Raw genomic sequence first — 142,987 nt, forward strand, 5'->3', positions numbered from 1 at the left:
AACAATTTTAGCAGAGGTTAGAATGTATTATGCTACAGAATAGGCCAAAATAAGCATTTCTGTTAAAAAGAAAAAAACAAAATAACAAGACAAAAAGACAGATCTACTGAAAATATTGTATAATTTTTTGTTGCATAACAAAAAATATCGTGAAGTCCAGGCCTTTGGGCACCTGCTCTCCATCTGAACTGACTGGGCACTTGGATAAATACACAGCTCTTTGTAATACCAGTCTGTAGTACATGGCCAGTAAAGCACATTCTTCATGGCCAGAAGGCCCACAAAGATAATTTTATAATTAATGAAAACCTAGGTGGTAAACATTGAAAGTGACAGCAAAATCTTGAAGGAATTTTTGTTGACACAAACAGGTGCAGCCAAGTCTTTCATATCCCTAAGTCATAATTAATCATAAAACCAATACTATTTAATTGTATTTAAGAACTTGTATTTATTGAGTCTTTTCCTTGAAAGTGATTTGTATATTTGTATATTTTTGCATTATTCAGCAGCAATCTCAGAACAGTCACATACAACCTGCATTTAAAAGGCTTGCAGAGGTTTGTCAGATCAAGACAGATAAAGTATACATGACTAATGTCATTTTGTAGTGCTTAATACAGTTAATCCTTAAAACATGGAACCAGGAAACCCTTATTCATACTGGTATTTGAAACCTGTAAGCAATCTCATGTTTCTAATGCTGATTTTCTTATTATTCCACAAAGAAAACAGTACCAAGGCCCTTTTCCTGGAATATTACTTGAGGCTATTCAGAAAAAAAAACACAACAGGAAATTTGGCTCTTTAGCCCTAATAATGGTCTCTTTATTGAATGGAGACTTGCTTTTTTTTTGTTAAACAGATTTTCTTATGAAAGGGTTAGAAGTGAATAAACAACAAGTTCAAGCTCATCAGATTTCTTTTGATTTATGTTGACCTTGAAAGAGAGAGAGGTCATGCTGTTGGCAGGCAATAAGAACTAATCTGTTACTAAGTGAGTAATTAAAAGTGAGGCCTTATATATTTTTGTAATGAGTTGACAGCAATTCCAGCCCCATGTCATACGGTTGCTCTAATCAACATGGTCATTGCACTTAGTGCCAAACGAGAAGCTTATAAGAAGTCAGATGACAAACTCCAAAATATGCAGTTCTTTCAGATGAATAGACTGACTATATTAAAGAGGAGGAAAAACTGCAATAAAAATTAACGTCAAACTGATGTGTGCAATTAGGAACTTTACATTTTTCTAATGAATTGGAGTGGATGCTTATTAGTATTCTCAACTGAAAGAAGTGAAGTTTTACTCAAGAATAAAGATAATATGAGTTTTGGCAGCTGAGTCTACTGCTTAACTGCAAGACTTAAGACTGTTCTGACATCAGACATGACAGTATTGACTTCCATGTCACCAAATAACCTAAAGAATGGTCCCTATTTCAAGATGCATTAAGAAGTCTGGTTTTTTAAGTTCAAGGAAATTTTCTAAATTGATTCAGGGTCTGAATATTCCTGCAAAGTACTGAATGACTTGGCCCTAACCCAGCAAAATGTAGTAGCTATATCTTCACCTACTTTTAAGAGTGGTCTGAAGGCTGGGATTGAGGCCAAACTCACTGGTCCCTCCCTCATGCATTTCGCTGGTAGGGGAGTGCTGAATTCAGGTTTAGAGACAAGTGGGATGAGAACCTCAAATTTGTTTTCTGTGGTTTGTACCTGATCTTGCAAAGACTTCACAGAAGCATTGTAGAGCAGGCAGGCTGTCCTGGAGAGTGGGTAGGACAAAGTAATGGATGGGATGTCCCACAGAAAGATTCTACCATCGTCTACTGTGAAGAGTGGTGGGATTTACAGGCTGCTGAGGCTGATGGAGCACCTTGGGTCTCTGCCTCTGTCAGAATCAGTTATCTGAGAGTAACTGCTACCTTGAATACCTGCTTAACTTGTTTTGCTTTTTCAGATAGTAGGACTTTCATGCACAATGTGCTCTGAGTTTTCAGACATATGCCCAAGCACTTTTTGAAATTTAGGCAGACCCTGGCAATGTCGAACCTCCAAAATCAGAGGTACTGGCACGTGCTGCAGGCAGATCATGGAAGCACTTAGCACGCTTGTACTGAAAGCATAACCATTTTTTCCAGCTATACCACTTGGTCTAGTTAAAGTATTACCTTACACAGCAAGTTTTGAGTTATCAAAAATAGGGAAGAATGATCTGTCCCAGAGAAATTATAAAAAGTCTTTCACTTTTTATTCTATGGAAGGATTTGGTTTATGTTTCTCAAACATCTGTCTTCTCTTGTTTAAGAAACCACTTAAAGGAGAAACTTTGGTGAAGATGTAAATGTTAACTATGAGGAGGTTTTTAGCATCACTATCAAATGTGGTGCAAAATCTGCCCATCTTTGAAAGAACAGGAAATGCTAGTCTCATTCACAGATTTGTTGTCAAGTTTACTAAAATATGGGTCTCACTAGAGTTTTTTAGTTTTGATTTTTATTTCTTACACCTCCATTAACAAGATATCCATGCAACTTGTATTTTAAGGTCTCATGTCAACAAACACACAGCTCATGGTTTGTTCTCATGTTGCTTATAGCCATGTGAGATTTAATTATTTAAGCTTAAAATCTGGTGTTGCTAAAGGTTGGATTAGATGAGTATCATTACCCATAGGTCAGTGACTCTTGGGACCACTTCTTTTGCCTGATTTCCTTAAATTACTGAGCAGCTTCTCCAACAAAACATTGGAGCTACAATCGCCCACAAAGCAGATTTTGCATTATCCACTCATTGCTCATTTTGGCTTGAAATAAAATCTACAGAGAAATATGTGAGATGAGTGTGATTGACATCAGAGTCAGGCCAAAGCCATTTCCTGCGAGTGGCAGCAGCACAGTTGTGTATCTCAGCCAGCGCTTGCTCGGGTTCGGGACGATTGTGAAACAGGCTGGAACTGCCCGTGAATGGGCGGCTCTGCCGAACAGATGGTTACAGCAAAGGCAGCCAAGGGACCGTGCATGAGCATTGTGTGTCTGTGGGGGCATGAGCTGCAGCCAGAAATGTCTATAAAGAATCTGCCCTAAGCTTTCTGGTCCAAGATTAAGCAGATATGTCATTTCTAATCCATTTTTGGGGTAGACTTCTGAATTATTAAAAAAGAATGTTTCTGCAGCTGTTTCTGCAAAGAAAAGCAAAGAAAAAAATAGACGTCCAAAAGAAAAACTCAGCAATGTGGATCAGCGAGCTTGAAAGGGTTGGTTTTTTAGAAGTGCATTTTTGTATTTCCTGGTTAGACCTTTGGACACCAGCCAGCTTTCTGCTGAGTAGGTTGGCAGAATTTGGATACACAACAGTCTGCTGCCTTCCATACCCCCCCTGCCATGTGCAGTATTCCTGCTGCATAAAGCCATTAGTGACCAGATTACAGAAAACATAGGGCTTTGTTTCAGAGCTTTTATTTGTTGTTCCATTTCCTGTTTCATTTCTATTTAACCTCTGCTCTTTCTAGTTCAGACATAGTATCAAAGTGAATTTGGAAATGAACTTCATATGGATAAGAATGAATTGTAAACCACGCATGCAATATCCAGTATCCCTTTCTTTGGTAGAATAAAAGTTACAATTATTTTTTAATAAAAATAATATATTTTATTAATTGAATAAGTTTTAATAACAGTAAATTTCTCCTTCCCTCTTCCAATAGCTTTTTTCCATCAAAACTATCCTCAAAACTAACCAAGATCTGCAAATCTTTTGGGGCAAGTAATCTTTGAATTACATAGCTAGGACCTGTAATGAACTGGGCAACCCAATGTTTTGCTCCTCACTTAAGGTCTTTTTCTATTATAAATGTATCTCACTGTTTGGATAGCTGTGTACAATATCAGAAAATTACCTGGAATTAGATGGAAGGTAGCCTTTCCAGAATTACAAAATTGGAAAGAAATATGTAGGAGGATGTCTCTGAGCATGGTCAGAGGGAAGTGCAGCTACTCTTTACAAATAAATCTTCTTGAGGTGTTCCGTTTCTGTAAAGCTCCATTAAATTTGCTTTTAACTTGGTGTTACAGTGTTATTAATCTGTTTATGATATTAGGAGTTGCCATACTGACTCTAAGTCCGGGGGATGCATCTGAGAGCATCGATTTCCAGATGTTTCAGAGAAAAAGGGAAGACATGGCACTGTCTTCCCCATCCATAGATTTTATTTTATCTGTTAGTACTTAAGAGATCAAGGCCTGATACTCATTTTCTGATATCTTCACACAGTTTTTATTGTTCTGTTATGAGACTATTGCTACCTACATAAATATGTAGCTGCTTTTTCATCTAACTTCTCAATATTTTTATCTTTCTGTAAGAAAAAGTTCCCCAATTAGTCATTCTATATATAGACATTTCTTTTTACTGCATTTCAATGTCCCATTAAAAATATTTTTTAATATTGGTTTTAATATTTTTAAAAATATTTGTTTATGTTACTTACATACTTTTTCCTGTGTTACAAAACATGACACAAAGATCTTGGGTTTCTGGTACATTATTAAGTTTTTTCTTGCTGATCTCCTTTTGGAGATAAAGCAATCAAATCTTCTCTAGTTCCTTTCCCAGGTTTTCCAGGGCCAAGCTTATTGCTCATATTCTTTGCCCTACTCTTTTATATTTTCAGGGCTGTGTCTCTCTGTCCTTTTCCTTTTCACCTCTCTGTTCTGCAGGATCCTTTGAGTGAAATATTTAGCCTATCTAGGATATGTTCTTGCTGTACTTTCCTATAAAAATTCTCTACTTCGTCCCATTTCTTGTGCAAAATGACATCTCTGTCACTTCTTGTGTGCAGTGTAGTTGAATTGTGTACAGTGGATCAAAGCTCATTTCTCTTCGAGTTTATAAATCTGTAAGTATAAAAAAATCGAATATAACAATCTATATTTTTGTTTTAGTGCATAATTAAAGTAATTATTATAATAATTAAGTGCATATTAAAACTGAAATAACTTCTATTGCATGTTGTCAGAAAATTGAGTATTTTCAAGGTAAAAGATGAAGACTGGCGCAGCAAACTAATTGTGGCCAGTGAAGTGAAGGGAGGATGAGTCAGTTGTTTTTATGGCAGATTGTGCTGTTCATAGGATGTCCTGTGGCATTTTGTCCAGCTGGAACTTCTAAATAAATCTATAATTATATATAGAGACCTGGAAAGACAAGGAGCTCACAGTGTTGGAAGTAATGGCTGTTCATGGATATTTATCATTAAATGTCTTTAGACTGAAGGAGCCCATTCACTTTAGAGAACTACCTGAACTGCTAGTCTTTCTCAGGTGTCTGAGCAGTATTTTATTTGAATTATAGGAACTGAATATTTTGTGCCTTTACAAAAAAAAAAAAATAAAGCCACCTTTGCACTAAAATGTCATTTACAGCTCCTGGCCTTACATTCAGGTTGTGTGAGATACAATCTCACATAAGAGTTTCTGACTAAAAGCTACCTTTCCCAAAACCTTTCTCATTAATTAAAGGCTTGGAGGTTTGGACAATCATAACAAGGAACATTTTCTTCTGTGTCTTTGGCTCTTGTACTTTTGAAGGACAAAGGAAGGACTTTTGAAGGATGTACTTTTGGAGTGTTTTCTGTCAGGCTTGTTGGCTGTTTCAAGACCTGACTACCACTAATTTTTTTACTTTGGTATTATAGGTGAGGAAAGAGATAAGCTGGATTCACAGTGCAGGCATCATGACTTCTGCACACTGCTACATTCAACAATTGCAATCCATTAGATACAGATCTTGTGAGTGCCATGGGCAGAGTGCCTAACAGCCTCGTTGGAGTCTGGTGGGACATTTTCCATGGCTTGTGCTGCAAAAAACACCACGAATTCTGAGGAATTAATGGTATTTTATTGTGTCTGTTTCAGCCCTCCCCCATTAGCACTTGGATATAATCATTTTTCTTGACCTAGCAGGCGCCTTTGTGGGTGATGAGGAGGTGTAGCTAACACACAATAATAATAATAATAATTCACCAAATTGGCAGATCTTTGCTGTGTGGATTCTATACATGCTATGAGGATTCTGGTTTTCTGCCCTTTAAGTTGAGTTAAGAACGTGTTCTGCACTCTTTGTTTTGTCTGTGGTGTGTTGCTTTCCTTGAAATGAGCTTTACAAAACAGCGGAGTTCATAAATCTTAATTTGAATTAGGTTCTTGAATGGTTTTTGCTTGACAAGTGTTGATTCCTTAGTGCCATCTATTAATGAAGTCTGTCTCAAGAGCAGTGAGAAAAATCAGAGTTTATGGGTTTGGATTTCACTATAATGAAACTGACACACAGTCAAGAAACGAGGAGAAAGCAATATTCTAATGACAAATTATTCTCATCATATAAAGAAACAATTCAAAAGGAATTTGCTGAAACTGAGTGAGAACAGTGTGAAGCCTTGCATTTAGGACAGTGAAAATCCAACACAGAGATATAATGGGAAATCTAAAAGGAAAGGCCACAGGAGGGACCTTGAGAGGAACTTTGGGATTATTGGTTCACAGCTTACCTTTAAATCACGTGTGTAATGTCTTTTCAAAACCACCAAAACTATCTCTGGAATAAATCTAGCAGAAATGCAGGAATAGGAAATAGTTGTTTTCCTAATTTGGCATTCATGAGATCTCATTTGGATTACCATCCAATGTGGAAAATTATTCTTTGAAAATGGCTAGAAAAATTTTGAGTTGCCCAGAGGGGAAATTAAAAGAAATGAAAGATCTAATCTAAAATCTTACCCTATCCTAGTCTAAGAAAGAGAACCATTATGAAAGATTCAGTAGTTTATAAATTTCTTTTTGACAAGATGGCCAAAAGTAAACTGTTACCACTTTTGGCTGAGATAAGGCCAGAGAAAATCAGCTGACATGAATAAAAGATGTTTGTATTAAATTCTATAAATTCTTATTGTAGGATACTTTAGCAGTTGGACAGATGAGGTTTTGTTGGTTGTAGAATCTCCATTATTAAAATTTTTAAGAACGCAAGAGTGTCAGGGGCATTCTGAGTTTACTAACAGAATCACAGAATGGGTCAGGTTGAAGGGCACCCCAGAGTGTTATCTGGTCCAACCTTCCTTGACAAGGAGGATAATCCCAGAGCTCAAGGCACTCAATTGTGTCCAGATGGTTCTGGAAAATCTCCAGTGTGGGAGATTCCGCAAATTCTCTTGGCAATCGATTCCAGTGCACGGTCACCTGCACAGTAAAGAAGTTCTTCCCTATGTTCAGGTGGAACTTTCTGTGTATCAGTTTCTGCCCATTGCCTCTTTTCTACTGCTTGGCACCACTGAGCAGGATCCATCCTCTTGTCACCTTCTCTTCAGATGCTGATACACATTGGCACATATATGTATATATACACTGGTATGCTTCTTTTTCATAGCTGGGAGTTAAAATAGATCTCTTGCGCTCCCTCATCATCCAACATCTCTGTGGTTTGGTTTCTATGATCTTAATGTTTTAAAGGTGTATAAAAACTGTGCTTGAAATGCAGCATTGAAAAAAGATGTGTTAAGCCTTGTGAGCAGGAGTTGTAGTGGCTTCTGGGCATCAGAGGGAGAGGCAAGAACCTCCAGTTCAGACATCCATTTTTGATGATGTTTGTGTTGAGCTGACCCAGAATGACAGATCATTCCTGACTATCCATATTGAAGTACCACTGGACTCACCTTGAAATTATTTATGTTATGTGACTTTACATTCAATCTCTTTTTATTGCTCAGTAAATGAATCCAGTGGAATTAGTCATACATAAGGGACCTATCTTTTGGGACATGGTTTGTTCTGCTTGTGTGGGGTGGAGAATCATTGGTTAGTACAAGGCTTGCAATGTCATCTAGCTGGATCTCAGTGATGCAAGATGCAGTGGATGATTTGTTGCTAATGACTCAGATATTGTTTGCTTTTGGCAGGTCTTCCATTGAGCATATTTTTTTTTATTCATATCTGGTTATTGTTGGAGTCCAGGAGCTCTCCTGTAGCAGCAGGTTATCTTCTGGATTTACTTCCCTTTTTGTTCAGAGCTGCACATGAAGTTAATCTTACTTTTCTGGGCTTTTTATCCATCTATTTACCAAAAAATTCCCTTTGAAAGAGTGCTAAAACTTCCCTTTGAAAGAGTGCTTATGCCTTTTTATGTTATTTCTTTACTGTTGGCATACATTAAATTATCTTCTACTAGTAGTTCAGGTCTTACTTTATTTGTAACTGATATGTATTAAATAACTTCTGTAACTTATGAAAATCCAATATCCTTAAAACCAGCAGTTCCAAATTTCAATAGCTTTGTCTGCAGAAGATGTCTGCTTAATATTGTGAATGTCTCATTAGGAACTAATTCCTGTTTCACTGTAAATATGTAGTACTTTATTAATGATTTTGCAAGGCTGTGTGAAGAAATGAAAATCAGGGCAGGTGGAGTGGGGAGGTGGCTCTATAAGGACATCAGCAGGACTCCAAGGACCCTGCTCTTGTGTAAATCAACCAAATGTTTAAACACCTTACTCGGTTTCAAAACTACTGTAATATAGTAATAGGTAAACACCCATTAATATTTCAGTGGCATAAAATATGTTTACTCAGAAGCCATTAAGAATAATTTAAAATGATTTTTAATTGATCTTCTTGACTTCACATCTGTCTGGCCTTCTATGCTGTTTTGCTTTCACACACTCACAGGGTTTCATAAAGAGCTTGGGCGGATGCAGGGCCATGCTGCCAACAACATCCATGCCCAGCTTTGCCGTTGCCATGTGCTCCTGCCTCTGGCTTTACACCAGTTCCAGCTTTCAGGAGGCCGTGGGAAAAGCTGAAATCTCATCCAGAAGAAATTTAACTGAAAATTAAGAAGTGATTTAAATAAGATTACTGAAACGATCTGATGTGCATTGAAATCGAATAATTGCTAGGGCTGAGACAAAGTATGGGCCAGGACTGCAATAGGACCTGCAGAAAAGGGTGGCACTGACCCATTTGCAGTAGCCTGCAGGCAGATCAATTTAAGAGTTATCATTTTATTATGCCTATGTTGTGCTTAGCAATTTGCGTAATACACTTGGTAAATAACAAAAATTCTGTTTGAATTTCCTTTGCATGTGGGTGATTTAATTGCTGAGTTCCTCTGAAGGGTTTACATACTTTTATAGTATTAATCTTGCAATTTGTAAATAATGTTGTTGGTTGGTTTTCATCAGGTAGGTACATCTCTTACCATACTTAAGTCTATCTTGTTTAGAATCTCACTTCCTCCCTTTTATTCCTATTACTTCTGCTTAATAACTTAATGGATAATGTTGTTTTACTAGGTCTTGATGAAACTTAAGAGGTTGTATGAGGAATTGCTCCTAACCATCACCTAATAAATTGGTGCTTAACCCACTATTGGTTCTTCTCTTTTTGGTTGTGACAAGTAGGATGCATTGCTTGGCCTAGAAATAAAATATATCACAGCTTATGTCTATTATGATTTCCTTCTGTTCTAATTAGCTGTGCTGCAGGTAAGCACAAAAACAGAGGAGAACAAAACAACAAGTACTATGTAAGGTCTAGTTGTGGTGTAGTACGTAAGTAACCTAGTGACTGAAATTTATTTCAGCTCCCTCTTCTATGTTGCGTGTTAAACATCAATGATATTATTTATTTGTCTGCTATACCTGCTTTTCCAGCAGCTTAAAATGTTGGCACTATGAGGTGCTTTAAAGATGAAAAATGCAGTTATTGCCAGTCCTAATTTTTGCTTTTTAAGGTTTAAAAATCTGTAATTGTTGATGTAAAGATTTTCTTTTCCCTGTAAGTTCTTACACACAAATCTTTTTTCTTATTTTAGACCAAAGGTGCAGCATAAACAAAAAGTTAAGTCCTACCAGTATTGGTAACACCAGGGCAGGTATGTAAGTGCTTGGCTTAGAAAGGTTTCTGCTCAATTTTTGCAATTCAGCCATAGAAGTGCTTATGGGGTAGAAAGTCCCTTAGTAAGGGTCTGGGAAACATCACACTGAATTCCTCAGCCAGGCAATTAAGCCAGCCTAGAAAGCTCCAGACAAGAACAGAACGGTGTGCTGAACAGAATGCAAATTGCATTTCAGATCTGGTTATTTTAATTCAGAGCAAGGCCATCAGTGTGAGTGTTTCCTTCAGCACACTGATAACTAGATGTTATTGCCTGTTGAACTGTGACAGGTTTTTTTTTTTTTAATATCTGTCCTCCTTTTTGTCAAACATTACAGCAGAAATACTTCAGTGGTAATATCTGCTCACTTAGAAAAACAAAGGCCCTGGAAACTTTGAAAGGAAAAATATGGCCTCATTTTTGTATCTACTTTCCAATTTTCAGCAAGCTTAGTAAAACATGTGGATTATTAGGTATGTAATTGTACTAAAGCATCCTCTGGTATCCATGTGGCACTTCATTTCATGGCAATCATTTAAAATAACTAGTAATAGAAATCAGATGAAATTAAGGTAGTTTTTAAAGACATCCAATCTTAAGGCGAGGAATTCCCTGAATCTTGATTGTTATGCTGGTCTTTAAGTGAAAATATGAGTGAAGCTGAATGACAATTATTCTGTTATTTGGAAGTATTATAATGCACTTGGAAATGTATGATTCCTGGAATGGTTTCTTATAGCCTTCTTTGAGTATGTTCTTTAGTAATTTCTGAGTGAGGACTTGGCACTCCTTGTGAGTACAGTCAAAGGAACCAGTGAAGTACATTCAAGGCTCTTTCGAGATGATTTCCAGAGCCTACTATGCTGAAGCAATTTCTTTTCAAAAGGTAAAAGAGACTTCAACTTTTTCAAACAGGAAGAACTGGGACCTGAAAGTCATGTCTGGAACATTCTGCAAGAAAAAATGGATACCGCTGATTGAGTGTCATGCATAAATAATTGTTTTGGAGAAAGGTTTTGGAGATTAATGTTCTTGAGATGGTAACCTGAAATGACTGTTTCCTGTTAGAAACAATGGAAGTTGTTCCATCTATGTAGAGAAATTACCATACCCTACTCTGTCAGAGTGTAAATTATCATGACAAGTGTAAGAAATGTAATATCCTGTTACATTTTCAATTTTTTTGCTTGTGAGACAGGGACAGATTTTTCCCATTAAGTTCATTTGAAAATGTTGTATATACACCTCATATATGTGGTCTTTGTTCTGTTTCCCCCCCCCTAATTATCTAATCTACAATCTTCTGTTCTGTGTAAATGACCTATGATTCACTATGTGTGCTTCAAAGATTTTAAGTCTGGAGCAATATCTGTATCATGTACAGATTCTCAATAATTCTGTGTATTCAGGGAATAATGCTACAAGTCTTCATTATAACTGAAGCTATTGTGCTGCTTATTTGAAAAGTTTTTTGGATATGTTTATTCCACCAATGTTATAGAATTTAAACACAGCAGCTGAGACAGGAATATCACCTATGTCAATTGTGGAGAGAGTTCTTCCATGCAGCACCAAAAGAATAAACCTGAGGGATGTAAAACATTCTTGGTACTGTACACTTAAAAACGTGTAATTTCAAACTATTGGATAGTTCATGCATACAACATGAACTATGGAATGTCATGAACAGCTGGAACTGTTGACATCTGTACCTTGGCTGCTCCTTCCCTAAGGAGGCTTGGTGGCAGCTGACCTGTGCCCTTCTCTGAAACCCATGATGACCAAAAGGCTGAGTTATCAGCCAGCATCCTCTTTTGAATGGCAATGAAGATGTTCTGCTCTCACTCAGCAACAATTGCATGTTCTTATTACTGTGTGCCAGTTCCAGCTGAAACACAGACCCTGGCAATGCTGTGTCACTGAGCCTGTTGGCCTGAGCTCTCCTTTTCTGTCCCTCTATCCACTCATTTCCTTGGGTGTTACCTGGACAGCACTTAAACTGCAGAGGTGCATACTGATGGAGTGCAGGGCTGCCGGTGGCTTGCGCTTACATTCCTGATTTTCAGTACATTCATACTAATTGTGGTCAATGAAAGTGTGCAGTTTAGCTGCTCCCTGGCAGTCCCAGGCATATATGCCAAGCTCAGTTGTGAAAGATTTTTCCCAGCAACAGCATGTGGCTCTCTTTGGCAAGCTCCCCACCAGCCCTTTTGTTGGCAGCTGCTAAGTGGTCTCTGGATCTCTAATGCAGGAAGGCTGCTGATGGGTTTCTGATCTACATATTTCTCTGTAAGCAATTTCTTTTGACATACCTTTCAGTTCTGCAAATGCTCACTTGCTTTATATTTATCTATTTGGTTCCAAACCCCACACAAGCCTCTCAAAGAATATAGATCCACTTACAGTTGAAAGAAAAATTTTACGTGCCAGAAATCCATGTTGTCCTTTGCTCTTCCATTTTTCACTTGTACACTTTATTTTCATTGTATGTCTGTAAAAGCTCTGTGTTCTCCAGAACCCACGTCCTTGCCCCTTACTTGTTTGGTTAGGATATAGGAAGTTTATGGGATGGATGCTGGCTGCCTTTGGGTACCACCCTGAGACCTCAGTATGGTCCTTCAACTTTTCTTACACTTCTACAGTGGCAAGCCAGATGTTCCCCATGACTCCTAGCACAGCTAACCATGCCTCCAGGAGGTGCCAAGAGAAATTCTTTCTCTATGGCCAGTGCTGACAGGACTGAGCCCAATGACACTACACCTGCCTAGCAAGAGGAAAGAAGCTGCATTTCATACCCTTTCTCAGGAAACACTTTGCTTCCCCCTTCTTGGCGCAGCGAATGCAAATGCAAAGCTAACTGCTCATCTCTTTTAAGTGCTGCCATTTATACAAGCCTGTCAACTTGCATTTCCTGCTGGCAACCACTGCTCTGCTCTGTGCTGTTACTTGTCATTACACAAAACAATCACTCCATGACGGTCTGCTCCTTAGAAACACATGTGAAGTAGACCTCAAAACATGTGACTTAATGGAAATAACTTATAGGTAAGGGAAGGTGGAAATATTGTGGAGGCACAAAATCTATATTAGACAAGAGTTCCAGAATAAATTTTTCTCTGGACAGAGCAGAGTTCCTTGTGTTTTCTGGCACTGGATTTTTAAGAATAAAGAAAATGAGGATGAGGAGTTCCAAACCTTGCATAGATTCTGTTAACCATAGCATAATGACAAAAAAAAAAACCTTCATAAAAACCCTGCTGTGCCTTGCACCAATTCAGATAGTTTCAATATGTATTTGTATAAGTACTGTATCATACAAACTCTTCCTGAAACCATAAGGAGGTCCTGAAAGCTGAGAAAAGGATTCCTCTTGATAGAATTTCACTGTTAACTTGTGCTCAAAGTTCAAGTTACACTGCCATAACTTCTCCAATGATAAAAATAACTTGGGGGAAACTGTGAGTGGAATTTTGTCCCAAACTCCTATCAAGTATTGTCTGTTTATCATATCAGTAACAATAGATGCAAGTATTTCTACCTTCTTTTCATTTTTTACATGTGCTGGAGAAAGGAACTATGCCTGGTCTCAAAATGCATGTACATATGGAAGAAAATGGGAAATAAATAGAGAAAAACCCTCAACTTTCTTTAAAATCAGGGGCTTGGATGGAAAATACTGTGTCTTTCAAACACAGATTTCAAGGTGAGTGAAGTCAAATAATGCCATGCCAGCATTTTTACAGTTTTTTATATCCCTGCTGCTGAATTTTCTCATGCAGAAACAAAGACAGTTCTCCACTGACTTTTCATGAGCTTTAGTAAGTTGAGGGCAGAAAGCAGATCTGTCATATTTTCCACTCATCAGTGTATAAGTTCAATAAAGTAATTGTGTAATGTAATGTTGTTTAAAGTGATGCTGTCAATAAAATTGCTCTGTTTGGAGAAGTTAGCCTCCATGGTAAACCTCGAACTCTCATTAACTGAATTCTCTTCCTCATCACTGGCCCGAGTGAATGTGCCAGTACTATCACTGAAGTATTTTGGTTCAAATTGAGTATGCTTTGGTGAGGTGCAAGTTTTCATTCCTTGAGATGGAACAGAAATGTGAAGCATCAAGATTTGTCCTGTGGCAAACAAAGTGAAGAGAACTCAGCCATCAGGCTGTATCTGGTTTTGCAGGCTGTCTAGATGGGAGTGCTTTGAACTGGTGGTGGCAAATGCTGCGGTTCCAGCGGCTGCAGGGGAGCTGCAGCTCAGCACACGCCTCTGAATAGTGCACTGCAGTGCCACTGCTTTCTGCTTTGCTGCTGGCTGAACATCATGTAAAACTGCAATCACAGCATAAAAGAACTTTCTCCAGATAATTAGGGATCCTAACACACTCCCCTTCTCTGCCCCCACTGCCAAAGAATTGCTGCTATTCATGTACTTGGCTGGAAATCAGCAGTGCCTGCCAAGGCAAATTACTGGAAATTAATTATCTGGAGCCTGATCTGGAAGTTTTGACTCAGCTTTTCAGTAGGTCCATTCAATCCAATGCATTTTTTTTTTAATAAATTCAGATTTGGAAGGTGGGCTTTTGCTTTGTCAAGCTCTGCCATTCTGTGCGGTGAACAGCTGCATCACACCCTCGCACACCAACTTGGGTTTCTGTCCATGGCTTAAATCATGGGTTGAGAACATGTAAGGCTAATAAATTTCATTAACTTTCATGTCCATATTAAAGGGAGAGAAGGTGCCACCAAGCAAACCTCTCACTGAGAGGAATCCACTGACTGCCACTCAATCACATTACTGTTGCTTCGTGTAGACATAAACCAACTGCTTCCTATAGTTCAAAGTACAGACAGTCCCTGTTAGATGGAATATGTTCAAGGAAATTTTTAAGTGGTATCTGTGGAGATATTATTTAGAGTGTTTTCCTCTCTACATGCAGAAATGTTCTGATGGGTTCTAAATTAAATTAGTGCTAGAAGAGAGACTTACCCATGGAGCTGTCTCCAAAACACCCTGGTCCCATCAGGAGTATTGACATTATGTTGTGAATATTCCATAATGTTTGTATGTATATTAGCATCTACATTGTGCTCAGAGCTGGGACACCAAAATGTGGGTGCTTTTTTCTGAAACTAGACTGTGAATGCACTCAAAAACTATGATGGCAAAAAGGCAGAATGTGTATCATGTGGAAGGGTACTTGCTTTGCATTAGGAACTTTGTGTCTCCTGGAAAGACGTAAGTGCTCTCTGTAGGCATATCCACTGTATTTATACAGCTTAAGAGTTTGACTTGTTTTTGTCATTGCAGCATTCTCTTTATAGTCTATCTTCTCATTTTGAGTTTTGCCAGAATCGATATTTTTTTCTTTTAAGATATAGAGCTGCAAAAGCAAGCATCCAGAATTGCTGTTGATGAGATTTAAGCCATATTCTTCCCTCTCATAGGAAAAGGTTAGAAGCAAAAGATCAGATAAGACAGTGAGTGGTGAAGTGTTCAACTGGAATAATCCAATTGCTTTTGATCTTTTGCCTGCGCTCCAAGATTACAGGGTCTTAATATCTGAAGTGCAAAGCAACATATTGAATTAGTGGTAAAACCTAATTTAGTAGTGGAATAAAGAAATTCAAAGTTAACATTTGAGACCTCAGAAAAATAAAATGCAATGAGTTTCCTTCAGAACTAATAAAGAAAAAGAAAATCCAAACATATTTGCCAGTTTTTGCAATTGCACAGAAGTAAAAAAAGGAAGCAAGCAATAAAGTGGGAAGCTACTGTTACTGTGGTCATAGCATGGAAGTGAAGCTAATGGTTTAAATCTGTATCAAGTAGCAATTACCCTGGCTTAAGTTAAAATTATTACATTCAAAATAAAGGCCAATCACATCTGCATGTTTCTTTTATTGATTTTTCAAATCATAAGATCTCCACATGTGGCATCTTTGCCACAACCCATTTTATAAGTGGCAGGAGCAGTCTTCTAGGTTACTGTTATACTAAAGATCAAGAAAAGCACACTATCAGCAACATCTAAGCTGTGGAAGAAACATCAAATGAAGCTGAGAATGGCATCATCAAGTTTTGGGTGCTAATGTCACAAAATCCAATATGAAAAATGCAATTAAATGGAAACAGTATTTTCCAGAATCTCATTTCTGAAGGCATTTTCAATTAATCATGCTACAACATGTTTAGTAGAGAAATAAAAAAAAATCCTGAAAAAAGAGGAGAATAAATGATCATTCAAGTGAGAAAAGGTTCAGGGTACGCTGATGGGAATCAGACACCTTATGCTTGAAATGATGAAATCTTATGCTTAAAATAAAGGAAGTGGTATAACTCCTGCTGCCATCAGGAAGACAAGAATAATAATGACATGGCTTACTAGTCTCAGTCTTGAAATAGTTTTATATATGTTCACATTTCTATTTGAACATGCTGCAGTGTGGTCTCATTTCCCCACTTGTTTGTTTTTTGTTTATTTTTAAGGATGAAAAGTAGAAGCATGGTAGAGTGAAGATTTTAATAATTCCTACATAAAGGTGATTAGGGTTTTTTTAAAGATTCTAGTGACCCTTAACAGAAGCTGATCTATGATATCATTTAAACACCAACCAGGCAGCACTTTAGATTCATGTAAATGTAAAATATCAGTGAGCAATCCAAACTAACAGTAATATACTATGATTTTTCTGGATTGGCCATCTGAAGCAACAGAACACCAGTAGAAATATTTACCCGTCATTCAGAAAATGAAAAGCCCAATGTAAAAGGTTTAGAACTTGCGTCAGTACATACTGTATATAATTGATGGCTCTATGGCAATAGCAAACTGTACATCTTCAGTGATGGAGGGAAACAGAGTTACAAAACCTTTTTGAAAACCCACGGACCACTTCTATAGCCTGCTTGTCACCTGCATTATATTTCCCAGCAGTTTTTCTTTTGTTGAGTCTGAAGGGATGGAAGTGGAAACCAAGCAGGGAAAAATGCTGCGAGTTTGAAGATTTTTGCAGAGAAAGACATCTGCATTGCTCCCCAGAGGTTAAGACCAGGCTGGCATTAATGTCTTCATTCCTTTTATTGCCCTGGGGCAGCTGTGGTAAGGTGTTGACCTTTGGGCAAAAAGATAATGCTACAGATTCAAGTTCTGCTTGTACTAATTTTCCCATTAAGCTCAGGGGTACTTTCTTGATGCCACTCACTTTACTCAGGTAAGCAGTAGATTCACACACCCAGAGGACCTCATCTACAGACAGTTTTCTTCTATCCCAAATTATTCGACTCTGCATGGAAGGTACGGCTGGACATATCAGAGGGATATTTTTGTGAGTTGCCTGATAGCTTGCTCTTTCTGTATGCTCTGGCTGTTGAACACAATCCAGCCAGGCTAAGTGTTTCCAAACAGCAAATCCTTCTAAAAAGGGTAAGATCAGCTAAATATAATTTGAAAGTGTATTAGGCTGGCTTTCTTGTGTTTCCACTTTTTCTGATTTAAATATGATTCACTTGGACACCTGAATGAAGTAGTTCAAGTACACTGACATCTTCCTACTTCAGGAAATGAAATGATTCTCAGAGGATCCTCATAAAATTTTTTTGCTGTGTGCTTAGTCACAGAGAGCAGGAGGTGTAGAATTCCATCAGGTACCAGGGGAGCTGCATGTGTTGTGTTTCCTCTGCTTTTTGTGCATGGGCTCACAGGCACTCGCACTTCCACATCACTTCCTGAGCACAGAACTGCTGTGTTGTTATTCTCAAATTGTCTCTGTAGCAGCTGGGGAGGGTGAAATGGAAACCACAGGAGAAAGGCAGAGTGCTGTTCTTAACAGTATCAGCTGATAGAATTAATTCTATGTTTATTTTAGAACTGAATTTTCAAAAGAGACATAATTTTGTGAGTTCCATTTGAGAGATTTCAGGTATTTTTCTTTCATTCAGACATCATCCAGTATTCGCTGTTTCTGTGCATCACAAGGGGAAGTTTGGGTGCTCAGCCAATTCCCTTCCTTTTTAAACAGAACATAATTTATGTTTGAAGCAGCTATTCAATGTGTGCAGATACTGGGCAATCTCTCTGACCCATTAGAATCCTCAGTGTCTCATCTGTATGGAAGCATACTCAAAAGTAACATGAAGTCACTTAGAAATAATCATCTTTTACCAAGTTAGTTGCATTGCAAATCATACTTACAGTGACTTTCCTAACTCCTTTTTTTCTATCATGGCGATTTCTGCTAAACATGACAGATAATTACATCTTAGTTGATCCCTTATCTATTGTACTATAAAAAGGTTGATTTTACTTAATTCACTTTTGATTCACCAGTTGCCTGCAGCCTTCTATAAAAATGAATACAAACTATGTTTAAAAGCTTCAGAAGGCAGATCTGACAAATGCACCATAAGATTTAGAGACAAAAGGCCATTGGCCACTCCTACCAAATCATATCCCAACTAATGAGAGGGTTTGGGATCAACAGAACTATTCCATAATTTCGAGCCTTCTGACAGGCAACTAAATCTTCTTCAGTCAGAAGCTGGACACCATGTTGAAGTCAAAGCAGAGAACATTCTGGGAAATGTGGGAACAGAGGGCTAGCAGGGTTTGTCTGGGTCATCAAGTCCAGTTTTCTACTGTTGTAGACATCCATGTTTCATAATCCCTTTCATTAAGTTACCAAGATCTATCTTAAAACTAGTTAGATTGTGTGCCCCCACCGCTCCCCTTGGCTGGCTGTCACAGAACCTCTTTCTTCTGATGGTTAGGAGCCTTCTAATTTCCAACCTAAATATATTCATGGCCAGCTGACGCCCATTTCTCCATTTGCCACCACTGTCCTGAAGCTGAAAAAACCTCTTGTCTCTCTTTCACTTCCATCCCTTGATGCAAAGAGAGCATGTCTCATGTACTCATTCTGCTGCACTATTCAAGTTAGGTAATTTTTATTTTTCTCCTAGAAGGGCATCTTCATTCTGCAGGGATGCACTTCTCTGAGGAAGGTGGTCATAGCTTGAGCTCTGCCTTTTTTGACAATGAACAGTGAGTTTTAACCACACTGTGCCAGTGTGAGGTCTTGCCAGTGCCTTGTACAAGAGGCACAGCCCAGCCCTGACTCTGCTGTGAACACCAGCTTGAGAACAGCAGCTCTCACCCAGCTGTGACTCAGATGTGTAAGAGCATATTGCCAGAACATGAACGCTGCAATTCATAAGCAGAAAGATAGATCAAGCTAAGAAATAGGCCTTACCCAGTATTCAGGCTTACTGGGAGAAAATTTTTGTTTTCAGTGGTATCATAATCATGTCGCTCTAATTAAAGCTGTGCACGAATTAATTTGTCCAGCATGGTTTTATGAATCACCTTCACATATGAGCAATCTTCTTAATCAAGTAGGGCATATGTGAGATTCTTTGCTAAGAAGTAACACATTTGTATGTAGTTAATAGCAACTGAAACATTCAAAATAAATTTGGAAGTAAATCGGATGTATTTAGTAGTTGGAAATCCTTTCTTTACCAGTAGATGGCACAAATCAGCTTGGTTTGGTTTCAGATCATGTACAAAAGGTGCATTAAATAAAGGATGAATTAAAATAATAACAAAATTCTTCTATTTACAGTATCCAGAGGATTGCAGAAATTATGAACTGAGAGTAGCATTTATATATTGTGTTATATTTTGCTGGTGGAATTTCCAGTTAAAATAATTTATCTGCCTATATGACTTAAGGGACTTTGACCAGATTTTGGCCTATTCAGACCTAAGCAGAAATGCCAAGGCAATCCGTGGGTTTGGATCTGGTCCTGGTTTCATGAGTGCAAATCTTCTTGTTGTCTCTAGATACTTTGCCTTGCACAGAGAGCAGATTTGTGTTTGTTTATTTCGTTGGTAGGGTGGTTTGTTTTGTCTTGTGAGACAGAACACACTCTCACACTAAATCTTTCATTTCAGCTGTTTAAATACCAGTTGGTGAAGAGTTTCATCCGTTAAATTGACGGTTCCTTTTAATTGGGCCGATTTTAGCTCAGGGCATTTGGTACTTTGGAGAATGGCTCTGTATCTTGGAAGGCTCATCCCACACTGAGATGTGGAGGAGTGATTCTGACAGAACTCTTGCCTCATCCTCCACCCCTCCCTTGCCAACCTTGTGGCCAAGTTTTTCATGGGGAATCCCAGCCCTGGTGACTGCACAGACTGGCTCCTTACTGTGCAAAACAGGGCCACATTACAGAGCAAGGGGACGGTCCCAGGCCAGCCAGACACCTCCCTGTCCTCCCAGGTGCTGCCTCCCCTCTACTGACAGCCCACCGTGGCCCAAATTCTTTCTGTCCCTCTCTTTGCTTCTTCCAGGTCTTGTCATTTTGAGTTTCTTCCAGACAACATCACAGCACATTTGCTTTAGAATACAGGACCAAAGCCTTTGTATGACCTAATTGAAGATATGCCCTGAAACAGGAGCAGATTCTAAGAAGGTAAAAATTGGATATGATAATTGGCCTTGTTTGATATTTGATTTTTTCAGCGTGATAAAATTAATTTGATTCTGTTATTCAACACAAGGGAATTACAGTTCAACTCTTTTGCAGTTCTGTAAAAGGGAATCAGTAATTGGATGAAAAAATTTGTTTTGTTAAGAGGGTTTGGAACAATAACAAAAGATCTTGAAACAATTTTACTTTATTCACTGAAGGGCTGATCTATAGCTGCTTGTTTTGGGGGTAAAAAAACCAACCGTCTCAGCCAATTTCTTCTCTCATAAACAAAATTTTAGAAAGTCTCCTTTGAACTGTAGTGAGTCAATATTACTTGGACAGACATTTACCCAGTTATGAGCTGCTCATGAAAATGCTTACCAGGGAAAAGAGTACATCATGTCATATAATAAAAAAGAAAAGGCAAAATAATGACCTTTCTTCCATTCCTTTAATTTCTTTGCATGTAATGAATATATTCCACTTTGGCCAAGGAACTCAGTGGAGAAAGCAGGATTTAGCCAACAGAATGTGAAAGCTGAGTTTGAGTTATATTCTAGCTTGAATGCTCTTTTATTCTCCAGGGCTGGAGGGGGCTGTGTTGGGACCTCTGCCAGTGTGTGTCACTGGGAACACTGTCCAGGAGGAGCTTAGGTGTTAATGGGGAGGCACTCAGGAATGGTGTTCACTCCAGAGAAACTCAAAAATCCCCAAAAAAACCAACAGAGTGGTGAGGATGCAACTAAGGCCGACATCCTTCCAATGCTGCTGTTTCCCAATTAATGGAAGGTGACTCTGACTTGGTTCAGGTGTGGAAGGTCAGAACTTGAATTAAAAAATAGATTTGTTTCAGGGGCTGCAAAAGCAAGAAGGCAAAAGTCACTCCTCTTTGGTGGTGTGGGTGTCTTGGGTGGCTGGTAGATGGCAGTAGCACACATTTATGTTGCAGAGGCGATGTGTGTCTGGGCAGGCAGGTTTCCTCTGGAATTCCTGCCCGAGTTCTGACAACACAATGTGATGGACAATGTCTGCACATCTCCCGAGACTGACCTCTGACCTCATCCCTACTAGAGTGATGGAGGCTTAGGGATGGGAAAACAGTTTCCATTCCTGTAAACAGGAATTTCAGTGTTTTTAAAGTCTAAGGGTGTTTTGTGATTCTTTGAGGATGAAGAATTTTGTGCAAATTTAATTACTACTGTGACACTGCGGAGAGTCTGCACAGCACAAAATACTGCATGGGCGATACTGGTCTTAAACATGAGAAAATCCTCTCAGTGCAAGGCTTTGGATATTTCTGTGGATGAGACTATTTTTTAAATGTTCACAGCAAGCAGGAAAAATTAAATCCAGTCTCATCAGACTCACTGTGCAAAGGGAGAGAGAAAACACATAAACCCGTCCTGGATGATCATCAAAGCTTGATAATTATTTTTGTTAGTTGTGCAGCACCATTTCTGATTGGATTGGCAAGCTCAGTAAAAGGCAGTGTGTTTTATGAGGGATTATGATGAAAAAGAGGGTGTCTGCCTTTCCCTATCCTTGAGGTGGAAGGAGCTTTGTATACAAGGAGCTGGAGGTAGAGGGAGTTCCCGAGGAAGCAGTGGTGCCAGAGGCACCGGCATTATAAAAGAAATGAAGAATAAGAATAATTAAAAATGGGGGTGTAGGGCAGGGATGGATTTGTGCAGGGTCTGAAAGATTCCTTCCCTCTTGCTTCTTCTGATTTCCAGGCAAAGGCATACTCATTCAATCTTTGCTAAAATGTGTAAATATTGCTCTTAGAATGTCTGACTGCATCTAAAAGTACCACCTACCTTCTTTTTCCACATGAAAATGTAAATTGGAAATGAAAATGTAGGCTGGGCTATCCAGACTAGACCCTAACTTCATTTTAAATCTGCTGCAGAGAACTTGCATTGTTTCTGTACATTAGTCATGCATATGCACAGCTTACACATGAAAGCAGAACTGCTGGTACTCGAGTGTCATGCTCACAGTACATTTGTGCAGTATATCCATGGGGTTTATCCAGACACAGGCAGCTGAATTGTTACTAGGGTACATATTTAAAGGAGTGCATGGAGTCACAGTGACCATGAACTGAGCTCTGGTGTTTCCCAGAAACTGGGAACAAGTTTCAGAGGGTGGTGTGAGACTGATATAAAGATACCCTTTGGGAAGGTTTCGCCTTTGACACTTTGCTCAAAAGAAAAGATTAAAAAAGGAACCTCATGTGAGTCCAAATATCATTTAGAAAACTCTTAGGAGTAAACAAGGAGTTTGCCTCTTCACGTAATGCTGTCTCAGCTGTTCTTTAATGCCTCTGTGTACTTGCTGTCCAGGCTTCTGCCACAGGGCAAATCTGAGGAAAGAGGATATCTCATAGCACTGCTAGACTTGTGGCTTGAGGCTGTCAGCATGGTTTTGGGTCAGGTTAATGGCAGTCGTAAATGACAACCTTAGTAAAGACACTTCAGGCATCAAGGAGCCAGTTATCTGATCATGATAGGGTAGATTTCTGTGCTGAATTTCTGTGTGCTTTTAACAAATAACAGGTCTGGGATCTTTCAGTGAAGCTATATTGTTGCTGCTATTTTCTGAATATATATTGAAGAGTAAATATCCAAAATGAAATATCAGATCTGAAATCCTCTATATCTGAGTAGCCAGCCCACCAATACCAACCAAACTCTCTTCCTAGGTACAGAGGGATGAAGCCTGCCAAATGACTTTCCAGAATCTCCTGGAAGCAGTCACTCTACACCTGTTTGTTTATGGCCATCATGTCTCAAGTGAAAGCACAAGAGAAAATGGCCTTAAGTTGTACCAATGGAGATTCAGGTTGGACATTGAAAAAATATACTCCCCTGAAAGGGTGGTTAGGCTTTGGGATAAGTTACACAGGGAGGTGGTTAGGCACTGTCTCTGGAAGTGTTTGGGAGGTCTGGATGTGGCTTTGGGGATTTGGTTTGGGGTGGTCATGGTGGCGCTGGGCTGGAGATGCACTGGATCACCCTGGGGTCTTCCAGCCTTGGTGATTCTGTGACTTGTTTCAAGCTCAAGCTCTACCAAGGCTGTAAAATGCAAGTCCTGTTTTCAAAGCTTTCTCTCCTTCATCTGCCAACAAAATGAGAAGTTTTTATGGAACTGGCAGTTGGCAAGCATCATCTCCATTTATCTGGTAAGGAAAGAGAGGGAATACTGGAAAAAAAGTTTTGAGATGCTGACAGAAGTTATTTTTTTATATATGTGATCAAAATGCTGAAGGGAAAAAGGAAATATATATTTGGAAGAGGCTTCTCATTTAAAATGGTAGATAATAGAGAGTTTTCTGGTTTGTTTCACAAGATGTATTTTCAAATATTTTGAATTTTCTGTATTTTGGTATCTTGCTTTCTTCTTATTCTTCTTTTTGTCACTTAGTGTAATAGGGTCAGTATTTTCAAAATATGTGAGCTTATTCTCCATTTTCCCATCCCATTCAATGCCTTCCCTTTTATTTTCTTTTTTCTTACTTCCTCTCTTTATTTTAGTTTTCTTCTTCTGGAACTTTCTTGGAACTTTCTAAAATATTTAGTAATTGTTTTATAGCTTTTCTGTTTTAGGAAAGGGTGTAGGGCAGTAAGGGAGAGTAGTCATTTTATAACACTCAGTTCTTATAACTTTTAAAATTAGTTTCTAATTTCTTTCTTTTCCCTACTATCTTATATTTAGTGGGTACTTTAATGCTTCCAAACTGAGAAAATATTCAAAATCTTTAATTGGCCTAAGAAGAGAAAAAGGAAGGATAAATCCCCAAAAATCATTTGTTGCATTCAGTTAGCAAAAATAAGTAAGGGGGACAGAGAAAAAATTAAAAGTCAGCACCTTAGAGTAAGAAATTTGATGACTTCAGTGAAAGTGAAATGGGTTCATATATGCAGCATTTTCTTGAATTTTGTATTTTAAACATTTAGGTTTTTTATTAATATATCTACTGCTCTAAGATTAGATCTATATATAGTAAATTTCTGGCTGTGCTAGTTACAGGTATAGTTTAAAATTAATATGAAATGTTAAAATTTTTAATGGAAGATTCCAAGTCAGAAGTTGCTTACAGCAGCACAAAAATGTACTTCATTTGACAGCCTCTTACACAACTGTGCCTGATCTAAGGCTTCACTGGTATGTTTAAAACTACACAAGTTTATGTTGTGAAACAAATCTTGTGTTAGACATGCTCTGAATGTTCCCATGGTGTGAGCACACAAAATGCCTCTGCATAGCTTAGCTCTTAGGTACACACCTGGTGTGTTACAGGTAATCTCCATAAACAATGTTGTCTAATTATAAACTAATCTTAACCTATCTAATCTTAAATTGCACGTCATTTCCTTTAAAATACTTTTTCTATATATTATTTTAAATTTAAATTTAAAAAATATATATTTATAATTTCTATATATTATATTTATAATTTATTTTTATTTTTTTAATTATTATCTGTTTGTCATGTCACAGGCTTTATTATGAATTAATTAGGGTAGAAAACTCCATGAATATTGTAGTGACTGTGGCTATAAATACTACGTGCTTATGCTTAAATGTCACTACACTTAACCAACTGAGATTAATAATATAACTTTCAATGTGCAATATATTTGAATTAATATAGGCACTTACTGATATTTTACACAGAAAAAAGTAGTGCATGATGCTTTCTAAGGTAGTCTGCTGGTCCAGAAATATGTGCTAAGACTAATTGATATACCCTGCCTGCACTAGCATCTGCATTGCAGTTATGTTATCTTACTACTTGTTTATTTGTCTTCCTGCCCTCTTAGCTCCCATAGTCTTGTTTCTAAGCTTTTTCATATAATCACAGAGTAGTTAGGATTGGAAAGGACCTCTGGAGGTCATCTGTCCAACACCTATGCCAAGGTACCCCCATAGCAAATTTTGGTACATGTTATGCCTTTTCATTGCCTGTATTTGGTACAAGGACCCTCCTAGGTACAACTGCAGTGCTAGTACAGTAATAACTGGATTATAAAAGTATTCTGAACTAATATCTGTACTACCTCCCAACACTGATTAGAAATCCGACAGATGTTGTTAATTCTAGTTATCTTTTGTGGAAGTAGATGCCTGTAATGAATCCATGTAAGTCAATGCTCTGGAGAGGGCATTAGTAGAGACATACCTGTTCTGATGCTGAACTCAGTATCTTTGAGAAAAAAATTCATTTGTGTTTGCTAAAGGGGGTAGACTGCATCATTATTGTTAGCTATATTTTTGGTTGGTAAAGCCAATGAAGAATTTCTGACATAGAAAAGGAGAAAAAGTTGTTAATGAGAAAAAAAATCTGTTGGGAGTACAACTTTTTTCTGGTTAGTTTAATTAAGGATGGAGGTTCATAGTAAACTTTTTGTTGCCTTTTTACTGCCTAGCATCAAGAAAGGTTGGTTATTTGAGATATGATCAATGTTTGCCTACAGAATTCATTCTCATGGTTTGTGTAGAATTCACAGTTTTTCAAAAAGCAAGGTGATAACTTGACAGCATACTAGCTCTAAAAATGTCTTTTAAAAGGATTTAGATAGACACAATAATAATGAGAAAAAGCTGGATCATATGAGAGGGAACAAGGCCAGACAGAGAGAGAGAGGGAGCAGGTCAAGGGAGGTCATCCTTCCCCTCTACTCGTCACCAGTGAGGTCACACCAGGAGAACAGATGTGGGTTCCCTCATGCATGGGAGACCCAGAGCTACTGAACAGTGTCCAGCCAGGAAGATGCCTGAGGGAGCAAACCACCTCTCCTATAAGGAAAGGCTAAGAGAGATGGGATTGTCCAGCCTGCAGAAGAAATGGCTCAGAGACAGGTCTCATCAAGTGTATAAATAGCTGAAGGGAGCTTGCAAGGAAGATATTGGAGGCAATTTGGGGATACACAAAAGCCATTTGGCCATAGTCCCAGCTAAGCTCTCTAGATGACCCTGCGTGAGCAGGAGGTTGGACATGGTGACTTCCAGAAGTCCAACCTCAACCATTCTGTGATTCAGAGTAGAGGAAAAGCGCATGAGGGTGGAAGAGGGGCTTGCTGAGCAGGTCTGGGACATGGAGAGCATTATACATTATAACAGGCAGTCCTGGAGGGGAAGAATATGCCGAGTTGGAAGTGCAGAAAGTTGTCACGAGATTTTTTGATCATCTCAGCCCCTCATTACCATCAACCTCCATGCCTGTGGTGGTGCCTATCAGGTGGACAGTTTCTCTATCTCAGGAGCTGGCCCCTCCCCAGCAACACCCTTCCCCCAGTGAATATATCCAGGGAGCAAGGGAGCAGGGCATTGGTTCCAAGTGCTCCTGAAGTGGTGAAGTAAGGTCAAACAGTGCCTGACTTTCTGGTTAGAACAGCTGTGCAGCGGGACACCGAGGAGCCAGCAGTTGCAGGTATGTAAGTCACCTGCAGATGAGCAATGCCAGAGTTTAAGAATCACAGTGATAAAGTCTTGTAGATAATCAGAGGTGGGACTACGCCTAAAGGAGGAGAGAAAACAGGACGTACTGCTGGCGACAGTGGTGCTCCACCCGAAGGTTCCTGTTCAACAGGAAATCCCCAAGTCCCATCTGTGCTGTATGCAACCAAAGAGTTTGCAAAAGGGAGTAAGAAGGGGAATGTCACAAAAATCATCAGCAGAACTCATAGGAAGTGCAGTAGGAAGTATATACATATGAGTGTGTGTGTGTATACAGGTATGTACCCATACCTGCATCCTGCACAGCAAATACCAAGAGATCTTAAGCGAAACTGAGCAACAGTGGGCAATATTGGTGTGCCTGTGTGTAAGCATTTGTTGCAAGATGCAGAAAAATAGAGTATCAAAGACATAATTTTAACTGTGAGCACCATAAGGCAAGATATTACACTGATAAGAGCTGCAAAGATGGTCTGTGTACACCCTCTCTCCTGGACATCAAAAACAGCAGAAGTGCAGCAATCTGAAAATGGTACCACATATTACTGATTACCAGTGGGTTGTTAGGAGCAAACTGAGGGATGTATTGGTGACCACAGGATTCCTCTTGTGCAGTCCAGCTTCTCTCAGTTCATTCATGCTGTGACTGTGTGGTTATCCAAATGGCAGTCAGACAGCAGGTGTGTGATCAGCATCTTCACTATTGTCTCTGCATTTGTATTGTGGTCCAATCTGTCTTGCCAGATCAGATACTGGTTTCACACAAGGCTGTCTATCACACATAGAATGAGTGGTGAGAGACAAGTGAACTTCTTATCCTCCAGCATATCTTTAAAAGCCTACTTTCTCCTGGGAATGCCTGTTGATTTTCTGTTTGTTTAGGACAGCTCATTCAGTAAGCTGTACTTCTTTACCACCTGTAGTTTCATGTTCTTGCATCAAATGGTGGTAGAAAATCTCTTTTTCACTAATGAAGACTCTGGTAGCTCTGTGCTGGAGCCAACTATCATCCTTTCACCTGGTAGTGGCAGAATGTAGTTGCATCTCCTTTCATCCTCTGGGAAGCAAAACGACCTTCAGAACATGTTAAGATGTTGTAAAAGTCGCCAAGTACCTTCTCCTACTGAAGGAAAGAACTGAGTACAGGGAAAAAGGGAAATGCTTCCACTGAAATTGCCTTACAGATCATCTTTCTTCCCACAGTTTCCCAGTGCAGCTCCCAGTGCAGCTCTCCACAAGCAGGAATATAAGTTTCTTCTATCCTTACAGCTAGAGAAGATGTGAAACATTATGAAAAATAGGATAAAGTAGCATATGAAGATTACTTTGCAAACTGCAAATTAATCTTTAATTGTTCTCATGGAAAAATGAACCTCTGGTGAATAGAGTTTATATTCAGTCCGTTCATCTTCTTTGGTAGACAGGCGGTGTTCAGTAGATTATTTACTTTGAGTAGGTATACGCAAAATATATAGCTTAATTTTGTGCATGGTGGTTAGCTCAGAAAGTCTATTTGCTCAAATAATTTTAATGTGTCCAAGATAAACATCAGTTGGTGATTACAGTGATTTGGAGCTTTGGTAACAGCTTCACTAGTGACAGGCATACCTGTTATCATCAGACTTGTTTTTTTTCAAGTTCGTGGCTTTTAATGATAATATCAGCAATGGAGATGCTGAGAATTGCGAATTTTTCAAGTCGTGTTGCTGGATGCATTTCATGCAAGATTTCAGCCTATGTGAAAATAAGACTATTTAACAACATTTATTGGCTCTTTTTACCCCATATCACAACATGTTCTGCAGTCAATTGTTGCAGCATTAAGGAGAAAAGGTTAAATTTTTGGAAGCTAGTGACAGAAAGACTTTGGGTTTTTTTCTTAAATCTCAGAAAGCTTTCATTTGAAAGATCAGAAAGAAAGATCAAATTACAGATCTGCAGGTAATATGTAAGGATTGTGAAAAAGAATTATCCCCTGGGGATAATTCTTATTATTAGGAGCAGGCTGGACAAGGCACACATTCCTTGCTTGCAGCTTCCAGTTTGTTGCTCTCTGGTAGAGCAGAGGCAGGTTAGATGTGGTTGACTGCTTTTCTGAGGTTGTGACAGATGAGAAAAACTTCCTAATCATCCTAGAGGATCACTCTGGCTGCAAGAGATAATCAGAAGTTGCTTTGATGGCTTTAGGTGATTTTTTTCCTTAAACTTCAACAAGCTCCTGTGCATGTCACACCAAGGCTTTTGAGCAAAGTCATTCAAAATGGGAGGCTTGCACATAGCTGACAGTTAATGAGCAGTCTCAAGTCAGTATTTTTGTGACACTGAGGAAAGGTCCCTGTAGATGAACCCTTTTATTTTGCAGTAGCACAGTAGCATGACCTTCCTTGTCACCTGTGTAATCACACACAACCCAAACCTGAGTGTAATGTGTATGAAGTGATGACAGCACAACTGGCAGTTTTACTCCCTAATGCAGACCATATCATTTGTATTAGTGAGAAATTCAGACCTGAATCACTCCTGTCCTTTACCAACTTCTGCAGTAGTCCTTATTTTTAGTTGTTACATCCTACAGAAGATTGGCATAGACCCACTTCAGGAAGCAGCACAGGGACAATATAACTGTTGCTGTGGAGTATAGTGCTTACAGAGCCTGTGATGCTCCAAGTAGATGATTAATTTGATTTGTATTTGCTATACAGCAATTAGCTATATATAGCTGATTTGATGCAATCAGCTTCATAAGTAAAGAGCCTGCTTTCTTAAAAGTGATAAGACTCATTAGCTTGTTGGTTGTTTGGTGTCTTAACTGTCTAAGAGAAAATGCAGATAAAAAAAATAAAGGACTTCCCTGGCATAGATGGTCAGTGGTAGGTGGTGGTTAACAAAACAGGAATGATGAATCTGTTCTCTACAAGTTTCCAAGCACATGTCAGGATTAGTGTGTATCCTGAATGATATATGGTTCCTTAACAACTGTAACTCAGCACCTATATAATGTGTACAACACACAACAGTCAGTCTGTAGACCCCTGTGTGTTGTCCCTCCATTTGTGAAAGGCTAAAAAACTGAATCTTACCCTATTGTTCAGACACTGTTTCTATACCTCACATATGGTTGTTGCCAGCTGCTGAGTGAAATGCAAGCTCTTTCTGTTAATTTCCAGTGTTCCTTCCAACTCTGGATGGAGTTAGTGCTGTCATAAGACCAATAATTTTGTGCATAAAGATTATTTTCATCCTGTGCAGTGAAACAGAAAGGGGTGCTTTCTTGGAATCATAAATGCCTTCATTTTCTTGGTAGCCCCATCACCATTAAGAGCAGCCTGGGCTTGGCTAATTATGGCATTGTCATTCACCCTCAAGTAATTAACAAATGTATTTGCAGCCAAGGGGTGTGGGGGAAGCACTACACAAATTTTAACTGTTATTATTCTGAGGGAAGAGCTCCTGAAGCACCATTTAATTTGCATTTTTTAGTATTATAGTGGTAATTGTGCTTATCATTTGCCTAGAATTTGCACAAAGCACTTGTCAAAAGAAGTGTAAAATATCTGACCCAGTGAATTTCTAACCTAATTTTATTCAGGTTCTCAAATGAATTAGAAAACAAGAGCTGAAAGGAATGAAAACATGAAGCTCATTATAATAAGACCATGTATTAAACAAGCTTTGTCTTAAGTAGATGGAAAGCGTAGGAATGTTCTGAGAAAATAGTGTAGGACAAGGATGTTATGACATGCCATCTATATGCACATGGAAAACAGTAGAAGTGCAATATATGAAAGAAAGAAGTATTTAGCAAACCACAGAGGAGGAGAAAATGCACAGAAGTCAGGGTCCTTTCCAAGGTCCATTGCAGCAACATAAGAACTTCTCACATGCATGTTTTCTTTGACTGTCCTTCACTCACTCTCAAGCCTTAGTGAGGATGGAATTCTTACTGATGTTTGGCAGAGAGGGTGATAATCACAACAGTGGCCTGTAATATTCTTTATCAACAAGCAGGTAGGAATGAATCACAAAGACACTTGCTCATCTGGATGTTGTTGCTTTCGAGTGCTTAAGGATGCCATCTTGCAATATTGGTATCAGCAATTTCCCTTTCTATCTTCAGTGAAATCAGGCATGGTTCTTGAGCCATAAGTATTTAATATAATAGCTCAAAACAGTTGTTCCTTGGGCCTTGCATCTTCTACTGTGTATCTCACCACTGTTTGGTTTTGACATCACTAATCACTAATACAAAAAACTCCTGTGCCTACAAACTCTTAGTTTATTTGAGGAAGGAAGAAAGGTGAATGTAGGCAGGTTGATGAGCAGCAGCGGCAGCAATGAGACTCTGCTGGCCAGTGTGAGTGGCACTGTTCTCATGGAGTGAACATTTCAACCATATGAACAGCATGATCTCTCTTCTCCACCATGGAAGCACCATAACAAAGGAAAATATAACGAAAATTTTTAAAATAATAATTAAATAATATAATTATTTTGGTTGAAACAGATCCTTAGGATCAGGTCCAGCCACTAAACTAACATTGTCAAGTCTACCACTAAACCAGGTCCCCAAGTGCCACATCCACGTCACTGAAATACCTCCAGGGATGGTGACTCATTCACTTTCATGGGCAGCTTTTTACATTGCTTGACAACCCTTCCAGTGAAGAATTTTTTCTAATATCCAGTATAAACCTCCTCTGGTGCAGCTTGAGGCCAACTGCTTTTGGCTATCTCTTGTTATTTGGGAGAGCAGGATGATCCCACCTGGTTGCAGCCTCCTTTTAGGTGATTGTAGATTTATAAAATCCTCTCTGAGCCTCTTTTTCCCCAGGATAGACACCCCCAGCTCCCTCAGTACTTATAGGACACATGCTCCAGACCCTTCCTGTGCTTCACTGCCCTTCTCTGGAGTTGCTCCAGCATCTCAATGTCTGTCCAGTCATGAGGGGCCCAAAACTGAGCACAGGATTTGACATGTGGCCACACCAGTGCCAAGTATTTCTACCACTGCTCTTGGATTTGTTTAGCAAAAGACCAAGCATTTGTGACCTCAGCTATCAGTTTGGTGAGTAGTCCAAAAGGAGTTGTTCAACTAGATTTAGTTACAGGATGCTGTTTTTGAGGAATGTATTGAAAAAAATTAAAGAGATCAGAAAAGAAACAAATCAAGTCCTAGAAATCAAAGGAGAACAAAATTGTCTTTTCCTCTCAAGCCTTGAGGTGCCCTGACCCTTATGTTTTTTGCTTGGTTGAAATTATTTAAGGCTAAGTTCCTGCAGCTAGGCAGAATACATCACTCCTATGCTTCCTGTTCATCACTAATGTCACTCTATCCAGCCTCTGAATATGATTTCCTTCCTTGAAGGCCTGGTGTTCTTTATTCTGCTCTGCATTTCTTGCAGAGAAGTTATTCTCTGCAAGAGAATAACTTCTCAAGCCGGTTTCTTTACACTTCATCCAAGTAGTTGTGCCAGAGGTCTTTGAAAAGGTTAAAGATCATTAAAACTATAACAGCTCATTACTGTGCTTTGTCTGAGAGAGATTTGATGCAGCCTTTGTGGACAAGAAATGGTGAATTCCTCATATAATAAGATCTTCCATGATTCAAGAGTTTTTAACAACCGTATAACATCCACCTGGATGTATATCTTGTACACAGACTTCTTCCCTCCTTTCCCATAGATGTTAGGATGTACTTCTTGGTTGCAGAAGAATTATTAGATATTCTGGTAAAAATGTCTTCATCTGCAAAGAGAAGGAACCATACAGCAGAGAAGGCCCAGGCAAGAACTATAAAGGCTGTGTTCAAAGAGCTGCAGGATGGAGATAAGATGGAGTGATACTGATGGAACAAGTTGGCTTGAGTGGGATGTTTCTTTAATGGGAGTGGTCAAAGCAAGCTCAAGTGAGGGGATAATCCAAGGGAGAGTGAGAAGTTATGCATGATAAAAAGCAAGTGATGAGGAAGTGTATGATGGAGATCAGGACAGGCTGGGCTATAAGAGCAGGGGGAGATTGGGCACACAAGAAGAGGAAGCACTGCTTTCCAGGCTGTCCAGGTATACATTGGTCTCCACCCGAGTCCAACAGGTCTGCAGTTACCCCTGGAGCTGTCAGGGCCAATCCAGCAGCCCTGTGTTCCCCTGTGTTAGTAGGCACATGACATACTTCTGCTGTTACCTTAATGCCAACAGGCAAGTTAGGGGCATTTGCTACATCAGATGGTATCTTCAGGCCTCGTGTTGTTTGTGCCTTACATTGCTTTAACTCCTTTGAAGTCGTCATTGGCACATATTTTAGCCATTTGTTTCTGTTGTGGACTTTATCTTGCGGCTTGACCTCTTTTCATGCTCTTTGGGCTGTGCCTTCCCCCATGACAAGGGTGTGGGCAGGCGTGTTAACTTGTGCCATAAACACATTCCTTCAGGGTGGTACTGAGGATGAAGCAAGAGGTTAATAGGAACTTCTTCAAATAGTTACAGAGTTTTGTATGGCGGGATGAACACTGTGCTCCTGCACCCTACCCTGCCATACTGGCCCTGCATGCCTCACTTAAGTAAATCTCTCTCCAGTCATTGATGTGGGTGTGTCTGGCACTCTGGCATTGGGAGGGAGTTAGGGCCAAGCCTTGTATGCAGGGATTGTCTAACTGTAGACCTTGAACTGGCTCTGTGCTTGTTGCTTTGTGCCCTTGTATTGACACAGAGCAGATGATTGTAGCTTTGTTGCGGTCACGAAAGGTGTTATTCTCTTTGGCCTTCCATACTGCAGATCTCTGTGTAGTTCAAAGTGGTTATTTTGCACTGCATTGTTGCATCATGATGTTTCCTGAATTACCAGGCATTTGTTTGCTTTTTAACCCACAAAATTCCAACACAAAATGAGAGAGCTCTTGGAGCAGAACAAACTAATCTGCATGGAAAAAAATTCAAGTTAACAAGTGAAGGTAGTGAAGTTAGTCAGCCAGTTTAAGAGTGTGTGGGCTGGAAGATTCAGGCATTCAAATAAATACTCTTTTACTTTTCTGATAATCCCTCTCTCCTCCCTCTTACTTTTTTTTGTCTGACCTCCTCCTCCTGTGAGCTACTAATCGGTGTAATATTCTACAGGGTATGTCTTTGATCTGAGATATATATCTTAAGTAAAAAGAGTAGCTAAAACATGGTAACACATCACTCCAAAACATTTTGGAGTACTTTCTTTCTGTGATTCTACTCTATTTTCTATGTAAAAATATCCTTTAAAATTTGAGATGATTCCTGCAACACTTGCTGAGATGAGGTAATTGCTGTTAAAAGGGTAAAAGCTATTTAAAGAATCATACTCCCAAAAGGCTGGCCACTGGCTTTTGATCTTTAAATCTGATCTGTTTTTATAACTAAATATCAACTAAATATAATTTGAGCTGTGTGTGTAAAAAAATCATGGCTGTTGGTAAGTACAACTGCAAAGTGAGTTAATCCACAGATGTAAGAACATCTATGCTGATAAACATACTAATTTTGTGCATGACAATATTAATTTGGTAATCTTTCGCCTACAAATACAACTGTGTTTGGAAAACAGAGCCTTTTTCAGAGCCATGAGATTTAATATGAAAACATAACTCCTCAAATCCCAAGCAGATAAAAAGTACTCTCTCATTTATATGTACTGACTCATTTATATGATAAATATATGTATAAATGATAAGAAAAATAATATGTAGTTTGCCTAGTTAACAGAGTTCCAGTATCATAAATTTGGTTTATTACAGAGGGTAGTGCTTGGTCATTCAGGGTATAACTTTGTGTGATTTTAAGGGAGGGAGCATCATTGGCCCCATATATGTCAGTTCTCTTTCATGCTGGACTTCTGAGTCCACAACTGTTTCAAAATCTAATGTTTACTTTTAAAAATCAGAATGTAGAAGATATTAAAATTGGTTTTCAATTTCACAAGAATGGAAGAGAATATATTGTTATAAGTTAGTTATAACTAGCTGTCTGCCTAGAGCTAAATTTTCACTTATGGCTTCTAACTTTTCACTTTTTAGCAAGTGAAGTGTCTTGCACTTTCTATAAACATTTCATTTTGTCATCCATCAGGTACAGTTTCCTTGTTTTCTTTGAAGAGTGAAAGAACATCCATCTCCAGGCAACCCAGAGGACACTTTCATGGACAAATTACCATGAAGCAAGTGAGGGTGTGGTTTACAGTGTGTTACCTGCTCCACCCAACGGCTTCTCCTTATGGTAAATGTAAGGTCTTTGCCTCCCATCCCTTCAGTGCAGACTGCATTATCCTCAGTGAGGCTGGGATTGCATGGGCATCCAAGAGAAGTTGCTGCTGTGTACTGTAATTTCAAAATCTGTGTTATCTCTTAGCAACTTGTTTGTGTGGTACACACTTGCCACAGCAAAAGGTTGCACACAAAGAGAAAGGGAGCTTAGAAGGATATCACTTGCAACCCAGCACTCAGTATCACCTTAGTAAGAGGCAGAGCATGTTTGCATCTGCGTGGAGTGTGGCATATTTGTTCTTGTGAATCTCCCTTGTGGGGTGGAATGTCCATGAGGAGAATTTTAGGAAGAGATTTTAGCCAAATAGTATTTTATATTAACTTTTTACTGAAATATTTTTTACATGTATTAAAGACATTGGGTTATTCAGTTATTGCAAGAATATAAGGAATGTATTTAATACTATACTTAATGAATTAATGAGAGATTTGGAGAAACTTGTGCATCTTAAACTGGGGTTTATCTTCTATAAAGTTCTTCATTAGATTTTAAGAAAGCAAATAACGGTACTGTGAACAGTTTTAAGTTATTGTGTATGGATAGAAAGCTGACAATAGGAAGTAGCTAAGATATTTAACTTAATTTTCAAAAGACCCCTGTTTTCTCTGTTTCTCCCTTCTTTTATCTGAAAGACCCCTGTTTTCTCTGTTTCTCCCTTCTTTTATCTGATTCTTCTGTTATTCATGCTAACTTGTTGTCACTCAGCTTTTCAATGGTTTCACTTTGTTTCCCCTTTACATATGTTTATAACACTTTCCTAATACTGTTTGGTTTGTCAAAGAAGACAGCAGAAATTATATAATATAATAAAAGAAATAAAATCAAATCTATATCAATAGTAGTTAGCACTAAAATATATGTACCTATGGCTTAATTATTAAACTCTATGATCAGTAGGTATCTAATTACATAACTGTATTTGAAACTTCAGGTTTCCTTTCTTTTTTTTTCTCCTTCTGAAAAATAAAAAGAAAAATCTCAAAATATTTTCATATTTGTGAATCTGTTTCTTTAAAGCATTGGAACTACAGTTTTCTGGGAATGGAGCTTTGAAAATGTTTATGCATATAGAAGTAACTGCCCTTTGCTTCTAATGGGCTCAAATTGGTTACAAGCCTGCACATATGCTGATGAAAACTTAAATTACTTTTTATACTAAACACCTTTGAAAATCTGGCATTTAAAACTTCATTCACATTTGAAAATGGGACATAGGCTCTGAAAACAATATTATATTTTTGCAGGATGCCTTCCCATCAACATTTGTCGTGTTGAGCCAAACAGCAGAGACTGCTGACAATGGTTGCTCTATCTGGAGAAGGTGTACTTTGGCAAGTCCAGGTTTTCTTTTAGAAAAGTTCAACAATTGGAAGAGCATTTTTAGAAGGGTATTTTTAGAGGAAGTATGAAAGGAATCCATTTAAACTTCCAAATCCATTGGATTAAAACTGGCAAAGGACAAGAACAAAATGTGTCTTTTAGTATTTTAGAAATATATATTAATCATGACATCATGAGTAGAAGAGCACTGCCACACCTTTTTATATGTGTGCACCTTTAATATGCAGCCCATTTTCTCAAGGAGCCTGTAAAAACTGCTCCAGTAATCTTGGAACTCACCACAAAACCAGGAGCTGCTGTCTGCTTTTTTTCTGTGCTGCAGTGTTTGCACTGGAGTATGAGAGCCACTGCATTGGACTCTGCCATATTTATATTTCCATGGGTCACCATTGTTACCCTGCAATGAATGAAAGGTAACCTGCACCAAAATGAAAGAAAAGGAGATTTCGTGCATTTTTACTGCTGGATTGAGCACGCATACAGGAGCTTAGCAGAGAGTGGCAGGTGTCTGGAAACTTCCTGCCTTACTTGTCTTGCAGTAACCTGTTCTAATTTCCATAGGCTCAGGAAACTATTGCAATGGGCAAAACTGTAGGTAAAGCTTGTGTTATGTGATCCAAACTCCTAGAGATTTCAACTTGGTTCCCTTGAAAATCCTCAAAAGTCTGTAACAATTGGTGTTTTCACTGCTGGCTTCAACTTGAGTTTGATTTTGTCTTTCAGCAGCAAAAAGAGGATGATGCAGCCTTGCAGGTTTTCAGGCTGTGAACAGCTGAGGCAAATTGTAAAATCTCAATATCATTTGGGCATCCCACAAGACAGCTGGGCAGCCAGGGGGAGTGCAGGACCTCAGCAGGACCCAGTCCAAACCCTCCTGAAATCAGGGGCAAGGGAGGACACTTATTCTCATTAGGTTGCTTGGATGAGAACTTCTCCAGGAAGAAGCAGCCACCATCAGATGAGTCCAAAAATGCAAATTTTTAAAATTTATTTTCCTGTTCTGCAGTTGCCAAAGCTCCTCCTGCTTTAGTAGTTGTTGAAGTGTGTCTTCACTTAACAGCTCTTGAGCAAGTGCTGCATTTTTCCTTTCCTTTCCATGGGCCACAGCCCATTATTAAGCAACTTTTAAAATACCCAGATACATAGATCTATAATATATACATTCTTGAATGAGTGGCTTATACGCTGATTGAAGGGGAAGAAGGGGCACGTGTCTGTGGGAGGTTTTGGTCTTATTATGACTTGAGGAAAACAAATTTACTGGATATTCTTGTTGTTTTTTTTTTCTCTAGGAGTTATGTCCCCTTGCTTCTGATAATTCAGAATTTTTCCTGGGCAATTCACCTTTCTGGTATTCCCACATGCCTGTGCTCAGGAACAGACTTGGCACATAAGGGAGGTGACAAAGGAAGGTGCCCAGCAAGACAAGGTGGTGCCTAAGATCTGAAACACTGTTTGTGGAGCAAAGGAAATGCCCAGAGTGAGGATACTGAATCCTCCTCCCAGCAGGGCAGCGGGAAGCATGGCATCATGTCTCTTCCAAGAATCCCAAGTCACTCAGTTTTCCCATGGCCAGTGTCAATGCAGTTATAATGTCTTTGCTTCCAAACAGGTTTAAAGGCATATTTAGCTTCTGAAGATTTTCATAGATTACTGTTAAAGAAAAAAAAAGCATTTGTGAAATAATTGAGCTGAATCATTTGAGACATACATCACCTTGTGTGTGTTGCATGGCAATTACTGTGAAGGCAGTTCTCTTTTCATTTAGTACCACAGATATAACTCACATTTCTTGTTTGGTGTTACACCCCACAGTTTCTGTGTCCACCAAGTTGAACTATTATAAGTACAATTTTCATCACTAGAACTATTCTTCCCCCCTCAGACATATTAGTCATGCTGCAAAACAGATCTAGTCAGCCAGAAGGAATTTACTAGCTGCCTGACTAACTGAGTGCAGTGCACCTCTGAGGTCCTTTGTCTTCAGGACATGTAGCTCCCTCTTCCAATATCATTACTATTTATTCCCATTGTTTATTTTCCTAGACTTCATTTTCTTTGCTACTGTCCAAATTGCCTAACAGAAACCTTTTCAGACAGAGCAAGAAATCCTATCCCTTTTTATTTTTCTTTCAGAATTTGGAGATATATTTTAAACCTCAGCATATCTGTCTGTCCTTGGATGATGATCTCCATGTACCACTGAACATGTGCTCATGATCATTAATTTCTAAGTGTGATTTTCATCATGATCATGAAGAGAGGGATGCGCTCAATGTCCCAAATAAACAATTTAATTTCTTTAGAGATGTGCAGGACTAATGTTTCCTTAGCTATGTCTTAAAGATATTAAAGCTATTCAAATTGTTTGTTTTCTGCTACATTAAATATTTGCACCTGACAAATCCCATTTTGCTTATTTGCTTGCTGATTGCTAAGTGCAAAGACCAGATCAGAATTGAACTTTTCAGTCTGTCAGAGCTAATAAAATGGAGTTCAGTCTTCTGACTACAATGGCAAATAGTTGCAACAGTATAGCTGTAAACAGCATAACTCCTCATACATTTGGTGTAATGGACCCATATGTGTAGCTGTAATATTTCACCCTAAGGCTATTTCACAGGAGTGAAAATAATACTTTGGGGGGAAAAAACCCACATTATTTTTTCAACCAGTGTGAATAAATCTTCAACTGCAACTTTCCAAAAGGGAAGAAGTTGCTTAATGTGAAGTAAAAAAGTGAGCCTTGCTAAGAAGTACGTTCTTTTAAGTCCAAAGTATGTCCTATTGAGAGGTCAACTCTCAGATATAATCTGCATTCCATGGAGTGTTTTGCTCAAGGACACATGCTCAAGTTTTTACTCAGTTGTTTTGTTTTATTTCCCTTTCCAATGAGTTAATTACTCTGAGACTGGAGATCAAGGATATTACATATTTTTACAGACCCTGCTTTCAGGAAGGAGTACACTTTTTTCCCCTCAATTAATTTATCCGTGTAATTCACATATTTCATCCCTGCACATCAGTTTGTTCAATTTCACTTGTATAACTTCCACTCCCCAAAGTTTTTCAGTTGCATTTTCAGAGTTTTTAAATCATCAAATGGGTCCATGCACCAGGATGCAATTTACAAAGAACAATGTTGAACTCTCTGTTTTCTAATTATCAGTAATTCGTCTCCTGCTGCAACATTGCCTAGTGCTTCTATGAAGAAATCCTTTGCATTAGAAGTCAGCATGGACAAGGACTTTACTATGCCAATACAGTATGTTTACTCTGTGCAAACAGCTTTGCAGGGATCTCTAAGGGAACAAGCAGAATGCTGTGTATAGCTCAATTGTCCCATTTGAGCAGTAGTGCAGCCAAATCAGCAAAATTAGCCTGGAATCTAGAGGCCTGCACCTTTCACTGCCTCAGTTGCCTCGCTTTCAGTTCTGGCATTACAAAGTGATCTGTTGCACAACATAGCAATCTTGAGGGTAAAGTCCCCAGGCAGGAAAATTTACTTTTCAGCCCTAATTTCTCACAGCTGTTTTCTTAGTTCTTTTCCCTTTGATCCCACAGTAAAAAGTCTCCTTTTCATGTTTCAGTCCTACATGGAGAGCACGGTTTGCTTTGTGAGACACAGCTTCTTAATTGCTCTAATCATCCAATAATCTCTGAGGTGTCACTGCATGTCTGGTAGAAGTAGTTCCAGAAAGTATGATGCTGAAAGCCAGGTTAATTTCTGATGTTTCCCTCCTGCCCTCATGTCAAGTGCTAATGGATCAAACAACTTCAAGTACACTGTGTGAGAAATAGTTAATAACTAAATTCTTACACCTGTTTCCAAAGTAATTAGATAATTGACACTCAATGGTATTCCGATAACATTTAACCAAACTCTTCAGAACTTGATCTTGTCCCTCACAAAAGAAAGCAGCTCTTATGCTGGCTGTCATTCTCTTCCTTGGTTTCTGTTGTGTGTGCTAACAAAATAATGCTGTAAAGAAAATGTTGTCTGCATGTTCTTCAAAAAACACCTATTGATGTTTCTTTGACATGAAGTGCCCTGAGATATATTGCTAGTATCTGGTGCCTGTGTAAACACTTTTTTTTCCAGGTGCATGTTTCTAATGTAATTGAAGACTTTGGAATGGCCTCCAGTCTGATTGTCTGTGCAGGACTCTTTAGCTTCGTTTATTTTGAGAAAGCCATTCAGAAGGGAGGTCAAAGCTGGAGAGAGGAAGTAAGAAAAAGGAATCAAGATATTCTTGGAATGATAGTCTATATATGGTTTATTAATTTAATATTGGGACTTTTCTCTTGGTGGTCAGCTCACTTTGAATATAGGGGATTTTCTCTGTAGTGTTTTTGCCTCCACATTTACTTAAAATGTCGAGAGCTGGTGATAAGGACTGACACTAGAAAGCCAACAGCCTTAGTTTCTGCTAACAAGGCATTACGGGACAATGAGATTGTTGAAAGTAACAGGAAAAAATATGTGCATTTTGTCAGCAGTTGAAACCTTAAAAGCTGTAAAATTTCACCAAAAGCAAATCAAAGAGAATTTGCAAGATCAAGCCATTTAAATAGTGAAGGATATGAATTGTGCGTCAGTGTTTCACAGACCTCTTGGGAGAAGAAACATTTGGGGATTTTGGTGTTTTTTGTTTTTTGGGGGTTTTTTGGGTTTTGTTTTTGTTTTGGGTTTGGTGTTTTTTGGAGTTTTTTTTGGGGGGGATTGTTTGTTTGTTTGTTTTTAGCAGGACAGTCATGTTTAACTGAAGGACTTGCTGAGGAGAAAGGCAGCTAATTTCATGGCAGAAATAAATCCCAGGGCTTTGAGGAGAAGCAATAACTAAATCAATACCTGTTCTTCCAAGTATTGGTTCTTTAGTTTTCTTGAGGCAAACTGCTACCTACATCTCGTCCCGACCTTCCGCTCTCCCCTTTGTATAACATTGATTCTCTGGAGGAGTTGCTGAAGCTGAGGGTAAAAGGTGACAGTGGAGCTGAAGGGGACTTGGTAGTGAGTCTTTTCAGGAGGTGGTGGCTGGAGTGGGGTTGGTGCTTGGAGAGCTTCTGGTAGTGGGTGGGGGATTTACTGAAAATAATTGAGGCCAAGTTGGATGGGGTCTGAGCAAACTGGTGTAGTGAAAGGTGTCCCTGTCCATGGCAGTAAGGTTGGAGCTAGATGATCTTTGAGGTTTTTTCCAACCCAAACCATTCTATGATTTCATGATTCTATACTTTTTCTCTCTGTTGAATCCTCTGCAGAAGAAGAGATGACAGGAGAACCTGGGTGAGATTCCTCCTTATCCTCTCCTAGAAAAGAAAGGTGGGGAGCTGGGCAGGAGGGAGGACAGCTGCCATGCCACTTCTGCTCTGTTCCTGAAATATAGTGTTTTGTTTTCTGCAAATGACTGCTGGGTTTGCAAATAGTGACCTAATTCAAGAAAAGCTTGTAGTGGTGTTACAAGAGTGTTACATGTATTTACATACAGCCATGCACTTCCAGTAACAGGTGAGGTATCACTAAGTGTATTCAGGAAATACTGAACAGTAAAATGTGTTTATCTGTTCATGTAGAGCACAGGTCCTTGAAGAGAGAATATAGGCAAAATGTGACTTTTATTCTGCTGCCTAAGGAGAAGGAAAAGCCTGGGAATTAAGGGAAGCATTGACCAGGATTCTGGGGACAATATATTCTCTCTTTTGTTGAGTGATAAAAGGGAGGATTGAGAGATTGAGAAAGGTCTTGGGAAAAAAAAAATAGACTTTGAAGGAAGAGAACACTTCAGCCTTTGGGGGGTTGGGGGTAGCGTTTGTCAGTTATTTGGATTTATGTTTCCCTATAATTTCTTTTTAAGAGAGCTTAAAATAAGAAAATTCATTCTATTGAACTCAAAGAGTGTGGGCCTGTGAGAATCTTGCCCAAACAAATGCTCAGGGAGAGGCTCGGAGGTGGAGGAACGCTTCTGGTAGTTGTGGGAGCAGAAATTGTGGACATGCCAGCCAATTTCAAGCTATCCCAGACTTTGTTAGTTTAGTGAATTCTTCAACCTGTTTGTTGTGTAGTGTAATAGATTTACTGGTAGGAAATCCTGGGACTAAAGGAATTGTAAAAATTCCCATAACTAAATGGAGATGCCTTGCAGTGCTTACTATCTCTGTAGGTCATCTCTAACAGTGCTCTACTTAATAAGCAATAATTTTTGAGAGATTCCTCAAGACCTGAGCTGTTGATAGAAGATCATATTTACATTATTGTAAGTAAACAGATGCCCTAAATCAGACTGATCACACCTCACAGTTTACAAAGGCTGCACACACTTCCCCTTTTCAGGAGAAAGTATTATAAGGTTCAGAAAAGAGCAACTTAATACAAATTTATTTTCTAGTCCATGTTGCCTCCCTTTTTTAATTATGGTTATGAGGAAGTGCTTTAGTTTCAATGAGACAACAAATTAAGAAATTCCTCCATCTCTTTGAAGGTATATACACACCTGGTATCTGTAGTTAAGCACAGGCTAAGGAGAGCCTCTGAGGCCTTGTTTATGCAGTAGAACACTCTGCTTATGCCATCAGTGGTTACTATATATAGCAGAGAAAGAAACCTTGCAGAAACAAACCTCTTTCAACTTCTTGGCTTAAAGCACATGTATTTACATTAGATTTTGTCAGCTGGGGATTAACTACCTATAACAGTTCAGTGCTAGCTTCAGAGCTGTGGAATCTTTAGAAAAGCCCCCAGTGTAAGTGAGGAAATTCCCTGTTCACTCTCCATATCATATCTTCAACATATGCAACATTACTCTGAAATAACCCAATCTTCAAAACTCAGCAAAATGGCTAAACTATTTGTAAATCAATATTCTGCTTATAATTACAATAAAAATCCTTGTTTATGGCTGTTGAAGATTTTTCATCAAATACAGATATTATACAGCTGGGTAAAGACCTGTTACCCCCTCCTTTACTTTCTTTCCTGTCATGGCTTGACACTGGAGACATGTGAAAGAAAACTTTAGACTTTCTTTAATATTAATGTCCAGATACTCACATTATTCATAGAAATTGAAATTGTATTGATTTTTTTCTGCTTCCTTTCCAATCATAGGGCAGCTTTCCCATGTTCAGCAGCACGCTTTCTCCTGCAGGTGTCCTGAGGTGTGGCCTAGGTGTGTTCAAATCTGTCTTAGTCATTTGTCCGTCACCTTGTCATTAGCATGGCGTCTATATTTAATTGGGCTTCCTTCCTTCATCAGAAATCAGTTTTTATATACCATGAAAACTGCAGCCCATTATTAAAAGCCAGCTCTAAGCAAGATTGTTGGCTCTTATTTATACAAGAAGCAGTGAAAATAGTATATCAAGTACTCCTTCAGGTGAGTGGTGTGCATGAAGAACACACCATGTGTGAGTCCAGTATCATGCCTCAAAGCCACCTATTTCTCGAGTTTTGCTTCATAAGCAACTTGGTTAAGGGGTTTTCTGCAATCTGTTGAGCCTCTTGATAGGTTGTAATCATCAACAACTTTCACTGATTGTATCTTTGCCTCACAGAAAATATTCCTGAATTATTGTTGTGGTTATTATTTCAACGTCCTTGGAAACAGCATTTAGATTAGCACTCAATTTGTGTGTAATAAGGGTTGGTCCCTCCCTGGAAATGGTTGCATTTTGAAGGGAAATGAGAGAAAACATTACCCTGATTTTAGAAAGTCAGATGCTGTGCATGGGGATTGGAGGCTCCTGTCAGACCAGGAGCCAGTAACTCTTGCAGGAAATGCAGACAACACCACCAAGCTGAGTGGTGCGATTGGCATGCCTGAAGGATGGATGTCATCCAAAGGGACCAGGACAAGCTCCAGCAGTGGGACCATGGGAATCTCATGAGGTTTAACAAGAGCAAGTGCAAGAGGCTGCACCTGGGCCAGGCAACCCCCAGTAGGAACACGGAGTGGGGATGAACAGATCAGAGCAGCCTGAGAAGGCTTTGGGGTAGATGAGAGGTTGGACATGACCCTGCCATGGGCACTCACAGCCCAGAGAGCCAATTGTGCCCTGGTCTGCATCCAGAGCAACGTGGGCAGCAGAGTGAGGGAGGGGATTCTGCCCCTCTACTCTGCTCTGGTGAGATCCCATCTGGAGTGCTGCATCCAGATCTGGGGTCCCCAAAATTTCTTATGTTGTGGATCTGTCCAGAAGAGAACCTGTCCACAAAGATAATCAGAGGACTTGGCCATCTCTCCTGCCAAGACAGGTTGGAAGAGCTGGGGTTGTTCAGCCTGGACAAAGCTCCATGGTGACCTTATTGTGGCCTTCTAATACCGAAAAGGGTCCTACAGAAGGCTGCAGAAGGGCTTTTTACAAAGACTTGTAATGATAGGACAAGGTTTTAAACAGAAAGGCAGTAGATTTAGATTGGATATAAGCAAGAAATTCCTCACTATGAGATTGGTCAGACATTGAAACAGGTTACCCAAAAAAGCTGTGGGTGCCCTATCCCTGGAAGTGTTCAAGGTGAAGCTGGATGGGGCTTTGACCTGCCTGTGGCCTGGTGGAAGGTGTCCTTGCCCATGGCAGGGGGCTTGGAACTAGATGATCTTTAAGGTCCCTTCCTACTCAAACCATTCCAATATTCTATGAGTCAGTAATTCCATGTACTTGAGCTGAATCAAGAACATTGCAAGCAGGTCACTGCAAGAAATCCTTTCTCTCTACTCATCCCTGCTATGCACATCTGGAGAGCTGCAAGCATTGCTCCACAGTGCAAGGAAGACATGGATAAACCAGAATGACCCCATTAAAGTGCCAGAATCGTCATTGAAGAATTGCAGTATGAGAAGATGCTAAAAGAGTAAAGGTTAGTAATGTTTAGTCCAGAGAAAAAACACCTGTGTGGGTCTCAACAATGTATGATCACCCAAGTTTTGATGAGACAAGGAAAGACAGAGATAGTGTCTGCTCAGTGGCATCAAGTGACAAGAGGCAATGAGCACAAATTAAAATACAAGAAGTTCCACTTAAATGTGGAGAAAACCTGTTAACCTGCTAACCTGCTTTAGTGTTCATGTTGTCAAACACTGCAATAGAGAGATTGCCCAGAGAGCTTGTGGATCTCCATTGTTGAGGGAGTCAAACCCAGCAGGACACCATCCTGAGCAACTCAATGTATATGACCTTGGTTTGAGCAAGGGTTTGAACTGTGTGGTCCCCAGAGCTCCCTTCCATGATGCTTTGGTCATCCTGCACCAAGGAGTAGAGCTGAGCACAGGATACCAGGCTGTCTGATGTGACCCAGCTGAACTTGGCACATGATCAGAGGGGATTGCTCCCCACATCCCAGATTATAAGATAGTAAGCTGATCTAAAGACTTGCTCTATTTAACACCCATGTTCCTTGGCTTCCACCCCCTGTCCCCAGGCCATGCTTGTAACTGCAATCACCTACATTCAGTGGCATCCCAGCTGCATTCTTCTTCTCTGGGCACAGGGCCATACAAGTGACCCAGGAGTCAATATCACAGCTCTTGCTGCCAGTGGATTCCCTGTCTAGGAGGGGATAGCCAGGTACACATCTGACAGCATTTGCTGGTGTGCCACAACAGTGTTCTAAGCCCTGCACCTATTAGAATCATCACTGGCTTCATCTGCAGACAATCAGCCCCTGCCATGGATATGCAGAGACAAAGCAAGGTAGATCACAAAAATTCAGGTTGTCCTGGTGCATCAAGTCTTGCCCTCCTGTCCTAGTGGCAGCAATGCTAGTGGAAATTCTGCAAATTGTGCAAATGATGTTAAAAGTATTTCTCTGTAGTTGCTGCTTCTTGTAACTTGTTCATAAAATAGTAGATTCAGGCAACTGAGATGTGTATGAGTGTTTGAATTAAGAAAAAGTAGGTTCAGTTTGAGGAAAATGGGTTTCAATCTAACCAGAGTGATCAGATAGTCATGAATAATAATAAGTCACGTGTAAAACATATTCAGTAAAGTGTCCAGTAAAACTAGTTTCGACATCATACTAATCTCTAAAATTATAATGTGTGAGTCATGGCCCTTAGATGATCTTAACCTTTACTAGAGGATACCCTGCTTTGTATTCAGCAGCATAAACAACTGAGCAAGGACCTGTGCAGACCTGGTGAATACAACAGGACCCTTTTGAATTCACTGTAAGTAATGTTTTGGGTTTTTTTTTTTAATGTGGAAAAATGTTCAAAAATTATATTCAGGAGAAAAATTTTTAAATGTTCAACTGAGAAATTATTATGTTCATATTCAAGTTTTGGCCTAAAATTTCTTGGATTGTTTAATTATGATTTTGGGGTTTTTTAAATAGAAAAGTCCTCTGTGAGATTGGCACATTCGTACAGCATGACTCTGCTTAGGAAAACTGCATTTCTAAGTGTCTTAAATTAAGTACATTGATGATAATAACAAATGTAGGGTGTGAAATGAAATGAAATGAAAGTGGGGTCTTAAGGATTGCTCTCTAAAGCATCTGGAGAGCATTAAAAAAAAGAAACTAGGTAAAAGAATTAGTGTATGAGTGATGGTGGGAGAAGTCACAAACAAATCAGAGCTTGAATTTAAACATGATCTACATATGAAAGTGCACTGTCTGAAAGTGGTTTATCAGGGGTTCAGGCCCTTCCTAGCCATAGCAGTATTTCCATGACCATGATATTCAGAGTGTGAATTAAGGAGTATTTACAGCATCTATTTCTAAAGCCGAGATCAGCATTCTGAGTTCGCTGGGTTTTGGAGAAACCAAACAATGGAAAGTGGAGAACAGAAATGTGGGATCATGGTGGGAGCTGATAAGGATTCAGAGCTTTTACAACACAGAGGCTGTATTCTCAGTGCAAGTCAAAAACCTTAGATATTTTTCTCCTAGAGAGAGCTTTGTTTTATAAAAGTTTTGGTAGGTCAAATGATGACATATCACAGGAGGATGTTTTGGATTTCCGGATATTCCACAGCTTTACTTCTCTCTATTGACAGAAGTTATTGAACCAATTGTAATACAGTATTAATTTCTAGAGGTGAAAGTATTGCCGTAGGTGTGGAATGAATGGTTTCCATGCTTTGGAAAAGGCTTTCCTGTTCTATCTGTATTTTTTTAGTGTCTTTGTTCCTCCAGAATTTACTCACGCATCTTCACTTTTAACCATTGTAAACTTCTACGCCAAATCAGCCTTTTCTTTCTTTCTGATGATAAATAAAATATTACTCTAGAGTTTCTCTAATTTTTTTTTTTACTTTTTTTTTTTCAAATTTTGTTTTTAGGTGATTTGATTCAGTCACTGGGCTGGGCATGCCTTTGTATGCAGCAGGCACACTTATTTCCTTTTGGTGCTCTATGTATTACTCATTTTCCCTGTCTTTGTAAGCAGCACTGTATTCTCAGGGTTTTGATAACATCCTGATTGCTGTTTCTTTCATTATTTTTGTGGAAGTTGCTTTTTTCTTTTAGTTGTGCTCAACTGCTCAAGCTTTATGATATCACCATAAATGTTCATCACTTCCTCATAGACAAGTGCATTTGCATTCTCTTAGGTGCCTGCATATGGGTTTTTATGCAGCACAGTCAAAGATGTATGTTTTAATTTTCACAGAAGAGGTATATTGTGCCTTTCTTCTGTTTTGATTTTTCATCAGTTAAATTTCCAAATTTAACTGATTAGCCTTGACTGTCTCCCTTACTTTCTTCTCTATAAACCTGTGCTTTTGACTCTTTCATCACTTAAAGCCACATTGAAAACAGAATATTGGGGAAAAAACCAGTTTAAAATGAATTGTAGCTTAACTTTAATGAGGGCGTATTTGGAATTACCTCATCCCTCTTTGACTTTAATTTTTATTATTTCATAACCTCTTCAGTAGGTTGAGCAATTTTCCAGAGTCTGCTTCCTTGAAATAGAAAGCTCATTTCCCCCAATTCAAACATCTCGGAGTCACTGGTGCTAAGTTAACTCTGTATAGTGAAGGGATTGATGTATTGCTAAACACAAGGTGAATAGATTTGTAAGCAAATGTAACTTTTCTTCTATTACAGAATCAGAGAAATATGAAGATGTTGGTTTCCCTGTGTTTTTTACTTGTTGGAATCCTTTCCAACAGTTACTGCTATGAGCCTTATCCACAAGGGGTAAGAAACCAGAACCCAAGAGCACAAGAAAACCAAAATATGCCATGGCAGAATGTAAGGAACAGTGTTTGTCGATTTGCATGTTGTTTCTACAAAGATATTTCTTCTCGTGAAAACAACGGAAACGTTTTCTTCTCTCCTTTGAGCATCTCAACCGCCTTTGCAATGCTGACTCTGGGTGCCAGATCAGACACCCTGACACAGATTCTTAGGGTCCTTTGCTTTAACCCTCATCAGATTTCTGAAAATGAGATACATGAAGGTTATCGTCAACTCATGCAAGTGGTAAACAGAAGGAATGCTGGGCTACAGTTGAATATGGGAAATGTTCTGTTTGTGCTTGATCGACTGAAGCCACAAGAAAGATTTTTAAGTAATCTCAGAAACTTCTATGAAGGAGAAGCTTATCCTATGAACTTCAAGCAGTCTAGTCAAGCCCAGATAAAGATCAATGAATATGTAGCAAGAAGAACAAATGGAAAAATCAGGGACCTCATAAATAACCTAGATCCACTTACTGAAATTCTCCTTATTAGCTATATTTATTTTAACGGTAAGTTATACATATCATGTTCTTCTACTCCATAAATTATTTCCTCAGGTCAGTTTTAAACTCAATCATTTTTTGCAATATGGTTTTGCAGGTGGACTCATATCTTTCCCTTTTGGTCCTCACTTGTATTTAATTAGAAACAAAGCTATTGGAAATTATGTTCTACTTGACACTGATAACTCTTAGCAAAATGTATGGCAAATTTTCCCATATCTTTTAATATATGAACTTCTTTCCCTCAGAAAATTGTGTGAAATACATGTTGAGGAAGGCACCTCTAGGCAGTAAAGCATCTAATCCTATACAGTCTACTATGATTCAAGCACTTTCTTGAGATCCATTTCTGTGAATTTCAATCCAGCTGGTTTTTTTTGTTCAGCAAGTTCAGAGTTAAATGCAAATAATGCTATTAAAGGAAAAATTAGCATCTCATCAAACAGAATATGTTTAGACAACAGCTTTGCTGTTACTGTGTATGTTTATGTATGGAAAACTAAACAACCTACAATAGCATTAGTTTCACACTCATGGTCTCCTTATTTTTTTACTAACTATGCCTTTGCGGATAGCTTGTCTGTAGTCCTGGTGTGTCTAGAGGCATAGGTTTCAACCTTTTTTTTTTGATTTGCAGATTCTAATATTTTCCAGTGGAGAGATGGACCCACCAGTATCAAATACAAGCCTATTGACAATAAGCTTGTTTTTCTTAATTAACTTGTGCAGTCTGCTTAGATACAGTCTTCAGATGTTCCCAGAGCTTTTCAGACTTCTGATCTAATGAGAAGAAGAGGATCAAGGCTGTAAGGCTCAATCAGTGGTCTAATAACAGATATTGCATCTTATTTCAAACTTTCTATTTCTTACAGATTATATGCTGAAAGCAAAGTATTTGTAGTCAGAAAAATAATATTATGTAATTTATCTGATAAAAATATCATCAAGCTTTTTAATTGAAATGGAGCTGGCATATTAGATAAATTTTTAAAAGAAAAGCTATCCTTTTAGAACCTGGATGCTTGCACTTTCCAATGTGAGGCTTCCCCTGAAAATAATTAAGAACTATATTTCTATTTTGTTTTGCTTTCCATCTGCATCTCTGCTCCTTGTATTAATGTCTGAAGATTTGGCACAACTAAATGGAGCTAATTGAAATACAGATGACTGATATTTCTTAGTTGTCTTGAAAACCTACTTGTTTATCTCAAATAATGTTTTTATTTATACTTCTATTAAGCATCAGGTACATCTTTCAAAACAGGAAAAAAAACCTGTCAATTTTTCTTTTACTGAAAGGTGTTTGAAAAATGAGCAATGGATTTAGTAGCAAAATGGGGGCAAAAAGCCCAAGAAACCTTATATTAAAGATGACTTTGTATTACAGTTAATTTTTACATGTTCTAACAGTAAGGGTTGTTAGGTTTTTTTTAAAGAGATATTCAGTTTACAATGGCAAAGATTTCCTAGCTCCTCTAAAGGTGATGGAGTTTCAGTTTTATCTCACCAATTTTAAAGCAAATGGATTAAAGAATAGCATTAATCACAAAACTATAATAACATATTTTTAGTCTTGAGATCAAGAGTAGGTTAATCATGTAGAGCTGGGATTAATCTTGAGAGGATTTCTAAACCTCACTTAGCTGTGTAACCAGTGCATACTTTCAGGTGCTTGTCCTCTTTTTGTGCATTACAAACTTCCCTGCACATTACTGGTGACACTTTTTTCGTGGTGTAGCGTAGTACAGAATTCCTTCTTCAAGAACAAAAGTCTGGGAATATTTTCCTGGCTCTGACCTACAGGATATGTCATTCCACTATGTTACACCAATCCTTTTTCATGCCTCAGTAAAGATCATAATGACAAAGGATACTTTGAATTTCATTTTACTGCTTGAGTGCTGTGAAGCACATAAGAAAGGTGCCTAAAAGGTATCCCCTAAGATAGAAGTGAGAACTAGGAATAAAAGTGCCTTTGAAATAAGAGGAAAGTATTAGTGAATATCATCTCTGTCTAATCTGTGTGTTTACTGATATTCATGGCTTGGGACCTTAATGATCATTTATATTCTGATCCCTCTGCGATGGGCAGGGACACCTTCCACTATACCAGAGTGCTCAAAGAACTGTCCAACCTAGCCTTGATCACTGTAGATGGGGCATCTACAATTTCTCTATTCCAGCCTCACAACCCACACAGTGAAGGATTTCTTCCTTATATCTAATCTAAATTTAAATTTGCCTTCTTTCCATTTAAAGTCATTCCCCTTTGTCCTATCACTCTCTGCCTGTATAAAAAGTCTTCTCTCCTCTATAGGTACTTTTCCTCTATAGGTACTTCCCCCCTTTAGGTACTGAAAGGGACTCTAAGATTTTCCTGGATCCTTCTCTTCCCATGCTGAACAACCCCAGCTCTCTCAGCCTGTCTTGATAGAAGAGCTGCTCCAGAACTCTTGATCATTTTCATGACCCTCATCTGGAGTAACTCCAACAGATCAATTTTCTTCTTTTATTGGAGACCCCAGAGCTGAATGCAGTACTCCAGGTGGGATCTTGCCAGAGTGACGCAGAAGTGGAGCTGGCCACACCTTTTTTATGCAGTTCAATATGTTTTTAGCTTTCTGGGCTGCAAGCACACATTGCTGGGGCATGCTGAGATTCTCATCAACCTACGGGACCAAGTCCTTCTTCTCAGGTCTGCTTTCAACTCAATCCATTATTTTCCTGGCTTGTATTTATATTTGGGGTCGCCCCAACCCACATGCAGGACCTTGCACTTGGCATTGTTGAACTTCATGATGTTCTAATGGGGCCACCTCTCAAGCCTGTCTCACTTTCCCTGCATGGCACCCTCTCTGTCTGGGTAGCATCCCTTAGCTCTGGAGGTTATTCTTTCCTTACAGCATGTCAACAGAACCACACCATCTTGGTGTCACTGGAAATTTGCACTCAAAGAGGGTGCACTCAATTCCACCATTCACTTTACCAACAAAGATCTTGAGCAGCACTGGTCCTAATACCAACCTCTGAGGAGCACTGGTCATCCCTGATCTCCTCTTGGTCAACCAGCCATTGACTGCAAGCCTTCAAATGGAAACATCCAGACAATTCCTGATCCATTCAGCGGGCCACTTCTCACACTCATCTCTCCAGTTTAGAGTCAAGGATGTCATGTGGGACAGTGTGAAATTCTTTGTGCAGCTCCAGGTAGATGATATCTGTTGATCTTCCTTTACCACAGCTTACCCTTAGTGAAGTCATGTTGTCAGTCACCAATCACTTCCTAATTTTCCATGTGTCATAGCACAGTTTCCAGGAGGATCTGCTCCATATCTTGCCACTCATAGAGGTGAGAAAGACTGGTAGTTTCCTGGGTCTTTCTTTTCTTTTCTTCATTTATAAAAATGAGAGCTCTCATTTATATTTTTCAGTCAGTGGAAATTTCCCTGGACTGCCATAACTTCTCAAATATGATGGATAGTGGTATTGCTGTTCCATCTATATCCCTCATGATCTGCAGGTCCCATGGACATGTTCATCTTCAGGTTCTTCACATGTTCTTGAACCTGACCTTCTTCTACAGTGGACTACTTTCATTCGCCCAGTCCCTGCACTTGCCAGTAAAGATTGAGGGGGGAAAAATGTCATTGAGTACCTCAGCCATGTTCTGGGTAACCAGGCTTCCCATTTTCTTCTGGAGGGAGTTCACATTTTCCCTAGTCTTCCTTTTATCACTGTCATACCTATAGAAGCTTTTCTTGTTGCCCTTAATGTCCCTGGCCAGATTTAATTCTATCACACCTTTAACTTTCCTAATCTATTCCTTGGAAGCTCAGAAAATCTCTTTTTATACTGCTCAGGTTACCTGTTCTTGCTTCCACCTTCTGTAGGCTACCTGTTTGTGTTTGAGTTCACCAAAGAGCTCCTTGTTCATCTGCACAGGCCACCTGGAATTTTTACCTGACTCTTTTGTTAGGATGGATCACTCCTGTGCTTGGTGGAGGTCATCCTTGAATATCAAGAGAATCACAGAGCCATTAAGGTGGGAAAAGGCCTCCAATATCTTTGAGTTCAGCCTTTGACTGAACACCACCATATCAAATAAATTATTTGCACTAAGTGCCAAGGCGAGTCATTTCTTGCACATTTCCAGTGATCATGAATCTACCATATCCCTGAGCAGCTTTTTAAAATGTTTGACAACCTCTTCAGTGAAAAAAAAATCCTGATGTCCAACCTGATCCTCCCCTGAAAGATCTTGAGGCCATTTTCTCTTGTCCTATCATTTGTTGCCTGGGAGAAGAGACTGACCCTGACCTGGCTACATCCTCCTTTCTGGCAGGTGTAGAGAGCAATGAGGCTCCCCCCCACAGGCTCCTTTTCTCTAGCCTAAAAATCCCCAGTTCCCTCAGGTGCTCCTCACATGACTGACTCTCTAGAGCCTTCCTCAGCTCTGTTGCCCTCAATGCTCCAGTGCTTCAATGTTTTTCTCATTGTGAGGCTCCCAAAACTGGGCCTCGAACAGAACTGGAGGTGGGGCCTCACCAGTGCTGACAATCATGGGGACAATCCCTGTCCTGGTCCTGCTGGCCACACCATTGCTGGCACAGGCCAGGATGCCATTGGCCTTCTTGGCCACCTGGGCACAGCTGGCTCATGTTCAGCTGCTGTTAATCAGCACCTTCAGGTCCTTTTCCACTGGGCCACTTTCCAGCCACTCTGCCCCCAGCCTCTAGAGCTGCATGAGATTGCTGTGACAAACCAGCTTTCCTGGGGCCCTCTTCCCTCCATGGCTTTATCCCAAGCAGATCTCTGAAGAGGCCAAAGTTTACACTCCCCAGAGTAGTGGTCCTAACATCCTAGACAGTTTTCAAGCAAAATTCTTCTTGAAATCAGTTGGTCTTCCCTGAGTTGAGCGCTAGATAAATGTTTAAGTTTTTCAGGACTGGTGTCAGTCATGTTTTTGTGATTCATTCTGCTTTTTTTGTCCCCTTAAGCATAATATTGTAAAAGTTCTGTGTGTTATATATCTGATGATAGAAGTCACTATTAATGCAGTATATAAAGTATATGAAATGTATAAAAGTAGCAACTTTTCCCTGTTCAGAGCATTGCAGTTGTCAATCTATGCTTTCAGAGACCAAGACATGCACTGAAGAAATCTCATTTCACTTTTTCAAAAGCTACTTAGTAGTGCAGGCTGTGTCAGATGGTGGAAACAGCAGAAAATAATTATTTCATTTGTAACAAGTTGCCTAGTAATCAGTGTTCAAGTAGAAATCAGAAGTCAACAGGGGTTGCATCTTGTTTCATGGTTTTCCTGATGCCACTCATTTTACTTAGTGTCACAGCTCTACTTTTGCCCATACAAAAAATGTTAGTTTTGCTCTAGAAGGCTAAATGTACTACACAGCAACAAGATTTCTTAAAAATTAAAATAAAAACAACAAAAAGACTTTCCAAAACTCCACATTTTCCCACTTTTTAAAAAAGTTTGCTCAGCCTCTGAAAGGTATGATGTGGATACCTGGAATTTGGTTTTGAAACTCGTCTCCACTGAGGATAAGAACCTTTCAGAGTTTCAATGTGGATAGTTTGTTTCACCATGACTAAGTGAGAAACCTTTGAAAATTTAATATGGTGAAGATGACAGTGGAAAAGTTTTCTGCTGTTGCTGTTTTGTTTCCTAGATCAGCAGTCTGGTAAAATTAAGCTCCTTATGACTCTATACATCATCAGCTAATGTGAGGTACCAACACCTCTCTGCAAGTAACACAAATCCCTTAATTTCTCTGAAGAATTCATCCCTTGTGTCACCTTTTACAAGCCTGTTTTGGTTTGGGAATAAGAAAATGAGAGAATCTTCTTTTGAGCTTAGATAAAGGCTGCATTATATGAGGACTTTACAGGCTCCTCAAGACTGTCATCATGCAGGAAAAGGGCAAGTTAGAACCCTTAAAAACTCATCTAAATGAAGGATTTTGCAGCCTGCTGTAAGATCTGAGGGAGAGTTTTACATCATGTTTTACCAACTGTGTGTTGCTATTGAATTATTCTGAGTATTTAGTAAGATCGTGATCATTGCAAATTGGTTTGTCTTTGAAGCTGATCCATCTGTACCAGTTTCTGTCATCTAAGAATGTGTCCTATGATAATATGTCCTATGGTTTCATGTCCTTAAAAATATCCTGTTACTATGTCTCTTATATTTCAAGCTGAATGGGAAAAACCTTTCGATCCAAAATACACCAAAATGAGCAAATTTTTTGTGGATGGGACCAAGGTTGTTGAAGTCCCAATGATGTTTGGATTTGGCCTGTTCAAGCATGGCTATGATGAGCAGCTGTCTTCCACTGTGGTGCAAATGGATTACAAAGGAGGTGCTTCAGCGTTTTTTATTCTGCCTGATAGAGGAAGAATGAGGAAGCTGGAGAAAAGATTGTCTTGTGAACATTTGTCAAGATGGTCGTCATTAGTCACAAAAAGGTAAAATTCTGCAGTTCTTGGTTCAGATGGTAGCCAAGGAAACAAATGTGCTGGGGTATGATACAAAATCAATATGCAATTTTTAGTTCTGCTTTATGCAGTAGAAGAAATTTCCTGACCTAAGTTGGATCTGGCTGATTTAGTGTCCATGTGTTCTCACATTCAGGACTGCACACACTGAAAACCTTCACAGATTAGGACTTTTGTTATTTCTGCATTTTGTTTCCCATCTTCAGCTCTTAATAGGCCCTTTATGACTTAGACCCCTTCTCACTTTTTTGGGGGGAAGTTTTCTGCCTTCTATTTACAAGTGTATTCCTACCACTTCAGCCTCTTTTCTTGTCTTTTTCTTAATTTCTGCCTATTAAAATTAACAGCAATTGTGCAGTTAATGCTGAAATAACAACTTCCATTTAGCAATTGTGAAGGCAAAGCTCAATATGTGAAAAAAACCAAAGCCAAACAAAAGAAACAAACAAAACTCCAGCAAAACAACAACAAAGGAAAAACCCCAAAACAACAACAATAAAAAGAAACCAAACCAAAAAAAAAAAAAAAAGAAACAAAAAAAAAAGAAACAAAAAAGAAACCCAGCAAAAACAATGTACTTCTCTGTGCACCTCTACAGTTTTGAAACTTCTGGGAGTAGCTATGTGGTTTGTGACTATAGGACAAAAAAGTGGTGACTCAAGATACTTAGGTATAATTTTTGCCAAAGAAACAATTGCCTTTACAATTATCAAGATGAATGCTAAATACAATTGGGGGAATTTATATTTCCTCTCTCCATCTTACAATATGAAAAAGAATGACAGTCAAAGACAAGTCTGTTTCATGCTGCTCCCCATTTTTCATCATAACCATTCCCTCCTACAAAATAACGACACAAATTCCTCCTTTCCCCTTTAATCTTTAATACAATTGATTGTACCAGCTATTATTTGGAGTCTCTGGGAGGTGTTAATAAATGAAAGTATTATATGGAATAATGTAAAGGCTGTGACCTACCTTTGTCCCTTCTCTGTCTGCAAACTGATGTTGATATTAGTGGCAGAAGTGTTGTGAAGGACATCTTTCATTTCTGGTGGCTGACAGAACAGTGCTGAAGTGTCACCAGTACAGACAGCTGAGATCTTTTAAATGGCTGAACTAAAGAGAAAACCTGACTTTCGCTCCTGGAAAGTGTATCCCACTGCTCCATTCCTGGTTGCATTGCTCCTGTGTGTCTGTGGCTTTCCCTTTGCTCTGTACTGGAAGCAAGTGGGGGCTTGTGAAGAAGTGCCTTTAGGTAACAGTATGGCAGAGGATTCAGTGATAGGTGCACCCTCATTCATGGCAGCAATCAGCACTGACTGAAATCAGGGAGAAATAAGAAGTCAAGCGACCTGTTATCAATCCACAGCACTCTTGTTTTTGGATACAGCCGGAGCTGGCATTAGATGCTGTACAATGCTGGAGGTATGGGCTTTTCCTTCCCCCCTGCCCACTGGATGTCTTTCTCTTTGGTTAGCTTCATTAAGTGCTCCACATCTCCCTGACCTAAAGCCCTGGAGAGCTGCCCTAGTTTCTCACCAGGTAATAGTACCTAATGTCAGTGCTATCACTAACCTCTGTCTCATTATGCTGCTTCTAGCCATAAATGTTGGGCTTAACCATTGAAAAGTAATTGTTAGATACTTAGGAGAAAAACGGGGAAAAACAAGGATAAATGAGTCAGAAACATAGAGCTTTGGTTAATTTATGGAAAGCAGCAATCTAGGCACTTAAAACTGAGTAAGTCAGACACTGGGGTTGACACAGGAAAGAAATTATCTATTGGCTAACTGTATTCTGTAAATTTGCTTTTGTCTTTTATTTTGCTATGCCTTCTATCACTACTTACTATTGTCCTGCTTCTTTAGTGGATATAGTTCCATTTTGTCTGTCCTGTTTTATATGACAAATACACAAGGCCAGTTTTTTCTCCAAAAGTAACATTCCGTGAACTTGAATGTGTTGGATTTTTTTTGTGCTCAGCTTGAGACACCTAAAGGAGTCTCTTTTTCACAAGGTGCCTCCTCAGTAATGGCTCATGATTAAGGTGCTTCCAGCTGATTGCAGAAGAGATCACTGACTTCAGAAAATTTTCATCTCCTATGTAGACTAGAGGGAGGCTACAGGCAAAATGTCTTTAGGGAGAAAGCAAAATCAGCTTTCCTCTTATGAGTCTATGTTGTTCTGTGATAACTGATCAAATGTTTCATTGTATTCTTGTACTTCTTTCCTGGCAGCTCAGTAAATTTGTATCTTCCAAAATTCACGCTTTATGGGACGTATAACCTAAAAGATATCTTATATAAAATGGGCATCATGGATCTATTCACTGATAAGGCTGACCTCTCTGGGATCACTGGGCAGCCTCAGCACAGAATTTCCCAGGTAAGTCATACTGCTTTTTGTTTTATGGGCTCATGGTTACTGATACTTGCATCACTTTCTGCACAGCTATTCATGGTGCAAAACTCATGTAAAGAGGCTTTGCTTCCATAAAAAGGCAGCTGATGGCACGCAGAGTATTTTATCCATGTTAGTTGCACTGTATGAGCAATTGGGTTGGAGCAAGTTACTAGTCTGTAATTTTTTAATTCAGAAGGCTATTTTGACCTGCATGGGGCAACTTTATAAAACATACATGACCAAATCATTTTCTATCCACACCCTGGTACCTCTTGCAGCATGTTGTTACAGTCACCACTGGGTGCTTCTGTTTGTGTCTGCCTTCTTTAGCCTGCTTGTGGGCAAGTAGGGAGCTGTAGGATGTATCACTGCTCATATTTTATGGAGGTGAGGGAAGAGGAAAAACACACTGCTTGCTTTTAAACTGTTTGGGAGAAATGAAAATGCAGTTATTACAAACATTTGGCTTCAAGAATATTAACAATTACTGCTAGGCTCTGGTAAAAGCTACATAGATCATGCTTCAATTAACCTAGTGTTTAAAGCTCACAATCAGGGCAAACTTAATTGTATAATGAAGAAAACAACTGCCCTCATGGCCTCAAGTGGACATTAGCAAATCAGGATCTGTCAGTGTCTTGATTTCACAAGGTCAAACTTTTGTGTTTCTGTGCTTTAACCCTCCATTTCTGGCCATTCATCTTTGCTCCCATTTTTCCCAAAACATGAAGGAAGATAGGAAACATAATTTTAGGTTTTTATTCATGTTATTTTTTCAACTGTGTGAACTTCTAATACACAGTTAAGTATGGTCTTACTCTCTTAACATTTGGTCTAGCTGTACAGATCTCCATGAGCGTATGCAAATAATAAGAAAAGAAACAAAGCAAATGTTTTCACTAGCAGGGACATGCCCCTCCAGAGTAACTTTTCCTGGAGAGTAACTTTTCCTCTTGGGGGCTAGAAAGCTGTGCTGCATGTAGTTTTCTGATTTCCCCCCCCCTCCAACTTTGCTATCTTTAAGCAGTGGACTCACACTTGTCCATCTGACACTTGTTACTTATCAGTAATTTCTTCAGGCACCTTTAACTCTCATTCTTATTTAGATGACCAGTTTTGTACTCCCTTGACTTGTCAAATGTGTGTTTCTTCACAGGCTATTCATAAGGCTGTGGTAAAGGTGGATGAGACTGGCACCGAAGCAGCAGCTGCCACAGGCATGGAAATAGTGCCCATGTCCGTTCCAATTACCGTTAGATTCGACAGGCCCTTCCTAATGGTCATAAATATGGAAAACACTATACTCTTCATGGGAAAAATTGTGAACCCTCTGAAGAGAAATTAAGTTAATGTACAAATTAGGTATGTGGTGATGACCACTCCTAGATCAAGTATTAGACCTGATGAGTATGGCATGGCTACAGAGGGGCTCTCCACCTCTTAACTGATGTTATTCACTGTTTTTTGTAGATGAGACTCTTCATCCATTTAAGTTACCATACTTGCATGTTTGTTTGGGCCTTGCTTCTTTTTTTTTTTTTTTTTTTTAAAGAAGGTTGCATTCATGCAGAACTGTCATTAGCTCTGGGACAAAATAGGCCTGTGTGATACTGACAGCATAGATACATCTTCTAGCAGGGAAGATGAGGAGCGTGTGGGTGGAGAGGGTTGTGTACGTCTGCTTCTTCCCTCATGGCTGCCTTCTCTCCTATTTTTTATGTTGACTGACAAATAGGTACAAGCTATGTCACTTTACTATTTGTGTCAATTTTCCTACCAACATGAAGTTCATAGCTAGCATAAACCTTAACATGCATAATGCTTATTACCTTCCCTAGTACCATTGTTGTCCAGTGAGTCTATTACACCCTTGCCTGTCAGCTGTTGTCCCAGCTTGGCTGCTGCAAAGGGGTCTCAAAGAAGGGTTTTTTCCCCCCTGCAGATACATACTGCTCTGCCTACTCTTTCTGTGTAATCAATAGTCCAGACTCATTCCAGGGCAAACCTTAGAGGTTCTAAGAATTTGATCTAAGAATAAAAGAGATAGATCTGATCTCTGCACTTGGGCGCCCTGAAGCCAACCATTGCGAATCAAATATGCAGCTCAGAGCAGCCAGAAGACTACTTCTAGCTCATGCCTGCACCTAAAGTAGCTCCTAGAAGTCCCCAGGCAGCAGGGAGCACAAGCCATGTCCCCCTGGTGCCAGAGTCTGCACCATTACTGTCTGTGCCTGGGAGATTACCCATGGCAGCAAGCGCCACTCCAGTATTGTTTGTAGGGTCAGGCACCCCACCAATAACACCCATACCCTACCAGTGGTACTTGCCACGTCTCTTGATATAACCCCTTCTGTTCCCAGACTGTCTGGTAATACAGCATTGGTACTCTTCTTCTCATCTGCTTCATGGTTAGTATAGCCGCAATATTATAAAGAGCTGTTTTCACTATTAAAAGGCACAATAACCAGTCACATTCATAATGAACATGCTTATTTTATTTCCTTGTTTTCTTTCCTATCTATTTTTTTCTTCTGGTTTTTACAACACCAATCATTATTTTATTTCTTTGCTCATGTTCCTGGTATATATCTGATCTCTGGTTGCAGGAGGGGTCAATTCTTGACTAAAGTGGGTTAGTCTGTTAATAGGTATTAAGCACTTACACAAGTCTTTGTACAGCCTTGAAATATGCAGACAAATGTACTATGGGAGAACAACAACAATTAATAAACATGACATTAAAAAATTTCAAATATTGCTATTTTACTTCTATAATTCAGAGTTAAGAATTAAGTGGTTCAAGCAGTAGTGTCAACAAATAATTATTAATTTACTGCTCGTATACATTAGATCGGCACAGTAATGCCAGTAATGAGTTTCAGAAAGCCCTCTGCCTTCAGCTTGAGCAATTAATAGTAGGTTATGTCTGCTAGGCAGAGAACCTTTTGGGAAGGCTAGACATTCTTCTCATGCAAAGATGTTTATTTCAAAACTTTTAGAAAGTGTGTTGCTTCTACTCTGTCAAGTGTGTAGCTCTTGTGTGTCTCATCACTCTTCTAAAAAGCTCTCTCTTGACTCCCTCTAATAGCTCTGTTATCAGTCTTGGCACATTTTAGCTGAAGTTCCTGTTATTTCATAAATAAAATACAGGCTATCTATATCATACCTTTTTGAGTTTTAATAAATTAGGACAGAGAAACAAAAAAATTGTTTAGAAGCTTTTTGTAGAGGAACCCACTTCCCAATTAAAATCACAGTGAAGAAAAGCTCTATGGCAGTGAAGAAAAAATCTATGGCATTCAAATAAGGCAATAAGAAAACATAAATTTAGTGTTTCCCAAACACAAAATTAGGTGTAGTAAACTTGCCTACATCAGGGCATTCATAGCAAATCTTGACAGGATGCTTTCTTCAGATGCTTACACATATTTGTTATCTACATCAATCTAAAAGTACTGCAGATTTTCCTAGGTGACAGATAGTTCTCTGACAAAACCAGATCTTGTGGCTTTCATTCCTGTAAAAATGTACAGCAATGCATTTGGAAGTAAATCCAAGAAACTCCAACTTTAAAAGGGGGGGGGGGGGAAGTATATTCACACAGAAAGCTAAACTGTAATTAAGAAGAAAAATTTCAGAAATTGAAGTAATTATCAGCTCAGGGAATGTCCCCTTGCCAAAAAGAACAATTCCACAACATTAAAATTGTAACAAGAAAGGACAAGGAGAACTTTGAGGGAAATGTCACAAAATAATATACTCTTTTAAAAATAAATCATTTCAAAGAGCCTGAGGGACCAATAGATGTTCAAAGTGTAAGTGTTCAAGGGGGCAGTGGCAAAACAGAAAAGCTCAGTCTATTGCACATGGGTTTCCTTTGCAGTGGCTGAGCTTAAACCACTATTCCAAGTTGTACAATAGAATAGTATTCGGGGGGGAAAAAGTAGTCAAAGAGCAAGTAACAACAAATTACCCTGATTATTTAGTATACATGCAAGAGCTTTTAGCTGTCTCAAGAAGAAAAATGTTAAGCTTTCCACACTGGTGCAACTGTCGGTTAAACTGTCTCCATACCACCCTAAAAGGAAGTGAGAAATGTGACATTCAATTTTTTCAAAAAGATGCAAGCATCTTGAGTGCAGACTAGTTAGACCAACTTCAAGTTTTTTGAAACTGCAGAATTTGTAGTTCTAGGAATAAGTATGACAAAATATTGAATAATAAACATGTCTGTCATAGAAACATAGAATCTAGGTTGGAAGATCAGCCCTTAAGATCAACTCTAGCCTTTAATCCAAAATAGTCAAGTCCAACCCTGTCTACATCCCCACATCTTCAAAATTCCACCAGGGGTGGTGACTCAACCACTTCCCTGGGTGGCCTGTTCCCGTATTTAACAACCCTTTCCATGAAGAATTGTTTCCTAGTACTCAATTTAACCACCTCCTGCCCCACCTGCCCACTCGAAGCCCCTCCCCAGCACATCTTGAAGCCATATTTCTTCTTCTATCACTTGTAACTTGGCATAAGAAACTGACCCCCACCTGACTACGCCTTCCTTCCTCCCTTCAGAGAGTTGTAGAGAGTGACAAGGTCCCCCTTTCAGCCTTCTTTTCTCCAGGCTAAAAAACTTCATCTCCCTGAGCCACTCTTCATATGACTGACTATCTGGACCCTTCTCTAGCTCTCTTCCCTTCTCTGGACTTTCTCCAGCAAAGACTCAATCAAGTCTTTCTTGTCATGAGCACAGCATTTGAGGTGTGGCCTCACCAGTGCTGGCTACAGGGGGACAATCCCTGCCCTGGTCCTGCTGGCCACACCATGGCTGGCACAGGCCAGGATGGCATTGGCCTTCTTGGCCCCCTGGGCACAGCTGGCTCCTGTTCAGCTGCTGTCAGAGGGCACCCCCAGCTCCTTTTGCACCAGGCCTGTAGTATTGCAGGTGGTTGTTTTGGCTGGATGCTTTGAGAGACAGTATCAAAGGCTTTACTAAAGTCCAGGTACACAACATCCACAGCCATTCCTCATTCCCTCACTCAGCTGGTCACCTTGTCAGAGAAGGAGGTCAGGTCAGTACAAGTAGCACCTGCCTTTCATAAACCTGTGCTGGCTGGGCCTGATCACCCAGTTGTCCTCTGCATGCTGTGTCATAGCACTCACGAGGATCTGCTCCATAACCTTCCCTGGCACTGAGGTCAGGCTGTGTCCTGTAATGCCCCAGATCCTCCTTCTGGCCTTTCCTGTAGATGGGCAGCCCATTTGCCAACCTCCATTTATCTGGGACCTCCCTAGTGAGCCAGAACTGCTGATAAAGGATTGAAAGTGGTTTGGTGAGCTCTTCCACCAGCTCCCTCAGTACCCTTGTGTGTGTCTAAGTGGTGCAAGAGGTTACTGACCATTACCCCTTGGTTTATGAGGTTTTCATCCTTCCCCCTGTGTCTGTCTTGCAGCTCAGGTGTCTGGGTACCCTGTGAACAATTGGCCTTTTTATTAACAACTGAGGCAAAGAAGGCACTGAGAATCTCAGGGTCTTTCTTATCCATTGTCACAATCTTCCTTCTTGCCTCCAATAAAGGGTGGAGGTTCTCTTTGGCTTCTTACTGCTAATGTATTTATAGAAACATTTTATTGTCTTTTACAGCAGTAGCCAGAACTCTTTGCCAAAGAATTCTTTGAAGAGCTGGTATGTCCACATTTTGTAATGGTTTGGTTGGTATATGCCACGTACTTCTGAAAACTTACAAAATTCCTGAGGGCAGGACCTAAATCAACCATAAAGTAGTAGGGAGGGAATACCTTTTACAAGCAGAGTTCAGGCATGCATTATTCAGAGAAGTTAGAGATGACATCGGACTTTAATATATTGTGACATCGCACATTTTTCTGGTGGTTTCACCTTGTCCAGTGGGAAGGATCTCAGAGTACTCAGTGGCCTGCTGATCAGAGGAGAATCACTAAATACAAGGCAAAGAACACAAAGGGAAAAGCCCTTGTTTTATACTTTGCATGGTGGTCTCAGGTTACTCATTGCCCCTCAGGACAGAGATTTTGCAGTGATGCTGGATAGGCCACTGAATGTGTCATTTCTATGCTCAGTGACAGGGAAAAAGGAAATTAAGCAGTATGAGATGTGAAGAAAGGGAAAGAGAGAAAGCATGTGTATTTGTGTACCCTATATATGTATTCTACTGTGTATGTGTAGCCACTATTTACTGCCAAAGCCTAAGAGCTCATTTCCTCTTGCTGCGCCCAAGGCTGTCCAAGACCTCTCAGGGCACTTTTATTTCCTCAATTAACAGCAACACTTCTATCAGTAGGAAATGTCTAAAAATCTAAGCCAAATTATATGACTCAGTACTTTAGAAGCATTCACTACAAAAAAAAAAAAAAAAGGAAAAAAAAGGAAAAAAAAGAAGAAAAAAGTGAAAAAGTGTGGGTTTTTCTGAGACTTTAAAAGGGTCTTTTTATCACTTTGAAAGGTTGAAGGAGGTGAATTTATATTTGCCTTCATATTTGCAGTTTTGTTCTTTTTGCAACCATTAATTATACTTGCAATCAAATTAATGCCTTGCTATTTACCAGTGAACCTTCACAAAGATTCTAACCAGATCTGATAGCTCTTTTTTAATGCTTTTGGGTTTTTTTCTTATATTTCTCTATCAATTGTATTTATATACATTTTTAAAATGGGAATATCTCATTAGTAATATTTTTTTCCCATCAGATTCAAAGCAAACTTGAATAAAATTTATTTATTAATGTGAATTAGCTCTCAGTATACCAGTTCTAAACCATTTTTCCTCAGCATCTATTTCCTTAGAGTATATGATAAATCTGGTTTTATCATATCATGAAAAAAGGCAAATGAGAATGAAATTATGAGTGGCAAAATAAGGACATCCTCATTCCTCAGGTCCTCTACAACTGATGCAGAGGATTTTCCATCCTGAATTGAAGAACTGAGTGCATGATACAAACTTTCCTGTAAACAATTGTTTTCTTTCCAGTCAGACTTTTCTATGACTGCCTTTAAATAATGTTCATAGTCCCTTACTTTTATTATCTTCATATGAAATAAATTACCTTTCTCTCCCAAGAGAAATTTCAATACAATTATTTTTTTACAAATTGTGACAAAAATTATAATTCTCAGCAAATTTCCTAAAATTATTTTGAATTTTGTTTTCCATTTTATTGTTAAATAATAGAAAAATCACTCACTTCATATTATCTTATAAAATAAAAATTAGCATGGAATATTTTCATAATTTCTCTTTCAAAATGTTGACAAAGTCAAATATTCAAGAAAATGTGAAGGTTTCTTTGACTCTGCTTTCTTACAGGGAACTTCTCTTTCAGACAGCTTCAAATAAGTTTTTCTGAGAAAGGATTTTTGAGTGGAACATTAAAGGCTACAGGAAGAATCTGGACACTTGTGCAATCTAGGAAATTTTCTCAAGTGTGGGAAAAATGTTGAGCATTTATGAAGTAGTTATAAGTAATAGAACACTGAAGTTATAGCTTGGGTATAACCCTACTACCATCAGATATAAGCTGGGGCCTCCAGATCAAAGGATTTAGGGACTTCTCAGCTTTGGCTGGCCACTGAATGCTATAGAGCAGAAATAAAAATAATTACTTTTACACTAAACTGTGAAAATAAATATATTTAGAACATGCTGGTAAAAAAATCTTCTTTTGTAGACAATGAATCCTCTTAGACATAGTCTTGGCTTCCAGGATTCTGTTTCTGGTGAGGAAACCCTATTCACTGTGCTTCAGAAATTACTTCAGGAAAGATCCTGATTGCTGAGAGATTTCCGGAGATCAGGGAAGACTAAGTGCCATCTGTGCTGTAATATTTGGGTGTTGGGTTTGGAGCTATAGTAATTAAGTGTGTGGAGGCGAATTAGAAAAACAAACGTGTTTGTTAAGAGATTAATTCAATCATCATTAGTATGAGAGTCGGAGCATTCACAAAGGCCAAAGACCGGTTCAAACTGGTTTTCATAATCCCCACCCACCTAAGTTCTACCAAAGGCATTAATTTAAAAACATTGCATCATCAAGTAAAATAAAATACTCTCACTGGCTGATCAATGAACCTAAGAGCAGGACATCGTCACCTAGAAGTTTTTGTGACCTGATTAACCTTTTTGCTCTCTACGGCTGAGCCCCATTCTTGCTGACCCCAGCCCTAGAAGTGACATAAGGCTGTGCTGCTCCATCCAAAAAGACACCTGGGTATTCTGTGAAAATCAGTCTGGCCTCTCCCTCATCCCCAGAGGTTAAGTTTCAAGGAAGGGTCTTACTGGGAATGACTTCTTCTATAATCTTCAACAGGCTCTCTTTGCCATTGCTCTCCAAGAAAATGGAGGAAACAGGGGTAGAGGAATGGTGTGCCAAGATGAGAGTGGTCTGCAAGTGACTGTGTGTGATGTGAGGAAAGGCAAGAAAAGAATGTCAGAGGAGATATCAGCATGTAGGAGACAACACTAGACAGGGTATTGTCGAGTTTGGATTAGGGAAGTTTTGTCACAGTTCCAACAGTTTTGCTGTAAAAAGTAAGATTTGAGATGCTTGTGTAATAGTTGTTATATAGAAAAAAAATGGCTTTGTTTAATTTGTCTGCATATTGATCTAGAGCAGGATTTTTAACAGCTATATGGTGTTGGTCTAGATCTTCTCCCAGCATGGTTAAAAGCAGTGGCCGCAGCAAAATTTAATCTACTCTATATCCATTCAAAATAGAATTGAAACCTGCCTCCCCTCAGCACTTGTTCCCTGGTGCACTCCTGTGTTTGTACCCTCATTTTCAACAGAGCTGTTCTGACAAGGTGTAATAAAAAAGGTAAATTTGCTCTGGCTTGCAAGACCACTTTCTGTGTCCTTTCTTTGAGAATTAGCCAAAATCCATATGGTGTGCTTGGACAACTGAGCTTCTGAGTCACAGAATAATGTCATTACTGTTTACTTCAATCCACTTTGACCAACTTTACTTGATCAGCTGTGTGATTAAAGGTAGATATTTGATTCAGTATCACTCAGGAGTCCACAGGAGGTAAAGAAAGCAGTTCAGATGGTCCCAGATAGCAGGGTCAATGGACCAAATGGGAAGGTGAAGAAGAACTTTTTAATGAAGGCTGTCAGAATTATGTTAGTTGCTTAAGTCTTGAATTACTCATTGGGATGGTTCTTGTTAAGTATATTTTCATGTTGTATAGACACACATTTATTAAAATTTTAAGTACTCTATTGCTGTTGGAAACCCATAATTAATTGATTAATTCCTTTCTTTCTTTAACGCAAGAACATTATTAGGAAAGAAGGAGAGACCAGTAGTTACAAAGCATTGGGTTGGGACTTGGGAGTTTCTGCTTCCCTTCCCAGCTCAGTCACAGGTTCACATTACAGAGACAGCTTCTTGGCTGCTCATAGCTACCCACTGAGCTATAGTGACCATCCTTCCTCTGAGTGTATGTACTGACCATCCTTCCTCTCCTAGCTTACATAGTCAGAGCAGGAGTTAGCTGCCTTACCACAGGTAAACAATACGATTTTAAAAGCACAGTACTGGATGGGCAATAGATGAAGAGGTTCAGGTGAAATAATCAATGCTGGCATGATGCTTGGTTCAAACTGAAAGAAAAAAAAAAATCAGCAAGTGCAAAGGTCTTATCCTTCTCTATTTTCCTGTATATGGCTCTTATGCTGTAGGTGCTGGCAACAGATATTTGCATTTTCTAGACATGAAAGAAAATTACCTGGTAAAAGGATTGATTTGTGCTGTGTCATGGGGTGCATACAGGGGCACTACTTGCAATACTTGGGTGTCCTTAATCACCCATCCCCATGCTGTAATATACCTCAGAACTACCACCCCTTGAATACAAATGCTAAGCTTACAGGAAAGAAGACACTTTCTGTGAAGCCCAGAGGACTTTTCATGGAAGCTTGCAATCAAGGAAATTTTCAAGTTTCACTTTGAAGCTGTACAAAGATGTATCCTGCAGACCACAGATTTTTCAAATTTTGTATCACTGTTACCAAGGAATGTGTCATGGAATAAAACTGATAAAAATGATCCTGTCTTCATTAAACTCAATAAAGAACTAAAGTAATGCTCAAGACCTTTGAAAGTAAGTTTTTATTTTCACATCATCTAATCTCAGTGAGTAGGTTAGATGGGTCATTTTTATCTTAAAAGTGAGAAAACTGAAGCCTATTAGTGTTAGTGATGTTCCCAAGGCCAAAACTGAGCAGCCTAACTGAGACAGTCATCTATCCTGAATTTTCAGTCCAATGGTTCTCTCATCAGGTGGTCCATCCCCATCTGAAATCATTCCAGTATCCTGCACAGTACTTGGCCAATGAAAGACATTATTGGAGATCTTTATGATCAATAAGATTATTTTGTCATCTATTTTGGTGGCTAGAAAGAACAGAAAATAGAATGCATACTATTCTTTCACAATATCCTAGATGGAAATCACCCAGATATTAAAATCTTGGTAGATCTGTCACGACTAATATTAGTGTTACAGAAATAAGGTACCTTCTTTGAGGTCTGAAAAGAAAATCATTGGTAAAGCTGTTACATGTAGAAATAATGAAAAATCAGTCTTCTTTTGAAAGATTCTGGGGCCTAAATAAAGGTTTCTAATGTTAGAGCAATTTGCCTACTCTCCCGCCCCTTTTACAGGAGATTATGGTTGCTGTGTCATACCCACTAACCTGCACTCACTCAAGCAGCAATAGGTGTTCATTTGTTACTGGTGCACCATACATGTAGCAAACCTGCTCCATTTTAGTGTATAATTTGCAACTGAAATTGGTTTTCCAACTGAAAAATTATGATGAGTGTTCACTATTGGTCATTGCCATTGGTAATTTTTTTTTTAAATTCTCATCCCTTTACTTAGTTGATATGAATGATGCTAATTCAAATGAAAAAAAAGTTCTGTGAGCAGAACTTACCCCTCCTTGTGCAAATTTTCCTCACTATATATAGACTATATGTCATCCTAATTTCATAGTCCCTTTCTAAGCTACTGAATTTTGTCTTTCTGGCAGTACAGTAGAGGAGATTCTCTAAGAAGTACTGAAAACATGGCATGACCACTATGTGCAGATTGGGCCTTTACTCTTCATTATATACCTCATCCAGACTAGAAAAAACATAGTTCACCAGACATGCATACACCTCTAATCTTAGCAATTTTCCTGCGCTCTGGGTGCCCGTTCCTTCCCAAAGACTATAATATAATTCAAGGCAATCAGCAAGGAAATGGAGGGGAAGGTAGTGTCCAGTTCCTTCCTAGTTCCATACTCCATTTCCTTCATATTGCTGCTTTGTCAGTCTTCTTTCAAAAGAAGACTGATTTTTCATTATTTCTACCTGCTTGTGCTTGTGGTCTGTATTTTTTACACTAAAAGTCTTTGTTTAAGTTACAACATAACAGATTTAGAGATAGAAATTTTTTTGATATTTGAAGTGACTTGTGTATTTGTGAGCCATAATCCCAGAAGAGTTTTATTGTTGCTAAATTGACACAAAACTCTAATTTCCTTACCTAAGGTATAGAAGCAAAACAAGAACATTGGACAAGTTGGATGGTTCTCTTGTCATTGAATATACCAGTTATGACATCACACCGCAACAATGGTTAATTAAAAACTCTTTAAACCTGATCTGGAATGCTCAATTCAAAACAAAACAAACTGTCTTGAAGATGTTTCAAGGTATTAGCAAATGCATGAAATGAATATATGGCTCTATTTCTCCTAAAGACGTCAAAATGTGAGCTGGGGTGTGGTGTAGAAACTGACCTACATGAACTATAGAGCAGTAACATGGACTCAAGCAATGCAGACACTGACGTGGTTTTAATTATCAGAAGGAATAAAACACATCCATTTTGTTATTTCCATGTTCTGTACTTTTATTCCTATAAAAAATAAATAGTAGAGCAAAAGATCCAGTTCATTAGATAAATGATCAGTATGAAGCTGGTTAACATGGTTTCATGACTTGGAGTTGAAACTGTGGTCAGCAGGGAGGTGGGACTGTGATGGCTCAGGGCAGTGTGTGCTACACCTGGCATGCCTGCGTCTGTCTGCTCATTGTTTTAGTTTCAAGCTGCTGTAGTACCTTATTTCTGCTGCTATAATGAAATGGTAAGGAAATGCCTTGTTAAAGTTTAGCTTAACATTATTAAAAACAAAACAGTAATTACAAGGCATCACAAATGAAAGAGAAAACAAGAGGCTTATAACCATTTTGTAACACAGTTCGTCCTTGACCACCATGACCTGTTATTCACTTGGGCTTTGATGACTAAAATAATCTCTGTGTTTGTGATCTTTACAGCCAGAGTTAGAAGGAGCAAGTAAAAAAGGAAGGGGGAGGGGGAGAGTGGAAGAAATATAGAGGAAAACAAAGAAGGGGAGTGTCCAGACAGTGTTTATCTATGTTCTGTCTCCATGTTTATCTATGTTTGTAACAACAAAATTACACATGTGAGTAAACAAGTACAAAGAAAAGAGTCATCACAAATGGGGAAACGTATTTTATGTCACCACTCAATCATGGTCTTTATTGTTAGCTGGAAAAATTCAGTCATCCTAATCCATCAACATTTCAGTCCTGTTGGGAAAAGGTAATAGAAACAAACAACACTTGTTTTCATTTGAACAATTTAAAACTGTGTGAGAGGGTAGGGAGAATGAGAAGTGGGTGAGCACACGCAGTACTCCAACATGTGGGAGTAAACAGCCTGATCCTTGTATTCCCACCATTCCTGCCCAAGGCAGGAACTGAGATGCACCCAGAACCGAGAAAGATGAAGGGACCACATCAGCCAGGGTGGGACATCTATCATGGAAACCTGTCTATCACATACGCCCTCAGTGGTATTAAGCTACAGAGTGAAAAGGTACAGGCAATTACTTTGTTATCCATATACAGGCTGAGGATCATGCAGGAGATCTGTCTCAGGGTAGATTTTGGAAGAGCACCAACCTGACTGATACATGGCTGTCAGCTCCATGTGTGCTTCATCGCAACACAGAAGGTCTGACTTCTGGCCCCAAGAGTTAGCGCCTGTTTCTAGTGATTTCAGGCACAACCTCCTGCTTCCCAGTAGGGTCCTGATCACACATTTGCACTTAAGCTCCTCCACATGGTCAGAGGCAGCAGAGAGGATGTCACAGCTGCTATTGAAAAGGCTGAAGATTGTCAACTTCTTTGGCTGAACAACAGAGATGGTCCTTGTGAACCCTGTTCCATCAATATTTGCTTTGTTTCCTCCTTTATTTTGGTTGGCTCTAATTTTTATCGGGTCTGTGTAATGTTTAACGTCTCTAATTAAGCAGAAGATGATGAAGCAGTATAAGTAACAGTGTGGGGAACAGCATGGTCAGCTGAATGCAACGGGGCTTCTGATTTTGTAAGTACTACACACACATTTTTGTTTTTAGAGAGTTGGAGATGATGCTTTCTGTAGTCAGTGGAATTTTAATATTAGGTTAATTTCATTTCTCTGTTGTGATTTGGTTCTGTGTGGATGTTGCAATGAAATATTAACCAAGCAGATGTGCAAGGGACCAGTGGGACCTGCTGTTCTGGGGAAATATGCTTAGACTGAAATCAAACTAAAAAAACCCTTTGAAGTCATGGTGACTTATTAAGTACTTGTTAAAAGAGAATACTGATGTAATCACCTTTCAGGTTGGAAACAGCCTTCACAGTGACTCAAAATTAGTATAATCCCACTAGTGACTGAACAACCAAGTTCAATTTAAAAACTCTTCTGGTGACTTAATTTATAAAGCAACAATTGAATTGCTAAGGCCAGGCTCTCTAATTAAGACTGGGGTGATTGTAGGGGGTAGGTGGAAGGCCACAATTTAAATTTAATTGCCCCTTTTCCTCCCATAGACAAACTAATATGTGGTCTGGAAGAGAATTCTTTTCTAATTTGCATTAAAAGTATTTCCGGATTTAACAAAGCCTTGACAATTTCTTCAGCTTTGAAATGTCAACAAAAATATTGGTGTCAGAAATCTTCTAATCTCAAAATTTTGAAATTAACATGTTTTTCATTTCTGAAAGGAAAAGTATGTGAGGAAAACTTGATGAAAATATTCAGTGCTTTCAAGCTTTTGATAGAAATACTTCTTCTAGATTTCTGTAGAAAGTTATGATACCAGGAGAAGATTTTAACTGATCTGTTACAGCAGAAGTTAAAAGCATGCCTAATATAAGTTTGCTGCAGAAAAAAAAAAAAACCTGAACCATACTCTTTGCTTCAGAAATTCTTTAAAATTTAGGCTAAGCTCAATATGGACACAGGAAGTAAAATTATTTTTTTCTTTCTCACTTAAGTGTCCAATATCTCAAATAACTAGAGAAAAACAGACTATGACATGTTTAACATTAAATACATTTGAAACACATTTCCTACTATATTATTTCTTCTTTTTTCCACAGTACATAGGAGTTGTTTGGGTTTTGCCTTTTTTTTTTTTTTTTTTACTATGAAAAAGAGGCAGAGTTCTGTTTAAAAGTTATCTGCAAATAGTTTTATCACATTCCAACCTAGGCCATACTCCATCTTTTGTTTTAAGGAAATTCAAATTTAGTGTTACCCCTTGTTATTGTGGGTCACTGCAGTGGGCCCTGGCTGATCTTGGGCAGACTCAGTACACTCAGATCCTAGCAAATATGAGAACACATAGCTATCTTTATGTTTGCTATGAAAAAAAAAAAAAAAGAAAGACTATCAATACAAAAATAAAACAACTGGTTAATCACCAAGAATCCTTGAACTTGGGCTGCCATCAGAAACTCTAAATCTTTAGATAGTATATACAGTCATCTTTCACATCTAGGAATGAATGTAGAATCAAGAGAACTTTACCACAGACATGGGAAAATACACTCCTGAAAGAAAAAATATATAAATAGGCTATATTTGCTGGAAATCAGAAGACAACCCATGACAGTAGAAAAGTTCTAGAAATGTTTTCATGCTGAATATGTGAGGACAAAAAGCTTATTTCATTGACAGCTTGTTACAGTTATGAAGAGGGTTTATATGAGATGCCTCCCTAGAACTGCAGGGAACTGAATTCAGTAAACCAGAGATTTGTTCCAGCTCGTGTGGAGAGCAGGTGGCTCATGTGAAGTATATCATGTCAGCTTTAGGAGAACAAGAATAATGAAAAAACTTGTAATCTCCAAGGGAATTAATCTGTGTCCTTTGGTGTCCAAATGGGATGATTGCTTCTCTCCCTCTTTGACCCAGGTCCTTCCCACATCCCATGCAGGTTAACCCATGGTGAGGGGCACACCACCATGTAAGAAGTCACAAACACTTGTCGCAGCTCCCCCAAAAGGAAGATTCCTTCATTCCCAACATGCACCTCATTATCTGACACAAACCTGATGCTTGCTCATGTCATTGTGCCCACCTCTCTGTGCACTGCTGTCATGGCACAGGATGCTCCAGGCTTTTGCTTTGGAGTTCATGTAGTTCACTTTCTTCCATCACTTATCAGTTTTGGCCAGTAACTGGCCATGTGAGCAAGTAGCCATGAAGTAAACAGGGGTGTGATTTAACAAGCACAGGATAGTCCATGATAGCTCTCTGTCCACAAGGAAAGTGAGGGAATTTCCTCAGTCCCAGTGAGTAGTGAGCTGCCTCACATTACCTTACATATATCAAATTGCTTTTGGGCAGGTGCTGTGGAATATTTGACGTCTTTGAAACCCACACCCTGCCTTATCTTGTAATAACTTGCATGTCTAGATGTACCCTATAGAAGACAGTGTTTTGGGAAGATAATGTCATTGTGAACAAAGATTATTACAGACTGTAGCTTTATATTTTCATTGCCAATGGAAAAAGTACTGCTTTTTCAGAGCAGTTACAATGGAGTATTATGAATTTCTTATGCCTGACATTTTAGTCTATAATTTATTAGAATTTGTTACATAAATTTGACATTGTGCCCATGAGAACTTTAAGCTTGCTATGTACATAGATATTTACAGTTGAACTATGCAAAATTTGTGCTAACAAACTATTGATTATTTCTTACTACCAAGCACATCATTAGCATCTGACTGTTTAATGACTGTTTATTTTGTGGCAGAACAATTTGAAAAGAAGATGAAGTTTCCCCAGTGCCTGTGTTTACTCCTTGCTGCTCTTTGTGCTGTAACCCATTGCTGCCCTGAAGACATTTGCCATGAAGTCAACAATACTAATCTGCAAGATGGAAGAGAAAATTTATTAACATATAGCTGTGACAAGAAAGGCTCTAACCATGCAGATTTTGTATTTAGATTTTACAAGCAGGTTTCATCAAAAGAAGATGATAAAAATGTGTTCTTTTCTCCTATGAGCATCTCCACTGCCTTTGCCATGCTGGCTGTTGGTGCTAAATCAACAACTCTCTCTCAGATTTTTGAAGGATTGGGCTTTGATGACCTGACTGAAACTCGCATAAATGATGTACATGAAAGTTTTCACAAAGTTTTGTCAGTACTGAACTGTGCTGATGTTAACATCACATTAAATATAGGGAATGCCCTTTTCACAGCGACTGGGTATGAACCACAGGAGTTGTTCCTACAAAACACCAAAAAATTTTATGATGCAGATGTTTTCTCCAGTGATTTTCATAAACCAGAAGAAGCTACAAAGCAAATCAATAAATATGTAGAAGAGAAAACTAAGGGGAAAATTCCTGAATTAGTTGGTCATCTTGATCCAAGTACTGTACTGGTTCTTGTTAATTATATTTACTTTAAAGGTAAGATGATTAACATATATTTCAATAGATAGTTTTGATACAAAATAACAATTTTAGGGAACTTATGATGATTTATTACCAGAGTGACAATTTAGAAAAGAGCTAAACTGTGCAGGACCTTTCAAGTAAAGATTAGATCTGGCCAAAAGCAGAATATCTGATTGTTGAGACATACTGATTTCTTTGTTTTAATTTAATTTGCTTGAAAGCTATGGACAGAAAAGTTCCACCCTAGTGGATGCCTCATAGACAAGGATGCACATAGTCTCACTGTTTGAGGCCATAATGACTAAAGATGTACATGCCAGTCAGACTTGGTGGACTGACATCCTTGCACAGGGACCCCAGTTTTATGATAGATCTACTAGGTGCTCTGCATGAAAAACTGGGACATAATATCTTGAGGGCCTGTGCTTCTGGAGCCTTGCTCAAATGTTAGGACTCTTAACTACTGATGAATTCTACACCATGCAGAGTGCAGTCAGCTTGCATAGGGTACAGCCTAACAGAAAAGCCATGAGAAGGGCCTATGACTGAATGCTTGATTGTTTTTAAATGGCATGAAAGGCATTACACAGGCTTACAGTCAAAGAAGGACTCTCAACTGTCATCAGCCTTTGGTTGTTCTTCAGCAAGACATTGCATGTGCACACAAAATATGATGAGCTTACTGCACAGTTAGAATGCTTTATTGGGTGTTATGGAGGAGGTTGAAGTGATTTAGAGAGCCTCTTCTCCCATCAATTTACCTCCAGTATCCTACATTAAAGCTGGTCTAGTTTAAATGAGCCATTCTTCATGATCTTTGAGTGCAACAACATCTCTTTTTCCCCATTAGCTGCCTGGGAAACGTCTTTCGATCCTTTGCGCACACATGAGGATGATTTTTTTGTGAACCCAAATGCATCTGTTAGAGTCAACATGATGCAGCATGATGGTATCTCAAACGTTTACTATGACCCGGAGCTCTCCTGTGTGGTGGTAGAGCTTCCTTATCAGGGCACTGCACGAGCATTGCTTATTCTGCCTGATGATGGAAAGATGAAGCAAGTGGAAGATGCTCTCTCCAAGGAAACGGTTTGTAAATGGGATGGCAAACTTGTGACCAGGTAACTCTTAGAATATGGATTGCTACATTTGAGCACACATCACTCTTTTCAAGGGAAAATGCCAATTTCAGATCACCTCCCACTGGATATAAGGTCCTGATTTCATAAAGGGACGTTTCAAGCAATTCCCCAAAAGAGTCAGAGCAGGGCACAATCACTAAGAAACTGCAGGCTCTGTGACCTGACAGAAGGGGACACAGCATTGTAACAGATGCCTCAAAACTTGCTTGGCTACTTTTTGACTCCTTACCTCTTCTTTCGTGGTGTTAACACGATTCATATTCCTATTCCATAGCGAATATGTCCTAGATTTTATCCTCCTTTTCCCTTACTTGAGGCTTTCCACTGTCCAGCAGACTACTGTCTGCTTACTCTCTAATCCTTTAGCCAAAAAAAACTCTACTAGCTGCTCATGTGGCACTGGGATGAAAGAGAGACAATGAACAAATTTGGTTATTTTCCCAAAATCACATAGACAGTGTAAATTCAAGAAGATGGTGCATCTCTCAGGAAGCCAAAATTGCTCAAGGAATACAAAGACTACCATCAAACAAATGCGCAATCAAAAGAATGCTTTCAAGTGTTGCCGAGTTGCATACACCCAGCTGGCTGTAAAGAGGCTGCAAGGGCTCACTGCTCTTTTCTTTTCTTTGATCAACAGGAGATTAAATCTGCAGTTGCCAAAGTTTTCTGTTAGTGGGTCTTACGATGTTAAAACCCTGTTTGAGCAAATGGGCATTACTGAAGTGTTCTCAGGTAATGCTGATCTGTCTGGAATTAGTGGCAACCACAATCTCCAGGTTTCGCAAGTAAGTAGACAGAGCTGGTGATGGGATGGTGGTTGGCTGATTTGATCAGTTGTGTCTGGGATTTTTAAAGACTTTATTTCCCTCTTTATATTACTGAAGTTGTACGTAAAACTCACAATGACATGTAGGGGCTAGCTCAGTAATTGTGTTTTTTTACAGAAAGAATCTACCAGCTCACTTTTGTATTACCTTAATGCTGTTATTAAAAAGCTGGATATTAAATACATAGAGATATTAGGCAACACTTTAAATAACTTCTTTGCACTGGAATATAAGAGTTTACATGAAGTTGTGTCATTTGTAAACTACAAATGAGGAATTCATCATGATATTTGTGTTGATTAATATCTCAATTTTTAATATTCCCAAGGTTTTCAGGAAATCTCCAGTTTGCAGTAGCAGAATTTGACTGTGACAGTTTGAGCTATGATTTAATGCTGAAAATGCCAAATACTGCCCTATATTACCATTTAAATAACAGGTTTTAGTTAATCTTGAAATAAGAGAAATTGTTGCTAGTAGAAGTCCAAACCATCTAAGAAATTAAACTAGCTTGTACATGGGGTATTTTTATCCCACTCTACTCAGCACTGTTGACAACGCATTTCAGTGTGTCCATGCCAAATTTTGGCCCTCCTTGCTCAGTCCTGGCATATAAAATACTCCTGTTTCAAACTGTTGGAGATTTATCATACAATAAAATTTAATCTACTGGATTATTACTCCTTTCTTCTCCTAAATGTTCCATAAGAAAAGAATTTATTTTACTCCTGCTTCCTGTCCCATATATAAACCACAGTGTTTTCTCCTATTCTGTGCAGGCAATTCACAAGGCCTTGCTTGAAGTTGATGAGGCTGGAACTGAAGCTGCAGGAGCCACTGCCATCATCTTTACCAGAGTTTCGTTTACTTCTCGTACCATCAAATTCAACAGGCCCTTCCTTATTTTGATCTCTGACAAACAAACTGGCATCACACTTTTCATGGGGAAAATTGTTGATCCTACTAAGGAGTAATAGCTGAGTTATTTGGCACAGTGATACTGGATATGGGTTATAATGGCTACAGCACTTGCAGTTTTGGGCTAGGTAGCTCTGCTAACTAGTCTCTGATTGAGGGATATTCAGAAGTAAATAAGAAATTTTCAAATAAATTAGTAAGGAAAAAACATTGTAAAAAATCACCATCAACTGACACTTTTTAAATGTAACATTTTCCCCAGCTGAATAGTTGTATTGGGTTTGCATGGTAAGGTTTTGGTAGTGGGGGCCTGTGGGAGGCCTGTGGGGAGGCCTGTAGGGGTGGCTTCACTCAGCAGCTGCCACAAGTTTCCCCCGTATCCAGTATCCCGACTGGAGCCACTGCCAGTCAGCTCCAAGGTGGATCTGCTGCTGCTGAAGGCTCAGCCAATCAAGAATGATAGTAACACCTCTGTGGTGACATATTTGAGAAGGGAATAAAGTTATTTTGCAGAAGTAATTGAGGCCAGAGGAGTTCAGAGTGAGAATAAATGACGGAAATCATCCTGCAGACACCAAGGTCTGTGGGATCACCCACTCTTGCAGTGGAGCACTGGGGCTAAACTCCATAGCAAACCTTGAGGCACATTGCACAGCTGCTGCCTCAAGGAGAGGCTGACTTTGACAGCTTATATCCCACTGCACTGCTCTCATGCCATTGCACATTGACCCTGGATACATTTTTTGCAAGTGGAGTTGAGTCCCCGTCCCTAGGAAGATGAGTCTTCTGAATGTACACTGCTCATTTCTACAGTGATCCTGGCAGTCTGTTTTGAGCACTGCAAAGGTAGTGCAAGCCCCAAAACAACAAACAAGTTCCCCATCCCTGACATCTCTCTGGCCTTCTGACCTGTTCTCCCAAACTTGGGCCACCTTACACAGGGGTGCTTTGCAGGGGCTCACTGGTGTTTGTAGGATTGGGTTGGTGTATGGGGAGCTGTGATTCTGACTCAGGGGGACTTGGAGATTGCTGCCTTGTGTGAGTCCCTTTGCTGCAAATGGCAAGAACTCGGTGGAAGCCCTGAGCTATTGCTCCTCATGAGGTAAGATGGCATCACTCAGGGAACTGGCAGAGACAACACCTCTGTGCAAAGAGCAGCTTTTACAGAGTAAGATCAATGAGAACTTGCCGTGGTGTGAGGCAGCCTCTCTGCAGTGCCCACACAAACCCAGCAGGAGCCGGGAGCAGTTCCTGTGAGATCCCATCCAGATAAATCTGTGCATCAAGACTGATTAGAAGGGAGGATGGTGAGATTGTTATCAAAGCCACAAGATTTTTATCAGAGTGTGGTGGCAGAAAAACAGGTTGTTGGCCAGTTGCTAAAGGGAAAGAAGTTAGGAAAAATCCAATAGTTGCTAGGACAGAGCAAAAGCTTTAGGAAATCACACACAGAGCAACTTCCTTCCCCATCTACCTCCCAGACCTTTGGGTTTGAGATGGTAGGAGAGCAGCTGCATTGGCAGTTTCCCTACTGGTCTATGAAAAATGGCTGCTACTAGCAAAAGTATAAAATGGAATAGATAACTCTGAATGCTGGTTTGGGACTTACCTACCAAGCTGTGGGGCATCTCTACAGTTGTCCTCCAGATGAGCAACTTCATGCTCCAGATCAGCAGGTTGACCTGAATTGTGGCACCAACTGAGGGTAGAATCCTAAATCCCTCTGGAAGAAGGGGATGTGTAGGGGACAGTAAACTAATAAATCTTGTGCCAAACATACATCAAAAGCAGAAAAATGCCTACAGTTCACACTATGAAGGTCTATAGAGACTGGGCACTGAACATACCTCACTGATGTTACTCCCAGCACAGTTTTGATAATATTCTTTAGGAACTGGATAATTCTGGAAAGCTTGTGAAGGGAGATGGAGTATTTTTTCCTAATTCCAAGAAAATCTGTCTTGGTCTACTTTGCATCATTTGTCTTTGCAGTTTTCTTTTGTCTTAATATGTGATAGGGAACCCTCTTCTAGTGTTATTAAAGGTAGACAAAAAAGGAAGAGTTCTGATAGACATAAATAACTAAAATTTTCATTTAGGGACTGTGTATTTAATCTGTGGTAAACACGTGTTTTATGGTGCCTCTCATTTATCTGGAGATGTTTTTATTCCTCTACAATTCCCACTCATGCTTTCTCTCAGCCTATGGGGGCAGTTGGATCCAAACTAAGCCCTGAAAGAACACTAGATTTTCTTAATAAGCTAAAGGTTGTAGCCTTTAACTTAATCCACCTGACCCTGCAGTGAGAGTTAGCAGAAGGGGATAATACAGCTTACAGTGAAGCGTGTGACCACCTATCATAAACATCCAACTCCTGTGGGTCTGTGATCTGACACACTTATGGGAAGTCACGAGGAAAAGGACCTAGAGAGAGTTTAGCTCAGCTGAGAGCCCCTGTGAGGAAAGACAGACCCACAGGGCTGGTCTCTGGAAGGCAGCCTAGCTGTGCCCCAGCACCCCCGAGTGCCAAACTTCTCCTGGCAGCCTATGGGCCATGTGGGAGTCATAAGTTTGTTCTGTCTGACCTTGTTTATGGTCCAGTGGGACTCTGCTTGATGACAGGATATCTTCTGTCAGTAACACTGTTTGTTTGCCACATGGCAGAGTCCATGTAGAATGTTGTTACAAAACATGAAGCGGTGGAACTGCAGGGCCACTGCAATGTGTGTTCCTTTCAGCAGTAAGGAGAGGTGCTGACAATGCCAAAGGGCACAGAGCATTTGGGCAGGTACAGAAGCACCAGTTGCTCACATAAACTCTGCTGTTCAGGTTCTACCAATACTTTGGACTTGTTCCCAGCTATACCATTTGAGTCTCTGCCCTGGTATCTGGAATGCTTTGAACAAGCACATCCACCCTCTCCCCACAGTCATCTGCACAGCCTCTGATCACTGCCATTATTGCAAGGAAATGAGAATTTGGACAAGTTGCAAGCCAACCCCATTCTACATGTTTCAGTAGATTCAGTGCAACAAAAGCTGCAGGCATTTTCTTTGTACTAATTCCAAGCAGAGAATCACTAAGCTCTTAAAACCAGATTGTGATAGTTCCCAGGCACGGTAGGTTTTGAGTGGAGATTCTGAGAATGCAGCTACTCATCTTTGACATGAGTCTTGGTAGTTTGGAACGTAGGAAAAAACCTCAAACAGAGTTAATCCCTAATCCAGCGTTCAAATAATGTCTCCAAAGAACAGAGGCACTAGGATTTCCAACCGCAGAAAAAGTGCAAGAGAAACACAAACATTCTTAAATGTGTGCTTCATTTGAAAACTCTAAACATTCACTGCAGCGGGAGTTAGAACAAATGCAAATTATCAAGAGCAAAAAAGCATGAAGACCACCATGGGCTATGTATCTCTGAGTCCTGTAACACACCCTTCAAATCTTACCCATTCCTGGCTGGATACTGCACATCTGCCCTTACCCACATGGGACTGCTTCCATTAGATGTAAACACAGCATATATATGATATCATTCATTCATGATATCATTAAACGGTTAGCCACCAAAAACTGATCTGGAAATATCCTTCATTAAGTTCCCAGTCCCAGGTATAACAGTGAATCCATCTAAAATAATTTGGTAATTGTACTTTCCTCAGACTAACAATTTTAAAGAAAACTGTAATTCATCCATTTAATGTAAATGTCCTTGATATGACTAACATCTTGGTTACACAAAATCCTCTGATGTTACTGCAAATTATTTTGGTGGTTTCTTGCAAAAAAGAATTTCAGTGATGAAAGTATAGTTCAGTTCTAATGCTGGAGATTAATTTAGCACAAGTGAATAAACCTTACTTATACAGTCTTTATTTCTCTATTTTTTGTTGCATTCAGTTTCTTTTCCAGAAATCATCTGGAAAAAAACTCTTATGATTTATTACTTTACTAAGCAAGAATGCATTCTTCATCATTTGAAAACTGTTAACAGCAATGTGATTCTCATATGGAAGGTCTGAAGAAGACTGTGTGACTGGAGCAAATATCTTATTAAGGAAAAGTTACTATATTGTTTACTATGTTTCATGTAGGAAAAACAGACCACAGGGAAGATGCTCTGATGAAGGAAGAGGTTTGAAATGAAAAATCAGTACAAAAAAAGATCACAGAATCATTAAGGCTGGAAAAGACCTCCCAGGACTATTGAGTCCAACCTACATGTTATAGTCACCATGAGATGGTTGCAGCCAGGAAAGAACCTCATAGCAGGAGAAAATATCTGTGCACAGAGATGATGAAAGATGTAATAGGTTCTAAAATGCGTATGAATGCTGTTAGGTTTGCTGTTCTTGCAGATTCAGATTCTCTAGCCATCAAAAAAGCCATACCATAACTTACATATTCACAGGATGATTACTAGAATTTATTTTTCATTCCTCTATCTTTCAAGTGAGAGGTGAGAGGTCTCTTGGTAAATCTTATAGGTAAAATTTGAAGACATTTTGTGTGTCAGTGGCCCAGCCAAAGATTACTCCCTCATGCCCATGCCTGTGATTGTGCTGTGTGCCATAGCCCTGACATGTTCACAGTGGCACCAAAGGTGACCGAGAAGAGTCATCCAACAGGAGCAGATCTGCTCCAGCACCTCTGTACGCTCTTGGATTGGCAGGCTAGGAAAGGTGGTGCAGAACCATGGCAGAAAGCCCATGCAGGTACATCCTAGATCCCAAAGTGTCCTGTGGAGCCATGATAATGTAAGTCATTGATGGAAATGGAATTGTGCTGACCTGCCAGGCTGTGATCTGCAGAGGCTAAGGGTAATCACATAGTCTCGTATTTTGCCTCCATTGAAGCTGGGAAGAGAGTTGCTACACCATCTCTGATCTGTCAGAATCCTCAAAATCCTAAAATCTTAGAGTGTCAGACTTGTTTAAGAAAAGGGAAATGAGCAATAGAATCATACAATAAATTTAATTTCTTTGAATATATTTATTCAGCTAGTTGATCTTCCTTCTGCTTCTTCACTGAGGCCAACAATATTAATCTGTTGTACAACAACAAATGGTAGCACTTTGCACAGTTTAGCCCTAATGCTTTCTATCTGGCTTTGGAAGCAATAAATTTTAAGGGTAATTCCAAAATATCTATATAAGAGATTTTCCTAGTGCTTGATTATGGCTATGTTTGCATCACAAAAATATAGAACGTAAGATATCAATTTAAATTTAATTTAACACCAAGAGGTTTCTCTGGGTAGACAATTTCATTTCAAAATAAGAACTTTTATATTCTGGTGAACTTATTATTCTAAAAGTTATTTGCATAAGAAGGGCTCTTTAAGACCAAGAGAAAAAGGTCCATAGGGCAAATTCAACTGGTAAAATGCAAAGATTTCAGTACACCAGCTATGAGTGAGATTCTTGCAAGAAGCCAACCTTTCAGTGTGATTCTTCTACATTGTTAACTGCAAGTAGAACTGTTAAGCATGGAGCCTCGAGTTTTGGGGATTATAGGAAAAGGAGCCCTGTGCCACCATCTCCTGGTAAAGTAAAGGAATGGACATGACAAATTCTGACTGATTTTCAAACCAGAAACAACAGTATCTTTCTGGCTTGTTATTGTGTTGACAGGGACTTTGATTTTCTTGCTAAGTTTTAGGTGCAGGTTTGGCAAAATGCTGCACTTGAACTGACTGCGGTCACACAGGGTTGATGGTTTGGTGTTCTGGTGGTAGTACATGCACAGATCAGCTCAGTATGGAAAAGAAGGCAAATTAAATATTAGAAATTACTGAGAAAGAAAAAATGAGCAAATCACATAGCAAGTTATCTAAATCTCTGGACCATCCACACATGGTCCTATAATAACAGAGAACTATTAAATCTTCAGAAAAAATTGTAAGGTTAATCTAAGGTCTGGAACAGCTCCTGTTGGAGGTGAAAGATTTTCAGCCTTGAAAAGAGACAACTTAGCAGGTATAAAAAAGGCAAAACTTATTTATGGCAGAGACTGGGCAAAGAGAGACTGTGTTCCATTATCACATCTGATGCCAGAGCCGCAGACCATCCCACGAAGCACATAGGAGCCAAGTTCTATGCCAGTAAAAAGAGATGGATCTGCACCCACAGGCAGTGTATGTGGAGTGGCACATTGCAGGGTGATGCTGCAATTCCAAAGGTGCACCAGCACACTGCTTGCTCCTCATGTGTTCCTGACACAAATTTCCAATGATCAGTAAGGCTTTTATTCCCCTAACTCTATCTATATACACAATGCAGCCCACAAACCATAAATTTCCTGGGTAGATATTGCATACAGTGCTTTTCCATTTCATGTTGTGTCTGTTATATATTTCACAGGTGTAACACCTGCTATAAACTCTTTTTCTAGGGAGCCCAGACTGCTGGTGGACCAAGGAAAGGCAGGACCAAGGTGCACATGTTGGAGGCAGATGGGGAATAGGGAAGAGTTGGGAATGGGAACTTGCAGGATAGAATATGGAGGTTCCTCCACAATAAGTTCATCTTCCATTGTAAAGGCTTTTTTTGACACAAAGAAGAAGGGATTAATTTTTGCATTTAAAATGCTGTGAGGATGATGAAGGGTGAAGCAACTTTATTTGTTCCTCGAGCACGTCCTCCTGGTGCTCTCCTGAATGACAGACCTGGGCTGAGAGAACTTTTTGTGGAGAATGTTTAGGACCAACCCAAAGAGACAGAATAACCTCTCAACAATCTCTTGCACTTAGGCTTTTCCTGTTGAGGGAAAATTGAGCTAATATAATAGGAAAGGTTGGAAAATACCTGTGTTTACCTGGTTAGATGGACAGACTCCCTGTTAAGGGCTCCAGAAAGCAATGTGTTGTGTCCTTCCACTACATTGGCATTCTCCCTAGAAAGTGTTCTCCATGCATGAGGAAAATGTGTGATTTGAATTTTTTCCCATTCTAATATTAAGTGATGTAAAAATATTTTAAACCTGAGAATCACTTTCAGATGTAAATGAAATTATTAAATTAATAAAAGTAAGACAATTAAATAAGTTGATTAGGCTGTAAATAATCAGGCTGAGAGATGTTAACTCTCTCAGACAGTCTGTCATCACAAGAGAAAATGCCCCTTTACATTACCTCATACCAGGATGAAAAAGAGCACACTAATTTTTACTAGCTTTTAGAAAAAAAATTTAAAACAATTGCATATAAAATCTACCAAATGTGTAATTCTTCAAAGTTCTTTAAAATGTTTTGAGGTTATTATTTATATATTATCATATCATTTATATATTATCATATATCAAATAATGTTATTTATATGTTATCAAAATATCACAAACAATTTGATATAGCAGGTTTTTTTCAGTCCAAATCATAATGTATTAATTATGCCACATATTATTAGCCACAGGTTCTGTTCAGATTTAACAAAGGTAATGATTCTGTTTAGCAGAACTACTCACACACTGCTATGATTAGAATTAGTAACAATTCCACATCTTCATCAATCAGTTATCACATTCAGAAACAATTCCTAGGGCCTTTGTTTCTTCTTCTATTTGAATTGTTCTCAGAGGGCAGCCCAAGTTTTCTGTCTGCCAGACTTGTGCGTGCATTATTACATTAACAAATCACATTTACTGGATGATCTTTTTCCACTCCTATGAATACTTAGAAGTGTGTGCCTTCACATACATGTCTTTCACAGATAGGGGAAAACACATACAGTAATTCATGCAAAATTATCTACACATGTCCCATAAGTAGTTTTATATTTCATTTGATCTTTAAGCAGAAGACTCTCAGAAGGAAAGCTGTTAATTACCTGTCCCCTCACTTCCTCCTCAACCTCTTGCAGCCCACATATGAGCCAAGTGGGTGACTTTGGTCTGATGGTCTCAAGTAGAATGGTTTGAGGGTCTTGTAACCAGATCAAGTGATCAGGTGTTCCAGCCCCTAGGTATGAGTGCAAAAAGATTAACACTGCTGAAGTAAAAAATAAAAGGGTATGCCCTGTCCTGTTTCACTGCTTGACTATGCAGCCATATAAAACAACCACAGGACAAGAGCCTTGATTTGAGATTGAGGGGAAGAAAATCCAGTTCCCTTTTTAGAATTGCCTTCTGCTTCCTAAGCACAGCTCCCCACCAATGTGCTCTCATCCAGAGATGTTGAACACCTCATGTGGGGCATTTCAATATCTGATATTGTCTGGGACTCCTGCTCAGAAATCAAATGCCTAGCAACTTGCAGATAGGGATATGCTGGCAACTAGATCTGTTTAAAAAAGTTCATTTTCTGCCTTAGGTTCTCCTGCAGTGATTTGCTCTTATATTCAACCCTGAATATCATCCAGTGATGCCAGCATGTCTTCTTTAGTACTGGATGAAAGGTGAATTGGCAGCATGTTCTGTGTCCTCCCAGTGTCCATTTCAGGTGCATATGATGCAGAAGATTATCCCAAGGAAATAAAATATCTGTTTCTGACCATGTCTCTCTTTGCAGTCAGTGCTGCTTCTTAGCAGTAGTGGTTTTGTTGTGTTTTCTACAAAGCCAGGTGAAAACTCTTCCCCAGTTCCCCAAACACTCAGTCACAGGTGATGGCCAACAGCAATGAGTAAATAACTTTATTGATTGCAAATGTCCCACTAGAGTGATAATGTCACGTGTTATTTTCCTAAGAAACTTGGAGACTGTGAACCAATCACACATGGTCTGCTCTGCATAAGAAAATCCCCCAAACCATCAAACATGGTGTTGAAAGTTGTGACTAAGGTAGATAGTAAGGCAGAAGGACTTTCTAAATCCAAACGCAGTTTTGAAATCCTGCCAGAGAGGTTGTGGCATGGGCAGTGCCCCCAGAATGAATCAAAGAAGGCATTTTGGCAGGGACACTGTGATCCTTTGTGCTGGCTCAGGCAGACCCAAGCAAGGGTGGCCCTCACACCAAGTCACAGCTGTCCAGCTGTGGCTCCCTTGCCAAACACCCACAGCAGCAGGTCCCTCCTGTCAATCCACAAGCATGGAAGCAACAGAGATACAGTGTCTGCTCCATTCCTTCGTGTCTGCAGCCCCATCACCCAGCATTTGTCTGGGCTGGAAAAATTGTCCAAAATAGCCAATGTCATGCATCCTCACTGGCATCCTCACTGGCAACTTTTATTTGAACTAATTAATGATTAACAGAATGCTCTGATTAACTCTGTTTAATGGTATTGAAGAGAAGAATGGGCAGACAAGACCAGGCTGTAGCAATGTAAGTACCCTTTTAGTTTTCCTTTGGATCTCTTACAATTCATTTTGAGGGGGTCCTTACCTGGGAGTGGTGCCTTTGTACATGTAAATAGGGAATATAACTCTTATGAAAAAAATCAAAGCATTTCAAAAGCCAGAAAGAACTGATACTAAGGAAGAGACTTCCCATAATAAAGTAAAAATTGCATTTGGAAACAATAGAAATTACTATAGACTTTTATACCACGAAGACTAGTGATCGAGTCTTTCACCTTTGAAGGAACTGTAAGAGCATTTTGTAATTTTGGTTCTGGATAGTATGATCTATGCATATATTACATTTTTATTTAAAACAGATTAAATTCTCCAATTATTTGATGAATTGAGGAAGACTAACAGAGCTGCAGTAACCTTTGTGCAGTACTGAGTACAAAACCAACTCATGCCAGTTACTCTTGGGAAAAGGTCATAAGCTTCCAGTTATTTAAAATTTTTAAAAGAATATACTAATATTAAAGTTAATAAACTTTTAAAAGTTTTAAATTACCTCTTTTGAAAGAGAACTAGATTAAAAACATAAATAGTGGAGTTGTATTCTTTCCAGGGAACACTGACATGCATCAGAAATGCGAATTATAAGTGTGGGGGGCTTTGGAGAACAGGTGTGTTCTGAGAGCATCATTTTACTTTACTGGAGGACATAGTATGAACAAATTAATTCTTTTGCAGAAGCAGCTGAAAGAAAAATGAAGACCACTTTCTCCTTGTGTTTATTGCTAGTTGGTTTGCATACTTTGGCCCTGCGTCAACAGCATCCTCGCTACCGTAATAAGCAAGATGATGCTAAAGGGACATATTACCCAGGACGTAATTCTCAGTGGGAAGAAGCTTCTCCACTTAAGAACAAAACCTTTGTCAAACTAGTTTTCAGCAATGCTGACTTTGCATTTTCCTTTTACAAGTTGGTTGCATCTGAAGCAATGGACAAAAATATTTTCTTTTCACCCATAAGCATCTCTGCTTCCTTTGCAATGCTGGCAATTGGTGCCAAGGCTGTGACACTGACACAGATTTTGGAAGGGCTTGCCTTTAACCTGAAAAAGACTCAGGAACAGGAAATACATGAAGGTTTTTGCCAACTCCTCCACATGCTGAACCGTTCAGATAGTGAGTTCCAGCTAAGCCTGGGCAATGCCCTTTTTATAGAAGAAACACTAAAACCACTACAGAAGTTCTTTGATGACGTCAAAAGCTTTTATGAATCTGAAGTCTTTTCTACTGATTTTAACAACTCTGTTGGTGCTGAGAGTCAGATCAACAGTTATATTGAGGAAAAGACAAATGGGAAAATAGTTAAACTAGTGGAAAATCTTGATCCTCTGACTGCAATGGTTCTCGTTAACTATGTCTTCTTTAAAGGTAAGATATATCAAAGGGTGCAAAGATAATGCTTATTACAGAGAATGAAAAGAGAAAAAAATTAAATATTTTAAATAGAGGAAATAATGTTCAATATCTGTAAGGTATAGCTATAAACCCATGTATATTTGTTGCCAGTAAAAATATTTCCTCACCTGCTTTAATGAAATTTTAAATCAAATATCTTTATTGAATTCAGTAATTTTGCATGTGATCATAGACTCATGCTGTAGTGAAGGTGGTGTTTTCAGTATTATCTGTCTGTAATTGTCTTTAAGCACCTAAAAAAATAAATATGCAATGCTGTAACACCTGAGGATGCAGTAACATGAAAAGGATATTTACTCTAATGAAAGGAAGGCTGTGGAACCACATCCTGTTTTATTCACTGTGACCATTCCTCCTTGTATTCCACTGAACACATTTTCTTTTTGTCATAAGCCCATTGGAAGAAACCCTTCAGTACGGCACTGACAAAACAGGAGGATTTTTTTGTGGATCAGAAAACATCTGTAAAAGTTGACATGATGTATCGAAAGGGTTACTACAGAAATTACTTTGATGAAGAGCTGTCCTGTTGGCTGGTTCAGGTTCCTTACAATGGAGATGTTGCAGCATTATTTGTTTTGCCTGATGAAGGGAAGATGAAGCAGGTAGAAGATGCCCTCTTGAAAAGAACTGTAACTAAATGGGAAAAGTCCCTCCAAGACAGGTAAGACTTTTTGCTAAGGTGAGAGGTGACCATATTACAGATTAGTTGTGTTTATCTCACCAAGACAAAACATCAAATGACAGGTTATTTGACTGAACTCTATACACTTAATGTATAGACTTACTTGACTCTATGATGGATTTCCCTTTTCTTAGCTGGAAAATGAAAATTAAACAGAGCTATGGCTAGTGAAAAAATAGGTTATTGAGCTTGGGATTAATCTTGGGTTAAGTTCCTGATTCAACCAAAAATTACTTAGCACCCTGATGAGGTCAACAGACCTTTGTTTCAAGCAGGCACTGGGAAACTGCAATGGAGTAGCTGTTGAGGGCATTCTGTGTAAAAGTGGATTAATTCACCATTACTGCAGCTATTTCTGTGGAGGCCAAGGCCCTGCTGTATATTTGAGCAGCCTTAGGTCAGCTAGCTACAATCATTTGAAAAAGCCCTCCTACCTGGCAGTAGTAGCTCTGTTTGCCTCTGAGTTGGTATAGCTGTGTCTCCACCCCACTCCTTGAACCCCACTGCAGAGGCAGGAGCTAGCACAGGCTTATTCTATCCAATCCTCCACATTAAGTAGCTAACCTGATCAGAAATGCTATCTGAACCCCTAGAGAAGGCTGTAAATACTTAGAAAAACAAATGTGAAGTGTCAGTATACTGAAGTCATTGAGGAATGTTGCCTAGATGATGATTTGTCCCTATTTGTGTTGTTTGTTACAGAAAAATACATCTGCACATTCCAAAATTTTCTATTTCTGGTACCTATGATGTGAAAAATATAGTCAAACAAATGGGTATGGTAAATCTGTTTACTGAACAAGCTGATCTCTCAGGGATTACTGAGGAGCCTGGACTGACGGTTTCAAAAGTAAGTCAGCGTGTGAAAGCAGCCACAGGATTTGCCTGTTCCCAGGAACCTGACAATAATATTCCATGAAAAGCTTATCCCAGTCTCTCTGAAGCATCACTCATTCTCCAATAGCTGCCAGTCTATTGGAAGAAAAGAAAGCCCTGTCTGTCATAAACCTGAAGCCAAACATGCTTACAAGGGGTTAGAAAGGCATGGTTGGAGGATGAGGATGAAAACATACATATAATTAAATGTTCTTTTGGCAACTAAACAAAATTATCTAAATGTAGAGCATTAGGTTTGGTAAAATTTCCTCTAATTCTTCCTACACAGGGCAAAGGGCTGTTATTCTTGTCCTTCTAGTGTTCTCAAAAAGTTATTTTTTTCAGCTAGATGACAGGGTAAATTCACAATAATACATAAAGCTGCCAAAGACAAAATTGAGTCTCGGCTAAATTACCAGCTTTCTTTGCTTCCAAAGTTTCTTGTCATCAGTCATCTCGAGTGCTCTTTGGCTGTTTGCAGTTTGAGGGTTACTCTGCAGAACCAGTGAAGGAGGATGGCTTGGTTGGTGTGATGGCTGTTGGTGCTGCGGTGGGAACGGGAGCAACTGGGGATGACCTTCCCAGAAGCTGCAGCTGCTTGGTCTTGCTCCAGGCAGGGCTCCCTTTGCCTGGCCAAAGTGAAGAGGGTGGCAGGCTGCTCTCCTCTTGCTGGATGGTCAGCTGGAGGCTGTTTGCTTTGTTCCTTGCAGGTGATCCACAGGGCCATGCTGAATGTTCATGAGAATGGCACTGAGGCGGCCGGGGCCACCGTGAAGGAGATTACCTGGAGATCCGGGGATTTTCCTCGCCCGCCTCGGGTCAGATTCAACAGACCATTCCTCCTGCTGATTCTGGATAAGTTCACCCACACTGTCCTCTTCATTGGGAAAATTGTAAACCCTCAGAAAAATGACTGATTGACAAAACTTATGCACATCACTGGCCAAATTCCTGTGATCCAGTGAAACACTTATGTATGCCTACCACTCTGTGCTAGTGCTCATCTTTCAACCATTATCCTTAGAAACCTTATTAATCCCTTACAACACAAAAATTATTTTTCTTGTCCAAAAGTCACTAGGATTTCCCACAGCCTACACCTGAATATAGCATGCAGTGTTAATGAAATACAAGTCACTTTTTACCGGTTTTGTAAGAAGCCCTTTCTATGTGCTCCTGTGGGGTATTCAGCTGGTTAAAAGTCTCCAATTGATGTAGGTATTGCTGTACAGTCACAGGGTGTGCATATGAAAGGAGAAACAGGAAAAATGAGGTGCAAGTTTTAATTCCTGTCCGTGTAGTCCACTAACCCTTGATGAATACACTTAGATGCAGATTTCTTTAATATTGGAGTGAATGTTCATTAATTTCTTTATGTTTTATAAGCAAGCATAGCATGAAAGTGCAGGATCAGTGAGTGAGATGGAGGACACCACCAATGGAAAGGGCTGATGAGTGCAGCTGGTTTAGCTTGCCTTCCTCTGTCTCCTCCTCAGCAGAAGCCCTGGCATGGAGATAAGAAGGCTGCTTTGCTGTACAGATAATTTAAATTCTACTAAGGAAGGAATGCATAGCAGAAAAAATACTTTTGTTTTATCCTAATAATAGAACAATTGTTGCTAAGACCTCAAGATAAAAGCCTGATGGAGTAGTCCATGACACAGCACCAGTTTCCTTTTCATAGATTTGTTGTCACTGTCGTTTCTTGTTTCTACTGATGCCACCTTCGATATTCACTTTCCAGACTTGACAGATTGTGGAAAAAAGGAGGAATGCAAATTATAACTCCAGAAAGTTTGCACTTCCTCAGTAGGAAATGCAGAGCTTTCCTAGGAACTGTTAATTTGGTTTAAGCTATCATAAAAACACATAAAAATACAGAAAATATTTCAGAAGTCACTTTTCTAAATGTTAGCAGTGGATTACTGTTATAGACTAAGAGCAGACTGGGAATTCATATTTGTACCTTTTCTAACCTTAAGGTTCCTTGAATCCAGCTGCACTACATAATTGCATAGTTATGAAAGAAACATAACTTCACTTACAAAGCAGTAAATATTTAAATTATTTTATTATCTATTCCTTTAGTATTTAAATCAACATCTTTAATGTATCTTATTAAAATATAGAAAGCCAAAGAAAGAATGTAAATTATAAATTGATTAAATCTTTTGTTATAGAATATCTCAAACTGGTAGAAAAAATTTTAAATTACAACATTTTAGACCTTAGCTTCTTAATATGTCTGTGAAAAATATAACATAAAAACTGTGGTGAATATTTCTAAAACATAATTCTTTTTTTTGTTCGGGGATCTTTATTTTCTTTCACATTAAACCAGTGTCATCAATATGAGTAAATTGTAGTGCAAGAATACCAATAAGAAATAGAAAAAACATTCCATGTCTATCTGCAGACAGGTAACACTTGATATTCACTTTTAAAGTCCTCCTCAAAATCACATAAATCAATGACAAACTATTTCTTATTCATAACTGTATTTAGTATGTTTAGTAACAAGTAGTTGTCTTCATGCCTCTAAATATATAAGGACTTGGTCTAGGTGAAATACAGATAAATTTATTCTACAGAAGATCATTTCAAACCTCTTGCCAAATCTCAGGGCTAACTCAGGATGAGTTGTCAAAGTCCAGCTTTGCAATGACAAATAACTCTGTAGGCAAATATCAAGAGACCATGTTTGCTGTTCATCATGGACCTCAGATCAATAATCTCTGTTTGTTAGTAGGAAAAAATATCTGAGTGCTATTTTGCCAATCACATCTCACTTTGAGAAGTAGCCTTGCCTCTTAACTCATTTGAAAGTGGATAGACAAAAATAAAGCTGATGTAAGAACTGGATGACCAGCAAATATCTTGGTAAGGGACCATCTTCAGACAAGTGCAGGAACCGTACATGTCTTGCTTTGGTTTTCTTTCCATTTTGGCAAAAAACAGGGCACGCCTTTCACTGCAAATGTGCAGCAAATTTGTGTAGTCAATAATGAGACCAGAAGGATTGCACAACCCCCCACAAAAATGTCAGCATTAAGGTTGTCACAAACCCACTGCAGTCATGGTTTGCTCAGGACAGTGTTTCTTCTTCCAGTCTGCCTCTTTTTTACTTCTTCTTCCTTGGGTTTTTGTTTCTTGGTTGGCTCTCTGGCTGCGAGTGTTGTGACCAAGAAACCTCAGAGTAACCAAGGAAGGACTTTCATCCTAGCTAGTCAAGAGCTGCTGCTGCTGTTGCATGCAAGAACTGTGATGGGCCACTTCAGTGCAAGGGCACTGCTGGAGGCTGGAGCTGGGGTGATGAGCCACATGAGGGACAAAGTACAAAGGACACCTTCCAATGCAGCCTGCACTGGTGTCTACACACGGATGAGATGTGGGAGTGCTTGCAACCTCAGCCTCAGCCCTGCCTGTGCAGACCCTGAGGGAAATCAGGGATGGGGTGGATCAAAGCAGTCTCTGCAAAGGCTGAAAGCAGTCTTCTCATGTAGGTTAGCAGCCACAGAAAAAGAATTGCCAACATTGCAGAAACTTTGGAACAGCACACATTGAAATAAGGAGAAAAGGAAAACAAGCAGCGTGGAAATAGTAGTAAACTGTATTTATTGTCATATTTAGGAACCAGAAGGGAAACAAAGGCTAAAAATGTAAATAAGGAGGTCAGAAACCCAGACTAACCCATGGTGGAGATAGATTTAACTGTTATCTACAAATTATGTGAAGTTCAACAGACATTGGAAGAAAACCAGAGGCAATTTTGAGTAGTGTTAAAGATAATAAAAGAAGGAGCAAGCAAAATCAGGAAACTGTATATTGTTGTGGTGGCAGAGAGAGAAATAGTATGCTTGAGGTATAAAAGAAAATTACATATTTCCAACAGCCAGTGGTTAGTACCAGTGCACAGGTCTGTCATTGCTCTCAGTGTTGTACAGCACCCACTTGGGAGAATCTAAAAGCATGTAACAGAAGCAACAGCCTGAAATGTCATGGGCTGAAAACAAATTACATATTCTGCTGGAAAGACCAACTAATACTCTTGCGTTAAATGCACAAAATAAGGATGAAACACCTCTCCTCTGAAGAAATGCTGAGAGAATTGGAATTCTTCAGCCTGGAGAAAAGAAGGCTTTGGGGTTACCTAATTGCAGCCTTGCAGTACCTGAAGAGTCCCTGCAGGAAAGATGGAGAAGGACTTTTTATAAGGGCCTGGAGTGACACAACAAGTGGGAATGACTTCAAAGGGAAAGACAGTAGGTTAGATTAGATATTAAGATGGAATTTTTTACTGTGAGGTTGGTAAGGCACCGAATTGGTTTACCCTGAGAAGTTGTGGATGCCCCATCCCTGGTAGTGTCAATGGCCTGGCTGGATGGGGCCCTGAGAAGCCCATGGTATGGGTTGGGAACTAGATGATCTTCAAGGTCCCTTCTAACCCAAACCCAAACAATTCTATGGTGTCATGTACTTAATTTTGTTTTCTGATAGTCTAGTAATTGTCACACAATTAGTAATTAACAGATATTTCTTGGAAATACTATGTGAATTTCTCAGTTTTTGAAGAACTTGGTGATTAATTGGAGAAGAAAATACGGCTTCTATAGCCATCACGAACTTGGCAGCTAGGAAGGTGCCATGGTCAAGATCCTCATAGCCTGCTAATCACATTAACCTCTAGGCTCAGGAAATCCGTGTGATAGATTAATGCCTCAAAGCAGTGCTCTCCCACAACCTTCAAAGAGCACTGGTAACCTCAAATGCCCCCTGCATACTCCTGGCATATCAGAATGAGTTACCAGCAGCAGAATCACCCATGCTCAGGGACACCTGAGCAGCAGCCCAGGGCCCCTCAGGACCCATGAGCTCCTGTGAGCCGATCTGGTGAGGAGGGGACATTGCCAGGGCCATGTAAATGACTCTGGGAGTGTCACACTGGATGTGGTGCAGTACTTGGCTTGGGCAGGACGTGCTGGGAGGCACACAGCTCAGGTAAGTGCTGAGTGCTCTTGGTCTCTACTGTAAAGGTGGGCTCTTCCTTCAGAGCCAAAACCAGAGTGCCTACTGAGACAGCCCTGGGAATCCTGGGATTCCACCCAGATGGGACTGGTAAGGAAGGAGATGTCATTGCAGGTGGTAGCTTGCAATGGATGCCCAGATGCTTCCCCTGGAGAAAAGGTACCTGCACAAAGTGTGCTCAGGCTGATAACCTTTCTTGGCATGTAGATGAATTCCAAGAGACAGTTAATAGGCTTGAAGTATTAGAGGGCCTGAAACACTGCTAGACAACCTGGCTTCTGGAATGGGGTGGATTTAATTGTAGCACTGCCTACTAGGAGACCGCAAAACGTGAAAGTCAAAGCAAAATAAAAAAATGCATTTCACGGAAACATTTCCAAGCCTTCTTAATGGAAAGCCATAATATTAACTCAATAGTTCTATATATTAGATTCCTGACTTGTGCTCTGTCATTTGGCCAGGAGACAAAAAATATCTGTGGTTACTTGACTCCTGCAAAGGTCTGGAAAAGAGTTGTATTTCTCTTCTTCAAACACAACATGGTTTGGTCATTTTTCTTATTTCATCTGGGAAAAGGTGCTGGGAAAGAAATAGGTTTACAAATCGATTAGAAATGGATGGCTCTATAAGCAAAGCATGCTCTAGCTGAGGCTGTTGGCTTTCCAACCCATTCTTCAGATCTCTCATTCCCTCAGAGTAGCTGACTTTGACATTGCTTCTGAGATTTCTCCAGTTTAAATGGACCCAAAAGTGTCTTGTGTTAACTGAAAAACACATCTTGGACTTTTATCACAATACCTTTCAAGGACATAAACCACTAGCTGCCTGCATTGAAAAAAAGATTAAAAGGAAGTAATCTTCCTCAGAAGATTTACAGCCTCCAGGATTGTTTTCACATTCTCATTCAGTTGTCTTATATTGTGTGAAGGCAAGCAATAAAAGAAAGGGCAGTGAGAACATCTTGGCTAAGGGGCATCTTCCAAGAGCTGTGAACATGAGATAAGACTCATATGAGAGTTTATGTTACATGTTACTCACAGTTCAGCTTCCTAAGGGTGGGTTTGATGTGCTAAAGGACATCACCTCTCTGCAAAGGAAGGACTGGGAAAATAGCTGCTCTTGTGAGAAAATGGTGAGAAAACAGAAATATTCTTGGAGGTTCTATGGAGAAACATGTTATGTCTTGAAGAGACCTTTTCTTTCCCAAATAAACAGCAGAGGTCCATGGGGAGTACATGTGAGGAAGAGGGGAATTACCAAGACAGCTACATTTTGCTGTGAAAAGCAGGAGCTTAAGCTGAGGGGCCTCTTGCAGCTGCCATGACACAGGAAAGGAGAAAGGCAAGAGCAGCCTGACAGTACACTTGGCCTAATTAACTCCTCTGCCTGGGCAGAGCACCATGCAATGTAGACTTCGATTTCTTCTAAGGCCTGACTGTTACTTAATTAGCAGATATTAAAGTTTTTGGCATAAATAAGCTAGAAAGTGATACCAATGGAAAGAGGAAAAAGGACATTATTGTAGAAGTGAAGAATTAACACTAAAGTTTTCACCTCTATCAGTTAGATGTTTAGTCACAGGGCACAGGCTCAGTCCCGTGCAAGGGGAGCTGTACTGCTGCTTCTCCCTTGCTGGGAGATCACTTTGACTGGGTGTCATAAATGCCGGCCACATTTAAAGCCTTTAAAGCTTTAAAAATTGAAACACTCAGAATAAGCATTTTGCCCTTATGTTAACTTTCCACTCCAGTGTCACTTGGTGCTCTCCCTGCACCAAGGCATGTAGCATTTGCAGAGCACTGCAGCAGTTTCTTGCCTGAGACATTTATATCTGTTCTAATTGCCAGCAATTTCCACACCTTTATCTGCTTAAAGACTGCTCCCTGCCAGGCTTAGTGAGGTGATGGCTCCCTTTCTCTTTTATATTTTGTACATCTGGTACAGCAGGGTTAAACCCAGTCTTTAGTTCAGGCTCCAACTCATTCAATACACTGCTATGAATCATAAGTGAAACTCAGACCTATTCCCATCTGAAATTACTCACTTTTTGGCCAGTTTTTGGGCAGTATAACTTGGGGGTTCCTTAAAGAAATACTTCCATTTCTTTACTAGAAAGAAATTAAGAAAAAGAGTAGTCAAAAACCACAGGTGGGGTAAACACACAATTTTAATTCTTATTTCTCTAAAAGGCATATTTTTTTTCTATACTTGTACTGCTGTGCAGATAAAGGCACCACAGATACATATCTTAATTTAATTCAACACAGCAAAATTAAAAGAGCAAGCTAGTTCAGAGGCAGTAAGAACAGCCAGATATATCTTCTATTTCTATATTTAAAAGCAAAATCTGTGTTTATGTAGTTTTTTTTTACTGACATTGATTCTCAAAATGCTCTTCCCTTGATACCCCAAGAAGCCCAGCTCCATTTTCTTTCCAAGGCACTCCAGTTGGATGTGCCATGTCTGCCTTGGATGGAGATGGAATTTGGGTTGGGGAAGATGATGAAAGGTAAAGAGAAGTTTACGGGTAAAATAGCCTCTCTAAATACTTCAGTATTCATGGAGCCTGGCAGCACTGAAAGGGCCACTGAGCTCTAAGTCTTGTAACTCATTTCTGTGGGAAAAATGAGGAATTATTTTTGGCACTCTGTGGATTTTTTGGGTATTCCAATCTTTCTTTAGAAACTACTTCAAAGACATTAATTAAAACCTCTTTTTTTTTTTTTTTCCTCTGGTCTTTGAGTTCATAGTCCAAACTAGGATAAAATTAACCTCTGTAAAAAATAGTGGTGGCTTGCTGTGCAGAGGTGGGAAATTTTCATTATGCTTTCTCACTCAGACGTTAATTCCCTTCCTTATTATCTTGTAAATGACAGCCAGCAAATAAGAAGTTCACTGCGTGTGATAGGGTTTCAATCTCATAAACTAACTGATCACTGAATAGTGCATCTCAAGAGCTGTAAATCACCTACATCTCCTGGAAAGCAGCAGTGTAGTCACAACCCGACTTTACTGAAGGCAAGCACTAGAAATTTTGGCTTTTCAAGATAATCTAGGCACTAGCAGGTGACAAGAACATTTGATTTTCTCCTTTGAGTCTTTTTTTGTGAGGCCCACCTGGGGGGGAGGGGGAGGAGGATAAAGCATCCGTGTGGATTATGCTTCACAAAGAACCCCCCCCAAGATAAATGGAAGAGCAGAAGATCCATGCAAGCTTTCTCTCAATTAATGCTAAGCAAAGTTCAGCTGAGAAAATGCAATGGTTTCTCTGTTAATGACAGCTCAGAAGTCCCTGGATCATGACAAATATATAGGATGCTGGAGCTGGAAGACACCGAAGATCAGAGAACAGGACTGCTTGAATGCAAAAAATTATAATAATGAACACGTTTTACCATGCAGTTGTTAAGTCTGGAAGACGTGGTCCAGAGAGGTTGCAAAATGTGCTCCTGTGCTTGGAGAGATGTACCTGAGAAATCTGATGTTTTGTGAAAAGGGCTGGACTAGATGGCCTCTGGAGGTCTCTTCCAGCCTAGATTCTGATTCTAAGATTCTGCTACACAGGCACAAAACCTGTGGGGAAAACACACTGGGATGGTTGTTGACAATGTTTTCCCAAAAAGTAAAATACTTGATATAGAGAGACAGTTTTAGAAATATGTTTTAATGTCTGATTATAATCCCTGAGTTTCAATGTTTCTCTGCTATATTGATTATAAGTTTGCTGCAAGAAACCATTGTACAACACAGTTGGATAGAAGTTGAACAAGGTTTTATTACTAAGTGCCTACATGTGTTTTGTAAGAGAAGCACAGAACATCTCCCTTACTTTTTCACTTCAACCTCTTTCTGGCATTTCCATTTCTCTGCTCTCCACAAGGTAGGTCTGTTTCCAGTCCCTGGGCTGGGATTCCTCGGATGAAATCATTCCAGGGAGCCACTGCATGAGCAAGCTCCCTTTACAGTTTTACTGTCCAACCTCTGTTCCTATGAAACTTGCCCTCTTTCTTTAAAGGATGTTCACAAAGACCTCCTGAATTTTGCTGGGAAGCACACTGAGGCTGCACTAGCCAGGGCTGCTGTCTTCCCACTACTCAGCAGTTGCTATTGATTACAGCCATAGGTTAAACTGTCTGTAGCAAAAAATCACTGATGAAAACTTGGCTCAGAGCTTTGAGTGTGTAAATCCATGTAAGGCATGATGAACATCAACATCATTGGGGAAAAAAAAGTATAGATCATGTTTTTAAAGTATAAAGGAAAATGCTGTAAACTCTAATCCCTTCTCATCCTCTGTGCAGACCTAGTGCTGCCTTAAGCAGCCTGTGTGCTGTACGTAGAGTTTTTGCACCCTGAAACAATTTTACATGTTGGAGATATCAAGGATTAGGGGCTTGATTGCACAGATTTTGGTTTCTTGTGTGATCCAAATTTTGCTGTGGTTAAACAACAAGAATATGAAAAGTGTAGCTTGAAAATGTCCTCTATCAAATTCAAACTGAAGAAAATGTCAATTTGCTTAACTGAGACCTGTTTTGCATTGTACAGAGGGAAGCAGAGAATGTAGGAGAAGACAACTTCAAATTCCATTACACGACACTAGTAGCAAAGAAGAATTTTAAGGAGTGATCTTTATTTCATATGCAAACATGCATCACTAGCCAGCTGTAGAAACAGATAGGGTGCCAGCAGCACATTGTCAGATTAAGTTGGGCTAATTAAACCTTATTACTTTGTTAGGCACAGCTCATTGAGCAGCCACTGTGTAATTGGTTACAGAAATTCAGCAGTGCTAGCAGCCCTAGCCAAGTGAAAACATGAGGGGAGAGTTTTCTTTAGTATCAATAACAAAAATCAACATGATTGTCTCTCCTGAAAGGATAAACACAATACATCAGATCAGAATGACTTTGCACACAACCTGTGTTTGTATTAGAACTAAGAGCAAAATTATGTTTCTTTCACAAGTGTGCTAACAAGAAAAATGAAGCAGATCACTGAGAGACATTTCAGGGCATCCAGAGCCTGTGTTTGCATGTCTTACACTGTTTTTAAAGTCTCTTGTAAGCTAATTGTTACTATTACTTCTAAAAAAATACATAACTACTAAGGACCAGTAACACCTTCATGGACAAACTTTCCTAGCAAAATAGAGTTTCCAAAGTTAGAGTTTTAAAACTACACTCTTTTAGTAACAACTCTTGGATAAAAACATGACTCTTGGATAAAAACATGACTTGGCCAGCATATATCAAGCACCTTAACATTTATTTCAAGCATCTGACAAATGTATCCATGAAGTACAGACTGATTAATAGGACATTTTTTGTTTGGTCCATAAACATGGATTTAAGAAATCTGTTTCCATATTTAAGAAGTTCACTTTCCACACAACACAGAAACACACAACTGTGTATTTGACACATAAATTCTGGTTCTTCTCAGATTCAATAAATGCAATACATAGAACGGAAACTTTTGAGTGTTTAATGAATGACAAGAAAATCTTGAATACATTAAAAAATTATGAAATACGAAATTCGTTATCCTGAAATAATGATTTTAATGTCAGTCAGAAGCTGAACTCCTCGTATATTTTGTTTGACTGACATGTGAATCATAGATCTATGCTCCTCCTGGACAATTTGACAATACCATTCATCATCTGTAGCTTGTATTATCATTTGAAATGGATATGTTTACCTCTCAAATTATGCAAATTAATAAAGACTCATTAAAGCAAAAAGTTCCCAACAGTAATCTCCATCTACAGTATAAATGAGCACATGGGTTCTGTCAAATGGGATAACAGAGCTAAGAAAAATATTTGTGGGCAAACAAATGCAGGAAAGGTTGTTCTGTGAACCACAACAAAACAGTGGCTTACCTTCCATGCATCCCTCTTCCTTCCCTGCTGACTGGAAGGCCAGGGCTGGGCAGACCTTTCAGTCCTGTTGCAAGAATAGCAATTAATGGGAAAATCTGACTGCAGCCACGTATGCCTTCAAGCCATACTTTAGGTAAGCTCTTCAAGCTAACACTGACTACTGCCCCAGAGCCACCACCCCTCAGGCACTGCATCCTCTCAGCTGGAGTCTGGTGCCAGGGTAAGCAACGGTGAATGTTGGTATTGCAAGTACTGTCTCAGTGGACAGGACACGAAGACAGCCTTAGGACAGCCAACAGAGAGGGTTTCACATCTGCACCAGATATGTATTCTGTCAGGTGGATGTTATAGATCTGGAGTGGGGTGGCTGTGACTGCTCTGCAAATACTTCGTCCAGGTCCTTCCTCAGCCAAGGCTGGAAGCCATTGGCTTCCTCAAAGCCAATTTTGCTGCTTTGAGACAGTGCCATTACTTTTCCTTCAGAGTGCCCAGAATTACAGGAGAGTTTTCTAAGAGCCTGAGAAAATACTTCTATAGAGTGACGGTCTGCATTGCATTCAGCAGGGCATGGCTGGGGCTGCAGGCAAGGCATGCTGAGTATTTGCTGATGAAAGGAGCTAGGTATCTTTTAAAAGAAGTATTTTGAATAAAATAATAGGAATAGAGTCACATTTTTAAGGAAATAAGGTGTAAAACAAAGCAACAGCATAGGCATGCTTTATGCATTACTGTCTCCAGAAGCAGGCCCTGGGGTGGAACAGCTGCTGGCTTGGAGAACCTCTTTTTCAAGCCAGCACCTCATGACAACAAGGATACCCGAAGCAAAGAGAAGCAGATTTTTAAAGAGTTTCAAAAATCAATCCATGCTGACTTTCAACAAGAGGGATGAATGTCAACATATACAACAATACAGATAAATGTCTGAACAGCAAAACGTTTGTGTTTGTGTCTCTGACACAGTTTTTTCACTGTACTGAAGCATGTTTTTGTTCACCTCAGGGTCATAGAGTGAATCCAGAATTAGCCCCAATGCTTGCAATATCATTCTCTACAGCACTGTCTCTTCTCTCTCCTGCTACCTTCTGCTTCAGCTGGCCCTGCAGTTGCACAGTGGAGTCCACTGCCCAGGGTTCTTCTTCTGTTGTGACCAAACCAAGGCTCAAAGAAAGCCTCTGAATGTAGGACAGGTTCTGAACTGCTGCCAAGTTCATTTGTGGGGGAAAAAAACAAGCTATGTGTTAATTAGCTCTTCTGATCTGCTTTTCTTAGTGCCATGTTGAAGCAGGTGCCCAAGCTGCATGATCAAAAATCTAAAGCCCCAGTGCAGGCCATAACCCACTTCAGGAGATGCCTTAGCACTCGTATCACTAGCTGACAACAAGCTGGGGAGGTGTATCTGGTATTTCAGCTGCTCCTGGCCATGGACCTCTCCTCTTCAGAGTTTGCAGATGGCTATTATGCATGTTTGGGGACAACAAACATTGAAGCCAGCTGGCCCAGCGAGCACTGACTTCTACCTTCTCTGCGTGGCTACATCAGCATTTATCTGTGTCCTCAGACACTTGGAGGTTTTTTAATCCATGCGATGTTTAACAGAACTGTAAATATTTAACACAAATATTTAACACTATGACTAAGGAAGTGTCCATAAGCACCAACAGCCTTTCTTGGAGCACCATGAGCTCTTCTCTTGTTTTTCCTGAAAGGTTGCACTTGTGCCATCAGGAATTCTGGCTAATACATTCATTCAATTTAAATGCAAAGCGTTTGTGTTTGGCTGACAAAAAAAAGAAAACAGGCTATTCCATCAAGCCCCACCTGACACAAGTGCTCCAAGGGACAGCAGTAAGAGGTACTCTAATAAGAAAAATTACAAATTCAAAAATCGAAATACTTAACAGCAAACTTTGGCTGTATCTGAGGCAAACATGCAAAATTAAGCTATATTCTGAAATTTAAAAAAAAATTTAAAAAAAAGGAAAATGAAAAAATAACGGGTTGAAGGGTTGAGTCTGTAAATACCATGCAGGGACCTTATCTGCATGACCAAGGCCATGGATCCCAGCAGGTAAAGAACGACCTCTGCAAGCAGCACAGCTGGGAACTGCTGTGCTTACACAGCTTTATACACACAGCTCCTTGGTTCTACAGTATCAAGGGGATTGTGCTGCTCCTTGCTGAACAAGTCCTGCAAAGTGTAGCAGAGGCATAGAGGGACTAAGCAGGCATTCTCCTGGCTGGCTGATCAAACCATGCATCTGAACAGCACCTCCACTGGTGAATGGTGGTGAACCTGCTTCACAGCACTTATCTGCACCCTCCTTTGGAAGATTCCTGGGAAATACATCTTTATAAGAAGGGTGAGACTCACAGTTTGATACTGCCTTGATTTATTACTGGTTAATATTTCTGGATTACTCTCTTCCATCATTTGCTATTGTTTGATGTATTTGAGACTAGGTTGCTGCTCATATACATTACAGCAGTTGCATTTGTTCAGTATTGTCTTTGGGCACTTGCAGTGATGGCACATATTTTATACAGCTTTTTCAAGTGCTGAAGTCTACATTAAGTACTTTTCAGATCTTGATAGGCTAGGAGGTCCTTAACAGAGCTCCAGAAAGAATCATATGATTGTGAGGAGACCATTATAAGACTGAATGAGGTGCCCTCTTTATTTATGAAGAAGACTCATTGCTTCATGCTGGGCAAAATTGTGTCTCCAGATGAATGGTTCTATTCATCTCAGGTAGCACACAGGGTAGAGTTCTGTGCTCTTGACACCAAAGTATCATTTCCAATAAATATTTACTTAGGAGTTGCATACCCTTTGGGATGCAACACTGTACTCTACTGACCAGCCTGGGCCCAGTGGTCTTTGCTCTGTTTGGAGTGAAGGGATGTGGACACATGCACACAAGGTCCAGGAACACTGGCCTCATCAGCATTCAGCTTTGTGCTTCCAGGTAATACGTATCTGAAGCCATGTAATGTTTAACAGAGGAAAACAGCAGTACTAGTAAAGCAGCAAGAAACAGCACAGCCCATTGAGAGCACGAGTCCTCTGAATGTAAAGTAAGTACCCAGCTATCTTTATCTTAATGGCTTTGACCCAGCTGTATGGTATTTAGCTCAGTGAGTCATAAAGCACGTCTGCTTTCAAGGGTGAAATCTAGTTTCTGAGTACTCAAATGACAGTTGAACTTAATTTCAAGAAATACTGAATAGCAAATTCTGAGGATTCATTGTAGCAGCTCCACAGAGTATAACTGCACTGAATATTTATCCCAAATAGCTCAAAAACATCTAGAAAAAATATGCTTCAATAACAGAAGTATTCTGACTTCTCAACTGTCAATTTTATTTATCATTACTAATTTCCCCTAAAGCTTACAATCAGATAACCAAAACTGAAGTGAATGAGTAAGTGTCTTGCTCACACTGAGATGACTCAGAATTCACAAACTGATTTTGCTGTGCTGATGTCCTCTTAATCCAACTTACCCAGATCATACAGAGCAAGGCTGTAGAAAGACAAGCTGGCTCCTTTTCACACAAACCTTGGTGGTCAGAGTGCTGTCCCAGGGTGGAGAGAATTCCAGTAAACATCTCCCCTGTTCTGCTGAACCCATGTCTTTTGAGTGCCTTTACCATTGACTAGAGGGTAAGCAGGTAGCTTGTGATCTTCTACCTGAAGCTGATCTGTTACAAGCAGGACATTAGGTGAAGGCTATTTGGAGCTTTTCTAGTCACTGGTAGCATATTTTTAGTGGGAATAGCTTTTACTTGTTATCTTAGGCACCACAAATCAACCCAACATGTTCTTGGTTGAACTGGTAAAAGAGAAAGCAGTAAACAAAGACAAAAAGTGATCACAGTCACTACAAATGTCCAAGATGCCCTGATCGAGTCTTGCTGCTGAGCACTACTCTGGCCTTAGGCATATTTACCTTACAAAAGGATACTTTCCTGCTGATGTGAAGCTTGGAAAGACAGGACAGGCCAAGTTCACACTTACAGTCTCACATTCCCATGACCAGATGTGGGATACACACAAGAAGGAACCCATCTGGAAGACAGGTGACACATGAGTGGTCATTTAAAATAGACAAACATATTCTAATTCAATCAGGTATTGAAGCAGAAAAATTTTACCAGCTCTTATGATTAGCCACTTTGTATGGTAAAATGAGTCAGGAATGAGAGAAAATAGCACTTCTGAATTTTGCAATCTCATATTGTTTTCCTTTGATATAGCACTGCAGCACTGGTTTTTTTAACATAAAACTCATTCAAACCCCAATAGCATAATAGTCTTTGGAGGTCTTAGGAAAGAAGCACAAAATAATTAATCAGAAGGTTTCTAATGTGTTGCTTTGTCATAAAAAAAAAAAAAAGCAGCACCTTTTCACTTCTTCTCTTCCTTGGACTCTTATTTTTCTTTAATACTCACATGTTTCTTTCCCACTAACAAGGAACTTTTGTACCTAGAGTAAAGTAGAACTGAGATAGGCAGCAATGAATAGGAATTACAGGTAAACTCAAAAGCACAAGGAATTAAAAAACGCTTCCATAGCAAAGGAGGAGGTCAGGACATAACAGTGATTTCCACTTGAAGGCAGTAGCAGACAGAAATAAAAGATGAGGTGTTGATACAGCCAACCTCCAGCATCCAAGACCTTTTCTTCTTTGTCCACGCAGTATCTGTGAAGAATGATGAAGGCCATGCTCCCCCTGTGCTTGCTGGTGGCCATGCTTTACCTCAGTGCCCACAGTCTGACCCAGACTGATCACCACACTGACCAGCCTGAGGCAACTGACCCCCAGGAGCTGTATTCTCTTGATGCAGATCCTCTTGAGTCCTGCCACAGGATAATCCCAAGCAATACAGACTTTGCCTTTCGGTTTTACAGGCAAGCAACCACTCAAGAGCCTGACAAGAACATTTTCTTTTCCCCAGTCAGCATCTCTGCTGCCCTTGCCCTTGTGGCCCTGGGCTCCCAAGGCAGCAGCCAGGCTCAGCTGCTGGAGGGACTGGCCTTTAACCTCACCAGCATCCAGAAGGAGGAGATCCACCACGGCTTTGGTCAGCTCCTCCGCCTGCTGAGCCGCCCCGGCAGCCAGGTGCAGCTGAGCATGGGCAGCACCCTGTTCATGGACAAACGCCTGAAGCCAATGAAAACCTTTCTGAGGGACATCAAAAAACTGTACAGAGGAAAAGCTGTCTCCAGCAGCTTCCAGAATTCCACTCAAGCTAAAAAAGAGATCAATGATTATGTAAAGAATAAAACCCGTGGGAATATAAACCAAATACTTGAGGACCTTGATCCAAACACTCTGATGGTAATTGTTAACTACATTTATTTCAAAGGTAAGTTACACAGATGCTATTTAATGCATCTGTTTTGTGCTGTTTCACCTGAAGTAAAACAAGTACACCAAGTTATTTCTGAATAATTTTTAAGTGAATGTGTTCAGATGAGACTATTATGAAAAAAATTGAAAGTTTTCCACTCTGATACCTCTTCCACATCTAAATTTTTCTAGCACATATTTAGACTTCTAAGCATAAAAGTTCATTTACTTGCAATATTCAGGTTCAGGGAATTGTCAGAGCACAACAGATTCATGTATTGCTAAATTATTCTGGCAGACTTCATCTACTTAGTATTTTAAAAATCAAAATGTTTTCACATTGTATGTGTGAAGTAGAAAACTAAAATCTGAAGATGATGCTTAACAAAAATTGCCTAAAACTTTAATTTACTTACAGTCCATGACTATTAGATGGGTAGGTACCTCTGGAGTTGGATTCCAAATGTTCTGCACCTTGTCAACATATTACACACATCCCAAGAAGTATTTGAATATATTGCTTTGAAAATTATTAACTTCTTCTTGGGTGTTCATTTGTAGCAGCATGCAGGACATACATGGAATTTCCCACCCATAAAGGATTATTTGGAAATTATGAAGTTTTAGCAAAATACAAAAGTATTTCATTTTATATACTTTATAAATTTGGGTGACCTAATCTCAGGTTTCCTAGTCTGAGCACCATACGAGAGTAAATTTCTTTCATGGAGGGCAAGGGAGAAGGCTTAAACTTATAAAGTAACCAGAATATTGTGGAGTTTACATTCCATTATTTATTTTTTAAGTTAGGCTATTTCAATTCAACATTAAAAACAAAAAAAGCCAAAAAAACATACTTACAGAATGCAAGGTATAATCCCAGTCTATTTGTTTAGTGAATTACCTTTTTTATTACACAATAAAATATCACAGAAAATTCAGTTGAATAAACATATAGAGCAAAGCATTTTGAAGACTAAAGACCTTGAGGCACTATTCCATTTACCATACTGCAGTCATGTTCAGGTCCAAAAGTTTGTTTCCCTAGCATGTGAGCTTTTCCTTAGTGCTACAGGATGAAAAACACATAAAAAACCATGTGAAGAGCATAACATGCTAACTTTTAAAAGTTAGACATCTGCTGTGAAACTTGCTTTACAAGCAATATTCTGAAAAAAGTAAATCCCTGGATTCTGGTCAGTTTTCATTTGCTTCAAATAAAACATAAAGTAACATGCTGAAGTTACTTCATTTAATTTATCTGACTTAGAAAGATTGTGTACAACTCCATACAAAATTTAACCTGTGGTATTTAATCGTTACAAAGAATAAGATATTTAATAAACTTTGAGTACTTTTTATCTCCAAGTGTAAATATTCAGATATGGTTTTGTTTACTGTAAAATTTTCTGGACAATATTAATATATCCTCATTGAAATAAGTATTCAACTCCATTCTTTCTCTTTTGTTTTTAAGCTTACTGGGAAAATCCCTTCAATATTAAGGGGACTCACAAGGACTTTTTCCATGTGAATGTAAAGACCTCAGTTGAAGTGGAGATGATGACTCGAGATGGATTTTATAAAGCATACTCTGACAGGAAGCTGTCCTGCAAGGTGGTGCAGATTCCTTACAAGGGAGATGTTACAGCATTCTTTATCCTGCCCAATAAAGGAAAATTGAAACAGTTGGAACATGCCCTGACAAAAAACACTGTTTCTAAATGGGAAAGATCTCTTCAAAGATGGTAAATATAGAATTTTGATTTGATGATTTGAGGTAGTCAGAACCTGAAGTCTGAATGCTATGGTCAGGTTTTACAGTTTCTATCTTGTATTTTTGATGGGAGGTTTAAACAACAGAAGAGGTATGAAGGGTCAGACCAAATTATTTTATATTTTCAGCAAAAAATTAGAATCAGCATTACTTTGTGATGAGAGATCTCTGAGGTGGGAAATTTAATTCTTTTTTCCTTTTAATTCATTTTTTTTTTAGCTGATGCTAAGTATCACCATTTCCCTTGTCTCAGACAAAATATTGAGTGGTAATACTGCAACATAGCAGTCAGATCCCTCAGAGGGAATGGGGTGTGAATTCCAAAAGCAGAACTTTCAAGGTTAGAAAAAGAAACTTTGTCCCAAAAATGCTGGCTGCACTACTTTTTAGTGTCTCACAAAGAGACTGTGTTGCAGAATCATAAAAGAAATATGAACTGATATCTTTCTCCTTCCATACTTTTCTATCCTCCAGACCAACATCTTCCTATCTTCTTTTTCTTGCCATGTTTCTTAGCTGAAAAGACTATCATTCTAGCACAGAAGAACCACCATCAAGTTAGGAATCTTCACTCCAAGGCATATTCTGATTGCAATAACTACCATACTTTGCTTTTGGATTGACAGGAGGATGGAACTGCATATTCCAAAACTTTCCATTTCAGGCACTTATGACTTAAAGAGGATGTTAATGAATCTGGGTGTAACTGAAGTGTTTTCAAATCGGGCTGATCTGTCTGGAATCACAGGAAACCCAGAAGTGAAGGTTTCAAAAGTAAGTTTATCAGCAGAAACAACCATCCATGGTTTCCTTAACACCCAATTGCCTTACCCTAAGTTCACCTGTGAAATTGTACTTATTGCTAGGGCTGGCTGATACTCTGAAATAGCACATTTAGCTGATAAAGTCCCTTTAAACTTTTCCAGACTTCTCCAAGATCTGGAGATAGGGATATTTTCTTGTGTACTGTGGCAAGCAAAACTGGGGGGTAGATGGAGGGATGGGTTTGGCAATTAACCAGGAAACTAAACATAGCATATTTTCTGCATGTAGAAGTGGTGCCTGTGGGTAACTAGGAGTTGTGCATGTCTTGCATCAGCACAGTGACAGAAAAAGTGGCCTTCCTCTAACATGCATTCTACAATTTTAAAGGATTTAGAAATTGCTGTTACTATTGAAGGCTCTGTTGAGTGCTAAAAACATAAAATGGACCAGACTCGAAAACATCCCATTCCCTGAAAACATTGTGAAGATAAAAACTAGCATTTTTACAGCCATTCTGAAAACATCAGTGACAATTTTCTAGCTAGTAAAAGAAAATTACAATTTGGGGCTAGTAAAAGAAAAATATTTAAAATGCCCAACAATAATTTAACAAAAAAATTGATAGCAGTGTTGAATTCCTGGCTAAACTGTGCCCAAGTGCTGTTAGGGATACTTACAGAGCAGTTCTGGATTCCTTTTTCCTTTCCCTTTGAAACTGACATTCCCTGGGAGCTTGCTTGGTTATTTTACTTTCAATTAATTCCACAAGGTGTGCAGTTGCTAAGGTCTGCGATGCACTTGTGGTGAGAAACACTGAATGTGTATATATCTGGTTATTGAGACAACATTGCTAAAAACCACACAACAGGCTGTAGTGTCCTTCTTCCTGGTTCCTGGCTTACCAGCAATTTTTGTGAAAGGCAGCAGTTGAATTACCTTTGTGTTGATTTGAATAATTTCACACCACATCTTCCACATACATTAATTCTTGCTGTATTTTATTGTAGGCTACTCATAAGGCCCTGCTGAAGATCCATGAGAATGGCACAGAGGCTGCAGCAGTCAGCAGCATAGATTTTCTTCCTCATTCTGCTCCTCCCATTGTCAAATTCAATCATCCATTCTTGCTGTTGATTGTTGATCACTATACTCAGAGCATCCTCTTCATGGGAAAAATTGTAAACCCAACTGAAAAATGACTGGTCACTGGCTGGTCTTATTCTTTTGAATTGCATTTTATGGAATTATTGCCCAATGTGATTAAAATTATATCCCAACAGTTATTAACAAATTTCTTTTTCCAAAGAAATCAGGAAAGAGTGCAGTCATTCTTATAAACATTCTTTTTTGCTTCGTTATTCCACAGAAAATAACTAGTGAGATATACCTATTAGTGAATTGTAAAGAATTTGATAAATCAGCATTTTAGTGATCAGTGCCATCTTTGAAAGGCAAGGTAATATCCAGCTGACAGTATTAGTTGGAACAGTGAAAGTAAATAAATTTTGAGTGGATAAATCCAAATGAAATCTCTGCAAACTACAGACTGGCTTCTGACATTGTAGGGTTTCCAGTGGAAGGAAGGCATAGCTGCAAATTACACACTGGGAGAGTCAGTCACTTTAGACCAGGCCTAGGCACTTCCTTTGAAGGTCAAGTCTTACTCTGTACTCTCCTTTAGGACATTCACAGCTGATGGCATCCACCCCCATTGTGTTGGCTTCCTTGGGCTGCCCACTACTGTAACAAACTCTACACAAATATTCTATATGAAAGCAGTGCTGGGAAATGTTTTAGTTGGCTAGATATCCAAAAGCTTCTACCAGCATTGCATTATAGATTTAGTCTTGTATTTCTTATAAATAGAAGTCCCTTGTGGATGTTCAGAAAGGACAGGATATGAATACCTGGAAGGGGAAAAAACAAACAGTGAGATTAATCCTTCTCCAGAGTTTACATCTATGCTGGTAAATAAAGAGCTCTAAGATCTGTTCTCTAACCATGAGGTCAGCTGCCTCATCACAGGTTGTATCCACATTGCTTAATCCTGACCCTGCAGGTCATCCCATCTACTTACTGCAAATGGCCCTTGGCCTGGGCTAACTCCAAACACATGCTTAGTACTTGTTTGGAAGAATCATATGGTGCCAAGTGTCTGAAACTGTTCTGAAAGTATAAGAACGTGTCTGCAGGCTGAAGGCCAGGTCTGTTCCCCAGAGCTGCTCCGTGTACTGGGACAAATGGAGCCACAGTGAACAACAGACGAGAGGGAAAGTGTCCCTTGACCACTCAGTCCCACAAGCTTCCCCTCTACTGGCAATTTGCATTTTTTTTAATAACACCAAGTCCCAGGTGATGCTGATAGGCCTTCACAACTGCTTCTCAGAAATGAGGGAACTGGGGACCGTGATGGGGAATAAGATTTGGCAGTTCAAAAAATGCCCTCCAAAACTACATCAAGTCACAGGCTGTGAGGGACCCACGTACTTTCGTGACATGGAAAGTAATTTGGGATGCCCTTTACAGAAAAAGAGAAAATTTTTACTGGAAGGAGTTATTTTTATTCTACTTATACCAGTTTTGCAATGACACCAATCTCCAGATTTTAATGGTGTTACATATGTCAAAAAGTCAATTTAGATGAACTTTTGTAGACATACCTTGAATGATACATCTTTATAGGGAAACAAGAAATGGCTGCATAAGGACTTCTGATGCAATGTGCATATTTATCTCACTGAAATTTGTTTTTACAGTCAGAAATCCTTCGCCCTGGAAAGCCTTCAAATATAACATGCAAAGCCAGCATATAATAATCAGATGACAATGCAGCAACTGAAATATGATAATCTGATGACCAAGCAGCAACAGAAATAAGTTAATGATATGGGATGAAACTGCTCCTAGAAGGAGAAAAGTTGGAAAAGGAGGAACCAAGACACACTGCATAACTGAGCAGAGTCAGAGAGAGCAGACAGAGAGATAATGAAATTATTCCTTAATTCCTTCCATATAGACCATTATCAGACCAATGGGAGAAGCATGTTTGTCAGTCCTTTTTATAACTCCCCTGGTTCCAAGAGAAAGAGTCTCCCTGGCCCAGCCACCACCTAGCTCAAAGCATCCAGGAACTCCACACTCTCTTCTGTGCAATTCCCCTGGATGGCTCGCCATTTGCAAAACTACTCAAAATTTCTAGTCTGGCCTTGCATATCCCCGTGTTCTGGGGACACAGCCATTTTCAACAACAGCAATGTGCAGCCAAGTAACAAACTGCTTTCCTCTCCCTGTGTTTTTCCTGGCTGACATGAGGTGATACCTATGTATGGCAATTCACCCTCATTTTCCACTGCCTTCAACAGAAGCATATATTATCTGAGTCTCTATTTCTGGCACCTATCATCCAAGGCAGATTTCCAAAGGACTGGGCGTGACTGATGGATGCATTACCCACGCTGATCTGTCTGGAACTGCTGGAAGCTGATTCTTTGAAAATGGCCATCTGTGGGTCTGCTGTAACTGCTGGTCTTAACCTTGTCTAGGAAGACACTTGGGCCAGGCTCAGAGGATCTGGTGTTGGCAGTTGTGAGCAGGGACAGAAGCAACTTTCCACTCTCGGCCTGACATGCTGAGTGCTGCTGCATCTCCTGGGAGAAAGGAGAGAGGAATCACTGCAGCAGCTTTGCTGTTCCCAGAAATCCTTCTCAAGAAACAGTGGCATCCTTCAGATGGCTAGCCAAGCATTAGGACTGGGCTGAAAGATTAATGCTATCTATGCAGGCAGGCCAAGGCTTGAGAGAAATATCTTGTCTTTGCTAGAGTTAAGCAACAGCATTCTTGCTGCTCCTGAGACTCAGTCATTTTACATAATACTGCAATAAACTTTCTCAGTACTTGCACATATCATGGAAAAAGAAAACTTCTCTGTGGGAATATATGCTCACCAACCCTGCCTCTGTCTTGTACGAGAGAGCAGTTACATAGCAATAACAATGATGGTTGATTCCTGTGTGTAGATAAATTGTAGGTTTACCTGGGGCAAAATCATGTACATTCAATGGAAATAATTAGTCATTGCTAATTAGGATAAGTGCCATGCACCTCATCCTTAAATAACCTTCTAAATAGTTTAATTGTGCCTGTTTCAGCTTCCTCTCAGAGGGATCCTAGTGTAAGATAGTATGATATGTATGTAATTCATTATTCTCCTGCGCACAAGGAGCTAAGGTCTTCTCTCTTGTCCTCAGTTAACATTTTGCTGTGGAAAACTTTGCCCATTTCATTCTTTCATTTGTTTTCTTTTTTCAGTTATTTTTCTAGCTATGCTATGCTTTGCTTTTCACTTGAGTAGTTTCTAAAATACTCATTAATGGTCCCTCAAGAAGCTAACCGATGTTCTGAGGCCATCAAATAATGCCATTTAGGGCAGGGCAGAGCAGTTCCTCAACAAACTTGCTGCTGCCTTGGGTATTCAATTAGCTGGCATTATTGTATCAGGGTATCCAGTGCACAAAGTTCAGTGGGAGAGGCCATCCAGGTTCTTGGCCTTTTCTTAGCTTTCCAGATCTTCTCATGTTCTGTTTTCAGGAACTGATTAACCACAGTTACTGGCAAAGCTTTTCATGTACAGTTGAGCTTGAGCCAAGAGTAGCAAAGTCTCTGGTCTTTCTCTCCCTTTAGAAAGGTGAGAGGTGCTGGCATCATTCTGGCTGTGTGATGGGAAAAAGACTTTAAATATTTGATATCCAGAAAAGAAATCTTTTACTTACTCTTTGCTTTGCAAATAACTCTTATTTGCCCTGTTTAATCTTTACCAGTGGACATTAACTTAAATACTAGAAAGCACTGAATGAGGGAAGAAGCACTGTGAAAGAAAAGTCCAGCACAGTAAGTACCATACTATATTTTCTTAAAAGTTTTTGAATTTGTGCTCTGTGTAATCCCTGCTATTTACTGCTGAGATTGTTTTGTTTTGTACAGTAATTGGAACTTACTTAACTTTTGGAAGTATTTTCTAAATGTTTGAAGCAAAATTCATTCCTTGATCCAGCCCCTAGCTATAGTGACAGAATGACAGGGATTTGAAGTCCAAAATGAATATCCAACAATCAGTACCAAGATGAAGAACAAAACCTTGTCTCTGCTCCCAGAGGAATAAATTTAGTTGAAATCTCAATGTCCCAACTATTCCAGGCAGATGCAGGGCTAATGTGAGCAGCTTCATTTCTGTCTAATGTGCTTAAAGACCGGGCTACTTGCAGTCAAGTGGCCTGGAACAGAAATCAGTCTCTCTCAAAGGCAGATTTGGGAAATTATGAAATTACTTGTTACCAGAACAAAATGAATTATCACGAGCTAGAATGCCTTTTTTTTCCTGAGTCAGTGGTTATACCCAGCATTTTAGACATGCTGAGCATAGCTCCCACACTCAGCACTTCAACATTTTCCATAATGGACATCCAGAAAAGGGGCAACCTGGAAATGACAACTCCCCATAATAACTCTGGTGCAAGACATGAACCTGGCATTAGACACACAGCCTGAGGCAGATTCTGGGCAGAATCTCATTCTTCAGGAGAAGCATACCGGTCCTATGAACAGTATTCAGACCATCTCTCTCTCCCTGAGGGCCACTGCTTGCTCCATGGGTTTGAGTTTCTGTCATTTGGGATAATTTAGATGAGCCACTATATGGAGAGTATTCTTCTCCAATATGTCACAGGATTCTTCCCCCAAAAGGACAGAAGAGAGACTGTGGGGTTATGTAGAATTTGCTTATGTCAGTTGAAGGAAAAGGAAAGGTTGTCAAATTACATATACAATGTAATACAAGGCAGATTCCACTGTAGCTTTTCCTGAGCTCTTTAGTCTTGAGCTTTGCAACTTTATGGATGGCTTATGTACAAAATAGAGTGTCAAAAACCTATCTCGATTTAGCTTCAGTTTGCTGAAACACTAAAGGTAAAATCTTGAAATAATATAGGTCTTGGGTCAGAGAGGTTATATGAGAGGCAGAATTATATAAACCGTTTAATGGATGTGCATTTAGGTGGATTTTACAAACTACTATAACTATCTCTGCAATGCTTGAAAACCAAAGTCATAACAAGACCATGGGTACCACAGAAACATATCAGCAAAAGTTGGTCCCTCTGCCAAAGTACTCACCAGATAGATGGGTGCAAATGCAGTAACTCAGACATGTATCCCAAGGAACTTAGGAATCCACTGAGGCCATGCTGGTCAGAAACAAGAACTATTTCACACACAACACCTCAGGAAAGCTGATTCTTCCCTGGTAATACCACATTATTGTCTTATTTCCTTTCTCCTTGGTCACAATCTAAGAGAACTGACTAGAAACAAACTCTAGGCCAAGTATAACGGCATTTACAAAAAGAATAGTAGTTCTAATGACTGACATCTAAAAATCAGTATGTAGAATTTAAAATCTTTTTCATCCAGTAAAGAAAAACTTCTTTAGATCTAAAAGTTGCTCTCTTCTTTCTTAACAGAACTGTTCAGGACAATGAAGTCTGCACTGTATTTGTGTTTGCTGCTTCTTGGACTTCAAGTCCAGGGTCAACAGCAGCTACAACAAGTACCAGGTCCAGAAGAGCAGTCCCAGGCTGATCATGAAAACTTGCCTCATGTCAAGCTAGCCCCCAGCAATGCTGACTTTGCATTTAAGCTTTACAAGCAGATCAGAGATGAGTCGGGCAACAGGAACATTTTCTTCTCTCCTCTGAGTATCTCCACTGCCTTTGCAATGCTCACCCTGGGGGCCAGATCAAACACGCTCAGAGAGCTGCAGAAAGGCCTTGGCTTCAACCTGACACAGATGGAGGAGCAGGAGATTCACGAGGGATTTCAGCGCATCCTCCAGCTGCTGAACGACCCTCACCGAGAAGACCAGCTGAACATGGGCAACGCCCTGTTCATAGATAACCAAGTGGAATTGCTTCAAAACTTTTTGGATCGTGTCACCAATTTTTATTATGCTGAACCTGTTTCTAGTAACTTCCAGAATCTTCCACAGGCTATAAAGGAAATCAACACGTATGTGGAAACAAAAACACATGGCAAAATTGTTGATTTAGTCAAGAGTCTTGATTCAGAAACTGTGATGATTCTCATTAACTACATTTTCTTTAGAGGTGAGTCACAGACATGGGTAGCAGCTATACAAGTAAGCTCTGGAAGTTCTGTGAAACAAAACTTTTTCACATTGTGAATATATCTTACAATCTAATTTAAAACATGTCTGTCTGTTTTTAAATTACACAGGAAAACATTTGAAAGACAGGTATGAAGAATCATTTTCTATATGAGAAAATTTTAAAAAATGAAAAAATGACAGAACCAGCAGAATTACTGATCAATGGCATACAAATTTTAAACAAGGTTCTTAGATGAAGATATTCAGAACTTATGATCATTTGTTGAAAGGCACAGGTATTTGCTGTGCAGGACATGGTCAAACACAGATGACAAATGCATGAAAGGAATAAGCCTGAAGCTTGTATAGTTGGGGTCTGTGAAAGATTTACCATTATCTGATCAGGCAAAGATGCATCTCTTTTCCACTCCAAGCTTCAACTTATTCTTTTCTTGTGGGATTTTTATTAAACCAGTTGAAAAGAGGTGAAGTTTCTTTCCATGGCCAGTCAACAAGCATATTTGAATTGAGATAGGCTTGTTGTTGTCTCTACAGTTCAAGTATATTGTTTTAGGCATCAATTAATGTGACATGCCTTTATTAGTCCCTCTGTTTTTTTCAATTCTATACTCATTCTTTTTTTCAAAGGCTTCTGGGAAAGACCTTTCGACAGTTTAATCACAAAAGATGATGACTTCTTCTTGGATGCCAAGAATTCTGTTAAGGTCAAAATGATGCATCAAAACGATGACTTTAAAGTCCACAGGGATGAGAAGTTGTCTTGCTGGGTAGTAGAAATGCCATACAAAGGAAATGTTACTGCATTGTTTGTTCTGCCTGATAAAGACACAATGAAACAGGTGGAAGATGCTCTGCTAAAAGAAACGGTGTCTAATTGGTTGAGAGCACTTGAAGAAAGGTAATATTTTAATTGTGGCTTTGTTGAAATATTGAATAGGCTAAAGCTACTCATCCAGGAAAGGTAAAGCTTAGGATACCATGATGAGTGGCTAAGTACAGCTCTGAGGAACAAGCACTACTCAGCTTTTTTAACTCAGACAAGCTATCATGTAATTTCACACCAAAGGGGAATCCTCTCAGCTCCCCCAGTCACAGCTCCCAGCTGTGAGCATCCTGTACACATGCAGATTGTCCTCAGGAACCTGCCTTCAGTTGCAGGAATCCAGTTAAAAACAAAATACTATTTCTTTTTCTCCAGTCTGGATGATACTTTCCAGTCAGTCACTTTCATAAACCATCATTACCCCCACACCATGGATCAGCCCGTGGCTGGTGGGACAGGTACCTCAGTTTCTGCTTCTCCAACATGAGGTTTACCATTGTCTTAGAAAGCCAAGCCTTAGCTCCATGGGTATTTGGGATATACCTGCAATAGATACTGCTTCAAGGGATCTTGCATTAACAAACTCATATTTTTATTTATTTTTTGAAAAGAGAAATCTACTTGGATCTTCCAAAATTCTCTATCTCCGGCTCCTATGATGTTAAGAGCCTGTTTAAGAAAATGGGTGTGACAGAGGTGTTCAGTGATCAGGCTGATCTCTCTGGAGTGGCAAAAGATCTTCTGAAGGTTTCCAAAGTAAGTATGCAAGCAGGGATGGTAATCAAGAGATTTTTCTGCTTTATTTGTATGCAGGTTTAATCCTACAAATAGGCTGATCCTACCCCTGGAATGCAGTCATGGTTAATGATGGTAATAAAGGAAGGAAAAGGTTAGGCCTCAAATGGCTGCTGTTCCTACCATTTAATATTAAATTGTTTAGTGCACAGTGATCCTATGGACTTAGCTGAAGGTCTCTGAAGAAGAAAACCACTGGAAAGCATAGCAAGAATAATTTCACAAAAAGCTGGTGCTAAAGAAGTAATGCATGGCAAGAATCATAGTTATGACATGAGTCTGGGAATAATCATTCTTATACTATGTATAAACCTTTCATTATTACATTGTCTGAGCACTTCAGAATTTATATGGACAATTGACTTGCAGGACAGGGATAGCCCCATTTCACAAGCAAGAAATGAGACAACAGACAAACAGAATGATTTCTCTAATGTCCCAAGGAGTATATGCCTTGTGTCATGAGGGAGGTGAGCCTTCCCTCCATCCTTCAGTTGTGAGACCACCTCTGGAGTTCAACACATCCAGTTTGGGGCTCCCAAATCCAAGGGACACATGGACACCCTGGGGCAGAGTGAGTCCAGAGGAGGGTGAGCAGGATGGCCGTGTGGCTGGAGCACTGATGGATGAGAGGAGGCTGGGAGAGCCAGAGCTGCCAGCCAGGAGAAGGGAGGGTGAGCAGGGGGTTCTTAGCACTGCCTTAGATATCTATTAGAAAGGGAGACACAAGATGGACACAGACTCTTTCTGCAGATGAACTGTGATACAACAAGGGACAACACCAAAAATATTGAAAATTGAATATTCGGATTGGGTTTTTGTGTATAAAAAATTCACCATGAGGGTGATCAAAACCTAGTATGGGTTACTTAGGTAATTTCTGTCCTTTGAAATACTCAAATCCTGACTGGATTAAATCCTGAGTAACCTCATCCCGTGTCAGAATGACGCAGTGCAGGAGGGTTGGTGGCATTCAACAGCCTCTAGAGGTCCTTCCATCATATATTATTTGTGATTCCTTACATTCCTCACTACGTCATGTGGAAATACCTGCATTGTAGATATGGGATTGATGCCTGGAAAGCCAAGTAAATCGGTGAAGGGTAAACAGAGACTCGTGAGAGAAAATTATAGATGCATTGCAGACAATGAAGGAAGAAAACAGAGGGCTATCCAAAACCAGTGAAATAGCTCATGTGAATTTCTAAACATGAATTTGCTACACCTACCACAGAAAGTCCTGAAAAATCTTATCCGTAGGCTGTATTGCAGAAAGACACTCTATAAAGCTTGTCACTATTGTTTTTGCAGAGAGAACCATTTTGCTTACACAGAAATTGATGCAAAATGAAAAATTTCTTCTTTTGTGTTCAGTATTAAGGACAAAATCTTACTCTGAGAAACAACAGAATAATAAATACCCTCTATGTTGCTCAGTCTCTGCATGCCGGCAAGTTTGACTCTGTTGAAGAAAACTTTTCCTGAAACATTGCTTGTCGTGGAAAGGCTGGACACTAGTATTTTTTTCACACAAATTCTACATTCATTCTGTGTTTTCTTTTAAGAATTAACTTCTACCAGTGTTAAAGCAAGCAAATTTTTCCCCAGCTGCTTCTCTCTCTTCTGTGCCTAGATTATATTCTGTTTCCTTGCAGGCAATTCACAAGGCCACAGTGGATGTCAGAGAGAATGGCACAGAGGCTGCTGCAGTGACTATGTTAGGATTCCAAGTAATGAGTGCACCACTTACTCCTCCTCCTCGCATCACCTTCAACAGCCCCTTCCTGATGATGATTATTGACAAAACCACTGATGGCCTGCTCTTCCTGGGGAAAATTGTCAACCCAACAGCTAAGGAAGACTAGGCCAGAGCACTTAAACTCTCCAGTGCAGAGAGGAGAGCTTGTGCACATCCAAGGAATTTCTTTGTAAAGAAGGACTAGAACTGATCTGATGCATAATTAGCAAACAAATAAATTAATAAATCTTCTATCAAGTTCTTGTTTACTTTAGAACAGACATTTGGGTGCGAACATTACTTCTACAAAATTACTCAGCCCAAGTAGGCAGCCATGGGATCTTGAACATATACACATTTTCTATGTAGTTATCATGGTGTCAGGGTTCTTTGCATGCAGATAAACTTCCTGCTGTTGGCTGAGAAACTTCCTGTGTCTTCCTTTTCCTGTCCTCACCTCACAAACCTCTATCCCTTTCAGCTGGGGAACCCTACTCTCTCTCCCTCTCATTCCACCATGAATCCCAGGAGTCTCCTTCCTCTTTGAATTCCTTCCATGGCAATGGCAACAGAGCCATAGAGCTTTTATACCTTTCCTCTCCTACATGGTGGATGCTCCTTGGTGAAGAATAATCCTTTTTCTTCTAGCTTGACAGCTGCCTTCTACCAGGTTCACACCTTGCTCCCTTCTGCACTCCTCACTGCTTGCTCCAGAATAAGGGGCCCAACATTTCTGGCAAGGCAAGAATTTACCTTTGTGTCAGTGAAAGCTGCACATCATCGCACAAATTATCTCCTTTACTGGTCTTGTTGCATGCACAGTAAAGCATGGATCCCTAGCAGAACCAGATGTGGCAAAAGCCATCCTCTGGTTCCAGAAACTGGGGACTGCATCTGGAGATCATGCCTCTGTTGTCCACATGCCAGTTGATCATATTGAACTTGACTTGCTTCAGCAAGCTCAGGCTGCCGAGTGCCTCCAAGAGGATTCTCTCCATTAAGCTGATGTTCAGGCTACACAAAAGTGACTTGGGCACCTTCCTGAGTACTGAGTGGGCAGAAGCCAACATTACCAAGAGCACCATGTGAAGGGCAAGTTGTGCTGTAGCAGATTAATTTTCATTAACTGGCAAATAAAAATAGAGTAGGATAGTAGTAAAGACAGAGTTGGAAAAAACCTTCCCCCCAACCCCTTCCTTCTCCCAAGCTCAATTTCACTCCTAACTCCTCTACTCCTCTCTCTGAGTGGTGCAGGAGAGCAGACACAGGGCCAGAGGAGTTGAGGTCAGTTTATAATGCTGCATCTCTGCCACTCCTTCCTATTCCTGGTCTTCCTCTGCTCCAGCATGATGACAGTTGACAGTGCTTCAGCAACTGCTCTGGCACGGGTCTTTCCTGCAGGATCCAATCCATCAGGAACAGACTGCTCCACTGTGGTCTTCTCTTCATGGGCTTGCAGGTCCTGCCAGGACCCTGCTCCAGGGCAAGCTCTCCACAAGCTGCAACTTCTTCTCGGCCACATCCACTTGCTCTGGCATGGAGTCCTCAGGCAGCGTGGGCTTCTGCTCCACCACAGTCCTCCATGGGCTGCCCTAGGGGCACGGCTGCCTCACCAGGGGCTTCTCCAGGGGCTGCTCCAGAGTCTGGAGCACCTCCTGCTCCTTCTCCTACATTGATCTGAATGTCTGTGGGGCTGCTTCTCTCATTTGTTATTTTAATGTGTTTTCCTTTTTCTCAAATGCCTTCCCCAGAGGTGCCACCATCTTGGCTGCAGGGCTCAGCTGTGTTGTGTGGTGGGTCTGTTGGAGCCCTCTGGAATGGGCTGGAACTGGTCATGTCCAGCACAGGACAGCCCTGACCTCTCCTCACAGAGGCTGCCCTGCAGCCCTCTCTGCCAGCACCTCTGCACAACCACCAGATACACAGAACCCAGTCCTCAGCTGGGGTTCACAACAGGTAATGACATTTAATGGGTGGGTAGAACACTTTGATGGTGCTATTGAACTGCCAGGAGCTCCTTCACAGTGTCCCCTCAGCATCAACAGCTGGAGGGCACTTCTCCAGCCTCAGCTCTGCCCTCCTCCTTAGGAGGAGCTGGAATCAAATCAAAGAGTCCACTGAAGGGGCCTGGGGCTCCCTGACACTGCTGGAGGGCTTTAGCTTATGGCTAGGCTGGGTCAGAGCTGCTAAATGCTTCTGCAATGTGGTTGGGTTTTGGAGAGCCCTGGCAGGTCATGTGGTGGAGACAAAACCATAGTGAGCATTGTTGCAGTGAGAGATAATAAAGCCTTTCATGTGAGCAAGCACAGACCTTTCCACAGTCCTGTGGGGAAAAAAAAAAAAACCCAACCTCTAGCCAACCTATTCACACAGACCTAGGCTTGCTTAATGCAAAATATTTTCTCTATAATCATCCCCTTATATCCCCCATGTGCAGATTTTAGAGAAACAAAACTAGCACTGCTCCATGGAAAATCTGAGTCAGCCATACCTGTCTAACGCATTTTCTCTCTCAGGAAAATGAAATCATTTCAGCATTGCTTGAAGGGGCAAACGTCTGCTGCTGGAGACAAGCCAAGGATTTTAGCTTTGCACAGGGCTGCCAAGCTACAAGCCTCTTCATCCACAGCTACTAATACAACTTGCTCAGTCATTGCTCCCCTCCTTTGGGAGTGCTGAGGTTTTAGGGAGCAGTTAACTGTGCTCTACTTAAGACATGCTAAAGGGAAGGCAAGAAAGAAAGTAAACAGGAAACTGTTTATATTGCCTCATTTCTTCCCTTCTCCTCTACCCAATTCTGCAAAATGAAACCCAGGAACAACTCTAGTTTTATTGTTTACTAGTAAATACTAGATAAAAGAAATAAAAACATTTCTAAAAATCCTTAATTATCCTCCTATTAGAACTGTGAGATTTTCTTATGGAAAATAGTGCAAGATCACTTGGTATCTAATGGGTTAAATGCATTTTTTGAGGGTGGAAAAATTATTTCAGCTGAGAGGATAGTTCCAAGCTATGCTTCTGTAACTTCCCTGCAACTGCAAATAAGAACAATTAAAAAAAAAGTTTTAAAAGGCAGACTAGTGATTTCTCAAATAAGCACTTAAGTTCAAAGACTTTGTTGGAAATTTAGATGGATTTTGGAAAGGAGCTTAAAGAGTTGGAAGAGAACAGGAATGTTGAGCTGATTTGCTCAGTTATTTTAGCTCCATGGTGGAGCTAGGAGGAATATAGCAAGAACATGATGAATTATCAGAAAAAGTGAAAGCTTTACAGATGTTCAAGAAATTCTTCCTTAAAACCAAAGGCAGCACATTGGCTCAGCTGTAGATATCCTGAATCAACTCTGGCTGAAACTGAAATGCTACCAAGAGGAAAACCTATCACCCTGAGCCAAGGTAACTCCAGCAGAATGAGAAACTTCATGTTTTCAGGAGCAACATGGAAAGAAGAGAAGTGGGAGAGTAAAATCTCTCTGAAGAGTACAAGGAACCCTTGGCCACATTTCAACATACCAATACTTCAGATACACTGACCCTCAGGAGAGAAATTTTGGTGCCAGCACATGGAGTGGGCTGCCCACATATTGTGGCCTGGTGTAAACAGGGATAAATAGCCTCACCTCAACCTCCAGCAGCATAGCAGCTAAAGGTAACTGGTTAAAATCTCAGTGATATGCATTTTGATGCTTGACAACTTCCCTTGTTAACTAAAAAAGTAGCATCTACCCCAACCATACTGGAATACTGGGCATCCAGGAATATTGGGCATACAGGATGCACAATGAGGGGTAAAATTAGACTGTATTGACTTTGCAATGTTTGACCTCCATTTTGCACAGACAGGTCTGTCTTTGCCTTCATTAGTCATCTGTCTCTGATGTTTTTTGGTGTCAGTGCCCTCCTTGAGAAAAAATGCATTTCTGAAGTGTTTAGAAACAGCAGTACTGTAGCTGAAATCACAGGACTTCTGACCTAAAACCCCTCACAATCATCCCTAAGTGGAGATGGAGATTATCTGTGCAGTGCTTTTATTTTGTATTTCTGAACAGTTTGACCTGACATTCAGCAAAATTAAGGCTTTTGAGAAGCAATAGGGAATGTTGTAGGCAGCAAGCTGTCATATTTGAAAAGTAACATATTGCACTTCAAAGTTATAAAGTTATTGTGAAATGTCTTGATTTGTCTGAAATGCACGTATTGATATAAGAACCATAAATAGCCACCAAATCAGAAAAAGTCTGAAGGAAAACCACTACAATTTGCCCTTGGCTAACATAAAATCATACATTAAAAAATTAAAAATGCCTTTCAGTTTACTGAAGTATCACTTTTGCAACTGCCTTGCAAGGAAGGAAATGCATCTGGGGATCTCAGGATCTGGAGCTCCTTGATGACTGAGGATTCAAGCAAAGAATTTCTCATGAGCCTTTGGGAGAACTGCTAGCTTAGCCAATATCTATTACATGCACAATCACATGGATGTTCTTGCCAGCTATATTTCTTTGAAGATGTGCCAGTACAGGCAGTACTAAAGGGGCACATCAGGTTTTTAGTCTTCTAAGACTGTTAAGTCTTGCTAGCTCTGGTAATATTTTCCATGAAAATTGTTAGTCCTCATTTGTAAATCTGTGAGTCATTAGGCAAGTACATCACATCTACATCAAAATTTTGCATGCCCACATGCTCTGTGGATGTCAATGGGAGATGTAGCCAGCTGTATTGATTGTGTGTACTGCAGGTAGAATTGACTTTAGCATTTAAGTATGGCACTGAAAAGGGAAACAGAAAATCACAACTTCTGTCTAATTTAGGAATACAGCTGTTCTTCCAAATCTCTGCAGGGTCTGTGTCACTCACTCATGTACAGTGCATTTACACCACCCTTTGTTCAACTCTTATTGAAATGCACAAAACTGAGCACTATCTCTTCTGTTCTGTGAGGGACCCTCTGCAACCCTGCACATTCACCTTCAGACCTGAAAAATCAATATCTGAAGTGCTGTGGAAGTGTTCTGGAAGTCCAGAAAGGGGTCAAGCTGACCCTAATAGAGCAGTTCATATGGAAGAACCAAGTTCCTGAAAGAGCAGATGGCTTTGGTTCAAGATTGAGATGCAGATTTCCTTGCTGAGGCCCACATGTGCATATAGATGTGAAAGTGAGAAAGCAGTATCAGGATTCCTTCTCTCTGACATCAATTTTGAACAATTTAATTTCCCATCTTGCAGACTGTTTGGTGTGAGAATTTCTGGTAGCTTGTAAGGGTTGTAGGTGGGAAGTGGGTTGTGTAAATGTCCTCTCATAACTTTTAAATTAGTTGGATGATATCAACAATTCCAAACTAAAAAAAACCCAACCACTTATCTTAAATAAAATTCTGAGAGCTGTCACTTTCCCATCTACATCCCTATCTCTTGCACTCCCTGTGGTATTACAGAAGGAAAGTAAATTAGATAAAAGCTAAACATGAGCCAACTGTCTGACTCAGCCACTGAACCACATGTTGTAAGGATTCAGAGGAAGAATTCTCTATTGTACCAAAAAAAGAAAGGCTTTATTAGTTTCTACAGGTTTCCAAAAATGAGACAGCTTGATCTGGAACTGATCTGAAACTCATGCAAGGGCCTCAGCAAAATTACAGAAACAACCAGAAAAGCAATTTAGAAAACTTGCTTTCCTAAAACTGCAGACTTATAGAAAATCACTTTCCATGCCTTTCACCAGAAATATTATTAGCTAGTAAAACTTTCAGAGCACCAGTAATTATGAGTACTGCTTGGTGAACCCAACCATCTGGTTACAGGATAAATAAGCCATTGCAGAAATAAGATTTCTGTGGTCAAGAAAACCCTAAAACAAACCTGGTTAAACAGAGGTTCATTGAATATTTCCTAATGATTCCTCTCTTTTTTCGTTTAGCTTCATTTTCTGCTGTTTCTCAAAGGTCTCATGAACAAAGAATTTCATTATAAAATTACCCAGGATCATGGCAAAATATCAGTTAAAGCCCAAATGAAGACCAAACTATGTAAATATTATAGTTAGCCTCATAAGCACTGAGTGGCTGCCTGCCTGGGTGGTGAAATCCCATAGGCATAGTAAATCTTTTGTTTATTTTACAGAAATGAAAGGTAGGAGAAATAGAAGGCCCTTTGGAATTACATGCTATAAAACCCAGAAAAAATTCATTGGAATACAAATTTTTATTGGTTGCTACGTTTACATACACTAGAGGCCAGAAGAGGACAAATGCCTTAGCAATACAAATGTAGTCTGGTCTCTTGTTTTTCATACAATACTACAAAGGCAACACATCACTCACCCTTCTTGAAAAAAGTCCTTTTGCCTCTATAGGTCTACCCTGAAAGGGAGAAGTTCTTCTTCCCTAGTTTTTATTTCAAGTAAATGGCATACAATTGCTGAATGGCCTATACAAAATGGAAGCTTTTTCTTCTGGGGTATTTCTCCCCTTGTGCTGTGACATCAAGGTTTACAATTCCCTCAAAGGTGGTAACTTCAGCATGTTGCAGAATTGGTGGGAAGGTGCAGGGTGAATCATCCTTTCAGGATTTTCCCCGGAATGGTAATGTTTAAGGAGCCATTATACTCCAACTGAAATAAGACAATTTCCCTTTCTTCTTACAAGAACAGAGCCTGATAATTCCTACTCCACTATGGAAAACTATAAATCTCCCTTCTTAACTAGTTCAACACTCTGAGGAGTAGTTTAATTGTGAACTAGTAGTGTGGGGGGGGGGGGATTGAGTTCAAGAGAGATTTTGAAAGAATAATGAGAGATTATCTTAAAATAAGTCTGTGAATTAGTGAATAAGGGGTGAAAAATAAAGTAATTGTCTGGCAGTATAAACTGAAATTATCATAATAGGTGAATAAAAAGTGGGAGTTGATTTCTTCATATCAAATAGGAGAAAATAGAGAAGTCAGAGTTTGGAAACAAAAAGAAGCAATCACCAGTGCAGTAATCACAAAGAAAAGCCAGTGAAATCTTCAAAGGGTGAAAAATCTCCTCGGGTCTGAAGGGGTAAAAATGTATTTCTGAAGCCCTGGCAAAAAAAAAAAACATGTGCGCCTCACATTCTGTTGATTTATTCATTTTCACAACAGCCTGGCTGCTCCTCCCAGAGGCAGTGGCGGCCTGGGCTTCAGGGGGCTGGCACATGCACACAGAGGTCCCCAAAGCAGTGAGCATCCTCCCGTGGGGGTCAGGACTGGGAACAAACAGCTGTGTGTGTCAGATCACACTGTTCAGACAGCTGAACTCCCAATTATTTCTGCACATGGATACCCAGGTTTCCAGTCACATACTGGATCACTCTAATTAACCATTCTGTGTTCTCCTAACAGAGTATCTGATACAAAGCTCTTTACATTGCACTGTGTTCTTACCATCATGGCCAGCAGTCACCCTTCCTTTTCTTCTGGGCTGGTCTTCCCCTGATGGTATCCAAGAGTTTTTACCAGACCCTGCACATAGTTTTGCTCTCTGGGAACTCTGGGCTGTTTCCTTATAGTCTTCATCATGCTGAGCCCTATGGGATACAGGAAGCAAAATTCTTAGGGATGTTTTTGAGTGGGCATAGTCAGACTAAGTAACTCTAGCAATAGTCACCCTACTGAAAATCTTCATTTATCAACATACCATTTAGAGCCTTCTTATTTAGCCTTAACTGAAGAGCCTCTTCAGTTAAGGCTAAATAAGAGCCTCAAAGGAGTCATCATGACACCTTTGGCCTACAGGCTTAATTAATCTTAAAACCACAAACTAGGAAGTTGTTCAACACTCTAATAGAAAATAAAACAGGCATGATTTTTTATTTGTGATCAGGTTAGTGTCTGTCATTAAATTAATTCCAAATACCACATAAAGTATGGCTTCAACTTTGTAATTATTATTTTAATTAATCCTAATATTTCTCTATATTCTCTATTTGGAAATGTAACTGACTGAAATATTCTCTTTCTAGTAATCAGACATGGGGAAGAAAATAAAAGTGACACAGCTTCAAAGGAGAGGTTGATTTTTCAAGCATGAAATGCAATTTAGAAAAGATGTCTCAAGAAGAAATATTGCATCTGTAGCATGCAACTAGCACTATAGCTTGTCAGGATTTATGAAGAAAACAGCTTTATTTGATATGTCTGAATTTGGAGCTATGCTGCCGTTGGCTTTCCTCTGAAGGACTTTGAATCAGAAAAGCAGGGGAAGGAGAGAATTTGCTACATCCTATCAGCCTTTTGCTGGAGAAGTTCTGTGAAAATCCCTTCACCCTTCATTTCTGGCATGAACCTTAGGAGACAGCAAGAAAAAGCAGAGCCATTGGGAACACTCAGTGTTATTTTTGCTCTCTTGTGCTGGCAGGCAACTGTGCCCAGAAGAGCAATGTCACTGCTTGCTCGACAGCTACTGTATAAACTTTATTTACTGTTTAATGTATAACAGTGTGTTCACTGTGTAAGCCTGTTCAAACAATATAAAGACAGCACAAAAAGCAATAAAGGTCAGATGAATGTGATGGGGTCCTTCTGAAAGTGCCATGGATACCATTAGGTTTTAGTAGCTAAAGACATTAAACGCACATTAGTGATCTGTGTCATAGATTAACTCACTCATTTAATTAATTCATGCCCAGCTAAAGCTCATTAGGGCAATGACAAGCTACTCTGTACAAAGAAGCTCTTCTTTATCCAGCTAAGAAGGCAGATGACATTTTCACTACCATAAAGATAATTTTTAAGTTAAACTTTTAAATAAAGCAATAAAGCAAATACGGATCACTGAACAGAAATTGTAGAAAGGTGTAGTATTTTTGGAAAGGTCTTATTCCCATAATTAGTAGATAACTAGTATATCTACTTCTTTGGTACCCAAATGGCTTCCACAGACTTCAGCTGGTCAGAACAGAGCCATTCATGTAGCATGAAAAAGACCCAGGAAGTCTCATATCAGAAAACCTGAAGGGAGAATCAGGAAACTTAAAAGCAAATCTGCAGCTTCCAATGAATGGGCATTCTACCTCTGGCTAGTTTGGGGCCAGAGTGCAGGGGTCTGAGGGCCATGAAAAAATTTGTGCCAATGTGGAAAATTATGATCAGGGCCTTTTCTGTGAAGCTGACTGAGAAGTGGGGAGGAAAAGGAGGGTTGGAGGGAAAATGGAAATGTTCAAGGGATAAAGGTGTTTGCCACCTCTGGGCCCATTTAACCCTTCTCAGGAAGACCATCTGACATCAGGTAAGGGAGAAGAGAGTTTCTTCCCCTGGGACATCTTCCTAAGGTTTCTGCTGCAGCTAAAGACTCCTGCCACAGTGCAGCTTTCACCCACTGCCTATCTGCCTGAAGTCACACACTCAGATGCTCCCACTGCTCTTCTTAATAATTCCTCATTGGGTTCAGAGCCACCAGCTAAATCAGTCTTCCTTCTGACCACATCTCCCAGCTCCTTTCTTATACCCAGCTCAGAAGTGTCCATCCTAAAGCCCCATCCTCTTCAGGATGAAAAAGAAAAGCTGCTTAGCAATAATTGCATTTTTTTCTGGAAGAATGATGTACACAAATATTCACTTTCCACTCTCAATTTCTTTCATCATATATCATCTGAATTTCAGATCACAAGCTGAGAAGAACTGAGAACATATGGCATTCCTGGCTGTATATAAATTCATGATGCATACAGGGCACTACCAAGACAAAAGTCTTGATAGATCCCATGATTATTGCATGGGGACACTACTGGTAGCTGCTTCCTCTACTGTTGCTATCTGAACACCTGCAGGTAGCTTCCCATTTTGTGCAACTCCACAAAACCCTTCTCCTGCAGGAATAGCTATCTGCATTTGACCCAGAGTCCTTTACAATCACTTTTGCCTAAAGAAGTTCCTATTCCCAACACCTGTGGAGTAGTGTGCTGACTGGTCAAAACATGGAATATCTAGATAGCTGATCTGCAAATATTAAAGAATAGAGAGAAAATAGAAAAGAACAGATGGAACCCTCACTGGCGTCACAACAAGTCAGAACAAACACATGGAAATTCCTGATGGAGTTCAAGGTGAAAAGGTTGACTTTGTGATATCCTCAATACTTGTAAATAATGCTAGAATGTTGCCCTTTGCAATTATTTCTTACATCTTGTGATTCTGGTGGGGAATAGAGTCCAGGTGAGCAAACAACATCTACAGGAGAAAGAGGGGTTTGTAGCTGACAGGTGAGAAAGTTGCCAGGTAAGAAGGCTCAAGGGGTCCAACATGCTTTTACTACACTGGCAAGGCAGCACTGCATGAATTACAGTTCCACTGGTCCTTCCCTTTCTCTTTGCTCACCACCAACTGTAGGAGCACTACCAGCTGGTTATTGCCAGGGATGAGAGGGGGCTATAAAAAAGTGTTATGTTTCATGTCTGAGGGCAAAAAAGGATATGAATTATGTGCTTTAGATACCTACAGGTTCGACACTGCAGTCCATCATCTACAGGCTATCTCTGGTTTCTTGTTGGCTTTCTCCCATTTCAGTTTTACTGGAAATTTCCCTTCTTGATCCTAACCAGAAACACAGCCTTCTTCCTGCACTGTTTTTTTCCAAATGTGAATTTAATTTATTGAGCAAACAACTGCACATTTCACATTACTAGATCACCTGCCTCTGCTTATATTGCCTGAGTCCAAAAGACATGGGGCCTCCTCTGTCCGATTGAGGTGATTGATTTCCATCTCGTAGCTGGGACCAGCTGCTCTCTCACACCCATCAATATTGTTCTGCTTAAACACACCTGAAGATAATGGAAAAACCCCAAAATGCAAATGGGTTTTGTAAGAACACTACTAAAAATATTTCATAGCAATTGATTACTACAATATTACATGCATCAATTGTGTCAGCTATTTCTTGTACTTCCATGGCATTCAGGAGTTTCAGTCCCCAGAAGCAGGACTCAGCTCTGCTGAAGTGAGTGTGCGTGGGATGGGAGCCTTTCCCCTTGGAGGCAGGCTGGTGCCTGTACACAGTCCTCCACACCCTTCCCTAATTCCCACTGGTCTCATCCCCAGATCTGCTCCTGAGAGAATGAAATGCCATGACAGAGCAGTTCTAACAACTAGTTTCAGATTTGCCCTTTGGATGAAAAACATTGTCAGAAAACCACTTTTCATTTTCTGAGTAAATGAGCTGCAAGTTTCTCCAAGAGATCAGCAGGTTTTGTCTGACCCCAGCTGAAAAGCAGCAAATTACTGAGCTGAGGGAAGTATTGTAAGAGTCAGACAACATTTTAAAGAAGCTTCTAAAATACTGTTCCAGTTCAGAAACTATCCAAATTAAATGCTTTAGTTTTTCATCTAAAAAGTATTTGGGAAGAAACTATTCAGCAGATTCAGCAAAAGCTTCAGAAGTTGCTCTGGGTAATCTGACACAACATGTCTGGATGAAGATGAGTTTTGACAGGAATATTTCACCCTGTCAGAGTCTCTTCCCTCTTCACCATGTAGCTGACCTTCCCCCAACTAGAAATTCTCTTGGCTTTTGTGAAAAAAGAAACACAGGCGATATCTACATTATTTGCTGTTCCTCAGGAATGATTATCTGTCCCTGATCTGGTTAATGTTTATGATAGAGTCTGGGTTTATAACATTGTTCAACAGCTGAAAGGATATGAAGACAGGACAGACTCTGTGCTTTGGAGATATTTGACTAGAGCAGGAATAAATATCTCCAAAAAACAGCCATATTTAGAAACAGCTACTGAGCATCAGATCTTTCACAAACTGAAACCTTCAAAGCCCCAAAACCCTGGCTTTTCCTTTTAGCTTGCCATCTCCAGTCACCTCCATGGCCACCATCTCCCAAAAGCCATGTGAGTTTCTGAGGAGTAATAAAGAAGGTAGAAGTAAAAATAAAACCATACAAGTCTTCTCATTATAAGTAAAGCAAGACTAGCAATGAAACTTGGCATGAAAATGCATTTTTACTGTGTAAGAGATATTCCAAGTCATTTTTCTTCATCAAAAGACACAGGGTAACTCCTGTCTGCTAATATCAGTGCACTATTTGCCCAGATTGGGTTGGATGTATCTGTGTATGCCCAGGTTACTTGTGGTGATGGTCAAGACTTGCTGGGTGTGTTTGCCACATATCCATGATCACCATCATGTAAATAGTTGCAAAGTATACTCAATGTCAGCTAAAAACTGAGCTAAATCAGTGCTGAATTTGCACAACTGTCCATTTAAATATTAGGAAATACAGACATTCATGTGGTACTGCAAACACATCTCAAGACTCTCTGCACAGATATCTTTATATTTTCCTTTGGGAAAAGCACCTTGTTGAAAAAAATGCTGGGTATTGCTTCTTTCAAGTATATGAATATGTGTGCTTGGAAGTAACATGGAGGCCTCAGAGTTTTACCTCTGGAGAAATATCACATCAAATCACTTCAGTGGAGCAGGACTCCACCAGTCCCATCCTTCACCAAAAAGCAGAACACTGCCACCTTCATCCTGACATTTCCTAACTGCAGGAGTTTGCAGTTAATGTGTCCCCCTGAGGGGCCTGGCATGTGACAGCCCTGACAAGAATTCCAGGTTTTACCACCTGCAGTGTCCCATTTCTGAGGTGTCTAAGTTCCTAATAATCACTACATATGGAAGATGAGACCAAAAAAAGAGATTCTGGGGGTAAGAAGACAATGCAAATGCTGGAGCAATCAGTCTAACACACAAGAGATGGTAGACTTACGGGATTTAAAATCAAGCTAAATAATGAGCTAGTTTTCCATCTGCTGGGTATTTGTGTTGTCTCCAATTTCTGTAAATCTCCAATTTCCTAGCCATTTCAGAGAAATCTAAAGGTATCTGAGCAGAGGTGATGGGCCTTTGAAGGAGAGATTTGAAAGCAGAAAGCGTTTCCACAGGACATGTACAGAAGTTGATGACCCCTGAGCAGCTTCTAGAGTTTAAATCTCTTATGAACCATATCTCACAGCTCAGGGCAAGAGATGTGCAGACATTTTAAATCTGCAGAAACCCAGGACCTTCCTTGGTGAAAGAAGGAACCATTACTAAAATAAAGATCTAACACTGAATATGTTCAGATCACATAGTTTTAGAGCATATAAACAACAGGATCACTGAATCTTCCTCTTTGCTATAGTTCTCCACAGGGAGCAATTGCAAACAGACACAGAGAGGAAGGAGATTTCTCCACATGAAAGGTAAAGAACTTTCAACATTCGTTCTGGCTCAAGAAAGAAGAACATAAATCTACTCAATAATAAATGTATATGTGCAAGACGAATGAGTGTGTACTTGAACATTTTCCAAACTGTGTTCTCCTGTGCTAAAGAATTTTATCAGAGATAGCTCTCCCCACTGCAATCGTACAGCTTCATCTTGGGAGATGCTTTAGCTTGTCCTAAGAGAAGACAGCAAACAATCAGACTTGTTGAGACACTTGCAGTTATGCTTTTTGCACCCCTAGAAAGTAAATGGAATTAAATCCTAACTTCTTGAGCACCTCTGCTAAGGACACATCTGAAAACTTACCATCTTAACAGACATATGTGAAAGAAAATGGCCATATCAAATATTTCTTTCATATCAACTTTTCAAAGTAGCCCGTTCAAGCTCACCTGTTCCAAGGTTCACCAATTTCCATCTCTCCACCACATAGGCTACAGAAAGTGTATCATTAGCAGGCCTGAATTACAGGCAGGACTAGGGAAATTAAGGCAGCTACATGGATTCCTGCTGAGATTCAGTCAGTACTGGGAAGTGTCAAAGTCTCTGAGGAGGAGAGCACAGTCCTGGGCAGTGCTGCAAGTCTGAGCACAGGCAGCACCATGGAGGGGTGTGAGCCACCTGCCATGGCTGTGGCGTGCTGGAGCACAGCAGATGGGCCAGCAGATTTGTTTGTTCTCGGTGTGCACTTTGTGTGCCTTCCTCTGGCAGAGCCTGTGTCTGGGCAGCCAGGAGGGAGCCTGCCTGCTTCCCTTGTGCTGGATCTGTTGGGGCATGCCTGAGGACCAGGGAGATGACACCTTGCAAAGAGCTGAGTGTTCCACGGAAAAGCCTCTGAACTCATGTGGTGAGAAGCAGAGAGGAGTTTCCCTGCAGGATGAAATTAAAACCTACAGTGTAAGTGGAGACAGGGACTCCTGAGACCATGGTTTCAGAGTCATTTCTTGTTAGAAAAGTAGAATGATTTATGTTGGAAGGCACCTCCAATGCTGGAAGGTCATCCAATCCCACCACCTGCTCACAGCAGCACCAGCCTGGAATCTAGTTCAGGTTGCTCAGGGCCATGTCCAGCAGGTTTTGGATGTCTTCAAGGACAGCAGTTTCATGGCCTCATACAGAGAAGTGTCCTTGTATTTCACCTCCCTGTGAACACTCCTTTCCATAGATCTCATTGGTGTTTCCCTTGCTGCAGCTTGCATCCCACAACTTGCTTCTACCACTGAGCACCTCTGGCTCCATCTGCTCTTTAGCATAGCCCATTATGTGGGAGAGGACAGCAAGTGCAGTCTCTCCCTTAGCCTTCCCTTCTCCAGGCTGGAAAAGACCTGTTCATCCAGCCTCTCCTCACTTGTCCTGGGCTCCAGCCCCCAGAGCCCATCAGCCATCCTGGAGAGATGGCACGGATGCAGGGGGATGAGACATCTCTGGCAGCAACATCCTGTACTTTGGTCAGGGTAAAGTAACTGTACACCTCAGCCTAAGAGAAGGAAGCAGACTCCAAACCAGATTTTGGAAGTGATAGAACATAACTCTCCTCAGGACCCAGAAGGTCTTGACTGCATTGCAGAAAGGAACTGATGATGGACTGGCAATAAGGGAAGGGCCTCACTGCAGGAGCTCAGGGGACAGTACCACATGTGCCTTCCCTCACTGGAGCTAGAATTCTTGTCTGAGCAAGACATTCCCCCTTGGAGTGAGCCCAGACCTACTCTGTGGGGGCAAGACCAATGCACAGCATAAAAGCAAAGAAGGAGGAATTTGAAGGTGAAGGCCTGCTGTATTCTCACTTGGAAGCACTGGAGAGGGCACTTGACACAATTGCACCTGATCTGTATTGGCACCAGTTCCAGCAGGTCACTACTGACCTGTTTCATGTGACCACGAGTGCCTTTCCTCCTGAAACACAGAGCTCCAGAAATTTAATCTAGCCTGGCAGGGCAGAGTGGGATGCAGCTTTCACCAGCTCCACGCTGACATTTACTCTCAGAACTCTCATAGGAGGGACTCTGTGCTCTCTGTACTCCAGAGGGCATCAGCAGAACAGCAACAACCCATTGTGTTTTTAAATGGCTTTTAGAGAAATTAGTCAAATATTTTAAAAATATGAAAGTGTTTCTCTACTAGAGAAGCAAGATACAGTTATTCTAATTTACATAATTAAGTCTTTTTGGACTACAGTCAACCTGATTTCAAGGGAATTCATACTGGATGACTCCAGTTAATGTTGTCAATTCACTAAAAAATGATACAGTATTATTAAGATCTTATACTACTACTACTACTAATAATAATAATAATAGTAATAATAATAATAATAATAATTTAAAACTCCAGAGTAACTTACTGTTCAAAGTAATAAGACACCCAATATTGGAGACCAAGAGTACCAAATTGAAGGATTGCTGTCTTTCAGAATGCCAAAGCAGTGGCTGTATAATCTTACTGCCTGCATAAAAAAAAGAGCTACAAGTTCCTATGCAACAAATTCTGATATCAAATATTGAAAGAGAGTCTCAGTAAATTTCAGGATGGCTTACATGGTTGGATGAAACTGTTATATAGATGAGGAAAAAGAAAACAGATATCACATTGGAGATTGATATAGATTAGATTTTATTTACTTCATTTTCCATCTTGCACTCCCACGCAAATTTTAGCAGATGAATGGCACTTCCAATTGCAAGAATAAATTGCTCTTAAATAAAGTCATATTAAGTTGATTTGGTTTTCCTTCACTTTTTTTTTTTTTTTTTTGGCAACTTTACTCATGGCTGAACTTTTGTGCTCTCATTTTTCTCTCAGTGTGTTACTCATCTTCAGTCTGAATATGTTTTAGGTAGCTTCTGTAAGCTGAGAAGCTATTGTTCATTTGTTTACAGAAAAACAGGCTACATGTGCCTAGCTGCTTTTTTCAGTCTGTAAACAATTCAAACACATTTGCTAGCAGTCTGGATCAAAACTTCTATTGAACTATTATGCTTATCTTTGCACAGGTAAGAGATAGGAAAGTAAGCCAGGAAGGAAAGGATTGGCAGAAGCTCCAAGAGCCCTAAATGCACAGAACCTTCCATGCTGTACCTTTTGGTAGTTTCACATGTGCAGGCATACAGGCTGGAAAAGAGAGGAGAAGAAATGCTTCCATACATTGCTAACCCCTGAGGAATGGCCCAGAGGAAAATCCTTCCAAAATATTTATCCTGTAATTGTAAGCTTTTCTTTCTGAAAGATTCCTTCTCTAACATGCACTACAAGAAAAGGCATTTTCTTTACAAGAAGGACATTGAGGTGCTTCAGTGTGTCCAGAGAAAGGCAACAGAGCTGGTGAAGGGTCTGGAGCTCAAGTTTTAGGAGGAGCAGCTGGAGGAGCTAGGGTTATTTATGCTGGGGAAAACGAGGCTCAGGGAAGACCTAATAACACTCCAGAACTGCCTGAAAGGAAGTTGCACCAAGGTGGGTGTTGTTCTCTTCTCTCAAGTAACAAGTGACAGAAAAACAGGAAATGGCCTCAAGTTGTGCCAGGACACATTCAGATTGGATATTCAAAAAAATTCCTTCACCAAAAGGAATATGAACACTGGAACAGGCTGCCCAGGGAAGTGGTGGCATTACCATCCTTGAGGTATTTAACAGACATGTACAAGGTTTAGTATGGAGCTCTCCGTGCTGGGTTAATGGTTGGACTGGATGGTCTTGGATTTATTTACCAACCTAAATGATTCCATGATGTATAGCACCTTTCCTCCTTGAATCCCCTACCTCTCAAGGGGATGATCCTCCTGGCTGGAAGGTGCTCACTGGGGCACTGACCTGTGAGTTTTCCAAGCCCTCAGTCATACCCACATTAGCACAAGCCCCTGTGGCTGCTGCAGGAGCACACCCTCACAGGGGGTCATGTAAAACATGGGTGGCCTGACCATAGGGTCCAGCTCTGTGTGAGAGCCGGCTCTGGTGTCCTGCCTGCCCTTCCCTGTCTGCCTTTTGGCAGTGCTGGCACTTTGTGCCAGCCCCCACTGTGAGTACAAGGCAACAGCCTGTCCTTCAATCCATTGCTGCTTGAGGCATCAGGTGACATCACTGTGGCTGAGGTGCTGAGTGCCACAGGGTCCTGGATGCACATCTCTGCCACCATCCTGCCATCCCTACAGCAACCCCCAGCCACTACAAACATCAGTGCTGCAGCTTTAACTTTAAAAGAGATGTCCCTAGAAATTGGCCCCTATTAATGGCAATGTAGGTAATTAAGAAATAGTGTACCATTTAAAACAAATATGCCAAATAAAAACTATTAAAAGTCTGGTATAGAGGAAGCAAAATACCTCATTGAAAAATACTAAATTGAGATCTGGCTGCAGCATGCATCCACAGCTGTCTTTTCCTTAGGCTCATGTCTAGTATTAGGTATATGTTTCATTTCACTGACTTCAGTTACTTCTACTGTATGAACTCATGCAGTTTACAGAAGTTAATGATGCTTGTGAAGCATTTCCCAGAGTGAGTAGCTAGATTCCCATTAGGAGGATGTGTAGAAATGCAGGCAATTCTTAGGACTGTTCTAAGAAAAGGCCAGGTCTGGCCATGCATATACAGCAAAAATCAGGTGCCTGCCCAGAAAAATTGTCTTCACTGTTTACTCGGCACCATTCCTAAAGTAATAGCACTTGTCTGTCCTGGTTAATGTTTTCTAGAGGACGTTTTGCTTTCATAATGCTATTCAACTGTATAAATAAGAGAGGGAGCTGCAGAGTAGTCCTGGTGAAGACAGCAGGATCCTAGGGAGCTGCTGTAAGTAGTGATTTTTTTTTTTTGCTTCCTATAGAGACTTTAAAAGTGTCTCCTCTTGTTGAAGGCAATCCATTTTAAATCTTTTCTAGGGTTGTATCTTATACTGAAATCTGTTCTGTATAATGAGGTTTTTATTGTGGCACCTGGATATAAAGGACATAGGCATCACAACTGAGGGAATGAGTTGCCCACACATTGTCAGGTCATTGGAGGAAGGATTGAGAATCTAAAAGCAGAGCAGAGTGTCTTATCAGAAAGCAAGGTGGTCTCTGGAGCCAAGAAATCCTAAAAGGGGGACTTTCCCCGATGTACCTCCTGCTAGAAATAGGCCCTGATTCATTAAAAGTCTGAAGATGGGTGCTTAGAACTTTGTTTAATATATTTGTGGGTTTTTTTTAAGTAATTCTGGTGATTTTTATACTGAAGGTCTACAAGAAATACCATCGCTTAGGGAATGGTGTATCTAATGTCTACTTCTGTTTTAGATTGAGGTAATCATCAGGTCCATTGAGAGGGAAGTGGAGAAATTGGTGATTTTCACATGTTCAGAAGATCACAAGGAGGTCAACATTCAATGAGCCAGAAACCAGCCTGTGGTTAGGTGTACACAGGAATGTAGAAACTGAGAACCTGGTCTGATCTGTTCTTGCAGAGAGAAGAGAATCCCCTCTATCCTTACCACTGCACTCATTCTTTTTTGTCTACTTTTTTTATTCTCTTGGAGTCAGTGATGCTTCATCCCTGAGTGTGTGCAGTGACTCTGGTTCAACAGCAAACACTCATGGTGGCCTGGTAGAAGAGTGAGAGCTCATGTTCACCTGTTTCCAGGTAAAAGCAGTCTTGGAGGTGAGTGATGCCACTTTCTGGGTGAGTTCTCCAATGCTCAGCTGGCTCACAGAAGATAGAAAAAACACAAAACAGCCCTGGGAATGAACAGTCACATGCATTTCTAAAGGATTATGTAAACTAGGCAACTAGGTTTCCACATTTCTGCTGCAAAAGGAATTACTTTTAATGCAATATTCATAGTGGTTGGATTCTCTGAACAGTCCAATGGCCTTGGCTTGTGTTTGCAATCTCCTCAGGGCCTCAGGCATAGAGGTATCAAAACGCTGAAAAACAAGAGAAGTGAATGTCTAGATGATCATCTGGAACAGGCCCTGAACCTGTTCAGGTGCATATGATTAAATAAGCAGAGCTTTCTGGCCAGCCAGGAAGGCACACGTGAGTTTGTGGTGCTCCTTTGAATAGGTGGCCCTGGACCTATAAAGCCTGGACCTATGAAGCTTTATCACTTCAGAAGCCTGGCCAGGTTTCTGAGGTCATGGTCTTACACACAGATCTGGCTAGTCAAGTCTTTCTTTTGTGATTTTTTTTTTTTTTTTTGTGTGTGTGCTTGGGTGATTCTTTTTACAAGTCTCTAAATAGCTGATATTTAGTTCAGCAGACACCACTGGTGGTTGTGGTGCTGTGACTTGATGTGTCTGGTGCCCCCACAGTGCTTTCGGGAAACAAATTTCTCAGATTTCCTTCTTCAGAAACAATCAGGAGGGAAGCAGCACCATCTGGTGAGCAAACAGCTTTTCTATTTATGCCTTCATATGTTTTTAAGTAGGGCAAATTTTCATGTTGCCTGAAATTAGATTATCAGTGAGGACCCCTTATGGGAGTAGCATGGGATGAATATTCATTTCCTGGAATATTACATGGCACTCTAAAGGCATAAAGTTGTCTCCAGAACCTCTTCAATCATAGGGAAAGAAATCAGTCCTAAAATGGAAAAATACCTATATCCATAAAGAAGCAAGTTCTGTCAGTCAGAAAACTCAGTCCAGCCCACTCCCAGGTTTTCTGGTGGAATTATTCTAAGGTAACTTTAGCTATTCCCAGTGTTCTCCATTTTCTTTCTGAGTTGCATGGTAGGGCATATTGTGCTAGGGAAGAAGTAATATATTCAGCAAATGTTATCATCAAGTCTATTACAGATAAATTGCTGCAAACACTGTCTTCCAATTGCTGGTATGCTCTTGTATCATTGTCTGGTTTAATTGAAAGCTCTTCTTTAAAGACACCTATTCTTGAACACCACAAATAAACTGTCATTTTGTAACACACACAAAGAAAAGAGGCAGAGGTTCACAGGTTTCCTTCCAGGCTATTCAACAAGTCAGACTAGATTTGGAACTAGAATTGAAGTGCTTTTCACTCCTACTGCTATGCTGATGGATAAACTGGGTTTTTTTCCTGGAAATCATAAAAGTAAAGGTCTTAAAGAGCTTTCTGCAAGCTTAACTCCTCCTGTCTGGAAATTTCCTAAAGGCTTTACAGCACAGGCTCTCAGCCCTTTGCTTTTTAATAAATCATTAGCAACTGTGCTCCATAGGAAAATCCATCAGTCTCTAAGACCATATGAGAATCTGCATCTTCAGTTTCCTGCTGAAATGGTCTATTGTCAATTTGTCAGTGGTTGATCACTTGCTAACCCAGAAGCCACAATAACATGAAATGAAATAGTAAGTATCAAATATGAAATAACAATCCACAATTCATATTCTGAAGGTTGAGAGGGTGCAAATCTTATTATAAAAGTACCTTTAGGTTTCAAAACAGGGACTAATGAAGAGGACCACTTGTATCTTGAAAGCTTTAACAACAAAAAAAGACCTCTACAAAATACAGCTGCTAAGTCTTTCATAATCTTATGCCTTTAAAACAAACCATTATCAAGATTTTTTGTGAGGTCTGACTCATGAGTCTTGACTGTTTGTGATTGGCCAGTACTGAGTAACAGATGGATGATTCAGATTGTATTTAATTATCTGTGAATTCAGAATTGTAATAAAATGAAATTAATTCCATGAAAGTACATAAATTAACCACAAAATGTGAACATGTTGTAACTACATGGAGAAAAAAATATCAGGATAAGGAAAATTGCCTTCAGAGAACTGTAATTGATATTTTACAGAATCCTTACAGCAAAACCATTCTATATCCTTTCACCACAATTTTAAGGTCAAGACAGTTAAAATCCCTTTGTGCTTTGCATTCCAAATAAATAGAACTGGCATTTTGAGGCATATAGAAAAGCCAAACTATCAGGTGTCATATTTTGTAATAAATATTAAATGTGATGAGATAGAGAACAGGTGGCAACTTATGTTTAAAATGAAATGTTTCTCTTTTTTGGAATTCATGTTCTTCTTAATAAATTATGACTGCAGCTGAGTAAATAGTTCATAGTAAATAATTTATCCACAGGCAGCTTCTGAATCAGCCTGCTGGGTATGTGGAAATAGATTAGGCTTAGCTCTGATGCTTTTGTTTGGGAGTTGATTTGTCTTCAAAGTCTGACTAATACACTGGCTCACTGATAATAGTTCTTAAAACTCAGAACTGGAGCTCTAGTGTTGAGATACAACTATCTAGATACATCAAGAATTATTTCAATGTCAAAATCAGAAGAGATCAAACTGCAACTTAAAACTACTGTGTACAGTAATTGAAAATGTAGCTACCAAGAACCCAACCATTACAGTTCTTACACTTGTCAGTAATGCTGTTATTGCAACTAAGCCTGCTTTTTAAAATTACTTATAACAAACATGTAAATGTTTGAATATTTGATTATAGCTTGAAAATGTCTTGTTGTTCTCATGAGTCTATCTATAAGTGGATATTCAACTACTAATATAAATTGCTCCCTCTGATGATGTAGAGAAAGCAGGACCATAAGCATAGCACTTTTTGATGAGGCTCTTAAGTTGAGTCATGCCAGAGATGAAAGGTGCAATTGGTGTAATATGTCTCTCTGTGCACAATTTTAGCAAATCTGGCTCATTATCTCCTCAAACCCTGTGCAACTCTTGCACCATTTCTTTGCCCTAGATTCCTCCTCAGAAATGAGGCCTATTGGGACATTCACACCCCATTTCCAAGGTCTCTTTTTAAGCGCTTATAGAGTGCAGAGTATCAGCTCTGCAATGAAACGTGGCTACCACAGCCAAGTGTAACAAATTGATAAACGTTTCACCCTTTGACCAGCGGAGCAGCTGATAAAAATAAGGCCTTGTTCTTTGTTAATGGCATTGACTGCTTCTGCTGTGCTGAATATGAACCCACTCCAACAGTTTTGTGTAAGAGACAGCACATTGTTTCAGGTTCTTATTTAAAATATTACATTTTTTCTATTCAGCAAAAAACTCACCTATTCCTTAGAGAGGTAGGTGTTTATATGTGGTTTGCTACTGAAGAAGAGCCCTCATTATTTGTCCTTTCTTTAAATGGGATACCTTATCAACCTGACCAAAAGTTTATTTAAAGATCTTCTGCCTGCCTGTTTGCTCAGATTCTGTTTCCATGTAGCTACTGATTGCTGCTCACTTGCATGAATTTCCTCTTTCTCCCCTAAGTCACAAGATACCAGACTTCTTCTATGATGAAATTTTAAGAAGTTATTCAGACCATTAATGTCAAAAGCAGAGTTGCACCACAGCCTTCCAGCAATTAGCCAAGAGGTGTTTTGTGATGGGACATGCTCCATTCTCCAGCCTGCTGAGGGTGCTGTGTATTCAACTAATCCATGCTGAATTTTGTCTTTGCAGGTATTTAGGGTGGGGGTGGCAGAAAGACTTGGCGGAGACTTGCCAGGAGGCCTGGGAAAATTAAAAAAAATTCTGGCAAGAATTGGAGATCATGGAAACTGAGGACAAAAGAAAGAGATAAGACTTTTTGATTCAGTGGTAATGAGAGAATAACTCTTTCTACTTAATTAATTATTTACCTCAGTAACATCATGTCCTTTTTTTTTCCTGTAGGATTTTAATACAAGAACATGAAGACCACATTCTACCTAAGTTTGCTGCTGGCTGGGTTTCACACTGTTGCCCACAGTCAGCTCCCACCCAGTGACCACAATGGACATGACCCAAATGACCCTAAACACCACATACATCATGGAGGTGAAGCGATGGCTTGCCTCAGACTTGTGCCCAACAACGCTGACTTTGCATTCCAGTTTTTTAGGGAGGCGGCACAGGAGGCACCAAATAAGAACATTTTCTTCTCTCCTGTGAGCATCTCCACTGCCTTTGCAGTGCTGGCCCTCGGGGCCAGATCAGCCACAAAGTCTCAGATCCTGGAAGGACTCGCCTTCAACCTTACAGAGATTCAGGAGAAAGAGATACATGAAGGCTTCCACAACCTAATCCACATGCTGAACCATCCTGAGGGTGGAGTCCAGCTCAACATGGGGAATGCCATCTTTGTAACAGAGAAGCTGAAACTCCTAAAAACATTTTCAGATGATGCTAAGGCTCTGTATCAGCTGGATGCTTTTACAACTGACTTTAACAAACCCACAGAAGCTGAAAAGCAGATCAATGATTATATAGAGAAGAAAACACAGGGGAAAATTACTAATTTGGTCAAGGACATGGACCCACAAACTGTAATGCTTCTGGCTAGCTTTGTTTTCTTTAAAGGTAAGTCTCCTCTAGGGTTCACATTCTCACTATTCATTCTTATCAACAAATCTAATGTCACCTACCTCAACTGAAA

General features: G+C 39.8%; 6 protein-coding genes across 14 annotated transcripts in view; all 6 read left to right on the top strand.

The window, feature by feature from the left end:
* The first annotated feature begins 41,641 nt into the window (after positions 1 to 41,641).
* LOC135448606 (alpha-1-antiproteinase F-like) lies at positions 41,642 to 59,441 on the top strand. Its single transcript, XM_064714790.1, has 7 exons — positions 41,642 to 41,772; positions 43,591 to 43,651; positions 46,584 to 46,648; positions 48,535 to 49,180; positions 55,390 to 55,660; positions 57,931 to 58,078; positions 59,253 to 59,441. Exons 4-7 carry the CDS (start codon positions 48,547 to 48,549, stop codon positions 59,439 to 59,441), a joined length of 1,242 nt encoding a protein of 413 aa, XP_064570860.1. The 5' UTR covers positions 41,642 to 41,772; positions 43,591 to 43,651; positions 46,584 to 46,648; positions 48,535 to 48,546.
* An 11,851-nt stretch (positions 59,442 to 71,292) lies between these two features.
* Positions 71,293 to 78,313, top strand: LOC135448381 (serine protease inhibitor 2.1-like). The gene is made up of 5 exons (XM_064714379.1): positions 71,293 to 71,544; positions 74,255 to 74,917; positions 75,756 to 76,026; positions 76,688 to 76,835; positions 77,657 to 78,313. The coding sequence occupies exons 2-5, from the start codon at positions 74,272 to 74,274 to the stop codon at positions 77,849 to 77,851; spliced, it is 1,260 nt and encodes a 419-aa protein (XP_064570449.1). The 5' UTR covers positions 71,293 to 71,544; positions 74,255 to 74,271; the 3' UTR covers positions 77,852 to 78,313.
* Positions 78,314 to 86,978: 8,665 nt separating this feature from the next.
* Positions 86,979 to 91,039, top strand: LOC135448258 (alpha-1-antitrypsin-like). Its single transcript, XM_064714055.1, has 5 exons — positions 86,979 to 87,050; positions 87,758 to 88,447; positions 88,889 to 89,159; positions 89,883 to 90,030; positions 90,767 to 91,039. The coding sequence occupies exons 2-5, from the start codon at positions 87,775 to 87,777 to the stop codon at positions 90,971 to 90,973; spliced, it is 1,299 nt and encodes a 432-aa protein (XP_064570125.1). The 5' UTR covers positions 86,979 to 87,050; positions 87,758 to 87,774; the 3' UTR covers positions 90,974 to 91,039.
* A 12,052-nt stretch (positions 91,040 to 103,091) lies between these two features.
* On the top strand, positions 103,092 to 110,883 carry LOC135448372 (alpha-1-antitrypsin-like). 2 transcript variants are annotated; one of them, XM_064714349.1, is made up of 5 exons: positions 103,092 to 103,328; positions 105,670 to 106,339; positions 107,801 to 108,071; positions 108,727 to 108,874; positions 109,873 to 110,198. In XM_064714349.1, exons 2-5 carry the CDS (start codon positions 105,682 to 105,684, stop codon positions 110,062 to 110,064), a joined length of 1,269 nt encoding a protein of 422 aa, XP_064570419.1. In that variant the 5' UTR covers positions 103,092 to 103,328; positions 105,670 to 105,681; the 3' UTR covers positions 110,065 to 110,198. The 2 variants fall into 2 exon arrangements, with proteins under 2 accessions (XP_064570419.1, XP_064570418.1); XM_064714348.1 differs by lacking the exon at positions 103,092 to 103,328 and adding an exon at positions 103,839 to 104,043 and having other exon boundaries at positions 109,873 to 110,883.
* A 2,582-nt stretch (positions 110,884 to 113,465) lies between these two features.
* Positions 113,466 to 119,653, top strand: LOC135448228 (alpha-1-antitrypsin-like). The gene is made up of 5 exons (XM_064713999.1): positions 113,466 to 113,752; positions 115,381 to 116,022; positions 116,673 to 116,943; positions 117,480 to 117,624; positions 119,319 to 119,653. Exons 2-5 carry the CDS (start codon positions 115,395 to 115,397, stop codon positions 119,526 to 119,528), a joined length of 1,254 nt encoding a protein of 417 aa, XP_064570069.1. The 5' UTR covers positions 113,466 to 113,752; positions 115,381 to 115,394; the 3' UTR covers positions 119,529 to 119,653.
* Positions 119,654 to 137,347: 17,694 nt separating this feature from the next.
* LOC135448836 (alpha-1-antitrypsin-like) overlaps positions 137,348 to 142,987 on the top strand; it is a 9,314-nt gene continuing 3,674 nt past the window's right edge. Inside the window, exons 1-4 of one of the 8 annotated variants that reach the window (XM_064715130.1) lie at positions 137,348 to 137,428; positions 138,157 to 138,274; positions 142,033 to 142,170; positions 142,246 to 142,911. In XM_064715130.1, the coding sequence (XP_064571200.1) occupies positions 142,263 to 142,911 (649 nt within the window). In that variant the 5' untranslated portion in view covers positions 137,348 to 137,428; positions 138,157 to 138,274; positions 142,033 to 142,170; positions 142,246 to 142,262. Of the gene's footprint in view, positions 137,429 to 138,156; positions 138,275 to 138,640; positions 138,750 to 138,769; positions 138,997 to 139,207; positions 139,299 to 141,549; positions 141,589 to 142,032; positions 142,171 to 142,245; positions 142,912 to 142,987 lie in introns of those variants that run through there. The other 7 variants (XM_064715128.1, XM_064715131.1, XM_064715132.1 and 4 more) reach the window with 7 other exon arrangements.

Source organism: Zonotrichia leucophrys, chromosome 5, assembly GCF_028769735.1.
Source record: "Zonotrichia leucophrys gambelii isolate GWCS_2022_RI chromosome 5, RI_Zleu_2.0, whole genome shotgun sequence".
NCBI classification, from domain to species: Eukaryota; Metazoa; Chordata; class Aves; order Passeriformes; family Passerellidae; genus Zonotrichia; species Zonotrichia leucophrys.

What these genes read in the sequence shown, in the direction of transcription:
- LOC135448372 (XM_064714349.1), top strand. Translation starts at nt 105,682, where the DNA reads ATGATGAAGGCCATGCTCCCCCTGTGCTTGCTGGTGGCCATGCTTTAC. An exon ending in TAACTACATTTATTTCAAAG is followed by an intron (nt 106,340 to 107,800) that starts GTAAGTTACACA and finishes TTTGTTTTTAAG; the next exon opens with CTTACTGGGAAAATCCCTTC. An exon ending in GAAAGATCTCTTCAAAGATG is followed by an intron (nt 108,072 to 108,726) that starts GTAAATATAGAA and finishes TTGGATTGACAG; the next exon opens with GAGGATGGAACTGCATATTC.
- LOC135448381 (XM_064714379.1), top strand. Translation starts at nt 74,272, where the DNA reads ATGAAGTTTCCCCAGTGCCTGTGTTTACTCCTTGCTGCTCTTTGTGCT. An exon ending in TAATTATATTTACTTTAAAG is followed by an intron (nt 74,918 to 75,755) that starts GTAAGATGATTA and finishes TTTCCCCATTAG; the next exon opens with CTGCCTGGGAAACGTCTTTC. An exon ending in ACAATCTCCAGGTTTCGCAA is followed by an intron (nt 76,836 to 77,656) that starts GTAAGTAGACAG and finishes TATTCTGTGCAG; the next exon opens with GCAATTCACAAGGCCTTGCT.
- LOC135448258 (XM_064714055.1), top strand. Translation starts at nt 87,775, where the DNA reads ATGAAGACCACTTTCTCCTTGTGTTTATTGCTAGTTGGTTTGCATACT. An exon ending in TAACTATGTCTTCTTTAAAG is followed by an intron (nt 88,448 to 88,888) that starts GTAAGATATATC and finishes TTTTGTCATAAG; the next exon opens with CCCATTGGAAGAAACCCTTC. An exon ending in GAAAAGTCCCTCCAAGACAG is followed by an intron (nt 89,160 to 89,882) that starts GTAAGACTTTTT and finishes TGTTTGTTACAG; the next exon opens with AAAAATACATCTGCACATTC.
- LOC135448606 (XM_064714790.1), top strand. Translation starts at nt 48,547, where the DNA reads ATGAAGATGTTGGTTTCCCTGTGTTTTTTACTTGTTGGAATCCTTTCC. An exon ending in TCGTCATTAGTCACAAAAAG is followed by an intron (nt 55,661 to 57,930) that starts GTAAAATTCTGC and finishes CTTTCCTGGCAG; the next exon opens with CTCAGTAAATTTGTATCTTC. An exon ending in CTCAGCACAGAATTTCCCAG is followed by an intron (nt 58,079 to 59,252) that starts GTAAGTCATACT and finishes GTTTCTTCACAG; the next exon opens with GCTATTCATAAGGCTGTGGT.
- LOC135448228 (XM_064713999.1), top strand. Translation starts at nt 115,395, where the DNA reads ATGAAGTCTGCACTGTATTTGTGTTTGCTGCTTCTTGGACTTCAAGTC. An exon ending in TTGAGAGCACTTGAAGAAAG is followed by an intron (nt 116,944 to 117,479) that starts GTAATATTTTAA and finishes TTTTTTGAAAAG; the next exon opens with AGAAATCTACTTGGATCTTC. An exon ending in ATCTTCTGAAGGTTTCCAAA is followed by an intron (nt 117,625 to 119,318) that starts GTAAGTATGCAA and finishes GTTTCCTTGCAG; the next exon opens with GCAATTCACAAGGCCACAGT.